At 37.0% G+C, this 144,179-nt stretch overlaps 1 protein-coding gene, 1 non-coding gene and 1 pseudogene across 3 annotated transcripts; 1 reads left to right on the forward strand and 2 right to left on the reverse strand.

Annotated features, from left to right (window-relative positions):
* Positions 1-2,711: 2,711 nt before the first annotated feature.
* On the reverse strand, positions 2,712-2,781 carry TRNAR-UCU (transfer RNA arginine (anticodon UCU)). Its single transcript has one exon. It is a non-coding gene; the product is annotated as a tRNA-Arg (tRNA).
* Positions 2,782-4,707: 1,926 nt separating this feature from the next.
* On the reverse strand, positions 4,708-77,816 carry FAM241A (family with sequence similarity 241 member A). 2 transcript variants are annotated; one of them, XR_013168254.1, is made up of 3 exons: positions 77,499-77,816; positions 7,081-10,282; positions 4,708-5,115 (listed from the first exon to the last, which is right to left on the reverse strand). XR_013168254.1 is itself a non-coding variant. In XM_077142542.1 (2 exons), exons 1-2 carry the CDS (start codon positions 77,655-77,657, stop codon positions 10,037-10,039), a joined length of 405 nt encoding a protein of 134 aa, XP_076998657.1. In that variant the 5' UTR covers positions 77,658-77,816; the 3' UTR covers positions 5,171-10,036. The 2 variants fall into 2 exon arrangements, 1 of the variants encoding a protein (XP_076998657.1); XM_077142542.1 differs by lacking the exon at positions 4,708-5,115 and having other exon boundaries at positions 5,171-10,282.
* Positions 77,817-114,575: 36,759 nt separating this feature from the next.
* Positions 114,576-115,436, forward strand: LOC143668572 (PRELI domain containing protein 3B pseudogene; annotated as a pseudogene).
* Positions 115,437-144,179: the final 28,743 nt, after the last annotated feature.

Raw genomic sequence — 144,179 nt, forward strand, 5'->3', positions numbered from 1 at the left:
TATATTTTCTCCCCAGCCCAAGGATCAGCTGTTTTCTCCAAAGAGCCTTGGGTCCTTTTATCGGAGAATGATATTAGTAAAAAAGATCTGGGTGCTGGTGTGCTGTTTGACACTGTCATTGCTTCTAGGCCCTCTCAGTGGACAGCACTTGGAAATCTATCTGTTTAGACTACCCCATGTATACAGATGTATCTATAATTATTTCCGCATTTATTTATCTGTGTTTATATTAAGCTAAATGAGAGAGATCATGCTGAGGTCACTTGCTCTATATCAAAAGAAAAAAGTTGGCAACAGATGGTGTCTCATAAGGAGGGTCACTTCAGTCTTGATATGATTTTATGCACCAATCCTACTCAAGAAATCATTGTCCTAAGTCTGTTTTTTAGGACCCCTCTGAAGATAAGATTGCATTAAAAGTGCAGTTCTACTAGGAACAAAGCTCTGCCTAAAAGCAGAAGAGCAGTAACTGTCAGGAAAAATAGAAGAATCAGGGAGGTGGTGCAATAATCTAATTCCTTTTGTGTGCACTCTAATTTTCTCTAATTTGATGATTTCTGATTGTCACTGATGAAAAGAAATGACTGATCTGTAAAAAGTAGTTTAGTAGCAGTTTGTCTTGATTTAGGACAGATGAGGCAGCCCCATCTAGCAAGGTAAACAGTACCAGTAAAATGCCTGTAATTTCAAACAAGTATTAAACTCCAGGTCTTTCTGTTCCTAAATCTTTCTTTCATTGCAAAAATAATGTCTTCCTTGTTAGCTTGGGGCTGTTGAAAGCCAGGTTAGTGGAAAAAAGCCTGAATTATCTACTTGGGTGTCAGTGAAAAGGTCAGGGAAGTAAAAGCACGGTGTATTTCCATTACACAAAGAGGTGATTTTGAGGATCAGGTAGCCAGGCATGGGCTGTGAAAAAAAATGTTTCTTACAAGCTTAAAAGGGGAGAAATGCCTGGGGGAAATCATATTTGGCCAACATTAGCTCTATCTGAGCATCTTATAAAAATATCTGAAAACATAAACGGACAGTTAAGGAAAATGCAGAAGAACTAGTTTTGAAATACACGAAGATGGCACTGAAGAAATGCCATTGTGTAAAAAAAAAATCACATCCTTAAACATCTGATAGAGAAACTTCCATTTTTCAGGAAGGGAGAATTGCATGAAAGAAAACGAAACTGAAAGAGGAGCCCATGGTCGCACAGAACACATTTCATTTTTGTTTATCACTCTTTGAGTTCTTCTTTCCTCATTTTTATGATCATTTCAATTCATGAAGTAGTAATAGCTGAAATGAAGAGAATTCACAAAGATTTCAATCATGAAGAATTGGGAACAGAGCATCACAATAGAATCCCATTATATTTACCTATTTTTTGGCAAAAATCAAATAACCAGACTTTTTTTTCTTGTATGCTGTATGGAGGGGTCAAGTTCATTATTTTCTCATATGAGTATCCCATTGTTGCAGCACCATTTGCCGAATTTTTGTTTTTTTAGGAAGTGCATGGACTGAGACTTGAACCCAGGTCTCCTGTATGGTAGGCAAGAATTATACCACTGAGCTACCCTTGCACCTCCTAGCCAGACTTTTAATAGCTCTCAATATGAGTTCTCCATGTATAGTAAAGCATGTCTCCTCCCTTCTTATAAATTAATGTGTTCAATAATAATAGTATTTATCGAAAGCTTGCTATGTGCAAGACACTGGTGAGTTATCAATAACTTATTGTCATAAAATTACCCATTTTAAAGATAAGAGAATTGAAGTTTAAAGAGATGAAGGTATGACTTGTAACAAATTATACATTTCGTAAATGGCAGAACCAAGACTTAAATTCAGGTCCAATATAAGAAGATCTCTTTATCTGGAAGTTTGTTTGGATATTGTTCTAATATTTTCCTATAACCAAATAGGGAAATCATGCCTAAACACTGCTGTAGTTACAGCACATAAATGACTTGGGGCCATTTGTCTTGCTTGGTCTTTCCTACTCTTAAGAGTCCAGGGATAAAAATAACAGCTAAAATTACTCTTAGGGACCCCCAAAATATTCTGGGCCTAAACTAGAGAACGTTCTTTTCAAGTACCTAATGAATTATTAAATCTGGCTGCCAAGACCTTTTGTGCTAAAAATACGAAAGTCATGATAAGGGCCAAATCTCCAAGCCATAAATCAGTTGCAATACTATGTTGGTAAGGGTGGGGGTAGGGAAATATAATTTTCAAATAAGTGAGTCCTGTTCAGCCATTGAAAGTCTTATATCAATCAAACATGCTCCAGCAGTCTGAAGATTAAAAGTATTTTAGGAACTTGGGAAAGGTGCCAGAAAACACAAACCAGAGTTCTGGGGAGGTTTACCTGCATCTAGGCTTAAACCAGCTCCCAAGTTTGGCCTGATGATGGTTAGTCATGATGTCTTGTAAATCCTCATCTGAGGGATTTATTAGCTTAAATGTTAATCTAAGCAGTTTATCTACAAAATCTCATGGATCTCTTACTCCTAGCTTTGAGTAACGGGTTTCGTGTCAATCATTTGTTGACATGTTCCTAATACTTTTAAACCTTTGTCAGACCCTTGGCACATTTAGGCAACTAAAGCTTTATCATAATTGAAGACAAGAATGTCACAATAGAAAGTGGGTGTGCTGGTTTGAATCTGTTATACAACCCCAGAAGTCTATGTTCCTTTTTCCTTTTTTTTTTTTTGTGCACGGCCGGGAATCGAACCTGGGTTTCCCGCATAGAAGGCGAGCATTCTACCACTGAATCACCCGTGCACTCAAGCCTATATTTTTAATTCCTGTGGGTGTAGACCTGTTGTGGGTGGGACCTTTTCCTTAGATTATTTCCATGGAGATGTGACCCAGCCTGTTCAAGGTGGGTCTTCATTTACTTGCTGAGTGCTTTATGAGAGAATAAAAGACAGACACATTTTGGAGAGACCCCAGAGAAGGTAAGAGAGAAAATGCCCTGGGAGAAAATGCAAGGAGCTGAGAGAGAAAGCCACTGAGAACAGAAACTGGAAGAGAAGGACCAGTAGATGTCGCCATGTGCCTTTCCAGGTGACAGAGAAACCCTTGAAGCCAGCAGTCTTTCCTCTGAGAAAATATCTTTCTCTTGGTGACTTAATTTGGATTTTCATGGCCTTAAAACTGTAAATTAGTAACCTAATAAAACCCTTGTTGAAAAAGCCAACCCATGGGCTGGCCATGGTGGCTCAGCAGGCAAGAATGCTTGCCTGCCATGCCAGAGGACCCAGGTTTGATTCTCAGTGCCTGTCCATGTAAAAAAAAAAAAAGCCAACCCATTTCTGGTATATTGTATTCCAGCAGCTTTAGCAAATCAAAACTGCATGCAACATAATTAAATGTGCAATTCCCAATTTTATCCCACCTCAACCAATGAGTTTATAGTCTTAAATCATTTTCATATCGTAAAAGAGTGGAATTTTTGCAAGTGACTCAAGGACCTTGGAGGGTGATGTGAAAAAAGAATAGTTTATAGTAGATGCTGTACTGTGCTGCCCAGATCCTCCATTTAGAACTGAAGGCTTTACTCTGACATCTTCTAGGAGTGTTGCTAGATGATAACCTCCAGTTGTCAGCCGTCTGGGAATTGCTCTTAGTTGAAGAGAGCTGTTTTGTTCTAACATGTGACATTCCAGTTCTGAGCATTTTATAGAGTCAGTCCCAACATGTGACATTCCGGCTCAGAGCACTGTACAGAGTCAGTGGAGGCCCTGTGTGACTGTATGGGTTAAATCATTCTGCCCGTTTCTACTTCTTTTACTTCCCACCCAGGTACTGATTCCAGAACACTCCCTAATAAACTTCTTCCATGCTAATTTCTTCTGACCAGGAACTTACCCTGTCAGCAAAATTAATCATAACAGCTCTGCTTTTATCATTTAATATATTGGATATTCATATAAGCTCACTCAAACCAAACTGAAAACTTTTAAAAGCCACTGGTCTACAAATTAAATGTTTCACCTTACATGAAAATTTCATCATCAGGGTTTTGTGCAAGACCAGTTTATTTAAGTCATTGGTGGTCTGGACTAATTTAGTGAAAATCGGGATGCAGAAAAGTGGAAGGATTAAAGAAATTTTGGGGAAGTAAAATAGATAGGACTTGGTGATTGATTATATGTAAGTACTTTGGGAGGGACAGGAGTTAAAGATGTCATCTACAATTCCAGCTCAAGCAGCTGTGGAGAGGATTGTGTAATTTGCTGAGATGCCAAATATAGGATGAAGAGGTTTGAGAGAAGGATGCAGAGTTCTTCTTCCCAAACCTGTTTCCAGGGAGTGTGTTTTCCTTTTCCAATAGTTTTTTCTTAGCCTTAATCTGTACTTATAAATGTGCCTTTTAAAACAGAAAATACATTAAATTCTAAAATCATGAATATCAAAAAAATTATAGACCTAAGACTAGGAAAATAAAGTAACAGAAGCAACTAGGACAGACCAGAGAAAGGCATTCAATGAATGACATATATTCTCAAAAGTGGATGGAGTTTTTACTTATCTTCCTCATTACAGAAAAACAATCCTCATTAAGATCTCATGTCTTAAACTATTGCATTGATAAATATATTGTATAGAGAAGTTTCAGTCTTCTGTTTATACAAATCTCACATTAAAAAATTTACTATCATCTGGCCTCTTGTAATACAGGGCACAACCCATAACAAAAAGGTCCATAGTCTTATAAAAGTCACCGTATTCTGTGGTGCTTTGGAAAACGGGCAAAGAAAATTCCAACTAAGATGTTGAAAGGTAAGATGATGAAACTTAAAGTGCTGAAAAGATGACAAATCCAATTTAATAAACATATGATTGCCTATGTGCTGAATCTTATCAGGCTCCTGCGGAGCTCATCATAATTCTAATTTCCACTAGAGTCAAAGCAATAGGAAGAATACAGCTTGGAGACAGGGGTTGATCTTGATCTTGGTTTTTCTATGCCTCTATTGTCTAGGAAACAACACACATATCAGGCCTGGGCTTCCTGCTCTAGCAATAGGAATGAGGAAAGCAGACAAATTCTATTCACTTTCAGGTGTGTTTTGCTTTGGCATTTTCCAAACTTGATGTGGCAGCAATTACCTGTTAAGCAGAACATGATACAGGTATTAGAAGAGAGACACTCAGGATGCAGGGCTATAAAAGTATTTTTTATTAGAAAGAATAACAAAATACTTTATATACATGTTATTTAACATATACGATTTGGGTTATTAGACCTTTTAGTAGTGAATTTGTTTGGGAGCCTAATTAGATACTTGTGAACTCTTGCTCAAAACTTCAGCATTTTTTTAAAAATTAAAATTTAATAGATGAAGCTTTATTAAGAAATAATGGAAAAATGTGAATTTTAGGTACCATCAGTGACTGTATGTATTACAAAACAGCCTTTCTAGAGAAACAGTGATTCAACCAAGCACAACACTGAAAAAACATTTTCTCTTAAGAAATCCAAGTGTAAATGGATGTCTATAACAGTAATATTCTTACATCAAAAGTGAACTTTCCAAATGATAGCGTATTTATTAATCTATTCTCTTTAGGCACAATAAGCATATTTTTGGAGTCAAAGAAATCTAAATACAATAAATCTTTGTAAATGCACTATGGGGAAAGCTTAAATAAATGAAGTTGATTTATTCATTTTACAAATATTTTGAGCACTTAGTATTGTGTTAGGCCCTGGAAATGCAATTACAAACAAAGTAGACATGTCTTCTGTCCTTGTGAAGCCTACTGTCTAACAGAAAAGTATACAAGCTATTACATTAAAGCATGAATTCTCAGAAAGCACATAATGAGGTACTAAACTGGATTTAAAAGGATCAGAGAAGTTTTCCTAGAGAACATGATATCTAAGTTGATATCATGTGTAGGCTGTGTAGGTGTTGGTGAGTCTGGTGGGGAGGGGTTAAAGAAGGTAAAGCATAAACAGGGGTCTAGAAGTGAAAGAGAATGTTCCTTCCAAGGAACTTAAAGAAAAAAAGTCCAGTACAGCTGAGTCTTGGAAAGGGAGGGTGGGAGTATAGAAAAAACAGGTATGCAAGAACCAATTTATGCAGGGACTTGTAAACCTATAAAGGAGTATAGACTTTATCATAATGGCAAGAGAAAGCTATTTAAAAAATTGAGGTCGAGATTAAACTCAGTGTCTTAGGTTATTCTACTATAAAGTGGAAAATGAAGGGAGGGAGACCAATTAGGACTCTGAGCTAACAATCCAGATGAGACATTGGTGGTCTGGACTAATTTAGTGAAAATCGGGATGGAGAGAAGTGGAAGGATTAAAGAAATTTTTAAGAAGTAAAATAGACAGGACTTGGTGATTGATTATATGTAAGTAGTTTGGGAGGGACAGGAGTTAAAGATGCCATCTACAATTCCAGCTCAAGCAGCTGTGGAGAGGATTGTGTAATTCGCTGAGATGCCAATATAGGAAGAAGAGGTTTGAGAGAAGGATGCCGAGTTCCTTTGTAAATGTTGAACTTGATGTTGAATTCTAAGTGCAAACATTGAACAATCAATTGAATGTATATGGATCTTATACAAAACTCTGAACTGGAGGTGCAGATGAGTTAACAAACAAATGATGACTGAAACCCTGGGAACGGTGGCATTGTTCAAAGAGACATGTAGAGCGATAAGAGAACAGGCAGTTGGACTGAACCTCTAGGTACATCAAAACTTAAGGGTTGGCCAGAGAAACAGGAGTTACAAAAGACCCCCAGTCTAACAAAATTTCTCAAGCCATAATTTATATATTTGCTTATTCTCCTTGTCCAAATCTTTAGTTACTAGAGATATCAACAGATATAAAATAGTATTATTTGAGTTTTTCTCTTTTCCCTTCACCATGCAATGTCATAAACTGGCAATGAAACCAAACCAAACCAAATGGGCAATATCAAGAATGAAATTATTTTAAATAATCTGAAATTAAGGAACATTTGTAAAATAAATCGGTTAAAATATCATCTACGAACCAAAAAGCTCAATTCTTCAATACCTAGTTTTGACTATTTTGGAACTTTCTGCATTACAACAAACCTTTGCCTATTTGCTCTCCATCAGCTGTGTAACAGTTTTTCATTTCCTCATCCTCTGAAGCGTCTTTAAGGAATTTGCAGCTAAGTGACAGGCCAAAGAGAGTTTCTCTAATCAGAACAGGTGAGTAGATAGATGTATAATGGTCAGAAGAGAACCATGGCCCATAATCCCCACATTGAAAAAATCCAAGTACAATTCTGGCTGGGTAGTTGGGAATTTGCCTTGTGTGCTTTCCTTTATTTCACAAAATACATTCTCTTCTTTCTGTAAGAGGAGAAATGCGAATACGGCCTCTAAGGTGGCCAATGAGTGGCATGCTGGTAAATGTTTTAACAACTAGCTCTCCAGAGGAAAAACTGATTTGTGGGTTTTTCCAATTACAGTAATATAAATACTCCACCATAGCCAATTTCAAGCTACCAACTTGATGCCTCTAAAGATGGAATAGGGAAAAAATATGCATAATAGGCTCTCACAAGCCATTGCAAGCTGGCTCCACCACACTTTTAGACCAAGAATGATCTGACTGGTGGTCAGGAATGAGAAAAAATGCTGTATATACTGCAGCTTAAGACATGAGAGAACAGAATTCTCTAAAATATGAAAATTTTACTTTAAAGGAAATAGATTTATTCATCTATAATAATAGTTTGTATATTAGTTACAATATACTGTTAATAGTCAGTTTGTAGATCTTATTTCCTTTCCTTTGACTTGAGGGCTGGTGGTATAATATTATTAATAATCAATCTTAGCAGTGTAACTTGTATATTAATTCATAAACCATAACAGTTTCAAAAATTGGCCTGTATCTTAGATTGAAATGTCTGAGAATCCTTTTCAACCTAATTCCTTATCCCATGAATCAAAGAAATTATGTGTCTTTTTTAAAAATTTCAGGATAGCAGTTTAATCTGCATTCTAATATATCCATAAATGAAAATATTTTTCTCCACCAAATTAGCAAAATTTGATTTTTGTTTCCCTAGAAAACAATGGATTTGATGGCATACAGTTAACCAATAAGATAGACAGAAATAGCAGTAAAGTATCTCCTTTTTTCTGTATATAATTTAATATATACACTATTAACAGGAGTGTGCAAGATGCATAGTATTGACAGTATATAACTACTATTAAAACTTACATCAGTAATATTTTTAATCTTAGATACTGGTGCACCAGAGCCAATTTTTACATTATATCTTTTTTCATTCTGAAGGGAAATTAAAATTCCTGATAGCATTGACAAAAATGTACTTATTAATATTTTATGCAGATATACAAATTCTCATGACCCTTCCATTAAAATCCCCAAAACTCTACTGTGCAGAAATGAAAACACCTTTTCAAACAATTCATACTTGTGCTGAGTACATAAAGATTACTATGAAAATACTGCATATGGTACAAAATCTTGTTTTTTAAGTCAAAATTTAAAAGGCCCATATTTATATAAATGCACAATACTTTTTAGTGCCTTTTGATCTGTGTTTTTGTTTTACATCATCTTATTGCTGAAATCTAAATTAAATGGTTTTTAAAATTAATTTTCTGCTTAAGAATAGGAAGACAATGAAAACTCAAAGATTTTTCAACAGGATTGGGTAGAAATTTTACAAAAGCAGAATAGTAAACATTCTGTGTGCTTTAGTTGTTGAATTATCAAAGGTAAAAACATCTCTACTGCCCCATTTTCCTTGAATTCCTAGATAATTATCTGAACTACCACAATGTCCATACAGAACAAAATAAAAAACATCATTAGAAGTCATATTCCATTTTCAAGGTATAAAGAAATTGCTTATTTCAATTTCAAACCCCAAAGTACCAAATTAATATGGCTAGCCAATTACTCACTTCACTTTAATCTAAGATAAATATTATTACAATTTGCTATTAAATCCCAAATTAAAGCATTTGGATTTATTTGTAATACTATATTTTCCATTATGATACTAAAAAAAAATTAACCATTTTTTCTTCTTAAAATAATGAAATATTTAAACCCAAATATAAATCAAGTTTTGGAAAAAAAACCCATGCCAAGATAGGAAATATATTGTTTTAATCTTGGAATAATTGTTATAAAAGAACTATAAAACCATAAATTTCTGAAAGAAAAATATACTGAAATGTCTCCAGGAAAAAAAGATGCAGCTACTTAGATACAAGAAAATATAGCATACCCATAGAGTATAGTCAACTATGGCTCTGGCTTATAAGACTTAAAAAAGTCACAAAAAAGTAAGTAGCACAAAATTTTAGCACCTTAAAAGATATACTGAAGTGATTCCAGGCCCAAGTGTTACATTATTAAAAGTTACATTTTAACTTGGGAAGTTTCCCCAGAAATAATAAATATGTTTTTCAATCTTCAGAAAATGTGCTAGCTTTACTGATTTTCATCACAATATTAAGTTAGTGTATGGTAATTATCATTTACATTGGTTTGGGATGAGCAGGGACAAAAAATTTCCAAATATTTCCCAAATAAAATGAGATTTTTAGTGAGAGTGGATGGGGAGGTGTTTACCAATTATAACTCAAGTTTTAAATCCTTGCTTCATCCTTTTTCTTCTAAAATATTTTGTTGCAGCTCTTTACAATAACTCTATTATCTGATTTGAATTCCATATCCTATTATTTTCCCTGCTTACTTTTTGGTGGTATTATTTAAGATTTTGGGTGGAATAAGGGTGTATAAAGTGGGCACAGATCACAACAGTGAAACAAGAGGTTTGAATGAAGTACAAATTATATATTCAACCCCATTAAAAACAAAAGTTGAGTTTAATTTTAGACAATATCCACTTACAAATTTAATTACAAAATAACCAGCACACAATCTGAAACAAGGCAAATTTTTTTCAGCTTTCATATAGTGAAATATATAAATTCCTCAATTATATAATATGGCTACCAAATTTCAAACTATAGCTCATTTGGCCATGTTTTACTGTTGCACATAAATAATTACAAGGCAAAGGACAGCAACTAGTCCAAGGGCTTGTAGGCCAAGGAACCATAGCATAATCCAGAAGAAAATGACTATTACTGGTTCCACAATTCGTTCTCCAAAATACATCCTTGTGAAGCCCATGCTGATAAGGCTTTTGTTTAGTTCACCAAAAAGTGTTCCCATCTTTTTGTAGTCATCTCTAATAGGCTCCTCAGTGTGGATTTGTGATTCTTGAACATCCTTTGAAAAGAAAACAAAACATAAACATAAAATGAGAAATATGTGAAGGTCTTTAAGAAAAAATAACTATCCCATAGTTCTTTACCTAACAAAGCACTGGACATAATTCTGATATTAATTCAATAAATACATGCAACTTAATATAATGAGAATGTTCCTTTTGATTGATATATAGAATAACCGTGTCTACGCCCACTTTTTAAAAACACTGGGAAAACTAACTTACTGATATTTATGGAATCAGTGCTAACTGGAACCTCAACTACCAGAACACCAATGTACAAGACAGAAGGAGCTGATTCATGTCCATACATTTTCTAGTGTCCTGGAATTGCATAAAGACGACTGCTTAAAAGAAGAATCATCATAGTATTTCTCTTGTCAGTGATCATGATTTCAGAACAATCTTTTCTTTTATGAGGCAGGTCCCAATTGTTCTGTCCTGGGAAGTCAGCTCTCTTTTCAGTCCATTCCTTTGAAATTCATACCTTCCAGAATTTAGCCTCAGCAGCCTCAGTCTTGCTGCTATTGGTGAGTAATCCTCAGACTTTGATCTGTGATCTTTTGGCCTTAGCCCCAGCCCATTCTCTTCTTATTGATTCAACAAATACTGAGTTCCTACCTTGTCTCAGATGCCCCTTTTAATTTGCTGTGACCAGTTCACTAGCAACAAAAGGAAGAAAAAACCCAACACACCCAAATCCTATAGTTTGTTGCTATAGAAATTCTGTGTGAATCTATACATGTATTTTATAATTCTGAATTTCTGATCCAGTCTGTAGTTTGTTAAGCAGTAAAGCTAGTTTTATATGTAGACATTAGTGTAGATCCTTGCATAGTTTCCCGGATAAATTCTACAAATGTCCTAAATGCTTCTTATTAATCTCACCAGAAGAAACGAATAGTTTTCAAATAGGGATAATTTTGTACAGTAAGTCTAAAAGTCCACCTAGAACTCAGTTTCCCAGAAAGTTCCATTTGTGTCCAAATATACACACCAAAGAATATTTACTATTTCTATTCACTGCCCCCCTCCCACCTAAAATTAAGGTCATTATGCCAACTATTAAGCTACCATTTCTTAGTTTCAAACCCACACTTTGGAATTCTGCAAACATTTCTGGCTTTTTATTATGCTCTGTCAAAACAATGTACCAGAGAGACCCTGCAAAACTGGAGAAGGAAGAAATTTGCGCCTTCTTGTTTGCTTCCTGTGAGTTTTTTGATCCTGTCAATCTTACCCTAACAATAGTTCTTCACAGCTCTAGTTCCTTCTAGTAGCAGCACCTGATTTCAATTTGGAGTTTTCCCAATACTTTCAGGACCAATCACATTGCGCTTCCTCGAGACGCCAGATCAAACCCACAGGCGCCTCCTCCTCAAATGTTTGATTCTCAAGTCTGTGGGGTCCCATCTCTGAGCTCAGAGACAACTGTACCAGGCAAGCAGTGCCCCATTCTCTGGAAGCTCAAAGTTTTTAGCTCTAGGGGGGCCTTTCCCAAGCTTTTCAGTTTTAGTAATTCCACTTCTATGCTGCCCTATGCCTAAAAGTGGTGACTGTTCGCCAGTCTTACTATTTCTGTGATACTTTATTTAATGCAGTGATTTTTTTCCTTGAAATTTTGTTAGTTGAAAATTTGTAAAATCTGAGGATCACCAGTCTAAAGTGATTACAGTTTCAAAAAACAATGGAACTTCTAAAAATGAAGTCTTAAGTAGAATGAAAATATCAAAACCAGATATACATGGAATTTAAGATATATTTATTTTCACCCAAATTTTTATTTTCAAAAGTTCAAAGCTACAGAAAAGTTGAAAGAACAGTACAATGAATACCTATGTACCTATATATGGTTTGACACATTTGCTTTATCTCTTCTGTCTGTGTTGCTGTGTTATTTGAAGTCTTAAGATATGACATTTTACCTCTAAATACATCACATTACGTTTCTACTAACAAAGACTTTCTACATAAGTACAAATTATTACTGCAGTAGTCTGAATGATGACACGCCGCCCCCCCCCCCCCCCACCATGAAGATGTCTGCATCCTAACACCTGGAACCTGTGAATGTTAGCTTATATGATAAAAGAGACTTTTCATATGTGGCTGAATTAAGAATCTTGAGATGGGGGATTATCCTAGATTATCTGGGTGGGCCCCCAAAAATCACAAGCATCCTCAGAAGGAGGCAGGAGGATCACAGTATTATTAGCTTGTAGTGATGAAAGAAAGGGGCCAGTGGCCCAGGAGTACAAGCAGCATCTAGAAGCTGAAAAGGGCAAAGAAATGGTGTCCCCTGAAGCCTCCATACCTTGATTTGAGGCTTCTGAGCTCCAGAACTCAGAATAAATAAGAGAATAAATCTGTGTTGTTTTAAGTCACTAAATTTGCCACAATTTGTTATGGCAGCAACAAGAAAACTAATATAATTGTGAATTTAATAATATCATCTGAATAGAGTACATATTAAAATTTCCCCAATTATCCCAGAAATATACATCCTGTTTTCTTTTTGTTTCTAAATTTAGAATCCAGTTAAGGTCTGTATATTGCATTTGGTTGGGTTATAGTATAAATCATTTGCTAAAGATCAAATTAAGAGTTGCTATCTTAATCCACAGAAAAAATTGAAATTGCCAGTATACCTGACATTTGCAGTCTTACATTAGTCTGAGCCCTGAGCTTAATTCTTATTTTACTTTGGTTGAACAGAGAAAATTCTGACTCACACAGTTTTTAACAGCTTGCCTGCTAACTCAGGGTATTTCATCTAACCTGATTTAGAGGCACAAATGAGGAAGAGGACATATGTTTCAAAGTTGCATTAATAATAATATCAAACAATTGATCCCACTCATTAACTGGGCAAGTTTTATCTCCATAGATTAAACCAAATGACACCTCTGATTAGACTGTCCTCCAGTGACTGTAACAGTTTCTAGCACTAAGTAATTCTGTCATATGCTCCTATGCATGTATTTGAGCCTAGGCAACAGATTGGTTAGAAAATTCACTTCATTTTTATTTTTATTAGGCTCATTATAACCCCCATCAAACATCTCCCCCAAATTCCTATTTTAAACAAATGATCCAGTTCTGGTTTTAAGGCTAAATTACCTCATCAGGATAAGGAAGTTACAAATACAAATGCCATCCAAAAAAGCAGCCAATTAAACTTAAAAGAAAAAAGTGTTTGCTTCTTTTTTTTTTGAAGCAGTCAAAACTTATACAAGTAAGTACAGCACTTGGAGCCAGAGCCCCAGAAAGGTGTCTGGGTCTTACGTGGTATTTACTTGACGAAGTGCCCCAGGTATGCTGAAAACATAGGCTGAAAAACATTTGTGAACAGACAGGCTCAAGACTGAATATTACCAAAAAAAAGGTTTTATCCAAGGCATGGACAAAAACAGGTTAACCCGATATGTAGCAAACATCTCTTGGGTAACTACCAGGTCTTACAAGGCATAGGGGCAATTCAAGTTCATGCTTGGTGGTCTTCAATGTATTTTGTCCCTAACAAATTTGAAGACTTCAGGATGAAGTGTATCCGGCCGTATCTGTGAATACACTTTAATTTTTTATAACTAGGAAGTAAGGTTTCAATTTGTGCTGGCCTACCAGGTGCCTCTCCTTGAGCTTGCCAGTTCCTCCCTAATCCTTCTCCTCCTCCCCAGTGAGGCCACTGGTCACCTCCCTTCCTCCATCCTGGTCAGCTGCAAATCCAACAAGAAACACCACTCTGTGGTAACAAAGTGCACAATACAAACTATTCCCTCAATGGAATCGTTTTCTAAAGAAAACTTCATAGGCAGCCATGCAATACTGCCCACCATGGACCACCTTTTCCACTATCACAGAGGAAGAGTTGACCCTATGGAGAAGTAAAGAGAGGGGGAGCAGGGAAACATCAATTGATACTCATTCTTTTACTTAACCAGCTCTCTTCCAAGCCCTAAGCTATCACCGCTTCCAGGAAACAAGCTATAAAGAGTAGGTTGTATATACGTTGTATGACACAGCTAACAAAACCTTGAGGAGAACAGAGTTTATCCAGTAAAAGAACCACTACATAAGTGGGGATGTAGGAAGAAACTAGGAAAACCACAAACCACAAACAGAAGACAAAAATGTACGACAATAAGAACAAAATAAAACTGTTCTTAATTCTCAAGCAATCTCACTAGCCATATAAAAGACCTCAGAAACGAGTATAAATTTGAGTCTCCTGTCTCTACTACAATCGCTAATAAAGGGCCCCTCCAAATAAAAAAAAAAAAACCCTATGGACTCTGAAAAGAAACCAAAACTAAAAAGTCAGTGTGACACAAGGACCTCAGGAAACTGAAACTCCAGGAACACCAATGGTTACTATGTATCCAAAAGAGTCTGTTGACTTCTGTTTTATCCTAGACAATTTTATAAAGGAAATCTCACCAGGGGTTACTAACAACCTGAAGAAAAAGGAGACTCTAGCAGTTTTAAAGTAGGAAATGTCCTGTGTGCAATGCATTGTGGGCATGCTAATGAAGCTGAATAACCAACCTCAGCTTACCAAGAAATACCTTAAATATATTCGTTTCATTAGTAGACCCGAGGCTATCACCAGTGGACAAAGCAGAGCCAGATTTATAGTGATATTTACTTGTCCAATTCAACCAAAAAAAGTATGACATTGGTTTTATTAGTAAATATTTCTTTTCAATTTAAAAAAAGGTTCATCTTTGTTGTTCTTGTCAGGTCCAGGCATTCAAGGAAAAAGATCTGTCATAACATTAGCTGGATACAAACCTAAGCAAAAGACACCTCAGAGTCTAAATTCAAGTGACAACATGTTAAAATATCAAAATGTCCAGGTTTCAATAAAAGATTACAAAACATACTAATGTGATGGCCCAGGCAAAGGAGAATATTAAAGCATTAGAAACCATTAATGAGGAGGACCAACCTGGGAATTCCAGGCAAGGCCATTTTAAAAAAATGGTCATAGAATGTAATCTGGCATATTATGTGGAATAGTGGAACATAAAAACAGCATCACAGAAAAAAAATATGAATAAGGTTTGAACTTTAGTTAATAACAACAACAAAAATGCTAAATATGCTCGAAGATCTAGAGGAAAATCCTACAAAGCAAAAGTAAATCAGGAAAACAGATGCATACAAAGAGAACATCAAGCAAGATAGAAATTATGAAAAAACAAACAGAGCTGAAGACCACAGTAACAGAAATGTAAAACTCACAGATTGGAGCTTGCAGAACAATCAATGAATTTGAGAATCAGACAATTTAAATCATTCAGTCTGAGGAACACACTAGTGTAGGGTTTTTAAAACTTTAGCATATATTAGAATCACCTGGAGGACTTGTTTTAAAACACAGATTGCTAGTCCCCACTACCTGTAAATTCAGTAAGTCAAGGGTTGAGTTTGCGGTCAGAATTTGCATGTCTAGCAAAGTTCCAAGGAATTCTAATGATGCCATCCTTTGAAAATCACTCCATTAGTGTTCTTTTCCTGCTTTTTCTGTTCTTCAATATCTAGTTTCAATTCTTTAAATTTTTGTTAAATAATTGTCATCATTTCTCTCTCCTCTCCATTTGATACAGCCACAAAAAGAACTATGCCACATAGGTGACATAATTGTAATTCATTAAATCTAATTTCTTTGGGGATGATGCAAATCAGTAACTATTTACTGCCCGTCTACTCACAATAGGTACAAAATGAAGAATTGCTTATACATTAAAAAAAAGTCTTTAGGTAAAAGTTTTCACATAATAACTAAATATTAAATACCGTAAAGTATGTTGTCTAGGCCAAAGGAAATTAAAGTTAATTAACTTAAGGGATCATCAGAAAAATCACTTGACAAAAAAGAGCCAATGAATTTAAGAAGTTTTGGGGCACTCTTCAAATACATGAATCAAATGTAGATTCCTTAAGTAGAAAGCAAAGCTTGATCATTTCAATCAACAAACAAAAAATTAAAAAACTAAAAACACTTTTTTATTTTTAAAAATGAGGGCTTATATAAAGCTTTATCTTCTAATCTATATATATGGCTTGAAATTAATGTTTCTGGATGAAAGAGGGAAACATTATAATTTTTATTTGAAATAATCAAAGAAAATAATTTTCAATATGCCTTTAAAAAGTGGTCTTTTTTCCACATAAGAAAAATTTATGTCAAGTATATAGAGCACTATGGGGGACTGATGAGATAGTGGGAAAATGAGACTCATATGTTGAAGAATTATTTACAGGTATAGTTTTTTATTCACATTTTCATTTGTCTAAAAAAACAGAGTGGGGAAAACCAAACAAAATCCTGTAGAGATATCCTGGGAATTCAAATTCAGGCTTCAACATTTACAACTAGCTAAATGACCTCAGCTAAATTATTTCACTTTCTCTTGAGCTTCAAGTTTCCTAATCTATTAAATGGATTTCTGTGATCCCTTTTCAATCCTGATGGTTTTCTCTTAGGTTATAATTTGTTAATCCCTCCCTTTTTTTGTGTTTGATTTCTCAATTACATTTTCTTCACTGATGTGCTGTAATAGGGTCAATGCTTTTTCAATTTCTAATACATTTATGTGTTACATGATAATATACTACATTAAAAAAAAGGTTAGCTTGTTCTTGCCTGATATTAACTAAGCGTTTCTTTTCTTTAGGGTGGAATTTGAAGAGTTCTTGATTTAGTTTATAATTTCTCCCGTCCCTTATCCTTTTCTGCTCCTCCAGTATTTAGCACTATTGATATCATTTCTGGTCTCCTCTTTTTAAAAAGTTTCCTTCTTTTTCTTTACTTTTTTTTTTTTTTACTGTTCCTAATTTATTTTAATCTATGAATTCACTGTACTTGTTTTTTTGTTGTTGTTACTGAGGATTTTTATGAACTTTTTTTCCAGTACATTTGTAGTTTTAGTACAAAGAAAGGCTAAGCTGATGTAGTCCTCTCTGGAGACTTTAAATTCTTAATAAAATTGAGTTTACAAACTCTTTATGAGTTTCTCAGGAGAAATACGGGTTGCAACTCTTAAACTGAAATAGGGAATTGGTTAACTCTTGAAAGTCAGGTAAGGAGACAGCAATCATCACATCTCTCAGATCCAGCAGATAGTTGATGGGACTTAGATTGGTAGGGGAAGAGACAAGTTTGAAAAGCAGTGTCTGTGGCAGGCTGCTGCTTCTTTTATTAGGAAACATTTCAAGCATATACGAAATTAGAGAAAATTTTATAACCACTTTCAATTATTATCAAGATTTTGCCACATTTACTGCAACACTTCTTAATCTGGGCAATCTTAAAGGAGGGGGGGTAAGGTAAAATAATCACTAAAATAACGCCTAAAAACAGTTTACAATATCTTCACAAATGAAATTCTCTGGAAACACACAGCTAAGAATGAATAGATAGTTTGAACAATCTAAGGAAAAAGACACTTAGGGACATGGAAAGATAAATGAGCAGGCATTCTTTCATCAGTGCGATTACAGTCAATCTTCTTACAGTAATTTCAATATCCTTCCTGCTTTAGTTTCTTGGCTGCTGAAACAAATACCATGCAATGAGTTGGTTTAACAACAGCAGTTTTTGGTGAGCAGTTTCAGAGGTTACAAGCTTGTTTCTTCTAGGGGTTGGTATTTTCTGACTGCCAGGCTATCTTTGGGGTTCCTTGGTTTTTCTGTTTCATGGCAATACACAGGGTAGTTTCCTTTCCTTTCTCCTCTGGGACTACTGCTTCTGGTTACTCTCTGTGACTGCTCTGTGGCCTTCTCTATAAGGCCTGCAACGACAGGACCAAGACTCATTCTGACTCCTTTGGCCCACACTGTAACTGACGTAACCTCATCAAAAGGACCTGTTTTCTATGGGTTTACACCCACAGGGATGGATTAAAATTAAGAACATGCTTTTCTGAGGTACATAACTCCAAGCCACCACACTCCCCAATACCACAACTCTAAAAGGTACAAACAGTGGTATGCTGGTAAATGTTTAAAAAGAAACTTTGCTGAGGTGGGGGTGGGGGGAGCCCTGAGTTGTTGCATTTTCTAATGGCTGTAATCTTTCCGATTTCTGTAGTGTAAGTACTCCCACATGACCAATTTCAAGCTATTAATGTTTAACAATTAGCTGGCAGAGTTCCTGAAAATTTAACAATGGCTCTGGCAGTCCAGTAGAGCAAGCACCAGGACACCACAGTGGGAAGTTCAGAAAAACCATAAGACTTGCCTGGTTATAGCTGATGAGTTTGACCACACCCTTCTTTTCATTTAATTGGTGTATTTATTTTTATGAATTTTTAAAGTTTTTCTAATTTTCTAATTAACAGTGTGGGATAGTTAAGTAGAATTATTCTATTACAATACATTGGATTAGAAAAGCTGTATGAAGAAGGAAATATATTATGACTTGAGTGGTGGATGTGGTTAGAATGAAATGTGTGTAATGCCACAAACCACCATAGCAAGTAACATGCTGCTTTCTCTAATTTGTTTCACACAGATATCAAAATAGTACACAACTCAATAATGTTTAGAAATTCTCATATACAATAAAATTTAAATTGCCAGGAAGATTTGTGAGGGAATGGTATTCTTTCAATATTTCCTAGCTCAATGAATGGTATTACCATCCATATATTAGACCCAAAGGCCAGAAACTTCTTGTATTCCTCCTTCTGCACCTCCCATACCCAACCCAGAACTGTATCTTCTTTATTTTTCTTCCTAAATATTTCCTTAATGTATACACTCTATTCCATCTACTGCTATAATCCTAAAACAAGGTACTAATATCTCTTGTCTTGACTACTCTAATAGCTTTTAAACAGTGCACTTGCAAGCATCCCTTAGTTTCCTTATAAGCTATTTACCACACTGCAGCTGCAGTGATCCTTTCAAATTGCAAATCCAGTCATGTCATTTCCACCTTGCTTTAAGGATCAAGGCCAAAATCTTTAATGTGATCTATGAGCCTCAGCTTAGACTGGCTTCGATCTGGGACTTTGGTCTAATCCTAGCAGCAGGCACTTTGCTTCAGTCACACAGGTCTTCTATGAGCTCCCCGATAGGCTACACTCTTTCCTGTCACAGGGATTTTTATATGCTGTTTCTCTGCCTAGAACACTGTTTCCAACGTCTTTTGCTTCGGTAATGCCTGCTTTTCATGTGGTCTTAGCTCAAGCTCAGTCTCACAGAACTATAAAGTGGTCTTTCAATGCATTCTAATTTGTGTGTGCATGTAATTATTTAATTAGTCTCTCTGACTGTAGGTTCCCCGAGGGTAAGGACAATAACTATTTTGCTGACTACTGAGATCCTCTGATGAGTATATAGCAGGGGGCTATAGCCTGGAAAGAGCAGAATATGGAAGGGAATCAATAAATATTTATTGAATAAGTGGAAAGATTTTATCACGTGTCTTTCTGGAAAGCATTAGATCAATATTTTGCTAGATTTTCCAACATTGCTTATTAGAATCTTAATTCGGCCCATATTCCTCAGGTGAGGTTGATCCTACCTACAGCTCCAGGTATGACATGTCAAAGAGTAAACCCATTTCATCTACTAGAATTTGGTTTTGGAAAAAGTGTGTGGATTTCCTTTAGAACAATGAATTTTTTTTTTTGCGTGGGCAGGCTCCAGAAATTGAACCCGGGTCTCTGGCATGGCAGGCGAGAATTCTGCCACTAAGCCACCACTGCAACACCCACGCAATGACATTTTATAGGGTCTTAAAGAAAGTTTCACTAGTCTAAAACCCAGGTGCCAGCAGAGCTGCATTTTTTTCTGGAAGTTTTAGGAGATAATCTGTTTCCTTGCCATTTGCAGCTTCTAGAGGCTGCCCACACTCCTTGGCTCCTAGCTCCCTTCCTCCATCTTCAAAGCTAGGAATGTTGCATCTCTCTGACCATTCTTCTGTAGTCATGTTTCACTTTTATCATAGTAGGGAAAGGTTCTCTGCCTTTAAGGAACCATGTGAGTAGGTTGGACACACCTGAATAATCCGGATAATCTTCCTAACTCAAGGTCTTAAGTCATACCTGCAAAGTCCCTTTTGCTATGCAAATAACATATTCACAGTTATTGGGGATTAGGATGAGGGAAACTTTGGGGGGGCCACTGTTTTTCCTACTACAGTATTTTATTATAAAACTATATGTATGTATATATATATATATATGTGTGTGTGTGTATATATATGTGTGTGTATATATATATGCATATATATATATTTCTATTAGCCTTGAATGCATTAAGGTCATTAAAGGCAAGAACCATGTCTTACAGATTTTAACATCAGTCCTTAGTACATTACTATGCCTAGCCCATAGTTTGTTCATAATAAATATTTGGTGAATGAACAGTAGAAATATTCTACAATAATTATCTATCAGGCAAAAACAAAATAAACTTAAATGTAACATTGATATTCATTTTATTCTTCCATAAGAACAGTTGTGAACTTGTTTAAATATTTAGAAATCAATTTCAATTCACAGAATGTGGTAGCTCAAATCAATTCCTAAACCATTGTGTTTTTTTGTTGTTAGAGAAGTTGTGGATTTACAGAAAAACATGCATAAAATACAGGTTCCCATATACCACCCTATTATTAACATCTTACATTGGTGTGATATATTTGTTACAATTGATGTGAGTACATTTGAATTACCTAATTCCATCTGTTAACAACCCCATTCCACAAATGGTTACATTCTTTTTTTATTTTAATATTTTTATTGTAAAAATTTAACATACATTCTTGACATATGAACGTTCCATACATGGTATACAATCAATAGCTCACAATATCAACACGTAGTGTGTATTCATCACCATGATCATTTTTGTGAACATTTGCATCACTCCAAATATGTTTACATTCTGAATTACCAGGGATTAGGACTTCAACATATCATTTGGGGAGACACAGTTCAACTGTGCATTATCTTGCTTGATCTCTCCAACAATCTATGAGGAAGCACTATTATTTCCCCCATCAACAGATAAGGAAACTAAGTCTCAGAGGAGTTAAATATCTGGCCAATGACATACCTTAGTAACTGAAAGAGCTGTGTTATGAACCCAGACATTCTTACATCAGAACCCACACCACTAGTCCCCATACTATACTCCTTCCAGTTATTATTATTAATGCATTATTAATATTAATTATAATAATGTCTCATGCTCCTCAGTTTTTAGAAAAGACTGCACTCCAAGTTTAGTCAATCAGAATATTTCATTTCCTTGGGCACAATAATCTCTATAAAAAGAAATGTTATGGAAGCACATTTTCATTTTATACAGAATAAATATATTTAATATAGTAAAATGAACAAGAGCTTTTTATTGTACATCTTTTCTCACAGTTTACAGAAAACTTAAAAGTGAGTTTATTAAGCAGAAAAACTGCTCAAATTTTCATCTCATATAAAATTTTAAATAAGGTAAAGCTATTGGAAGCAGTTTAGTACATTTTCATAGCCCTTTCAGTAGCGATTAGAATTCAGATTCAAATGTGAAAAAAAGACTCCAAGAAAGAATGAAGAGATATGCTTGGCAGAATTGCAATAAGGCAAAGACACATAACACTTCACAAATAAAACAGAGCATCAGCAAAGAAATGCAGATGGCACTTTTTTCCCTTTTCTAACTTTAATCACTGTGTCTCTGTCAAATTTTATTATTTAAATGTGAGACCTCAATGGATGAACGTTATTCAAATACATCTTTTCCTTCATGATTACAGATAGTACTGACAACAACATGCTCACTGAAAAGTGTTCTCACCAAAAATGCTATCATTCTTCTATTGTTCATGATTAAAAATATACATAAAAATAAGGGGGGGTTCTAATTAATTCAAAATCTTGCTTACAAGATAGCCCAAATTAAAAGATAAGAAAGTAAAGTTAACTCTTAAGCAATCATAGCATTTTTCTTTTTGGAGTGCATGGTCCGGGAACCGAACCTGGGTCTCCCGCATGCAAGGCAAGCATTCTACCACTGAATCACCCATGCACCCCAATCATAGTATTTTTAAGAGAAGGATCCTTAAAGATAATAAATCAAGTCTCTTTCTTTAAAAGCAAGGAATAAAGAGGTCAAGTCACACAGTCTAGCAACAAAAAATTCAGGCTTTGGAAATAAATAGATTAAATTCTGTTTTGTTATTATTAGCTGTGTAACCTATGGGAAATTACTTAACCACTGAAACTCAATTTCCCCATCTATAAAAGCCACATAATTATAACTGCACCTCATAGAGTTGTTATGATAATGAAATAAAAGATTTTAAAAGCTTTTAGAACACACATACTAAGCACTCAATATATGGTAACTATTATTATTACTATTATTGTTGGTAGAAATTATAATTTGATTTTTACTTCAATTCTTTTTCTATTGCACCATGCTGTTTGATAATTAATACCCTAGTGATCATCTTTCTCATGGTAATTAAATTCAGCTGCATTTTTCTTCAAGTGTAATGACAATTTAATTGTACAAAAATTGAGGTGGGATTTTCTTCTGGAACATCTTTACCTATGGGATAATCTGTGCACATTAGTATGACAGAAACTCTGTTTATTCACTTTTAGAAGAGCACAAGCTAAATTCTTTGTAGCTGAGTGAGTAATGATTTAACTGTTTTCTCTGGTGCAGTAGCACCTGTTGTTCTATGCACATATTGGCAATCAACTGTTTGTTGATTGGCAGTCTGCCTGTTGTTACCCCACATTTTTCTGCTAGTAGCACCTTGATTCAGCTTTGGGGAAAACATCCCTCACCCACTCTAATTCCATGTGTTTGGGTAAAGATGTCCTCACTCCTTAGTTCCAGGTCTGGCCAATCAGAACATTTCATTTTCTTGCACACAATTAGTTAGGGGAAGAGTATGCAACACAAGATGGTTCTATGGAAGCACCACCCAAGACTTTGGCTACAATTAAAAGAGAAAAACTTTTTTTTTTCCATTGGGATTAGTTTGATAGTAAGTTGTATGGCTTCCTATCACCATGAGGAAAAAACTGACCAAGAATAGAGCCAACATACAGTAAAGCCTAAATGTTATTAACATAAAAAATAATTAATGGGAATTACCAAAGTAAATTTTAGGTGTAACTTTCTAAAAGTTATTAAAAACTACACAAAAATAAAAATACAAGATAAACTGTTATTGTAAATATTCAAACACAAATGAGAACAGTAAAAAATGAGATGCTGATTTCTCCTGGTCACTTTCAGTTGGCCTTCCCTAGCTATCAAATCAGTGCAAGCCTCAAAAGTGAAAGTTCATGAAAATTACAACTAGGAAGGTAAATTTACTACAGTATAAATCTCAAAATGTATACCAAGACAAAAGGGTGATAATTTTGGATAGCACATAGTAGACCTTGAATTCATGTTCATAGAGTGAATGAATAAACAACTTCTAGATCTTCTTCCTGCAACCTTTTCTCCTTCCAGGTTGTTTGTTCAGTTACTCCCATTGATTCTTCTTTACTTCACAGAATGCATTGTAGTCCAACCTACTTCAATTTCTCTCAATCCATTCACCCTCTTTTTTCTTTACTTTCCTCATTCATCTGGAGTTCTATGGTCCAAAATCTTGAACTTCTTTGTCTAATCTGGTGTGCTGGTTTGAAAGGATGTATGCACCCTTGAAATGAATGTTTTAATCAAAATCCCATTTCATAAAGGCAGAATAATCCCTATTCAATACTGTATGTAATTGGATCATCTCCCTGGAGATGTAACCCAATCGAGAGTAGTTGTTAAACTGGATTAGGGGAGATGTGTCTCCACCCATTTGGGTGGGTCTTGATTGGTTTACTGGAGTCCTATAAAAGAGGAAACATTTTGGAGAAAGCTAGCAATTCAGAGAGAGCAGAACAGAATGACATAGCCAGAAGCAGCAGAGTCCACCAGCCAACAACCTTAGGAGATGAAGAAGGACAGTGCTTCCCAGGGAGCTTCATGAAACAGGAAGCCAGGAGAAGAATCTAGCAGATGATGCCATGTTTGCTATGTGCCCTTCCAGATGAGAGAGAAGCCCTGACTGTGATCGTCGTGTGCCTTCTCACTTGAGAGAGAAACCCTGAACTTTATCGGCCTTCTTGAACCATGGTATCTTTCCCTGGATGGATGTCTTTGATTGGACATTTCTATAGACTTGTTTTAATTCGGGTATTTTCTTAACCTTAGAACTGTAAACTAGCAACTTATTTAATTCCTCTTTTAAAAAGCTATTCCATTTCTGGTATATTGCATTCCAGCAGCTAGCAAACTAGAACAGATTTTGGTACCAGGAGTGGGGTGCTGCTGCTGTGGTTTGCAAAAACCAAACGTGTTGGAAAAGCTTTTAAAACAGATAAGGGGAAGATTCTGAAAGAGTTGTGAGAAGCTTGATAGAGAAGGCCTAGAATATTTTGAAGAGACTCTCAGTAGAAATGTGGACTCTAAAGATACCTCTGATCAGGCTCTAGACAGAAATGAGATGTGTGTCATTACAGACTGGAAGGAAAGCAACCCTTGCTTTAAAATGGCAGGTAATCTGGCAAAGTTGACTAGTGGCTTTGGCTGGAGGGCAGATTTTAAAATCCTGGACATTTAGCAGAAGAGATTTCCAAATTAAATGTGAAAAGTGTAGCCTGGTTTTTCCTCACAGCTTATAGTGAAATGTGACAGGAAAGAGATAAGCTGAGAACTGAACTTGGATACAGAGAAACCAGAAAGTGAAGTTCTAGAAAATTCTGGGCTTCCAGGAAGGAGACCCCAGAGAAAAGTGCCCCATGTGAGGATTTGGCCAAATGTGGAACCAGTCAGCCATTTCAGAGAAAGCAAGGATCGGACATGGAGTAACCCAGGAAGGATTTGTGGAAACTCCTTATGTCTGATGGGCATGATCCAAGGCTACTGCATAGAGAGCCAACAAGAGTGCTGTGGGACCTGTATAAAAAGAGCCACTGCCAGTCTGGACTGGGGGTTTCAGAGAAGGGACACAATGCAGGAAAAATAACTTCAGTGCAAAACCATGGAGGCTGAGGTCTGAAGTTAAGAAGCCTCGGGCCAGGAGAGCAGACCCACCCAAGCCTGTGGAGAGGGTGAGTTAAAGGGAGAGGATGGCCTTCCATTCATTGCAGTGGAAGAGTCATGCCGCCTCAGGCCTTGGAGAGGGTGAAGCACATTCCTTGGGGTTTGGGGAGAGCTTGGCTGCCACCACATGGAAAGGTTGAGCATGTGCCCCAGAGATGGCAGAGAGCCCTGGTATAGCCCCAATGCTTGGGGAGGGTGGAGCCAAGGAAAAGGTGGTCTCCCCAATATCCCCCAAGTTTGCATTCAGAGAGAGGCAGGCCTCTGCATAGGCCCTTGGAAAGGGTGGGACTACCACTTTCAGAAGCTCTGAACATAAATGACTCTCAGACTTGCAAATATAATGGATTTTGCCCTGCAGGTTTTTGAAACTGTATGACCAGTAACTCCTGTGTTCCTTACTCCCTATGAGAATAGGTATATGTATCCTATGAATGTTCTTCCTTTGTATGTTGGCAGCAAATGACTTGTCTTGGGTTTTTACAGGTCCAAAGCCAGAGGATAATTTTGCCTTAGAACAGACCATGCTTGTAACTAACTTTGAGATTTTGTACTGGTTTTAACCTTGTATTGTATTTGTAATGTTACTGAAATGGTTTAAGGTTCTCTGGTATTGTTACGGAATGGATGTATTTTGTATACGGGGAAAACGTCTGTTTTAGGGTCCAGAGGGTAGAACGTGCTGGTTTGAAATGACATATGTACCCTAGAAAAGCCATGTTTTAATCCTAATCCCATTTTGTAAAGGCAGCCATTTCTTCTAATCCCTATTCAGTATTGAATGTTTGAAACTGTAATTAGATCATCTCCCTGGAGACGCGAGTTAATCAAGAGTGGCTGTTACACTGGATTAGCTGGAGGCGTGTCTCCACCCATTTGGGTGGGTCTTGATTAGTTTCTGAAATTCTATAAAAGAGGAAATAAATTCTATAAAAGAGGAAACATTTCGGAGAAAGCTAGAGATTCAGAGAGAGCAGAGAAGAACGACATAGCCACAAGAAGCAGAGAGCCTACAAGCCAGTGACGTTTGGAGATGAAGAAGGAAAATGGCTCCTAGGGAGCTTCATGAAACAGGAAGCCAGGAGAGAAACCTAGCAGATGACGCCCTGCTCACCATGTGTCCTTCCAGCCAAGAGTGAAACTGTGACTGTTCACCATGTGCCTTCTCACTTGAGAGAGAAACCCTGAACTTCAGTGGCTTTTTTTTTTATTATGTCACATTATTCCAGCACTTTAGGCACTCTATTCAAGCTATTGTAAGGTTCTTTTTATTTATTTATTTATTTATTTATTATTAATTAAAAAATTAACTAACACAACATTTAGAAATCATTCCATTCTACATATACAATCAATAATTCTTAATATCACATAGATGCATATTCATCATTTCTTAGTACATTTGCATTGATTTAGAAAAAGAAATAGAAAGACAACAGAAAAAGAAATAAAACAATAATAGAGAGAAAAAAAGCAAAAAAAGAAAAAAAGAAAAAAGAAAAAAAAAACCATACTTCAGATGCAGCTTCATTCAGTGTTTTAACATAATTACATTACAATTAGGTAGTATTGTGCTGTCCATTTCGGAGTTTTTGTATCCAGTCTTGCTGCACAGTCTGTATCTCTTCAGCTCCAATTACCCATTATCTTACCCTATTTCTGTCTCCTGATGGTCTCTGTTACCAATGACATATTCCAAGTTTATTCTCTAATGTCGGTTCACATCAGTGGGACCATACGGTATTTGTCCTTTAGTTTTTGGCTAGTCTCACTCAGCATAATGTTCTCTAGGTCCATCCATGTTATTACATACTTCATAAGTTTATTCTGTCTTAAGGCTGCATAATATTCCATCGTATGTATGTACCACAGTTTGTTTAGCCACTCATCTGTTGATGGACATTTTGGCTGTTTCCATCTCTTTGCAATTGTAAATAATGCTGCTATAAACATTGGTGTGCAAATGTCCATTTGGGTCTTTCCCCTTAAGTCCTCTGAGTAGATACCTAGCAATGGTATTGCTGGGTCGTATGGCAATTCTATATTCAGCTTTTTGAGGAACTGCCAAACTGCCTTCCACAGTGGTTGCACCATTTGACATTCCCACCAACAGTGGATAAGTGTGCCTCTTTCTCCGCATCCTCTCCAGCACTTGTCATTTTCTGTTTTGTTGATAATGGCCATTCTGGTGGGTGTGAGATGATATCTCATTGTGGTTTTGATTTGCATTTCTCTAATGGCCAGGGACATTGAGCATCTCTTCATGTGCCTCTTGGCCATCCGTATTTCCTCTTCTGAGAGGTGTCTGTTCAAGTCTTTTTCCCATTTTGTAATTGGGTTGGCTGTCTTTTTGTTGTTGAGTTGGACAATCTCTTTATAAATTCTGGATACTAGACCTTTATCTGATATGTCGTTTCCAAATATTGTCTCCCATTGTGTAGGCTGTCTTTCTACTTTCTTGATGAAGTTCTTTGATGCACAAAAGTGTTTAATTTTGAGGAGTTCCCATTTATTTATTTCCTTCTTCAGTGCTCTTGCTTTAGGTGTAAGATCCATAAGACCGCCTCCAATTGTAAGATTCATAAGATATCTCCCTACATTTTCCTCTAACTGTTCTATGGTCTTAGACCTAATGTTTAGATCTTTGATCCATTTTGAGTTAACTTTTGTGTAGGGTGTGAGATATGGGTCTTCTTTCATTCTTTTGCATATGGATATCCAGTTCTCTAGGCACCATTTATTGAAGAGACTGTTCTGTCCCAGGTGAGTTGGCTTGACTGCCTTATCAAAGATCAAATGTCCATAGATGAGAGGGTCTATATCTGAGCACTCTATTCGATTCCATTGGTCGATATATCTATCTTTATGCCAGTACCATGCTGTTTTGACCACTGTGGCTTCATAATATGCCTTAAAGTCAGGCAGCGTGAGACCTCCAGCTTCGTTTTTTTCCTCAAGATACTTTTAGCAATTCGGGGCACCCTGCCCTTCCAGATAAATTTGCTTATTGGTTTTTCTATTTCTGAAAAATAAGCTGTTGGGATTTTGATTGGTATTGCATTGAATCTGTAAATCAATTTAGGTAGAATTGACATCTTAACTATATTTAGTCTTCCAATCCATGAACATGGTATGCTCTTCCATCTATTTAGGCCTTCTGTGATTTCTTTTAACAGTTCCTTGTAGTTTTCTTTGTATAGGTCTTTTGTCTCTTTAGTTAAATTTATTCCTAAGCATTTTATTCTTTTAGTTGCAACTGTAAATGGAATTCGTTTCTTGATTTCCCCCTCAGCTTGTTCATTGCTAGTGTATAGAAACACTACAGAGTTTTGAATGTTGATCTTGTAACCTGCTACTTTGCTGTACTCATTTATTACCTCTAGCAGTTTTGCTCTGGATTTTTCAGGGTTTTCGACATATAGTATCATATCATCTGCAAACAGTGATAGTTTTACTTCTTCCTTTCCAATTTTGATGCCTTGTATTTCTTTTTCTTGTCTAATTGCTCTGGCTAGAACCTCCAACACGATGTTGAATAATAGTGGTGATAATGGACATCCTTGTCTTGTTCCTGATCTTAGGGGGAAAGTTTTCAATTTTTCCCCATTGAGGATGATATTAGCTGTGGATTTTTCATATATTCCCTCTATCATTTTAAGGAGGTTCCCTTGTATTCCTATCCTTTGAAGTGTTTTCAACAGGAAAGGATGTTGAATCTTGTCAAATGCCTTCTCTGCATCAATTGAGATGATCATGTGATTTTTCTGTTTTGATTTGTTGATATGGTGTATTACGTTAATTGATTTTCTTATGTTGAACCATCCTTGCATACCTGGGATGAATCCTACTTGGTCATGATGTATAATTCTTTTAATGTGTTGCTGGATTCAATTTGCTAGAATTTTGTTGAGGATTTTTGCATCTCTATTCATTAGAGAGATTGGTCTGTAGTTTTCTTTTTTTGTAATATCTTTGCCTGGTTTTGGTATGAGGGTGATGTTGGCTTCATAGAATGAATTAGGTAGCTTTCCCTCCACTTCAATTTTTTTGAAGAGTTTGAGCAGAGTGGGTACTAATTCTTTCTGGAATGTTTGGTAGAATTCACATGTGAAGCCGTCTGGTCCTGGACTTTTCTTTTTGGGAAGCCTTTGAATGACTGATTCAATTTCTTTACTTGTGATTGGTTTGTTGAGGTCATCTATTTCTTCCTGAGTCAAAGTTGGTTGTTCATGCCTTTTTAGGAACTTGTCCATTTCGTCTACATTGTTGTATTTATTAGCATAGAGTTGTTCATAATATCCTGTTATTACCTCCTTTATTTCTGTGAGGTCAGTGGTTATGTCTCCTGGTCCATTTCTGATCTTATTTATTTGCATCCTCTCTCTTCTTCTTTTTGTCAATCTTGCTAAAGGCCCATCAATCTTGTTGATTTTCTCATAGAACCAACTTCTGGTCTTACTGATTTTCTCTATTGTTTTCATGTTCTCAATTTCATTTATTTCTGCTCTAATCTTTGTTATTTCTTTCCTTTTGCTTGCTTTGGGGTTAGTTTGCTGTTCTTTCTCCAGTTCTTCCAAGTGGACAGTTAATTCCCGAATTTTTTCCCTTTCTTCTTTTTTGATATAGGGCAATAAATTTCCCTCTTAGCACTGCCTTTGCTGCGTCCCATAGGTTTTGATATGTTGTGTTTTCATTTTCATTCGCCTCGAGATATTTACTAATTTCTCTTGTAATTTCTTCCTTGACCCACTGGTTGTTTAAGAATGTGTTGTTGAGCCTCCATGTATCTGTGAATTTTCTGGCTCTCTGCCTATTATTGATTTCCAACTTCATTTCTTTATGATCTGAGAAAGTGTTGTGTATGATTTCAATCTTTTTAAATTTGTTGAGACTTGCTTTGTGACCCAGCATATGGTCTATCTTTGAGAATGATCCATGAGCACTTGAGAAAAAGGTGTATCCTGCTGTTGTGGGGTGTAATGTCCTATAAATGTCTGTTAAGTCTAGCTCATTTATTGTAATATTCAAATTCTCTGTTTCTTTATTGATCCTCTGTCTAGATGCTCTTTCCATTGATGAGAGTGGGGAATTGAAGTCCCCAACTCTTATGGTAGATGTGTCTATTTCCCTTTTCAGTATTTGTAGTGTATTCCTCATGTATTTTGGGGCATTCTGATTCGGTGCATAAATATTTATGATTGCTATGTCTTCTTGTTTAATTGTTCCTTTTATTAGTAGATAGTATCCTTCTTTGTCTCTTTTAACTGTTTTACATTTGAAGTCTAATTTGTTGGATATTAGTATAGCTACTCCTGCTCTTTTCTGGTGTTATTTGCATGAAATATCTTTTCCCAACCTTTCGCTTTCAACCTATGTTTATCTTTGGGTCTAAGATATGTTTCCTGTAGACAGCATATAGAAGGATCCTGTTTTTTAATCCATTCTGCCAGTCTATCTCTTTTGATTGGGAAATTCAGTCCATTAACATTTAGTGTTATTATTGTTTGGGTAATACTTTCCTCTACCATCTTGTCTTTTGTATTATATATAGCATATCTAATTTTCCTTCTTTCTACACTCTTCTCCACACCTCTCTCTTCTTTCTTTTCAGATCTGACTCTAGTGCTCCCTTTAGTATTTCTTGCAGAGCTGGTCTCTTGGTCACAAATTCTCTCAGTGACTTTTTATCTGAACATGTTTTAATTTCTCCCTCATTTTTGAAGGACAATTTTGCTGGATATAGAAGTCTTGGTTGGCAGTTTTTCTCTTTTAGTAATTTAAATATATCATCCCACTGTCTTCTTGCCTCCATGGTTTCTGCTGAGAAATCTACACATAGTCTTATTGGGTTTCCCTTGTATGTGATGGATTGTTTTTCTCTTGCTGCTTTCAAGATCCTCTCTTTCTCTTTGACCTCTGACATTCCAACTAGTAAGTGTCTTGGAGAACGCCTATTTGGATCTATTCTCTTTGGGGTGCACTGCACTTCTTTGATCTGTAATTTTAGGTCTTTCATAAGAGTTGGGAAATTTTCAGTGATAATTTCTTCCATTAGTTTTTCTCCTCCTTTTCCCTTCTCTTCTCCTTCTGGGACACCCACAACACGTATATTTATGCACTTCATATTATCATTCAATTCCCTGAGCCCCTGCTCAAATTTTTCCATTCTTTTCCCTATAGTTTCTGTTTCTTTTTGGATTTCAGATGTTCCATCCTCCAGTTCACTAATCCTAACCTCTGTCTCTTGAAATCTACCATTGTAGGTTTCCATTGTTTTTTTTTTCATCTCTTCTACTGTATCTTTCATTCCCATAAGTTCTGTGTTTTGTCAGACTTTCCATTTCTTTTTTTTGTTCATCCCTTGCCTTCTTCATGTCCTCCCTCAATTTACTGATTTGGTTTTTGAAGAGGTTTTCCATTTCTGTTCGTATATTCAGAATTAGTTGTCTCAGCTCCTGTATCTCATTTGAACTATTGGTTTGTTCCTTTGACTGGGCCATATCTTCAATTTTCCTGGTGTGATTTGTTATTTTTTGCTGGCGTCTGGACATTTAATCAGATTTCCCTGAGTGTGAGACCCAGCAGGTTGAAAGATTTTCCTGTGAAGTTTCTGGGCTCTGTTTTTTTTATCCTGCCCAGTATGTGGCGCTTGTCTATCTGCGGGTCCCACCAGCAAAAGATGTTGTGGCTCCTTTATTAATGCCACTATTGGTGTTTGGTTGGACCCAGTCCTGCCACTGTCGGAAACTCCCTCCTCTCCCTCCAGGCATCCACCTGTGGGGGAGGGTTGCCGGCCACCAGCCACTGCGGCTTGGGGAACTCGCTGATCCTAGACTTGCCACCAGACTGGCAAGCCGTCTGTGGAGGAGGGGTGCCGGTCGCCTGCTGCTGCGGCTTGTGGAACTCGCTGATCTGAGACTCGCCGCCGGACCGGGAAGCCGCCTGTGGGGGAGGGGCACCGGTCGCCAGCCGCCGCGGCTTGGGGAACTCGCTGATCCGAGACTCGCCGCCGGAGTTTGAGCTATGGCCATTCTAACTTTTTCATGTTGGAAGGGTCTGTCGTTAATATGGGGTAGGGAGATGGAACTATCTGATATTCTAGAGAGGCTGGGTCCTCTAGGTTTCAGGACTTATCTGGTCCAGGGACCCATCTGGAAGTTGTACGTTTCTGGACAGTTACGTTAGTACATGGAGCCCTTGTAGAATCTTACATATTGCCCTAGGTGTTCTTGGCTGGAATGGTCTCAGTTGGGGAGAAATTGGAATTTTAAAGTGGATTTATTATGTAAGAACTGTTCACCCACCCCAAAAGTGTCGAGAGGACATACCTTTTACAACAACTGTGAGAAATACATTTGTGAGAACAGCTCCATCATCCTAGAAGGGCTCTTTGGTCACTCTTCACTGTAGGTCAGATATTACTGTGGGAACTAATGCCACTGAAATTGGATCCTTAAATACAATGTGTATGATTGAATCCCATATTGGCAAGATTAAAATGGTGGCACTAAATCATCAAAGAAAAGGTAGGCATGGCTTCCATAATGGACAGCAGAGTAACAGCAGTAATCAGAATAGTCTGAATCACAGAGATGTAGGTGTTGGCTAGTTGCTCATGGGGTACACAGAAGTGAAACAGATGGGCTATCTACTAAATTCTTACTTGATGCATATAAGCAGAAGAATTCTAATTCAAGTGAACAGAAGTCTACCTTGTATCACAAAAACAGAGTCATGGTGCTTCAATTAATTCAATATGGCACCATTTCCTGAGGTAATCATCTTGTTACCTGATGGTAGACTGATTGCACTGGACCACTTCCATCATGGAAGGGGGAGGTTTTATTCTTACTGGAACAGACACACTAGATATGAATTTGCCTTTCCTACACATAATCCTGTCAAAACTACCATCTCTGAACTTACAGAATTCCTTATCTACCATCATGATATTTCACACAGCTTCTGATCAAGAAATCCACTTCGTAGCAAGTAAAGGCATGAGATTATGAAATTCATAATGGTCTCATCATGTTCCTCTTCATTTTGAGGCAGCTGGATTGATAGGACCATGGAATGGGCTTGTTGAAGACTCAATTATTGGCACCAAATGGGTGGCAACTCCTAGAAGGTTGGGAACTGTTCTCCAGGAGACTGTATATGCTCTAAGTCAGCATCTACTCTATGGTGCTGTTTCTCCCATAGCCAACATTCAGAGGACCAGGTATCAAGGGGTGGAAATGGGAGTGGCCCATTCACTGTTATCCCTAGTTCTCCACTGGAAAAATCCTGCTTCCTCTACCTGCAACCTTATGCTCTGCTGATCCATAGGTATTTGCTCCAAAAGAAGAATTGCTTCCACCAGAAGATACGAGTGCACTGAACTTGAAGTTAAGATTGCTACTGTGCTGGTCTGAAACTGTTATGTCCCCAGAAAAGCCAGGCTCTTTTAATCATAATCCAATCTTGTGGAGGCAGGCCTATTGTTTGGGATGGAAACTTTTGCTTAAGTTGTTTACATGGAGATATGACACACCCAATTGTGGGTGAAAACTTTTGATTAGACTATTTCCATAGAGGTGTGAGCCCCATCCATGCAAGGTGGGTCTTTATTAGTTTTCTGGAGTAAACTAAAAAGGGAAACATTTTGGAGAAAGCTTAGCGGCAGACAATTGAAGATGCCTGGAATGCTGACAGAGATGCTTAGAGAAGCCATATGAAACCAGGACACAAACGCTTGAAGAGAAGAAATCTCTGGCCCAGGGAGATGCTGAGAGATGAAACTCAAGGGTTTTTCCCTGGAGAAGCTACGTGAGCACCCACAGATGATGCTTAGAGAGAAAGCCACTGGAAGCAACGGAACTGGGAACAAGGACCGGAAGATGCCAGCCACACGCCTTTCCACGTAACAGACATTGGCTTTTCTTTGGAATAAAGATATGTTTCTCTGGATGCCTTAATTTGGATGTTATGATACATTACCACATATAAACACAAACATTCTTAGCATATGATCATTCCGTTCTTGTTATATAATCAATAACTCACACTATCATCACATGTTGTTGTGATGTTGTATATTCATCATCACAATCATTTCTTAGAACATCCGCATCAATTCAGAAAAAGCAATAAAAAGAAAACAGAAAAAAATTCATACGTACCATACCCCTTACCTTTCCCCTTCACCGATCACCAGCATTTCATTCTACTAAATTTATTTTAACATTTGTTCCCCCTATTATTCATTTATTTTTAATCCATATGTTTTACTTGTCTGTTGATAAGGCTGACAAAAGGAGCATCAGACACAAGGCTCTCACAACCACACAGTCACACTGCGACAGCCATATCATCATACAATCACCTTCAAGAAACATGGCCACCAGAGCACAGCTCCATATTTTCAGGCAGTTCCCTCCTGCCTCTCCATTATACCTTAACTAAACAGGTGATATCTATTCAGTGCATTAAGAATAACCTCCAGGATAACCTCTTGACTCTTTGGAATCTCTCAGCCATCAACACCTTTTTGTGTCTCATTTTGCTCTTCTCTCTTTTGGTCGAGAAGATTTTCTCAATCCCTTGATGCTGAGTCCCAGCTCATTCTTAGATTTCTGTCCCACACTGCCAGGAAGGTCCACACCCCTGGGAGTCATGTCCTATGTAGAGAGGGGGAGGGCAGTGAGTTTGCTTGCTGTGTTGGCCAAGAGAGAGAGGCCACATCTGAGCAGCAGAAGAGGATCTCTTGGGGATGACTCTTAGGCCTAATTTTAAGTAGGCTTAGCCTATCCTTTGTGGGATTAAGTTTCATATGAACAAACCCCAAGATTGGAGACTCGGCCTATTGCTCTGGCTCTCCCCACTGAGAATATCAAGAAATCTCCACTTGGGGGAGTTGAACTTTCCCCCTTTCTCACCATTTCCCCTAGGGGACTCTGCAAATACTCCCCTATTCATTGTTCCAATTGCTCTGGGACTTATCTGGGCATCACTCTGGACAAACTTACAAAATCTCATGCCCTATGGAAGGTTCCAAGTACTATAGTGCTTGATTAAGCTGTTTCGTTTGGACATTTTTAAGGCCCGAAAACTGTAAACCTGTAACTTAATAGATCCCCTTTGTAATAGCTGATCATCTCTGGTATATTGTATTCCAGCAGCTTAAGCAAACTGGAATACCACCTGACAACTCAGGGCTCTTCATGCCCCTGAATCAACAGGTAATGAAGAGAATGACTTTACTGGCTGGGGTAGCTGATCCTGATTATCAAGGGGAAATAAGATTGCAGCCATAGAACGGAGGTAAAGAAGAGTTTACGTGGACAGTGATATAGTTTTCACAATGAGACTCTGTGAATGTGAAAACCTTATGTCTGATGCTCCTTTTATCAACAGAAGAGTAGAACAAATGGAATAAAAATAAATAATAGGGGGAACAAATGTTAAAATAAATTCAGTTTGAAATAGTGGTAAATGAAAGCGAGGGGTAAGGGGTATGGTACGTATAGTTTTTTTTCTCTGTTATCATTTTATTTCTTTTTCTGTTGTCTTTTTATTCCTTTTTCTAAATCGATGCAAATGTACTAAGAAATGATGAATATGCAACTATGTGATGATATTAAGAATTATTGATTGTATATGTAGAATGGAATGATATCTAAATGTTTTGTTTGTTAATTTTTTTAATCAATAAAAAAAGTTAAAAAAAAAAAAAAGAAGAGTTTACGTGGAATACAGAAGATCTCTTAGGGGTTCTGTGATTAAAGCCAATGGAAAACTGCAACAACCCAATCCAGGCAGAACTAATAAGGGCCCAGAACCTAAAGGAATGAATGTTTGGGTCACCTTACCAGGCAATGAAACAATTACCTGTTTGGGTCACCCTACCAGGCAATGAAACTTTACCAGCTGCTTGCTGAGGGTAAAGGGAATATGAGTGGGTAGTGGAAGACGGCAGTTAGAAATAGAAGCTACTACCACACGACTAGTTGCAGAAATGAGGACTATAATGGTTATGAATTTTTCTCCCTTTTTTTATTTTGAATGTTTGTTTATATATAAAGCAAATTTCTTTTTTTTTTCCCATCTTTACTCTTGTCATATAACATAAATTGTATTAATTTTATGTCTCAGTATTTAAGTTATGGGATATCAAGTTTAAGAGTGACTGTTAAACTGAGGCGGGACAAGATGGTGGCATAGTGAGGTGTGCAATTTAGTTTCTCCTCCAGAGAAACTAGTAAACAGCCAGGAACAGTGTAGAATAACTGCTGGGGGAACATTAGTGACCAAACACATAACATAAACTAGTGTGGACCAGGTGGGGATGGCTGAGATCCCACACAGAACTGTAAGTCCCTGAAGCCACGGAGGCCAGTGCCCCTTCCCCATGGCACAGCAGGTTGGTTTCCCAAGGGGAAAGGAAACAGATTTTACCAGAAGCAAGGAGGTTGGCTCAACGAAGCTCCAATTGTGGAATTAACAAATTCTGACTACTGAAAACAGGTCCCCAGCACAGATAAACCTGGAATAAACAGCAAAAAAACTAGGAGATTCTGCCCTGGCAAAGAGGGGTTGGGGTTGATGGGGAAAAAACCAAAAAAAAACAAAAGACAGAGGCTTTTTGAGTTGCACAGCAAAAAATACTGGAAAAGGGTTGGAACCCAAGAAAATGGGGCCTGGAGATATAGAGCCATGTACCAACTCAAGCTCTTGACTGACAAACCCAAGGAACAGGAGTCTGGCTCTAAAAAGGCTACTTTGTTTTTTTTTTTTAATCCTTAACAGCTCACTAGATAGAACTGGAAGCACCTCAGGCTCCAGCACTGTCCAGGCAAGTGCCGAATTAACCTCGTCTGAGCGACAAAGTAACTAGTCAAATGAAAGGAATTAATTCCCTAAAGGGTGTATCTTTCCCAAGAGAAAGGTGGGGCGCAGTTCAAGTGGAATCCTTTATTCAAGGAATTCAGGTCTCAGGGACTGGAAAACCCAAGCAACTAAAGCCATCATACACCTCACCTCTGTCTCAACCACACCCCTGACAAGTTGTCAAATGTCAGAGAATTTTGAAGGCAGTAAGACAAAAGCAATCTATCACATAAAAGGGAAGCCTAATAAGATGATATGTGGATTTCTCAGCAGAAACCATGGAGACGAAAAGGCAGTGGTATATTTAAGATTCTAAAAGAGAAAAACTGTCAACCAAGGATTTTATATCCAGCTTATGAAGCATGTAATAACATGGATGAACCTAGAGATCATTATGCTGAGTGAGTCTAGCCAAAAACTAAAGGACAAATACTGTATGGTTCCACTGATGTGAACTGACATTCGAGAATAAACTTGGAATATATCATTGGTAACAGAGACCAGCAGGAGTTAGAAACAGGGTAAGATAATGGGTAATTGGAGCTGAAGGGATACAGACTGTGCAACAGGACTAGATACAAAAACTCAAAAATGGACAGCACAATAATACCTAATTGTAATGTAATTATGTTAAAACACTGAATGAAGCTGCATCTGAGCTATAGTTTTTGTTTGTTTGTTTGTGTCTTTTGTTTTTTTTCCTTTTCCTTTTTTTATATATATTTTTTATTTATTATTATTATTATTTTTATTTTTTTCTCTATATTTACATTCTATATCTTTTTCTGTTGTTTTGCTAGTTCTTTTCCTAAATCAATGCAAATGTACTAAGAAATGATGATCATACATCTATGTGATGATATTAAGAATTACTGATTGCATATGTAGAATGGAATGATTTCTAAATGTTGTGTTAATTTCTTGCTTTTTTTAATTAATAAAAAAATGAGGGGGAGATGAAAATATTTTCAGACAAATGATTACTGAGAAAATTTATGACTAAGAAACTGGCTCTGTAAGAAATACTAAAGGGAGCACTACAGGCAGATAGGAAAAGGTAAGAGACAGATCTAGAGAAGAGTGTAGCTATGATACTTTTACCTATCAGTAAAGGTAAAAGAGAAAAAAAATTTAGATATGACATATAAAACCAAAAGATAAGATGGCAGAAGAAAGTACTGACTTTACAGTAATAACATTAAATGTTAATGGATTAAAAACCCTAATTTAAAGACACAGACTGGCAGAATGGCTTAAAAAAACAGGACCCATCTATATGCTGCATATGGGAGACTCATTTTAGAGCCACAAGACTGAAATTCAAAGGTTGGGAAAAATATTAAATGCAAACAACAATCAGAAAAGAGCAGGAGTAGCTATACTAATATCCAACATATTAGATTTCAAATGTAAAACAATTAAGTGGGGCAAAGAAGGACACTATAATAAAAGGAAAAATTCAGGAGGTGGGCAAAATGGCAGCTTAGTGAGGTCTGGAATTTAATTAGTTCTCCAGAGCAGCTAGTAAATAGCCAGGAACAGTACAGAACAACTGCTGTGGTCACATCAGTGACCAGGTGCACAGCATACACCAGTCTTGACAAGCTGGACCAGAACTGGACCAGAATCTCACTCAGAACTGTGAGTTTCCCAAGCCGCAGAGGCCAGGGTCCCTCCCCTATAGGCTGGTTCGCAGAGGGAAAGGAAAGAGACTCTACTAACAGCTAGGAACTGAGCTCAACCAAGCTCCAATTGTGGAATTAATTCACAAATTCTGACTACTAAAAATAGACTCCCAGCTCAGCTAAACCTCTAATAAAAGCTAAACTTACTAGTTTTTACCCTAGCACAGAGGGGGCAGGGCTGACAGGGAAAAGAAAAAAAAAAGGTTTTTTGGATCAGACAGCACAAAGTACTTGAAAAGATCTGGACCCTAAAAAAAGAGGGGGCACACAGGACCTGGAGATACATAGAGCAATGTACCAACTTAAGCTCTTGATTAACAAACCCCAGGAACAGGGGTGTGTGTGTGGGGGGGTGGGATCCTGCTCTGAAAAGGATTTTTTTCTTTGTTTCTAGTGTTTAACTGCTCTCAGGCACCAACTGCCCGAGGTAAGGGTGGAATTCAGCTTGTATGAGGGACAAAGAGGCTGGTCAGGAGAAAGGAGGTAATTCCCTGAGGCTGGGCCTTCCCCAGGAGAGGGGTGGGGCCCAGCTCAGGTGGAATCCCTCACTCAAGGAATTCAGACCCCAGGGACTGCAAAACTGAAGTAATTAAAACCAGCCTACAACCTCTCCTCTGTCTCAACAATGCCCCAAGCAAGGAGGGTCTCCTGAATTAAAGGTACGACATCACTTTATGCTGGAGGGACAAGCACCACATACTGGGCAGGATAGGAAAAAAAAAGAGTCTAGAGGTTTCATAAGAAAGTCTATCAACCTGCTGGGTCTCACCCTCAGGGAAAACAGACACAAGTGACTCTTTCCTCCTGAGAGGAGGCCAGTATGGTCTGGGAAAATCTGACTGGAGTCTATAATACCTAACTAAACCCTCCTAAGGACAAAAATATAAGGCATCATACCAGGCAGGGCAAGAAACAAGAGAACAAGAACTGAAAAATTCTGATCAGCTAAACAAAACCTATGCTAGAGGTCTAGAATAAGCTGAACTGAATGTCAAAGAACAGAAAGAGAACAAAGCCATCTAGCAAGAAAATCCTAGGTAAAAGAGTGAAAACAGTCTCCAGAATAAATTAATTAAGGAAATTAAATGCCTAGACACCAGAAAAACATAACAAATTATACTAGGAAAATTGAAGATAAGGCCCAGTTAAGAGAACAAACCAACAATTCAAATGAGATACAGGAGTTGAAACAATTAATTCAGGATGTTTGAACAGGCATGGAAAATCTCATCAAAAATCAAATCAATGAATTGAGGGAGGATTTAAAGAAGGCAAGGGGTGAATAAAAAAAGAAACTGAAAGTCTAAAAAAACAAATCACAGAATTTATGGGAATAAAAGGCACAGTAGAAGAGATGGAAAAAGTAACGGAAACCTACAATGTTAGATTTCAAGTGGCAGAAGATAGAATTAGTGAACTGGAGAATAGGACATCTTAAACCCAAGAAGGAAAAGAAAATATAGGGAAAAGAATGGAAAAATATGAGCAAGGATTCAAGGAATTGAATGACAATATGAAGTGCACAAATATATGTGTTGTGGATGTCCCAGAAGGAGAAGAGAAGGGAAAAGGAGTAGATAGACTAATGGAGGAAATTGATCATTGAAAATTTCCCAACTCTTAGGAAAGACTTAAAATTATCAATCTAAGAAGTGCAGCACATCCCAAACAGAATAGATCCAAATAGACATATTCCAAGACATTTACTAATCAGAATGTCAGATGTCAAAGAGAAAGAGAGAATTTTGAAAGCAGCAGGAAAAAAGCAATCCATCACATACAATGGAAGCCAAATAAGACTATCTGTAGATTTCTCAGCAGAAACCATGGAGGTGAGAAGACAGTGGTAGATATTTAAGATTCTAAAAGATAAAAACTGCCAACCAAGAATTCTATATCCAGCAAAACTGTCCTCCAAAAATGAGGCAGGGGGTTGGTGAATAGGCCACAGTAGCTCAGCAGGCAGAGTTCTTGTCTGCTATGCCAGAGACCCAGGCTCATTTCCCGGTGCCTGCTCATGCAAAGTAAAAAAAAAAAAAAAAAAGAGGGGTAAATTAAAACACTTTTAGGCAAAAAAATCACTGAGAGAATTTGTGACCAAGAGATGGGCTTTGCAAGAAATACTAAAGGGAGCATGAAAGACAGATAGGAAGACAGCAGAAAGAGAACTGTGGAGAAAAGTGTAGAAATGAAGACTATCAGTAAAGCAAAATGGTAGATGAAAGTACTGCCCTTATAGTACTAACACTAAATGTTACTAGATTAAACTTCCCAATAAAAAGACATGATTGGCAGAATGGATTAAAAAACGGGACCCATCTATATGCTGTCTACAGGAGACACATTTTAGACCCAAGAACATGGAAAACACTGAAAACACTGAAAAAAGAAATAGACACATCTACTATAATAGGTGTAAACTTCAATTCCCCACTCTCGTCAATGGACAGAACATTTAGACAGAGGATCAAGAAGGAAAACAGAATTTGAACAATACAATAGTGAACTAGACTTAGACATTTATACAACATTACACTCCACAAGAGCAGGATACACCTTTTTCTCAAGTATTCATGGATCATTCTCAAGGATAGACCATATGCTGCATCACAAAAGAAGTCTCAATAAATTGCAAAAGACTGAAATTATACAAAACACTCTCTTGGATCATAAAGGAATAAAATTGGAAATCAATAACAGGCAGAGGGCCAGAAAATTCACAAATATATGGAGCCTCAACAACACACTCTTAAACAACCAGTGGATCAAGGAAGAAATTACAAGAGAAATCAGTGCATATCTCGAGGTAAATGAAAATGAAAACACAACATATCATAATTTATGGGCTGCAGCAAAGGCAGTGCTAAGAAGGAAATCTATTGCCCTAAATGCCTATATCAAAAAAGAAGAGCAAAAATCCAGGAATTAACTGTTCACTTCAACGAACTAGAGAAAGAACAGCAAAGTAACCCCAAAGTAGCCAAAGGAAAGAAATAAAGATTAGAGCAGATATAAATGAAATTGAGAACATGAAAACAATTGAGAAAATCAACAAAACCAGAAGTTGGCTCTATGAGAAAATCAAAAAAATTAATGAACCCTTAGCAAGGTTAACAAAAAGAAGAAGAGAGAGAATGTAAATAAATAAAATCAGAAATGGAAGAGAAAACATAACTACCAACCCCGCAGAAATAAAGGAGGCAATGAGAGGATACAACAACTCTATGCTAATAAACAAGACAACATAGATGAAATGGACAACTTCCTAGAAAGGCATCAACAAACAACACTGACTCAAGAAGAAATATATGACCTCAACAAACCAATCACAAGTAAAGAAATTGAATCAGTCATTAAGAAGCTCCACAAAAAGCAAAGTGCAGGACCAGATGGCTTCACATGTAAATTCTACCAAGTATTCAGGAAAGAATTACTACCACTGCTGCTTAAACTCTTCAAAAAAAATTGAGGAGGAGGGAAGGCTACCTAACTCATTCTATGAAGCCAACATCACCCTCATAACAAAGCCAGACAAAGATATTACAAGAAAAGAAAATTACAGACCAAACTCTCTAATGAATACAGATGCAAAAATCCTCAAGAAAATTCTTGCAAATTGAATCCAGCAGCACATTAAAAGAATTATACACCATGACCAAGTAGGATTCATCCCAGGTACACAAGGATGGTTCAACATAAGAAAATCAATTAATGTAATACACCATATCAACAAATTAAAACAGAAAAACTATGTCATCATCTTGATTGATGCAGAAAAGGCATTTGACAAAATTCAACATCCTTTCTTGTTGAAAACATTTCAAAGGATAGGAAAAGAAGGGAACTTCCAACATGATAAAGGGAATACGTGAAAAATCCACAGTTAACATCATTCTCAATGGGAAAAAACTGAACTTTCCCCTTAAGATCAGGAACAAGAAAAAGATGTCCACTGTCACCACTGTTATTCAACATTGTGTTGGAAGTTCTAGAAAGAAAAAGAAATGAAAGGCATCAAGATTGGAAAGGAAGAAATAAAACTCTCATTGTTTGCAGATGATATGATACTATATGTTGAAAACAATGAAAAATCCACAGCAAAACTACTACAGCTAATAAATGAGTACAGCAAAGTGTCAGGTTACAAGGTCAACACTCAAAAATCTTTAGTGTTTCTATATACTAGTAATGAGCAATCTAACGGGGAAATCAAGAAAAAAATTCCATTTACAATAACTACCAAAAGAATAAAATATTTAGGAATAAATTTAACTAAGTATACAGAAGACCTATACAAAGAAAACCAAAAGAAATTGCTAAAAGAAATAACAGAAGACCTAAATAAATGGATTGGAAGACTGTGTTCATGGATTGGAAGACTAAATATAGTTAAGATGTCAATTCTACCTAAATTGATTTATAGATTCAATGCAATCCCAATAAAATCCCAAAAACTTACCTTGCAGAAATAGAAAAACCAATAACCAAATTCATTTGGAAGGGCAGGGTGCCATGAATAGCTAAAAATATCCTGAAAAAAAAAAATGAAGTCAGAGGTCTCACACTACCTGACTTCAAGGTGTATTATGAAGCTACAGTGTTCAAAACAGCATGGTACTGGCATAAAGATAGATGTCTCTGACCAATGGAATCGAATAGAGTGTTCATATATAAACCCTCTCATCTATAGACAATTGATCTTTGATAAGGCAGTCAAGCCAACGCACCTGGGAGAGAGCAATCTCTTCAATATAAGGTGCTTGGAGAACTGGATATCCTACATACAAAAGAATGAAAGAGGATCCATATCTCACACTGCATACAAAAATTAACTCAAAATGGATCAAAGACCTAAACATTAGACCTAAGGCCACAAAACTTTTAGATGAAAATGTAGGAAAATATCTTATTAAACTGGTAATAAGAGGTGGTTTCCTAGATCCTACACCCAAAGCATGAGCATTGAAGAAAAGAAATAGGAACTCTTCAGAACTAACACTGTTGTGCATCAAAGAACTTTGTCAAGAAAGTAAAAAGACAGCCTACACAATGGGAGAAAATATTTGGAAAGGACATATCAGATAAAGGTCTAGTAACCAGAATATATAAAGAGATTATTCAACACAACAACAAAAAGACAAACAACCCAATTATAAAATGGGCAAAAGACATGAACAGACAATTCTCAGAAGAGGAACTACAAATGGCTACAAGGCACATGAAAAGATGCTCAGCTTCCCTGACTATTAGGGAAATGAAAATCAAAACCAAAATGAGATATCACACCCTACCAGAATGGCCACTATTAATAAAACAAAAAATGACAAGTGCTGCAAAGGATGTGGAGAAAGAGGTACACTTACCCACTACTGGTGGGTATGTAAAATGATACAACTGCTGTGGAAGGCAGTTTGGTGGTTCTTCAGGAAGCTAAGTACAGAATTGCCATATGATCCAGCAACCCCATTAGTAGGTATATATTCAGAGGAACTGAAGGCAAGGACACAAATGGACATTTGCCTATTGATATTTACAGCAGCATTATTTACAATTGCCAAGAGATGGAAACAGCCCAGATGTCCATCAACAGATGAGTGGCTAAACAAGCTGTGGTATATATATATACAATCGAATATTAAGCAGCAGTAAGACAGAATAAAATCATGAAGCATGTAACATGGATGGACATGTTGCTGAGTGAGGACATTATGCTGAGTGAGATTAGCCAGAAACAAAAGGACAAATACTGTATGGTCTCATTGATATGAACTAAGATTGATGAATGAACTTAGAGAATTTCAGTTAAGAACAGAGGTCATCAGGAGATAGAAATAGGGTAGAGATTGGGTAATCAGAGCCGAAGGGATACAGATTGTGCAACAGAATTGATTGTAAAAATTCAGAAATGGATATCACAATACTACCTGGTTGTAGTACAATAATGTAAGTATACTAAATAAAGCTGAATGTGAGAATGATAGAGGAAGGAGGGCTGGGGGCACATATGAAACCAGAAGGAAAGATAGACAATAAAGATTGAGATGGTATACTCTAGGCATTCCTAGAGTATACAATGATGGTGATTAAATGTACAAATAAAACATTTTGCATGAAGGGGAACAAATGAATGTCAATAAAGAAAAAAATGTTTATTTGGTACAAAATTTATATTTTGACTACTGCACTTCCTAATATAAGTTACACGGACAGGTTAATTGAATACAATAATTACATGGAATCTTGACGAGGGCATGAGATTTTGTAGGTTTGTCCAGTGTGATGCCCCAATAAATCACAGAGTGATCTGAACAGTGACTGAGGAAGTATTTGCAAAGTCCCCTTGGGGGAAACTGAACTTTCCCATTTGGAGAATTTCTGATATTCTCACAAGCAGTGGGGACAATCAAATCAATAGGCCAAGCACTCAATCTTGGCATTTGTTCATATGGAACTTATCACAGCAAAAGATAGGTTAAGCCTACTTAAAATTAGGCCTAAGAGTCACCCCCAGAGAACCTCTTTTGTTGCTCAGATGTGGCCTATCTCTCTCTCAACCAAGATAGCAAGCAAAAATTCACTGCCCTCCCCCTCCCAGGTGGAATATTATTCCTAAGGGTATAAACCTCCCTGGCAACATGGGACAGAAATCCTAGAATGAGCTGGGACTCAACATCAAGATGGATAAAACCTTCTTGATTGAACGGGGGAAAGAAAGAAATGAAACAAAATAAAGTGTCAGTGGCTGAGAGATTCGAACAGAGTTAAGAGGTTATCCCCTTTAGAGAGGCTAGAAAGAGGTGCCTCAAACTGTAAATATGTGTTCAGTAGCCATGTTTCTTGAAGAAGAATGTATAACAACATAGCTTTTGCAATGTGACTATGTGATTGTGAAAACCTTGTGCTTGATTGTTCCTTTTTGTTTCACATGGGCAGGCACCAAGAATCAAACCTGGGTCTCTGGCATGGCAGGCAAGAATTCTGCTACAGAGCCACCATTGCACCACCCTGATGCTCCTTTTATCTAAGGTATAGATAGATAAGTAAAAAATATGTATTAAAAATAAATAAATAACAGAGGAAACAAATGATAAAACAAATTGAGTAGACTGAAATACTAGTTATCAGTGAAAGGGAGTGGTAAAGGGTATAGAAAAAAAGTAGGGGAACAAAGGTTAAAATATATTGGGTAGATGGAAATAATAGTGGTCAACGAGAGGGAAGGGTAAGGGGTATGGTTTGTATGAGTTTTTTCTTTTTTCTTTTTATTTATTTTTCTGGAGTGGTAAAAATATTCTAAAAAATAATCATGGTGATGAATATACTACTGTGTGATGATATTGTGAGCCACTGATTGTATACATGTATGGAATGTTTGTATTAAGAATGTTCGTGTTTGTATGTCATTTTAGTTTGTCAATTAAAACAAAATAAAATAAAAAAAATAAAAGAAACAATTCAACAAGAAGACATAAGAATTATAAATATTTATGCACTGAGCCAGAGTGCTCAAAAATACATGAAGGAAACACTGACAACAATGAAGGAAGAAACTGACACCTCTACCATAATAGTTGGAGACTTTAATTCCCTGCTTTCATCTATGAATAGATCCTCTAGACAGAGGATCATTAAAAAAGCAGAGAATTTGAGTAATATGATTAAGTGAACTAGACTTAATCAGACATTTACAGAACATTATACCCCACAACAGAAGGATACACATTTTTCTCATGTGCTCATGGATCATTATCAAGGAAAGACTATGCTGGGTCACAAAGCAATTCTCAATAAATTAAAAAAGAGAGAAATCACACAAAACACTTTCTTGGCTCATAATGGAATGAACTTAGAAATCAATAACAAGTAGAGAGCCAGAAAATTCACAAATATATGGAAGCTAAACAACATACTCTTAAACAAGGAAGGAATTACAAGGTCAAGGAAGAAATTACAAGAGAAATCAGTAAATATCTTGATGGAAAAGAAAAGGAAAACACAACATATCAAAGTTTATGGGATGCACCAAAGGTACTGCTAAAAGGAAAATTTATTGCCTCAAGTGCCTCTATTAAAAAAAAAAGGAGAAAGAACAAAATTAGAGGAATTAAATGTTCACTTGGAAGAACTAGAGACAGAACAGCAAACTAACCCCAAAACAAACAAAAATAGATGACCTCAACAAACCAATCACAAGTAAAGAGGTTGAAGTAAAGAGTCATCAAAAAGCTGCCAAAAAAGAAAAGTTCAGGACCAGATGGCTTCACATGTGAACTCTACCAAGTATTAAGAAAGAATTAATACCACTGCTGCTCAAACTCTTCAAAAATACTGAAGGGGAGGGAAGGCTACCTGACTTATTCAATGAAGCCAACATCACTCTCATACCAAAGCCAGACAAAGATATTACAAGAAAAGAAAATTACATATAATATCTTTAATGAATTAAGATGCAGAAACCCCCAACAAAATATTTGTAAATAGAATCCAACAGCACATTAAAAGTATTATACACCAACCAAATGGGATTTATTCCAGGTATGCAAGGATGGTTCAACTTTAGAAAATCAATTAATGTACTATATCAACACACAAAAGCGGGAAAACCACATAATCATCTCGATTGATGCAGAAAAGGCATTTGACAAAATTTAATATCCTTTCTTGATGAAAACACTTAAGTCAAAGGATAGGAATAGAAGGGAACTTCCCCAACATGATAAAGGATATATATGAAAAACCTACAGCTGACATCAACCTCAATAGGGAAAGACCAAAAGTTTTCCCTCTAAGATCAGGAACAAGACAAGGATGCCCACTGTCACCACTGCTATTCAAACACTGTGATGGAAGTTCTAGCCAGAGCAATTAGACAAGAAAAAGAAATAAAAGGCATCTAAATTGGAAAAGAAGGAATAAAACTCTCATTGTTTGCAGATGACATGATACTATATGTTGAAAATCTTGAAAAACCCATAGCAAAGCTGTCAGAGCTAATAAATGAGTACAGCAAAGTGGGAGGCTACAAGATCAACTCCCCCAAATCAGTAGTGTTTCCATACACTAGAGATAAGCAATATGAGGAGGGAACCAAGAAAAAATTGTATTTACAATAGCAACCAAAAGAATAAAATATTTAGGAATAAATTTAAACAAGGACACAAAAGACCTCTACACAGAAAATTGTAAGAAATTGATAAAAGAAATCATGGAAGACATAAATAAATGGAAAGGCATACCATGTTCATGGATTGGAAGACTAAATATAGTTAAGCTGTCAATTCTACCCAAATTGGCTTATAGATTCAATGCAATATCAATTAAAATTCCAAAAACTTTCTATGCAGAAATAGAAAAGCTAATAACAAAATTTATTTTGAAGGGCCCCAAATACCTAAAAATATCTTGAGAAAGTAAAGTGAAGTGGGAGGTCTCCCAATACCTGACTTTAAAGCACATTATGAAGCTATATGTAATATAGTGGTTAACCACTACAAAGCTATAGTAGTTAAGACAGCATGGTACTGGCATAAAGATAGATACACTGACTAATGGAATAAAATTGAATGTTCATAAATAGATGCTCTCATCCATGGACAATTTATCTTTGATAAGGTGGTCGAGCCAACCAACCTGGGACAGAGCAGCCTCTTCAATAAATAGCGCTTGGAGAACTGGATATCCATATGCAGAACAATGAAAGAGGATTCATATCTCACACCCTATACAAAAATTAACTCAAAATGGATCAAAGACCTAAACATTAGAGCTAAGATCATAAAAGCTTTAGAAGAAAATGTCAGGAAAACCTTATAAATTTGGTAATAGGAGACAGTTTCTTAGACCTTACACCCAAAGCACAAGTATTGAAAAAATAAATAGACAAATGAGATCTCCTCAAAACTAAACATTTTTGTATGTCAAAAAATTTTGTCAGGAAAGTAAAAAAAGGTAGCCTACACAATGGGAGTCAATAATTGGAAATCATATATCTGATAAGGGTCTAGAATCCAGAATATATAAAGAGATTACTCAACTCAACAACAAAAAGACAAACAATTCAATTAAACAATGGGCAAAAGACACAAACAGACACTTCTCGGAAGAGGAAATACAAATGGCTGAAAGGCACAATGAAAGATGCTCAACTTCCCTGGCTATTAGGGAAATGCAAATCAAAACTACAATGAGTTATCATCTGACACCATTAGAATGGCCATTATCAAAAAACAGAAAACAGGGTCATGGTGGTAAAGTACTTGGCCTCCATGCTGGAGATCTGGGTTTGGTTCTTGTGCCTGCCCATGCAAAAAAAAAAAAAAAAGATAAATAAAATAAATAATAAAAATTAAAAAAAAAACAAACAGAAAACAGCAAATGTTGGAGAGGATGTGGAGAAAGAGGCACATTTATCCACTGTTGGTGGGAATGTAAAATGGTACAACTGCTCTAGAAGGCAGTTTAGCAGTTTCTCAGGAAGCTAAGTATAGAACTGCCATATGATCCAGCAATCCTATTAGTAGGTATATATTCAGAGGAACTGAAGGCAAGAACACAATGGACATTTGCCTACCGGTATTTACAGCAGCATTATTTACAATTGCTAAGACATGGAAACAGCCCAAATGTCCATTAACGGATGAGTCTCTAAATAAGCTGTGGCATATATATACGATGGAATATTATACAGCTGTAAGAGAGAATAAAGTCATGAAGCATGTAACAACATGGATGAACCTTGAGTACATTATGCTGAATGAAATTAGCCAGAAATTAAAGGACAAATACCGTGTGGTCTCAAAAATATGAACAAACATTAATGAATGAAATCTGAGAGGTGAAGTTATAAACCCAGGTTATCATAAGATAGAAATAGGGTAGCAACTGGGTATTTGGTGCTAAAGAAATACAGATTGTGCAACAGGACTGACTGCAAAAATTCAGAAATGGGTAGCAAAATACTACCTGACTGTAGCAAAATATTGTAAGTAGACTGAATGAAGCTGAATGTGAGTATGATTGAGGGAGAAGGGCTGGGTGTACATATGAAACAAGATGCAAAGATAGAGGATAAAGACTGAGACAGTATAACTTAGGAATGTTTAGAGTGGAGAGTGATGGTAATTAAATGTACAAATAAAAAAAATGTTTTTGCTCGAGGGAGAACAAATGAATGTCAACATTGCAAAGTGCTGAAAATGGATGGTATACAGGAAAAAGTACAATCAATGAAAGTGAGGGTCTATAGTCAACAATAACATTGTAATATGCTTCCAGTGAGTATAACAAAGGCATTATGCCAAAACTAAATGTCAGCAAGTGGAGGGCATGGGGGAAGGGTATATATTCTTTGTGGAAGAAAAACAAATGTCTTCATATAGATTATGGTAGTGAAGACATGTCTATATACTTAGGTTGGATTATATGATGTGTGAATAAAACTGTTTAAAAATGAACAGAGAGAAACACGTACTAGAGAAAATGTAGAGAAACAGATTTACCTCCTCACTGTCAGCAGGGAAACTGAGAGATGCAGCCCCTTGGAGGGCAGAGTGCTGGTTCCACAGGAGGCTAGGAGTAGGGTTGCCCTATGATCCTGAAATCCCGTGTTCAGTATATACCTGGAGGAATTGAGTGCGGGGACACAAATGGACAACTGTACACTGGTGTTTATGGCAGCAATGTTCATGATTCACAATGGATAGAGAAGGTCTAAGGGTACAATGACTGAGGGAGGGAAGGGGGAACTATGGTGTATACATACAACAGACTACTGAGTGGCCGCAAGAAGGAATGAAGTTGTGAGCATGCAACTAGGTGAACGAACCTTAAGGAGTGTATGTTGAATGAAATGTCAGAACCAAAAAGACAAATATTATCATGGCTCACTCATAGGGACTAATTATAATATAAAACTTGGGTGAACTGAAGTCGAGAGCATGGGTTATAAGGCTGGGGCCTATTGTAAAGGGTCCTAGATTGTAAGCTCTTACAACAGTCACATATATACAAGATTTGGAATAGTTATTTCTAAATTCTGAGACCCTCAGCTGTTTGTAGACAACCTGGTTATTTCCAGAAACTTCAGGTATTTATGTGATACCTGAGACTCACAGCTTAAGTTATGAAAGTCAACAGTACCCCATACAGGAACTGTTTAAAAAGTTGAAAGAGGGATCAGACTTCAACTTGAGATATAATGGAAGGTGATCTGGATAGAACCAAGGTAAATCTGTATATAAGGCAAAGGATGATATTTACACTTTAAAACTTCAACTTCTGTGTGAGACCAAAGGAAGAAACGTTATTTGGCACAAAATATATATTTTGGGTAGCCCGTTAGCTAAAATAACCTGAATGGCCAGTTTAGTTGAACACTGTAAGTATGTGGAATTTTGAATAGGGCATGAGATTTTGTTGGTTTGTCCAGGTTACTGTGATGCTCTGATCTATCCCAGAGTAAACTGGGCAGTGAATAAAGAAGTATTTGCAAATTCCCCCTTGGGGGGGCTGGGCAGAAAGGAGAAAATATTCAATTTCCCTGTTTGTAGAATCTCTGCTATTCTCACAAGCAGTAGGGACAACCAGATCAATAGGCTGAGCCCTCAATCTTGAGGTTTGCCCCTATGAAACTTTTTCCTGCTAAGCCTACTTAAAATCAGACCTAAGAGTCACCCCCAGAGAACTTCTTTTGTTGCTCAGATGTGGCCTCTTTGTCTAAGCCAATCTGCTGGTGAACTCACTGCCCTCTATCCTGCATGGGACATGATTCCCAAGGGTGTAAATCTCCCTGGCAATGTGGGAGAGAAGTACAGGGATGAGCAGAGACCTCGGCTTCAAGGGATTGAGAAAGCCTTCTTGACCAAATGGGGAAGAGAGAAATGAGACAAAACAAACTTTCAGTGGCTGAGTGATTTCAGAGGTGAAAGGTTACCCTGGAGGTTCTTCTTATGCATTATATAGATATTCCTTTTTAGTTTATGGTGTAGTGAAGTTGCTGGAGGGAAGTACCTACAACTGTTGGGCTGTGTTCCAGTAGCTGTGATTCTTGAAGATGATTGTATAAAAGATATAACTTTTACAATGTGAATGTGTGGTTGTGAAAACCTTGTGTCTGATGCTCCTTTTATCCAGGGTATGGACAGATGAGTAAAAAAATATGGATTAAAAAATAAATAACAGAGGGATGTATGTCTAGGGTTCTCTAGAGAAACAGAATCAGCAGTAGTTATCCATAGATACAAAATTTATAAAAGTGTCTCATGTAATCAAGGGAATATAGAGTTCAAGGTCTGTAGAGCAGGCTGCAAGCTGGCAACTCTGAGGAAGCTCCTCAGTGAATTGCTCAGGAGAGGCTGGTTGGACAACCATGGGAATGTAAGGGTCCAAGGTTCTTAGGACAGTCTGTGAGTTCTGCTGGCGAATGTGATGAAAGGTCTGGAAGCACTCCACAGGAGAGGTTCGCCAGCTGAATTAGGAAGAAGACTGTCTCTTCTGAATCCTCCTTAAAAGGCTTCCAGTAATTAGATTAAGTGCCACTCACTACAGAAGACACTCTCCTTAGTTGATTACAAATGAAATCAGCTATGGATGCAGTTGATGTAATCATGATTTAAGTCCATGAAATGTTCTCATAGCAACAGATGGGCCAGCACTTGCCCAGCCAGACAAAACAGGTACCACCTCCTGGCCAAGTTGGCACATGAACCTGACCATGACAGGAGATAAGGGGAAAACAAGTTGGGGAGATGGAAATACTAGTGGTCAATGAGAGGGAGAGGTAAAGGGTATGGTATGTATAAGTTTTTTCTTATTATTTATTTTTCTGGAGTGATGCAAATGTTCTAAAAAATGTCCACAGTGATGAATACATAACTATGTGATGATATTGTGAGCCATTGATTGTATACCATTATGACCTGTATATGTGTGAAGATCCGTGAATAAAAATTTTTTTTTAAAAAAAGGAGTGAAATGTTACTCCTGGAGTTGCATCCGCTTATGGGGAAAGGGTTAGTGATTTTACAGTTGTACACAGGGCAGTTGAATTATATTAGGTGAAAGTATGACTATGTTATTAACTTCATTTAGAGATTAAGCATGGTTTAAGGAGATGTGTATGGGTGCTAAGTTGACAAGGGATACTTGACTGTGATAGTTAATTTCAAGTATCAACTTAGTTAGGTTATGGTGTTCATTTGTTTGGCCAAGTACTGGCCTGACTGTTACTGTGAGGTTATTTTGTAGATTTAAGTCATCAGTCAGTTGATTGCAGCTATGGAAGAGTACATGTACCATCAACAAAGAGGACTATCTTCAGAAAGGAGAGTAGTTTCATTCAATCTGTTTAAGGCCTTAAAGGGAGATGAGCTCAGCAGCCACCTTCTCCAGGAAAATTCATCATCACCTTCCTCAGAGTTTCCAACTTGCAGCCTGTCCTATGTAATTGGAACTAGCCAATCTCCATGGTTGCGTGACACATTCCTCTAATAAATCTCTTGATTAGTTCTCAATTCTGTTTCTTTGGAGAACCCTGACTAATACACTGCCCAACCTTTGTCCCAGATGGAGACACTATGTCTATCTTCCAAGGCTGCTCCTTAACAAGCATCCTTGAGAAAGAGTACTAAGCAAAAGCTCTCAGGGTATTTTCTAACAGTATGTACAGGAATGCAAGAAACCCATGGGGAATTGTTTCTCAACAATCTTCCATTCACAGCTCTACTTACACCAATCTGGCTTCATTAGACCACCACCAAAACAGTCCTTGATCAGGTTGCCAATAAAACTGCCATATCAATAAATTATATATTTTCCAGTCTTTATTTTACTTGACCACTAAACTGCACTCATAACTAATGACCACTTTTTCTTCTCTTTTAAATTTTATGTCAAATTCTCCTGGTTCTATTTTCATTCCTCTGGCTCCTTCTTCTCAGTTTCCTTTGTGTGCTCATCCATTCTTTTTTAAAATGCTAATTGAAAAATAAGCTACTCTAACCCAGGGTTGACCCTAGGTTAATAATATTTAAAATAATACCACAGTCAACCCTGGCAGTCTAAAAACTGCATACAGGCCCAAGGCTGCACTGTGTCAAGTGTGATCAGATTGGGAGCCTCTAAGCTACTAGTTTCTAGCTGAACATAGGGCAAAGAAGTAAACCCCTGAACTGAGATAGTAGTCTTCAAGCCACAGAGGCAGTCAATGGTAAAGGGTAAAAATCTAAGTGGCTAATGAGGTTTAAATACAACCTTTCTCTACTAAGTGGCTAATGCTAACCCAGGGGCAAGCCCTAGGTAGTCAAGCTAAAAAGATGGAAACAAGGGGAGAAAATTATGAGCAGGAATATCATAGGCTGTGCACTGCAGGAAAATATACTTTGCAGAATTCGTTCAGCCAAATCACTAAACATATAAACAATCTAGCAAAAAGAATCATCACTGCAGAGAACCGGGAGGGATGGTGGGATCAATATACAGTGTTTTTACAATATACTATTTAAAAATGTCCAGTTATCAATGAAAATTTTTGAGGCCATGGAAAGAAACAGGAATATATGATACATACTCAGGGAAAAAAACAGGCAATAGAAACTCCCTTTGAAGGGGCCCAGACAGTAGACATAGCAGACAAAGACTTCAAAGTAGCTATTATAAATATATTCAAAGAACTAAAGGCAACCATGCTTAAAATTTGAAAGGGAAATTAGATGATACTGACTCATCAAATAGAGAATATAAAAGAATAAATGTTTTCTAATGTAAACTGTGCTGGTTTGAAGCTGTTATGTACCCCATAAAAAGCCATGTTCTTTAAGTCCATCCCTGAGGTAGGAGACTTATTATTGGGTGGAACTTTTTTGATTAGGTTGTTTACATGGAGATGTAACCCAGCCCATTCAAGGTGGGTCTTAATCTCCTTGCTGAAGACCTCTATGAGAGGATAAAAGACAAATGAAACAGCTCAGAGAAGCTGAGAGAGAAATGGCCAGAGACATTTGGAGACAGCCACTGAAACCAGAAATCAGGAGAGAAGGACCAGCAGACATTGCCACGTGCCTTCCCATGTGACAGAGGAACCCTGGTGTCAGCAGTCTTTCCTCAGATAAGGCATCTTCCTCTTGATGCCTTAATTTGGACATTTTCATGACCTCTGAACTGTAACCTGTAAAAAATAAAACCCCATTGAGAAAGCCAACCCATTTCTAGTATATTGCATTCCAGCAGCTTTAGCAAGCTGAAACAGAAATTCTGGAGATGAAATGTACAACAACCAAACTGGAAATTCACTAGAGGGGCTCAACAACAGATTTGAGCTGGGAGAAGAAAAAAATCAGCAAACTTGAAGACAGATCAATAGAAATTATGAAATCTGAAGAACAGAGAGAAGAAAAAAGAACAGCACTTCAGAGACTTGTTGGACATGATAAAGTTCATCAACATAGAAATAATGGGAGTACCAGAAAGAGAGAAATGAGAGTGAAAAAGGGACAGAAAACATACTCTAAGATAAAATGGCTGAAAACTTTCCAAATTTTTTGAAAAACATAATCTACAAACCCAGGAAATTCAGTGAAATCCAAGTACAATAAACACAAATAGATTACATCCAAATACATCATCACCAAATGTTGAAAGACAAAGAGAAAATACTGAAAGCAGCAAGGGAAGAACATTCATCCTATACGAGGTAAGCCAATAAGATTAAAAGCTAACTTTTCATCAGAAACATGGAGGCCAGAAGGCAATGGGAAAGCATATTTGAAGTGCTGAAATAAAAACTTGACTGTAAGAATCTTATAGCCAGCAAAATTATTTTTCAAAACTGATGGTAAAAAAAAAGACATTTCTAGTTAAGCAAAAATAAGTAATATTATTTTCCATCACCTGTCTTCCAAGCACTACTAAAGGAAGTTCTTGAGGATGAAAGCAGGTAACATCGGACAGTAATACGAATATAAATCCACATACAAAAAACAAAGAGCACCAGTAAAGGTAATTATATAAATAATTACAAAAAAGAGTATAATCGCATATATCATCTTTTGACTGATTTTAAAACAATTACATAAAACATTATGTATGTAATCGTATTGTTGAAACTTTAGCATACTGAAATGTAATATATTTGACAATATCAGCACAAAGGAGGCAGGTAAGAATCAAGTTGTATTGGTGTAAAAAATTGAGAGCAGATGATAATTCAAATCCACAGGTTGGAATGAAAAGAACCAGATAGAGTAAATAGGAAGGTTAATATAAATAATTCAATACATATATACTTAAGCTCCTTTCTTCTCTCGGTCTCTTTTAAAAACATATTTTATAAATTAATAATTATAACAATATATTTTGGAGTTTGTAACACACATATACATAATTTGTTTAACAATAATAGCATCAAAATGGGGGTGAGAGTAGGAAGGGAATGGCACAATAAAGGAGTAAAGTCTCTACATTTCACTGTAATTTATTATGTTTATTTTTCATATGTCCTGTGATGGTTAAATTCTGTGTAAAAAAGTTCAATTTCTAAGGACCCATTTAATCAGATCGTTCTTCTACTAACATTTTAAACAAAAAAATCTGTAAATGAATAAAAAACAATGACTTCCTTTTTCTCCTTCCTTGCTATCCTCATTAAATAAGTAGTTTTCTTTTTTTTTGCTCAGGAGAGTCTATCAAGTACTTCAGCTGGTAATTAACTCATATTTTTTCATTAAGTCCAAGGCAAGTTGAATTTGGAAATCCATGCTTCAGAATAGTGCTGTTTTTCTCTTACTTTCAATACATCAAATGTCACACACATATTTGTCTTTAAACAGTTTTTTTGGCACAATTAAAATACTTTTTATCATTCTCATTGCTTTGGGGAAAAACACAAAATTTTATATCAATATTTACAATTCTCTACAAAAGTTCTTTAAAAATGCAGAAATGTTGTCAGAGTAAATCAAGAATGATCTGTGAATATTAAAGCCATCTCCTTTGTACTCCCCACTTTAAATTACTGGAAGCCTAGAAGGAAAAAAATAAAGGAACCAAAAAACCAAACATGCTAACACACATTAGGACAAATAAAACTACTTTAAGCTATCATTAATATTCAATATAACATCTATAATTATTTTATTGCAGAAACATCTTTACTTTATAGAACGAATTCAACTGAACAAAGTTTTTCTGATCCCTATAATGCATTAGATAATTAAGATAATATCCTTAACTTTAAGACACTAACAATCTAGTATGGAGGTTAAAACAACTTCAATACAAATAAGTAATTTTAAGGTAGAATGTGGTAAGTTTGTAAGAATGACAAAATGCCCACCATTTAGCTAAAAAAAGAAGTTGATTTAATAGAGTGTTCAGATACAGACCCTCTCATCTATGGACATTTGATCTTTGATAAGGCAGTCAAGCCAACTCACCTGGGACAGAACAGTCTCTTCAATAAATAGTGCCTGGAGAACTGGATATCCATATGCAAAAGAATGAAAGAGGACCCGTATCTCATACCCTATACAAAAGTTAACTCAAAATGGATCAAAGATCTAAACATCAGGTCTAAGACCATAAAACAGTTAGAGAAAAATGTAGGGAAATATCTTATAAATCTTATAATTGGAGGCAGTTTTATGGACCTTACACCTAAAGCAAGAGCACTGAAGAAAGAAATAAATAAATGGGAACTCCTCAAAATTAAACACTTTTGTGCATCAAAGAACTTCATCAAGAAAGTAGAAAGATAGCCTACACAATGGGAGACAATATTTGGAAACGACATATCAGATAAAGGTCTAGTATCCAGAATTTATAAAGAGATTGTTCAACTCAACAATAAAAAGACAGCCAATCCAATTACAAAATGGGAAAAAGACTTGAACAGACAACTCGCAGAAGAGGAAATACAAATGGCCAAAAGGCACATGAAGAGATGTTCAACATCCCTGGCCATTAGAGAAATGCAAATCAAAACCACAATGAGATATCATCTCACACCCATCAGAATGGCCATTATCAACAAAACAGAAAATGACAAGTGCTGGAGAGGATGTGGAAAAAGAGGCACACTTATTCACTGTTGGTGGGAATGTCAAATGGTGCAACCACTGTGGAAGGCAGTTTGGCGGTTCCTCAAAGAGCTGAATATAGAATTGCCATATGACCCAGCAATACCATTGCTAGGTATCTACTCAGAGGACATAAGGGCAAAGACACAAACGGACATTTGTACACCAATGTTTATAGCAGCATTATTTACAATTGCAAAGAGATGGAAACAGCCAAAATGTCCATCAACAGACGAGTGGCTAAACAAACTGTGGTATATACATACGATGGAATATTATGCAGCTTTAAGACAGAATAAACTTATGAAGTATGTAACAACATGGATGGACCTTGAGAACATTATGCTGAGTGAGACTAGCCAAAAACTAAAGGACAAATACTGTATGGTCTCACTGATATGAACTGACATTAGTGAATAAACTTGGAATATTTTGTTCATAACAGAGACCATCAGGAGATAGAAATAGGGTAAGATATTGGGTAATTGGAGCTGAAGGGATACAGACTGTGCAACAGGATTGGATACAAAAACTCAGAAATGGACAGAACAATACTACCTAACTGTAATATAATTATGTTAAAACACTGAATGAAGCTGCATGTGAGAATGATAGAGGGAGGAGGGCTGAGAACTAAATGAAATCAGAGAGAAAGAGAGATGTTAAAGATTGAGATGGTATAATCTAGGAATGCCTAGAGTGTATAATAATAGTGAAATGTGCAAGGTACAATTTTAAAAATGTTTTTGCATCAGGAAGAACAAAGGAATGTCAATATTGCAGGGTATTGAAAATAGATGGTAATTAATATTTTAAAATGTCACCTCCTGTGTGAGACTAAAGCAAAAAATGTGTATTTGTTACAAAATTTATATTTTGACTAGTGCATTTCCTAATACAACTTATGTAGATAGTTTGACTGAACGCTATAAGTACTTGGAATCTCAGGTAGGACATGAGATTTTGTTGTTTTGTCCAGAGTGATACCTCGATGAATCCCAGAGTGATTCGATCAGTGAGTGGAAAAGCATCTGCAAAGCCCCCTTCGAGGAATGGTGAGGATGGGGAGAAATTCAACTTCCCCAAGTTGAATTCTTGATATTCTCACAAGCAGTGTGGACAACCAAAGCTATAGGCTGAGCCCCCAGTCTTGGGGTTTGTTCATATGAAACTTAACCCCGCAAAGGATAGGTCAAGTCTACTTAAAATTTAGGCCTAAGAGTCACCCCCAAGAGAGCCTCTTTTGTTGCTCAGATGTGGCCCCTCTCTCCAGCCAACACAACGAGCAGTCTCACCACCCTACCCCTCTCTATGTGGGACATGATTCCCAGGGGTGTGGACCTTCCTGGCAACATGAGACAGAGATCTTGGAATGAATGGAGACTCAGCATCAAGGGACTGAGAAAAACCCTAGAATGAGCTGAGACTTAGCATCAAGGGATTGAGAAAACCTTCTCGACCAAAAGGGGGAAGAGGGAAATGAGACAAAGTGTCAATGGCTGAGAGATTCCAAACAGAGTCAAGAGGTTTTCCTGGAGGTTACTCTTATGCATCAAGTAGATATCATCTTGTTATTCAAGATGTTATGGAGAGGCTGGAGGGAACCGTCTGAAAATGTAGAGCTGTGTTCCAGTAGCCATGTTTCTTGAGGATGATTGAATAATGATACAGCTGTCACAATGTGACTGTGTGATTGTGAAAACCTTGTGTCTGATGCTCCTTTTATCTACCTGGCCAACAAAGGAGTAGAACATATGGAATAAAAATAAATAATAGGGGGAACAAATGCTAAAATGAATTTAGTTTAAATGCTAGTGATCAATGACAGCGAGGGGTAAGGGGTATGGTATGTATAACTTTTTTTTCTCTGTTATCATTTTATTTCTTTTTCTGTTATCTTTTTATTTCTTTTTCTAAATCGATGCAAATGTTCTAAGAAATGATGATATGCAACTAAGTGATGATATTGTGAATTACTGATTATGTATGTTGTTTTATTTTGTTCCTTTATTTTTTTAATTAATAAATAAATTTTTAAAAAGTTGATTTGGTAAAAAATTAAATCAGGAGAGTTGGCAAAAACAAAACAAAAGTCTTAGGGCAATGCTTTAAAATATTTATTAGTTAGATACTGTTCTAACAGTGTGTTAACTGCTTTTATCTTGTTATATAATACGATGGGTGTTTATAGCACTCACATACCACAAACTGGCTCTGAGGTTATAAAAAACATCTTTACTACAGCGTTTAGTCACCTGCAAAGACTCACTTCTTGATTTTCATTCCTCTTTATCCCAAAGGCTAGCTCCATGTAAGGATGCTCTAATGCACATACGCCCTGAAAACAGCCACTAAATAATGTTTTAAGTCTTTAAGCAATTTTCAACACATTTATTAACAAAAACAATAGCTAGTAATTATTGAATACCTATTATACATTGTCATTTTTTTAAAGTACTTTAACCTTAAAAATATCTTGGTGAGACAAGAATCATGATTAACTCTAGATAAGGAAACTGAGGAAGATTATGTAATTTAATCAAAATATAGTAACTGGTAAAGCGAAGACATGCATTCAAGCAATCAAGGGCCAAAGTCCATGTTCTAAAGCCCTATGCTATAAGCTTTCTTATAAAAGTAGAATCAGTCTGTGATCATTCATATTCTACTTGTTTTACTGTAATAGTTTTTAATCACAGTTCGGTTTCTCTTTCCTCAAATTATTTATATTCAGCAAATTAGCAAATCATTTAAAAATGGTTTTGTTGTTTTGACTTACTGTACAATATAGGACCTGGTCTCAATTGGTATATTTATTATTTGACCACGATTAAAATTTTTCTTATTTGTCCAAAAATGAAAACCAAAATGAATGTCTAATCCTTAATCCTACCACTGTATCCCAGAAGAAAAGACAAGGAACAGAATTTGGTGTATAGTCTAAGCCCAAAGAACACTGTAGAAGCAGATTGCTTTCTTTCATTTTCCTAACTATATTTACTTAATATAGTTATTTGGTCAGACAATAACTACCTTTTTACTCTGAAATTTTCTTGCCCTAGTAGTATGTGCTTAACAATGACTGAAAACAAAGAACAATGAACTTCTATCATGAAAAGAATGTGCTCCAACTATCATGGAAATGTTGCCTTTACAGATAACAATTTTTCAATGAATATAATTATGGAAAGATGAAAAGGAGGAAGAACATTGGTAGAAAGAAACAAGTTTGGAGCCACTTTGGGACTGCAAAGTCTTCTCCCAAAAACTAAGCGGAATTTGTTTCTATTTCCTCCATTCACAATTCCATTCAATCTCCCCAAAGGAAAGCTCTTTTGAAAAAGACCTTGTAACCTTTTTATGAAAGGGCAGTAGTCTCACATTTGGGAAAAACCAATAAAAATAGTATCACACAGAAGTGGAAGATAGACAAATACATCAAAATATACACTAAGGAAGAATCAGTTACAAGTTTTTTAAACCTCTGGATTAGTTATCTATTTAGCCCATTCTGACTGTTTTTTTCTCCTTGCAGTTAAGAATCCATTGGTCTACCATATCAATTATGAATTTCACTCTCCCTTTCTCTCTCTCCTTCCTCCTCCTCCATCTTCTTTTTCTTCCTCCCTGCCCCCCCTTCTTCTTCCTCTTTCAAGTCTACTAAGTGTTGGTGAAAATAATCTAATTGTGCTGATGCTTTGTTATAAAATCATGTTGTCTCAGTGTACCTGGTACTCTAATACTTTCAAATCCTTTCACTCACCTCTCCATAATTGTCCATCCAATTCCTCACATATATTATTTCAAATCTTTCCCACTTTTCTATCTTGTCTTCCGTTCTCTTACCTTGCTATTTCTTTTTAAGGTTAACCTATGTTCATAATTTCAAATCCTCCCATCCATTTACCTTAGTACCACAATGGACTTTATACTGTATCACAAACCTTTTTCTTCCTAAGGCAAAAGAAGTACAACAGAGATCAGGATCTCTGGAATTTGTTCTATCAGGTAAGTCACATCTCCTTTTAGGACCAAACCAAGAAATGTAAAAATATTGCAAAATCAGACATATCAGCTAGAATTTGAGACAGTAACTAGATGAGGACTGGTTTTGAAAAGCATTGAGTCTGTCGTTGATATTGCAGTTCTGGTTGCTTGGCCATCATCTATTGAAAGAATCATCAACACTTACTTATGACTTTGTGAATGCTCTTTTAAGCTAAATTTTAGGACATGAGCTTGAGGTTTGTACCTTGACTACAGATATATGGTTTTATGAAACTCTGAAAACTATATTCATTTATGTTATATCTTTTTCGTATTATATTTGGAAAGATAAAAATAAACATAGCCAGTATATATTAAACCTATGCAAATATATGGAACATCCTTGTTAGAATTAAGTTGCCTTTGAAATTAATTTATCATTACTTATTTACTAAGATCTATAATAGGATTTTTGTCTCATACAAAGTTAAAACTCACACAAAATTTGTCTCATTCAAAGTACTTGTGAATCTGACAGTTTTTCAAAAAGCTATGAAAATGCCACTCATATAACAATGTTTGGGATTATGCGGTACACATTAATAATGTGTACTGCACAATAACAGCTTCTTATTTTGTATGCTGCACTTTTTTATAAAACCCAGTGAGTGGTTTGCCTGACTTTTTGCTTTTAGCTCTGAAATAGCCACTGCTGTAAAATTCTTATTCAGTTAAACATCTACTACCAGCCTGTCATTTGACTAAGTAAAGAAAAAAGTTTAATTACATTTTATTATTTATGACACTAACCTATCTGCAGGAAACCAGTCTTGTAGATGAAGAAAGGTGTGTGAGTTGATGACATTTTTTTAATGGATGAAATTCTTTGAAAAAATAAAGCAACCTTATAAGGAAGTATCTTAGTTGTTTTAATCTTAGTGAAAATGACCAGCAGTCTTCAGCTTACTGTGATATAAAGTCTGCAGTTATGTTCCAAAGCTATGATCCTTCCCTCTTACCAGATTGTGCACCTGCATTTTATGCAAGATGTGTTGTGGCCTACTTGTGGCAAGCCTGCACAGACCTTACTGATTTGCCAGACTGACAACTGCTTACTTTCAGGAAACCACACTCTGGTTCTTAATGTGTATCATGTCCTCCCTGAGTAGAATTAATCTTTGATTACTGAACTCCAGCTTCAATAATTCACAATCCTTGACAGAACATTCAGACCTGCAAAAAGCCCCTTTAGTCAATTTAGTTCAACCCAACAAATAATTACTGAATGTCTACCATGAGCAAGGGAAGTACTGTGGGGTATCCAAAACAAATAACCCATATTCCCTGCCATTAAGCTGCTTATTATATAAGGAAAAATATGTGTACCCAAACCATCATATTAAAACACTGCTGTACAATCACTTACTAAAATGACCTGTACTTTTATTTAAAAGTTCAGTTTTCTTCTTATGTTTCTAATCATTACCTCTTACTGAGAGATTTCCAGACTCATGCTCAATTGCGTATTCAACATTTCCAAGTAGATGTTTTGTAGGAGCTTCAAACTCAACATGACCACTATCAAACTCATTGTATTCTGTTCTAAAATTGGTCTTCTTTAAGTCGCCTATCTTAGTGGATTGCAAAACCCAGAAGAACAAGCAAAAAGCGTATTAGTCATTCAAGATGTCTTCACGATCTTCATCTTCTTTGGACTACTTTTGCTGGCTCATTTCCTGTATATTCGAACTCTTTGGGGGCCTGTTTGTAGATCATCTTCTCTTCTTACTTTATACTTTTTCCGGATGAAGATTTCACTTACTCTAATGATTTAATTAATGCTTATATGGTTCATGTGCTAAAGACTCACTTTTTAAATCATACCCTGGCCAACAGAAAATTGTAGTGAAATATTTGTAATTTCTTCAGAAAAAGAGTCCCTGCAGTTTTAATTTAAACTTTTTTTCTATTTTTAAACATTTTTCTCCATTTCCATTTACTTTTCAGCCATCGGTTCAATGAACTTATTAAACACATATATTCCAAGAATTTGTCACTCATAAAAAATACCTTAAGGTGTGTATTATTAGACTACAGGTGAAATTACTTCCCCTAAATCACATAGTTCACCAGGGTTTGAACCCAGGAATCTTCTGGCTACAAATTCTTAGCCCTTTCCAATAAACTGTGCAAAAGTTTATTGAAAAATACCTTTTGTTTAAAAAGTGTTTTGTTCTTAATAACTTGCATTCTTTTTCTCATCCTCACCCCTTTGTGAGGCTGAGAAATCAAACCTCTAAATCTCTTATTACAAAGGAACCAAACCAGGTATTAAAAAGAAATAAAAATATTTAAACAAATTCATTATGAGGCATGTCATATAATCCTTTTAAAGAAACATATTTTTTAAAAGAATAATTTGCTAACTGAAATAAGTTCATAATGATTTACTTTTTTCTCTCATCTTTCCATAAAGGATGTGAATTTTCTTACAATGGGAGCAAAAAAAATAAGACAGTAATAAAATATAGACAATAGGCAAATGGGATGGGTGAGAAAGAATTGAGAATCTAGATTCAGAAGAGATATGTTACCACAATTACTAAGTTTGAACCTCAAATTTGACTTTGCCCTCCTGAGGAGTCAAAACAAAAGGAGAGGCACGATTAAATAAGAAATTCTCACTTCCTTTAGGTCTCTGCTCAAATTACCTCAATGAGCCCTTCCAAAAGGACCATATTTAAAATTTTAATCCCATCCCCTGTCCACACTTCTAATCTTCCTTTCCTGCTTTTTTCATGGATTCACTAGTTCATTTATTCATTGTCTGTCTCTACAAACTACACTGTAAGATTTATGAGCAGAAAGATGTGGGCTATTTTTGTTTGTTTCTTTGTATCTCAGTACCTAGAACAGTGCCTGAATATAGGAGAAGCTCAACACATTTTTTAAATGAATGGCTGAAAAGCTATCAAGAAAGTATATGTTGGGCAGGCCACGGTGACTCAGCAGGCAAGAATGCTTTCCTGCCATGCCAGAGGACCCGGGTTCGATTCCTGGTGCCTGCCCATGTAAAAAAAAAAAAAAAAAAAGAAAATATATGTTAGCTAGAAAGTTAAGTAAAAAACCAAACAATTAATATAGAAAACTGTCTATAATACAATTGCTACAATCAGTTGTTAAAGCAATTGGCATTTAATACAATGTAAATGGAGAAAGAAAACACTCTTAAGTATATGACCATATTGTCTGAGTAACTGAAGTCTTAAAATAGTAGTCAAACTTGGAATACCCAAAGAATTCAATTCTCAGATAGCTAATCAATTAAATTCCAAAGAGAAAATATCATCATCTTGCTTTAGCTTCCTTGGTTACTAAAACAAATACCACAAACTGGATTGGGTTAAACAATGAGAATTTATTAGCTCATGGTTTTGAAATCAAGAGAAAGTCCAAAGCAAAGCATTATATCTAGGCAATACTTTCTCCTGAAGACTGCGGTGTTCTGGGCTGGCTTCTGGCAATCCTCATCTAATGATGAGGCATATGGCAGTGTCTCGTGGTCTTTCCCTTCTCTTCCGGGTTCCAGTGATGTTTGATGTTCAGCTTTTGGTTGTTCCCTCTGTCTGAATCTCATTTCCCTTTATAAAGGACTCCAGTAATAAGACTGAGACCCATCCTAACTGAGGTGGGCCACACCTTAACGGTGGTAACCTCATCAAAGGGTCCTACTTACAATGGGCTCACAACCACAGGAATGGATTAAATTTAAGAACATATTCTCCTGCAGTACCATACAGCACCAAACTACCACACATCTAGAAACAGAATCATTACAAACTTTTCATTATGTTTCTGTTAAATAATTCATACTGAAAAGTTTGGTATTTTCTTTTATTTTTTCTTTTGTATATTTACTTTGTATATTATATTGGGTGTTTTTATTGCTACTAATGATGATCATGCTAAATGATTAATTCTCTCTGAAGAAATCACTTCACTCTTGCCCTTCTTTAAATTGAAAAGCTTAACTAGATGTGCTTCTACACTCCTGTGAAATGCTTCAGTAGACAGTTATCTTTTAAACCAATGGCCAATCAACATATGTAGAAAATATGTTAGGATAACATGAACAAGCAATTAGTATTTGTGTGCTAAATAATAAATAGACAAAGATATGGAACCCATGGAGCAGCAATCTTGTTACTGTCAAAACTTATTTTTCAGGAGTGAATTTAGTAACAAGTTAATTTTAGGTGCATAACTTAACAGAAAGAACTAAGAAATCAATCCATGCTTTCCACATGTAAATAAACCATGCATTTTTACATATGCATTGAATGTATGCATTCAATATGTCCTGGGGAGAAGACAGAAATATAATTAATATTTTCTGCACAGACACACACACACACCACAAAACCATAAAGGGAGAGATCAAGTACTTTCACTATCCACAAATTAAACTATTATGTACAGCAAATTTTAGAAATGATCTTTCTCTGTTTATTACCATAAGAAAATTTAGAATAAGCAAAAACTTGGGGTATCTCCAATGAACAACTATGCATTGTTTAGAACACTGCCTGGAGTTCTTGCTCTTGAGCTGTTTTACAAATCTGTAGATGATAACAGATAATGCAAAATAATTCTTATCTATAGGCATACAAACAAATTTTGTTCCAGTGCAGGTTTAGTTGACTACTCTCCCTTTGCCCGTTAAAAAAGCCAGTTTTTGTCCATTTGTATATCAAATTTCAATATTTCTTTACTCATATACATTTTTGGTTCTTTGATTTCTCCTTTGGACCAGTTGCAACCTTTACTTGGTTCCCTTATTAATAACCAGTTAAATAAAAAACTTTAATAAGTCATGAATTTACTTTTTAAAAAAAATTATCTTTTAACTTTGTCATTATTACAATGGTCAATCTGAATTTTAACTTATATTAGCTCTGGGCTTCATTTACTATCTTTCCTGTATTCAGTTCAAGAAAAATATAAAACAAAGTTGAAAATTTGGGCCAGTCTTATAAATTAATACGGGTTAAAATCCCAAGATCCTATGTCTGTTAGTCTTTCATCTTTCTCATATTGTGTGATTTTTAAGTATAACATATCAAGTAATGCAATCTTTGCCTAACTTCTTACAAATGTTTCACAGGTTCATTAGCTCAATGCACAACTATCACCACTAGTCCATTTTCTGTTGATTCTGACAAGAGAATATGTTCCTATTATACACAAAGACCAAGTTTCTTCCTCTTCAACACTGTGTTGGTAAGTTCCCCTGCAAAGCCACATTACTTCAGCAAAGACATCAATTGAGCTTTTTTTTTACCAGCAGTATCTTTTTGGATAGAAGTGTTGATAGACTCTAAGCCAGCTCAGAGATGCCATAATAATTTTCTTAAGCATTTGCCATACAATGTGATGTCTGCCCTCATGGAGGTCATGTTTTAGCATGGGTGTGGAGAGGGTTAATGAGAGAATGGAAAACAGAGAATATATATGTTAAAAATAAATAAATGAGGTAATTCCAAATGGTAAGAAGAGCTATGAGGAAAATAAACAGTATAACAGGATAGAGGAAGATGGGGTGGGGGTTTCTTTTCATAGACAAGTCAGAACTGGGATTTCTGAGTAGGTAACAGTTTAGGTGATGATGAACTGCCAAGGGAAGATTCAGGGGAAACAGAATTTCAGGTGGAGACTTTGACAGAAGTGAACTGGCTGTGCTAGTGCAGTGATTTTGACCATGATTCACAATAAGAAATAATTGTATATTTTGACCCAATACATACAAACTATAGCTCCATAAAATGACACACATACATGTGTGATGAACTCCAACAATTTCTATTCTGTTTTAATCACCATACATTAAATTGATTTCATAATCCAGTACTGGTTTGGTGAGTAAGATCTTGGGTTTTAAGCTTGGGTTAGAACCTCAATTCTGAAAACTTACTAGCTGTGATACTTTTAGTATGTTACTCCTTGTGCTTCAGTTTTTCTTCTTTAAAGTGGGGGTAATATCATCTACTTTATGGGGTTTGATAACAGATTGCCCTTCAGAAAGACTGAACCAAGCTGTACGTCTAACTTTAGTGTCTTCTTATATCATACACTGCTTCTCTAATCCCAAACCACTAATCTTTTTAATTTTTGTCAGCTGACAGATGAAAAGTTATTCCTACATGCTTTAATTTGCATTTCTTTTATTTCTGGTGAGGCTGGACATATTTTCCTTCTTATTGGACACAGTGTAATTAAGTTTTCATTTTCTACAAAATGTTCAAAAATGATGTAAATTATAAAGATTTATTAGCTACATAAAGTTTCACCTAACCACAACATTAAATAATTTATAACACTATAATTTCTCATATATAATTAAGTAAAAAGGTACAGCATTCTTTCACACTTATCTCCCATTAAACTATATGAACCAATAAAGGGGGAAAATATTTTTTTGAGAGAATGGATACAATCAATGAGTATCACCTAGTTCTCTGAAAACCATGGATAAGGAAACCTGAATTCAATTAGAATGATGGAATTTGCAATTCACAAGACATCACACTTAAATTCCCTGCCTCTGCAGACATCTGCACACATTCAAGTAAAATTTTCATCCAGAGTGTAATAAACAAAAAGTGATTGTTTTTGATCGATTGGAATAAATGCAAAGAAAATAAAACCTGTCAAATACAGATGTTAAAAAGAATTAAGTCAAAGGAAATATAGTAAAAACCACAAACAAAACAGATTTAATTTTCTTAATATTGTGTTTTGATATTAATTTTTAATAATGTTCTTTTATTTTATCCTTTATTTCCATTAAGTTCAAAATATACCATGCTTCCTCTTTCATCAGAACTCTGATAAGCTGCAGTTGTTGTCATAAGAAACAACAACAAAAAATCAATCATTTCCTCTTACCATGCCAAGATAAGGCATGGCTGCCTATAGGTTAAATGGAGAAGAAACATACAAACACTGGAAACGAGGAAAAATTAGACCATAAGATAGAAAGTATCTCCTGCATCAAGTTAACTGGAAATTCAGTTCTTCTCCTCAAATGAAACTAGTCTCTGAATATCTTATCAATTCCCTTAAGTGTCTGTGGGGCACATACATACACGTATTTGTTGAAACAACATATTACTAGTAAAGATTCTCAAGGTTTTTGAAGCTATGCAACCGCACTGCAAGATATGATTGTTAACTTCAGAGAAGAAGACAGAAAAGGAAGATATGAGGCAGAGGCTTAAAGAAAGTGAAGACAGATACACAGTTTCTATTTATGCCTCTTTGGTCAAGGCTGATGCCATGTAACTTTTAGTTTTTCTCTTTAACCCTACTGTACCACTTCCCGTGAGATGACTTCTAGGTGGGAAGGTGTACACTCTTCTACTAAGGATCACTGACCTACAGAAGGGCAAAAAAATCAACTGAAGATCTACCAAAAAGTAGATTAATTTAGATTGGTGGATTTATTTTTTTTCTTAGAGAAATATGAAACACTTAACTTACTTGATTTTTAGATTAGGAAATCTTAACACTTATTCAACAAATAAATAATATTTATTCAATAAATGTGAAAACTACATGAACTAAAAATACAGTTCTATAATGTGGTTAGTTGAGGGAAATAATAAGAAAACGAGAGAAAAAGTGAGAGACAATGTGAGGGAGCTAATAGTTTTTGAAGGTCTACTATATGCCAGCCATTCTGTATACAAATTTCACTGAATCCACATAAGAACTTTAAGAGGTAGATGGCATTATACTCATTTCAATGAGGAAACTGAGTCTCTGAGAGATTAAGTAGTTAGGATCCCAAGCCTAGAAGTAGTAAAACCAGGATTCAAATTTAGAATGATCAGACTTCCAAACCTCTTTCATCATTTCATAATGCTCAGCTTCTATGGAAGGAGAGAAAAGGTGTTGGTGGTAGGGCAAGGGAATTGAAGAAGAAGATGGAGAAAAAGAGAAAGTGGCTGAGATGAATGGGGAAGAATAAAAGGCAATGAGGGAGTGAGTGATGGAAAGGAGATAGTAGCAGGAAAAGAGGGACAGATAGGAACGTGAGAGGGAGATGTAATACAGTCATATATAAAGAGCTGTAGAAAAAGAGACAGAGAAAAGGTCAATGGGGAGATTACAATTTGGAACGTAGGCTTCAAGAAAATTACTTATCTATTGGAATATCATTAGGAGAGTAATTATTCTTGACAACTCAAACCACTGTAAATCTCATATATTTGGAGTAGTTTTTAAACTAGCACTATAGAAAGTTGGGTGCAGATAATTTTTATTGTGGGGGACTGTTCTTTGCTTATAGGATGCTTATTAGCAACCCAGGCCTGTACCCATTAGATGCCAACAGCAACTCCACCCCCCACACAGATTGCTACAATCAACTCTGTCTCCAGACATTGCAAATATCCCACTGGGGGCAAAATTTCACCCAGTTGAAAACCTGTGATTTAGAGCTCCCACTCTGTATAATGTTTAAAAAATGAATAAAAGATGCCTACCATAGGTAAAATTCTCCAGAGTAATTCGAGTGACTGAAATGTCCTAGGAACAAGATGAGATTAAGTTGATAGGTAAAGTCACCTGAATACATGTGTAGCCCTTCTTACAGTATTGCTTGTTAACTGCTTTTAGAAAGATTCAAACGGAACCGGGAGTACATAACCTAAGGTAGGGCAGCAGATTTGTCAGAGACTCTCTCTCCTATCATATGGAAAAAAACACTTGGCTGGAGAGTTAAGATAACCTGGGTTCTTATATGCTTTAATAGTAGTTAGATGTAGGACTTCGAACAAATTACTTGGCTTGGGGAAAACTGTTGACTTTTCACACGTTACCAAGAATTCAAATACACACTTTTTTGAGGGAACAGTTAAATAACTTCCTTATACATATATCTGTAATTGATAACACGTTGAAGGGCAAGTATGGTGAATATTATACATTGGCTTGTTTATAAACCCTCTACCTTTGCCACTTAAAGTGTGTTTCTTGGGCACAGCATCAGTACCAGTTGGGAACCTGTGAGTGATCTTAGGCACTACGCAGACCAAGTGAGTCAGAATATGCATCAACAAGATCCCAACATGATCAGTATGCACACTGAAGTTGAGGAGCTCTGTTCTATTCTACCTTTCACCTAGGGCGCTTTCTAACTGTAAAAACTGGAAATCCTTAAAACTACATTTTCCAATTATCTTTTCAGTTAGGGCTCTGGTTGAAAATAAGATTCTACTGATCACACTGATCACAACTAAGACTTGCATGCTTACCATGTGCTAGGGATTGCTTTACTCACTTAACATATGTTATTAACTCATGTAATCCTCCCAACAATTCTATGAAATTGATACAATTATTATTCCCATTATCCAGTCGAAGAAACCAAAGCCCAGAGAGGTTAATTAATTTGCCCAAAGTTACAATTAGTAAGTGGCAGAGTCAGGATTCAAATCAAGGTATCTGGATCTAGAAACTGTACTATTTATTATATTTGTAATGACAGACCAAAAAGAAAGCACAGGGAGGTGCAAGGCTAGTTCAGTGGTAGAATTCTCACCTGTCAAACAGGAGACCTGGCTTCATGCACTTCCCCAAAACAAACAAGAAAACAAAGAAACAAATTCAACAAATGGTGCTGCGATAACGGGATACTCACATGGAAAAAAACCGAAATGTGACCCCCACCATACAGCATAAAAAAAAAAAAAAGAAAAGCACAGGATCCCTGCTTCTCTCTTTTTTGTTTTTTTTCAGATAACTGGGTGGAACAGAGTTTGATAAATGCTTTATAGAGATTACTTGATTTATTTATTTAGCAAATATTTATGAATCAAGCATTGTCCTGAAAATTTCAGGTATTGCAAAAGGGAAGAAATAAAAATGAGGCATTACCACTTGAAAGGAAATAAAAGTATCTTATCTATAGACAAGATGATTATATACCAAAGAAATGAAAATGAATCAAGTCTAAATGTATTAGTGCTTATTAGTATTAGAAGGTAGCCAGATAAAATTTAAACATACTAAAATCAATAACTAGAAACCAGCAGCAACAATACATGATGTGAAAACAAATCCCTTTCTCAGTACCAACAATAATATAAAAACTTGTGGTAGTTAGATTCAGTTGTCAACTTGGCGAGGTGAAGGTACCTAATCCTGTTGCTGTGGACATGAGCCAACGGTACGTGAACCTCTATCTGTTGCTCATTACATCTGCAGTCAGCTAAGAGGTGTGCCTGCTGTAATGATGTTTGATTTAATTGGCTGGTGCTTAAATGAGAGAGTTCAAGGTAGCACAGTCCAAGTAGCTCAGCATACCTCATCTCAGCACTCGCAACTCAGCCCTGGTCTTTGGAGATGCAGAAAGAAATCACCCCGGGAAAGTTGTTGGAACCCAAAGGCCTGGAGAGAAGGCCAGCAGAGATCACCTTGTGCCTTTCCACATAAGAAAGAACCTCAGTTGAAAGTTAGCTGCCTTTCCTTTAAAGAACTAATGAAATAAATCCCCTTTTATTAAAAGCCAATCTGTCTCTGGTGTGTTGCATTCTGGCAGCTAGCAAACTAGAACAAAACTTAATACAGACTTTATTACATATAAATACTATAAATGATTGCAAACCAAGGGAGAAAGTAATTATTCAATGATCAGAAAAATAATTAAGATTAACTACATAACTAACACAATATACAAAATCATTCTAAAGAGATCAAATATATAAAAGTAGAAAAATAAAATCATAAACATATACATAAACAAAAAAAGTAAGTAAATATTTAACTGATTGTATGATTGGAAAGAATATCCTAAACAAATAAATATAGATATGTGTGTGTACATGTGTGTATGAAATTACCAAAAGAGAAATTCTTTTTGCTAATAAAAATGCAAAGCATTTCTAAATTTAAAACATCATAAACAAAATTATAAACATATAGTGAGCAGGAAAAGGGGTTAATATCCTTATAATTTAAAAATCTTTCAAATTATTAAGAAAAATACTAATATGCCAAAAGAAAAAAAATGTTCAAAAGCAAGATTAAAAAGAAATACAGATTTCCAATAAATATACAAATGGTTTAGTATAAACCTCTCTAGTAGTGTCTTACAACAAGATATAGCTGTGCCTACTAAATTGGCAAAGATTAATCTATAAACTATAACATTCAAACTATAACACTGGCATGGATGGTTTCCAATCGGCACTCTTACATACTGATGCTGGAAGTACACATTGTTACAATCTGTTTTGAATGCAATCCTAGGATATTTCAAGAGGCTTCAGAGAGTTTGACTCATTGATCTAGTTCTTCTACTTCTAGGAATCTAGTCCAAGGAAGAACCATGGAGTGAAGATTTTCATTTACAGCATTATATAGAAAAAAAGTTTCAAGAAACTTAAATATATAGTGCTAGGCAAATGGATTGTTAGGCAGCCCTATAAATAGTTTTTACAAAAAAATTTTGATAGCTAGGGAAAATGATACTATATGTTAGTAGATAAACAAGATGCAGAGTTATATTTACTTTAAAACATGTTAATGTATGAGTATACACATGAACAGAGCTATATATATAAATAATATCAAATATTTTATATTATAATATTACTTAGAGTGAGATTTCAATTGCTTTTGTTTTCTTCTTTAGATCTTTCTATATTTTTATACTTTTCAAAGTACATATTACTTCAATAATTAAGAAAAAAAAAACCTTAAAGTTAGAGTTAACAATTTTAACATCAACCAAAGGATAATAGGGACCTCATTATGCTCTAAATAAGGAGGGCCATGTTAGGTTATTTGGGTCCTGGCCTGCAAACTGTGCCACATCTACGCAGATGCCATTCACATTACAGACACATAAAAACAGGACTCGAGATGTTTACCTGCTTAGCTATGCAACAGGGCAAAGACACTCTTACGTAAAGACATCCTGACATTCATAATCATGAACATATTTGGATCATCTCTTATGTACATAATTACCAGTACACAGGTGGGACAGCGATGTCCTATACCTTCAATCCTTGGGCATCCCCTGTGGTTGCTTCTCTCCTCTGCCACGTCTCTTAGAGGCCCAACATCTACTCTAAACCTGACAAGGTTTCTTCATCTAAGGATCTTGAGCCATTCTTTCTTGACTCCTCCCATCCTAGGATACTTGAATTTAACCAAGCCTTTTTGACCTTTTATCATCCTACTCAGGACAGAAAATCAGAGGAATTTCGGTTTTCTTTCAGATGGAATAACATCAAAGGATAAATAGTAAAAATTGATGCCAACAATATCTTAGTTATTAATAAAATACCTACATGAACACCAGTATTTCAGTATTTCATAAAATTAATATCAAAATACAGATACCTTTTGACTTTGCATTACAATTACAATGAGCCAAAGAAAGGTTCTGGATGGTCAAAGTTGATACAAAAGCCTTCTAGTTGAGGCAAGGGCATGAGACTTTAAGACAGGAGTGGCAAGAATAACCAATAAAGGAAAGGATGTGCGTGAAGGAGCCTTTAACCTGTGGAAAAGCATAAGGAAGAAACCTGCAGCAATAAATTATCAGGTAAGAGCAGAAACAGAAAGGGATTTAACTTAGAATATTAGGTGTTCACAAAATCACTGAAAGAGTTATAGGAGCTCCTGGCCACTGGAACTGAGTTCAAAACCATACCACCATAGCCCTGACCCAAATATGAAGGAGCCTAGGCTGCTCCTGCCACTACTCCCGCCCAACATTCATGAGGCAACTAAAGACCCTGGAATACCAAGCGAGAGTGCTAAACTGAACAAACAGCAGGAAGATGGCCTCTGCCTCATTTCCAGCTGATTAGTTTTAGTTATGTCCTGTTTATATCATCATCTCTATGGAAAAGTTCACTTGACAAACTAAATAATGAGCTTATAAACCAATTCTTCAAAAATAATCCATTTGTAATTTGAAGTCCATGTGTCCCTAAAAAACCAAGAAAACAAACGAATAAACAATAACAAAAATTCCCTTTAGAAAAAAAAACTAAACAAAATGACTCTTTGGGATGTGTTTTATAGTTAGCTTCATTTACTTCTCCCATAAATACTTTCATATCTGCAAAGTTCATTTCTACCATCGCTGCAAGGAAGGGCATAAAAAGTTTAAATATCATTCGCAAAACCTGAAAAAGCTAGATAATAAGACTTTGTGATAATTTTACCTAGAACTAAGTTATCACAGAAATTTGTTGAGTTTCACTATTTTTTTTATTTTTAACTTCTTGATAAGAAGTTCCTTGATGCTTAAAAAGGTGGAAAAAGCATCATATTTTCAGACAGCTTTCAATTATTGTGTATGTAGGCTTAGATGATATAAAATAAATCATGAAATAAATATAAAATAACATATTTTCAAAGAAACATAGAAAAATGAATTTTCATAACATACAAGAAGGAAGCTGGTATGCAAAGTGATATCAAAGTGATATCAAAGTTTTCTAGCATATACCTTTCATTCTTTTTCTTTGTACCACAAACAATTAGGATAAGACCAGAGATAACGATGATGTGCAGTCCATAGAAACTTAATCGAAGTCCATTACATGCTCCCTTACAATCATTTGAAAATTTATTTTGAAAATCTTGGCTCAAATGCACTCCTTTCCCCTCAAGTGATTTCCTGTTGCTGTTCTCTTCCCTTTTCCAGTTGAGCAACTAGGTAAAAGGAAACCAAGCCGTTTAGCTATTGAGTCATGCTACAGTTAGTTAATGCAGGAAAACCAACAGGAGGGGAATCAGATCTCCCAGCTACCAATCATTTGCTTCAGTCGCCATCTCTTTTATTACCACAAGGATGAAAAACTTCACGCCACGTATGACAAAACCTAATGCTAAGGGATATTTTGTGTGTGCCACTCCATTATTTCTGTTTTCTAAGTAACATACTGAAATAGAAGCTATAATTTATCTATTAATACATTTAGTGATGAAATTGTAGTTTATGAAATAGTATAAGAAGGACAGATGGAAGATGATGAAAGGAGACAGGTATCAATTGATTGTCCCAACAACATGGACTGTAGTAAAGGCAAATGATGATTCGAATTCCTACCCCTTAATGTGATGAAGTCTCTTAATAAGAGATTGACATATCTCTTGCATTTTTGAAGGTATAATTACTGTATTTGAAAATTCATCTCATATGTAATTCAAGTTCTGCCCCCACACACTTCATTTTCTTTTATTAAACTTCTCAGCTGATCTCACACTTTATTTAATGAGATCCAATACAGAACGTTTCAAAAATTGCTCAACCTTTCTGTTCCCTTATCATGGATGAACTCATACTTTTTTCCATTTGGTACCAAATGAAGGCAGTTTTCTTGCTTTTTCATCTTTTTTTTTTTTTAATTAGAGAAGTTGTGGATTTAGAGAACAAACATGCATAAAGTACAGGATTCCCACACCCCGCCCTACTATTTAACACCTTGCATTGGTGGGGTACCAATGACGAAATCAGTCGTTATCAAATGTACCACAAATTATAAAGCACATTTTTAGCACTGTACTATTAACGGCAGACCACTGTTCAACTTAGGGTTCACTGTGTTGTGCAGTACCATGGGTTTTATTTTTATTCTAGTAACAAATATACAACCTAACATTCCCCCTTTCAACCACATTCAAAATTCTAATTCAGTGCTGTTAAGTTCACAATGTTGTGCGACCATCACCATACTTCCTTTACAAAAATTTTTCCATCGTCACAAACAGAAATTGACATTTTTTTTAGCCTTAACTCCCTATTCCCTACTCCCACCCATTCCCCGGGTCAACTATACTCCAGATTCTTACCCTATTAACTTGATGGATCTCATGTTTCCATCATGCGGCGAACTTGGTAGGAGAGTCCCTGTCAAGACATCTACTGTGAACCTCGCTCCTACACACGCCTGCCAAACGGACTGCAGATCTAGAGAAAACACCCACACCTTACAGAGACGCTATCGACTCCTCCAGGTCTGGGTGTGTGTTCAGAAATGCAAGATGGAGGGCGGGAGGGGAGCAGCGGGTTCCCTAAAATACAGCACCGGGATACGGGCTCGAAGTTGAAAGAGAAGTGTTTACACAGAAGGCTTTTGATTAGGGGACCGTTGGGAGGGTATTTCCACAGAATACGGGGCGCCCGCCCGAGAACCGTCCGTCCGACGGCAGGGGCAGGGCCGCGCAGGACCCCGGGCCGGCACTTCCCGCCGCGCACGCGCCACTCCGCCGGCCGGCCCGGACGCGCCGTCTAACCGCCCCAGCAGGCGTCTTCCCCGAACCCGGTGGCGACCAGAGCGCCACGCGGGGCACAGCGAGGCGCGGCCCGCCCGCCGGGTCAGTTCTCTTCGCCTCGGCGTTGAGCTCGCGGCCGGGCCGGGCCCGCCGCCGCCGCCGCCGCCCCTCCCGGCGCTCACCTGCTCGCTCTCCTCCTGCGACCTCCGCCTGCGCCGCCGCGGGCTCTCCCCGGGCTGCCGCTCGGTCCCCGCCGCCGCCTGCCCTGCCGGCGCGTCTCCGTCCTCGTCGCACTCCCCGCCGCCGCCGCCGCTCCTCAGCAGCTCCCTGGCCGAGCACATCCCGCCGCCAACTCTCGCCGCCCGGGACGGTCGCAGGAGGACCGAGCCGCGACGCGTGAGGCAGCGGCCGGTGCCGGAGGGCTGCCCTGGGATCGCCGCGCCTGCCGCTGACAGGAGCCTCCCGAGCCTGCCCTGCCCGCCTGGGCGCCAGAAGCCCCAGCCCCGCCGGGCTCCTCCTGTCACCGGCTCGCCCCGCCCCCGGCCGCCGGGGCGGGGGCGGGGCCAAGGCGGGGGCGGGGCCAACACGGAGGCGGGGGTGGGGCGTGTGTGAGAGACTAAGAGACGTTGTGTGCGTGTGCGTAAGAGACTGCGAGAGAGGTAGTGTGGGGGAGAGACAGTAGGAGAGGGTGTCTGTACGCGTGTGTGAAATTTCGTATACACAACAGAGATTGTGAGAGAGTAGGAGAGGATTGTGTGTGAGAGTGAAAGAGGGTGTGTGTGAGAAACTACATAATAGAGACTGTGCAAGAGATTGTGTGTGTGTAAAAAAAGAGACTGTGAGAGACGATATGTGTGAGAACTATATATGAGCTATTGTGGGTGTGAGAGACAGAAAGAGGGAGCAGGTGAGAGAGACTGAGTATATGTGAGGGACGGTGAGAGCGTGTGTAGGAGACACTAGTGAGACTAGGTATAGGAGGACAGTGTAAAAGAGCAGGCATTTGTGAGAGAGGAAAGAATACGTGTGTATGTGCGTGAACATAAGTTTAGTCGCATGCTCTAGCAGATTCCCTCTGTTCCTTGCTTGGCCCCGAGAGTGTGCTTGAGTGTGCTTCTGGGGTGGCTGCCGGTCCTCCCGGGGAGCTGTCATGCTTTGCAGGAGTACACATTTCTATGCCTGTTGCTCCCTCTGACTCCTAGCTGGTGCCTCTCTGAAGGTCTGTACCTTTGTCTCCGTTGAGTGCTTCTCTGGAATGAGTTGATGCTGGTGCCATAGGGGCATTTGGTGGTGTAAGTGCCTTTGCATATAGAAATAGGGTGAAGAAGAAATACAGGGTGAAGGGAGTACATCCAAGTTACAATTCTCTCTTCTTTTTTTGGCTATGCCCTTCCATTTTCTTAAAGAGAAATTGAGGGGCATTTAAACAAAGTATGAATTCTTTCTATGTCTCTTCTGTGTACATTGAGAAAATAATGGCCTATTATATAGTTAAATATCAGGTTATCTGTCAATGGAAGTGATTGTGCTTGAGTATAGAGAATAATAAATTGTTTGAGATCTTATATTAAAATTTCTTCAAACCTAGAGAAGGAATTAAAGTAGGCAAGAACTCAGAGGTTTATTTTCAAGACCTGTTTCCTATTTTTTTGTAGTGAGGGCTGTAGAGCCTAAAAAATGTCTTTAGATGTCTGAAATTAGAAAGAATAAATCCAGTGAGTTCATTTCTTCAAAGTCTTTAAAATCTCAGAGGAAAATATTAAATATTAATATGTAATCAGAAACAAGTGGTGCCCTGGGAACCCAGAAACGTTCCCTGATGGGCCTTGATAGCTTCTTCTACTGACAGTGTTTTCACTTGTGAAATTTTGCTTTGGCTATAAATAGTGTTTCTTATAAAAAGTGACCTTAATTTTTTTTTTAAGTGAAACTTTCGGATTATATACAGTGACACAGAGAGCATTAGGCATTCATTGCCAACTTGGGGAAGAGTAAGGCACTTTTTGAAGTTCTCTGTCTTTTCCTTGTTTCTGCTGACCTGATAAATCAAGCAGCTATGCACTCTCCAGTCAGGCTAAAAAGTGGACAGAAACTCTTTGTATACATGAAGACTCAGAAGGCAGAATATATAGAGCTAGGCACATAAAATAAGTAATACAAAGCTTAGCTTAGGAGACAAGTCTTATAAGTGTCCTCTGTTGTAGAATCTGCTGTGGGGCCTATCGCAGGTTTAAGCCTCTTGATTCTTTGAGAAGTGTATTCAACCAGTAAGTTAGCAAATATTTATTGCACACCACTAGATGTTAGGCCCAATTCTAGGTCCTTACTCTCAGGATACTTGCTTTTTAATCTCCTTCCAATTCTAGTTGGCAGAGGCCAGGAACTTTCACCAAAACATGGCCAAAATCCTTTGGTACCCGCCTAGGGTCGAAATCAACCTTTTCTTTTTCTTAGTATTGTGTAGCTTTCACTTAGTGGATGAATTTCTCTTGTTACTGTTACTCTTTTGTTCATAGAGACATTGGTCTTTTCTGAAGATCTAGAGAACCATCTTTTAAAAATATATATAATAATAACATTTTACACAAAAGACCTTATTCAGATTACATCATAGTTATCACAATTTCCAGCACATCTTGTGGGAGGGAAGAGCTGTTTTCACTCTGGTGCACAGTATGAATAATATGCAAATAAAGATATTACTGCCAGTTTCCCATGGGAAATAACAGATTGTTACTACCTAGAAAACTATAGCATGATGCTCTGAAATTGTATGTAGTTTAGTTGTGATTATATTAGTATATTTTATCTTGTGCTTTCCGAGGAAATAAAAAGTGCTTTAACTTGCCTCTCATATGATTTTTCATTTGCTTCCTTTCTGCTTAGCAGAGCCTTCAGTATTGGGAATAATTTTTGAGATATTAAGAATTTAACCAAAGTTCTAGGAAACCCTATGTTCCTGGAAGACATGTGGACTTAAAGGAAAAGGAACTTATTGGAAAACTCTCAATTCTTTCAGAGTTCCTGAAATTAAAGGAAGCTACCTCAGGGTATTGCTGTTAATGTTCATTCAATTTTTTCCATCCTTCCCAAACAAGAATAGAGACTGGGAGCAGGAGAAATTTACCCTTCCTCTTGGAGTTAATTTGTATCTTCTCTGTTTTATTCCCTTTCTCTGTGTGACTTCTTTGCATTCAGGGGCACTGATGAGTTCCTTCCCTACAGTAGGAAAGTAGATTTAAAATTGTGTTTTCATTTAAAAAAGAGAAAAACAAACAACTCTGAGGAAGGTATTCAAACTCACTAGTACAGAAAAAAATGGAAATGTAAACAATTATAAAGTACCACTTAGTATCTGTTAGCAATCTTTTAAATGCTAAATAAAACCTAATGCAAACATGCTTTAAGGAAATGGTTAAATTCAATGATTGCTAGTAGTTTTGCAAATAGATAACAGCCTTTTGGCAGAACTATAAAAAAATAAACTTTGGCCCATTAACCTCACTCCTAGGAAATAATTCAGAAGAGGAAGAAAGCTGTTTGTATAAAGATGTTCAAAGTAGTGCTATAGTGAAACTGAAAATAGCCTAAAACTCTCCCAGTAGGTAAATGGCTGCTGAATATATTGTGATTTGCCAACAATAAAATGTATATAGGCCTTAAACTGATATTAGTGAGGTAAACATTTCTGAAATAATGACAAGTGAAAAAGTACAGCCTGAGGAGTGATAGAGCTACTCAGTCTTCCTGTATCTCAAGATCTAGGCAGGTAAAAAGAGTAATACAGGGCTCAGCTTTGTTCAGTTTAAGGGACAACTCTCATAGAAGTGAAATTATGTGAACATATAGATCAAATCTGGAAGATAAATTTTAAAATAGTGTGCTGATTGAGGGGGTTACGGATGACATCTTTCCTTGTAAAATTAATTTTGATTAATTTTAAAATCATTTTTAAAGGTCTGTATTTGTGTTCCTGGTAAGATGGAATTGCTAGCACCCATAGTCTGGTTGTTTCAACTTAGTAGCTGAAAGTTCTGTTACCTTTGTTCAATAATTTAGTTCTTGAATGAGTTTAGATCATTTATTCATGCTGTTCTTAATAATTTAGGATCTTAGAGTTGGAAGGAATCTAAGAGGCAGTTTACAGCAACCTCCCACCCAATGTAGGGATCCCTCTATAACATTCTTGACAGATGGTGTCCCTCCTTCAGCTTGAAGGCTTCCAATTATGGGAAACGCATGATGCCACCTGTTCAATTACTGGATATCTCTAATTGTTAGAAAGTTCTTTCCATCGACTGAATTGAAATCTGTCTCCTTATCTCTTATTCGTATTGGTTCTAATCGTTTCCTGAAGTACAGAGAATAAATTCACCTTTTTTTCCCTCCAGGCAGCCCTTTGGTTAGTTTTTTAAAAAGTGATTTTTATCTTCCTTTAGCCTTTCTTATATAAACATCTGTAGTCTTTCAGCTGTTCTTTATTTTGAAAATTTGTGAATTTTGCCATACCTACTTCTTGTGAAAACTATATCCTCCTTTTTAGTGATCTATCTAAAAATGATTTCAGTGAAGATGATCCATCTCTGGTCCAGGGGGGTGCACATGACCTTTACTAAGTAAATCACATCCCTTTTACTTTCCCATGCTCTCAGTGATTTGTTGAAAAAAATGGGCACATGACCAAGCAAGACCAATCAGGACCAATGAAACTCAATTTGGGAACTTTTGTTTGTATTACAGGGACAGCATAGTATTGCCTACAGAGTTGGTGTGTGATGTTAGGAATTTGGAACTGAGGGAAGACTACCTGGTAGTTCTAAGAATGAAGTTGACACAGCAGAATGCATGGCTGAGATGGACTTTGTTTAGCCAGCTACTCCCAAAGTTAGATCTATCCTTGGATTTTTTCAGTTATGTTAGCTAATCTGTCACCACTACAGTTGCCATTTTTTTCCTCTAGCTATCCTCGGTTGGCTTTTCATCACTTTCTAAAGGAGACAGAATGATACAAATTCTAAACTGGGAAATAGAACTGAATAGCTCTGCTACTATCAGGCTACAGAAACTTGGGTAGTTCACTTAAAATCTCTGGTACTGGATTTCCTTATCAGTGCAATGAGCAAATTAAAATAGACAATCTGAAAAACCTCTTCCTACTTATAAATTCTTTGACTTCTTATGCTGGTTTGGAATTGTTAGGTATCCCAGAAAAACCATGTTCTTTTAATCCTGACCAAGTCTCATGCGGGCAGACCAATTGTAGGGGCAGGACCTCCTAATTAGATTGTTTCCATGGAGATGTGACACACCCAACTGTGGGTGTGGCCTTTGGATTAAATTATTTCCATGGAGATGTAACCCCACCCATTTAAGATGGTTCTTAATTAAGAAAGCTGACATGGAAATATACAGAAAGCTTAGACACACATGCTTGGGAATGCTTGAAGAACCAATACAGACACAGATGTTTGGAGATGGAGATAGAAATAGCTCAGGTGCTAAGCAGGGACTCATAGAAATAGCCAGAACCTGAAGAGAAGAAATCTCTGGCCCTGGGGGGATGCTAAACTAACAGATGAAACCCAGAGTTTAGCCTCAGAAGTAAGTGAGGGCCCACAGATGCTTGGAAAGAAATCCACTGGAATCAGATGTTGGAGGCTACAGAACTGGAAAGAAGGGTCAGCAGATGTTAGCACATGCCTTTCCTTGTGCCACAGACTTCAGCCTTTTTTTGGAGTCAAGGTATTTTTTTCTAGATGCCTTAGTTTGAATGTTTTTAAGGCCTTAGAATTGTACACTTGTAACTTAATAAATCCCCTTAATATAACCAATCCATTTCTGGTATATTGCATTCCAGTAGCTTTAGCAAAACAGAACACTTCTATATGGCTTTGCTTCCAGATCCAACCTGAGTGTCTTTGATGCTGTCCTTTGAATTTATCCCTGTTGGTCAATTTGCTTTTATTGAGAAGTTAATTATCAAAAGCAAATGGATGGAAGCAATTTTTCCTTGCTGAGTCTTCCTTTGCCACTCAATTAAATTATCTAGGGTTATAGTTCCTATTTCCCCTAAGAAGATTTTTTAAAATGCTTTGATGCAGATATAAATTATTCTATTATAATTTTAAATCATCTTTATTTTGAGGCTCAGTGGTGGAATAATCCCCATTTGTCAGTGAAAATTAATTCTATTACTTTTTTTAACTTTTTTTTTGTGAAATATAACATATATACAAAAAAACAATAAATTTCCAAGTACATTTTAACAGGTAGTTACAGAACAGATTTTAAAGTTTTGTATGGGTTACAGTTCCACAATTTTTTGTTTTTTCTTCTAGCTGCTCCAAAACACTGGAGACCAATAGAAATATCAATATAATGACTCAGCAGTCATACTCATTTGTTACATTCTATCTTCTCTGCTACACTCCTCCTTTTCTTTAAACAACATATATACATAAATGCAGTACATTTCAAAGTACATCACAACAATCAGTTTAAAACAGATTTCAGAGTTTGATGTGGGTTACAATTCCACAATTTTAAGTTTTTATTTCTAACTTTTATTTTATTCAGCACTCGTAACTCATTTGTTAAACCCCACCCTTCTCTATATAACTCCACCATCATCTTTGATCTTTCTCCTACTCTAGGACTATTTGGGCTATGGCCATTCTAACTTTTTCATGTTGAAAAGGGCTGTTGATAATATGGGATGGGGGATGGAACAAGTTGATGTTCTGGAAGGGCAGTTCTACTTTTTGCTCCAACTCTTTGTTTAAAAAAATTCTCAAACCTTCAGGAATCTTGAACGCAGGGTAAGTACAATGAACACCCATGTGGCTTTCATCTAGATGGCCCAGTTAACATTTTGCTCTGTTTGCTTTACTGTGTCTGTTTTCATAAAAATTCTGTTACGTATTAAATATTTCATATTTAAAGGTGTCTTTAAAATAGTGTATATCAAGAAAATTATGGACCTTTGAGAAGAGTGCTGCCTTTACCCAGAAACATTTAGAAATGGAGCTAAGGAACATTTAGCTAAGGAAATGGAGGTGGTACGGTATAGAGGTTAACAATTCAGAATTATAACACTACCTAAATTCCGATCCTGGCACTATCATTTAACAGTTCTCTCCAATACCCTCAGTTTTCTTATTTACAAAATATAGGTATTAATAGCACCTAAGTCCATACTAAAAATTGTTAATTAGTATTGTTAATATGTGAGTAGAGTTGATAGCAAGAGGTGTCCTTGGTTTTTCATTGCGTATGAGAATACGTAGTTATTTCTGCTCTACAAATGGGCTGAGACTTTGAGTTTCCTCATTTAGGAACTAAATTAGTGGTTAGCTCAAAAGAGAATGCCCAATGCTGAAACAGAAATTCAAGAATATGTGTTTTTGGCTGGGCAGGAAATCAGATTCCATGCTGAGAGTCTCAAATAACATCTGCCAATATGGCACTAGTGGAAATAAACCTAGATCCAAGGAGGCAGATGGGTTTCACCTCATGTGCCAATTACTGGCAGTGGTTGGCTGGCCCACCATGTATAAAAGTTTGTGAGAACTTATTGGGAAAGAATGACAGCCATGATATAGGGAAAATGAACAATGGCACAAGTGCCATGTGTTTGCCAACTCTGAACTAGATGTGAGAGATAAAGAAGGCAAGTTTCAGGAATGGGGGGCAAATGACAATTGGCTAGGAAAATACTGTTAAGACAAAGAGAGAGAAGAATCAGTAGGGTTGAAATGAAGCATTCTGTCAAGTCTGTTAGTAAACCAGCAATATGTGTACATATCTATTCTAGCTTTTACCACAATATAGTAATTCCTTTGTTTTTTGTGTTTCTCTTCCAATTAAACTATAAGCTTCTGAATGGAAGATCCATTATTGTCCTTCATGTTTTGTAAAATGCCAGATGTTCTAGTTTGCAAGCTGCCAGAATGCGATATACCAGAACTGGAAAGGCTTTTAAAAAGGGAATTTAATAAGTAACAAGTTTACAGTTCTAAGCCTATGGAAATGTCCAAACTAAGACATCCAGGGGAAGATACCTTAATTCAAGAAAGGCCAATGGTTCTGGAACAGCTCTGTCAGCTGGGAAGTCATGAACGTGACTGGCATCTGCTGGTCCCTTACCCTGGGCTCCGTTGCTTTCAGCCTCTATTCCTGTGGAGTTTCCACACTTTGCTTCTCCGGGTCTGGCTTTCATCTTTTGGCTTCCCTTGGCTCTCTCCAGGTTTGGCTTGCTTAACATCTCATGGCAACATCTTGTGGGCTACAAGTATCCCCAGACTTCTGTGTTTTCCAAGTATCGGCATCTGTGTCAGCTCTCTCTCTCTTGGCTCTGATGTTTCTGACTCTCTCCAAATGTTTACTCCTTTAAAGGATTCCAGTAATCAAGACCCACCTGAAGTGGGTGGAGTCACATCTCCATCTATGCAAAAGGTCACACCCACAATTGGGTGCATCACATCTGTGTGGAGAGAGAATCTAATCAAAATTTTCCAACCTACAGTATTGAATTAGAATTAAAAGAAATGGCTGCCCTCATAAGATTGAATCAGGTTAAAATATGGCTTTTCTGGGGTTTGTAATACTTTCAAACTAGCATGCCAAGTATTAGTAGTCACATAATAAATGGTTGAATGGATCCAACTCTAAATTCTCATTAGGTTTGGACTGGAAGTCCTTATTCTGAAAAATTTACCAATTTCTATGCTTATTTTTAGGCCTCCTGCTCTGCTTATTTTCTTATTAAAACTGTCTTTGAAAAATTCTACTCTTATCTCAAGTAACCTAAAAGCAAAATTATGTTTGAAAGACTTTAATCAATATAAATGGACATTATGCTTCTAATTGCTAAACACTTTTTTCAGAACTCATGTAGTAGCACAAAACTCACTTAAAGAATGTTTAGAAATGAAAGACCAGAGAGACCCAAATTTTAGGCAATCCATGAATACTGACCTGCCCTTTTCTGCTTCAGCAACCTATTAGACTATTAACTCTTTTTTAATTTTTAAATTATTTTGTTCTTTATTTATTGTGAAAAATAACATATATATAAAAAAGCAATAACTTTCGAAGCACATCACAACAATTACTTATAGAACAGATTTCAGAGTTTGAAATGATTACATACAACTCCACAATTTAAAATTTTTCCTTCTAGCTGCTTCAAGACACTGGAGACTAAAAGAAATATATAAGGATTCAGAAGTCATACGCATTTGTTAAATCCTATCTTCTCTGTTATAACTCCACCCTCCCCTTTGATCTTTCTCCCAATCTTTAGGGATATTTGAGCTATGCCCATTCTAACTTTTTCTTGTTGGAAAGGGCTGTCAATAATATGGGATAAGGGATGGAACTAGCTGATGTTCTGGAGAGGCTGGCCCGTCTGGATTTTAGGACTTACTGGCCTAGGAACCCATCTGGAGGTTGTAGGTTTCTGAAAAATAATCATAGTGCATGGCACCTCTGTAGAATCTCAGATAAAGATTCTAGAACAACCCTAGGTATTCTTTAGGGTTGGCAGGAATGATTGTAATTGGGGTTTGGCAAACCAAGATAAGTAGCAATGTGTAGCTGAAGCTTGTGTAAGAGTGACCTCCAGAGTAGCCTCTTGACTCTGAACTGCCTCAGACACTGATAACCTTATTCGTTACCATTCTTTTCTCCCTTTTGGTCAAGGAGGTATTGTTGATCCCATGGTGCCAGGACTAGGCTCATCCCTGGAAGTCATGTCCCATATTGCCAGGGTGACATTCAGCCCTCAATTAGACTATTATCTCTTAAATAATTAAAATTAAAAATAAAAATTTTATTATTTCTGGCCTTTTTAAATATTCAAATTGCAGGCAGTCCTTAACTCAATTTTGAAAATTTTGTCCAATTTGCTCTTTCCACATTGTGTTAGTTAGATTCAGTTGTCAACTTGGCCAGGTGAGCATACCTAGTCTTGTTGCTGCGGACATAAGCCAACCGTACGTGAACCTCATCTGTTGCCAATTACATCTACAGTCAGCTAGGAGGCGTGTCTGCTGCAATGAGTGACGTTTAACTTAATTGGCTTGTGCTTAAATGAGAGAACACAATGTAGCACAATCTAGCAGCTCAGCATTCCTCATCACAGCACTTGCAGCTCAGCCCAGGCCTTTGGAGAAGTCACCCCGGGGAAAGTTGTTGGAACCCAGGGGCCTGGAGAGAAGACCAGCAGAGACCATCCTGTGCCTTCCACGTAAGAAAAGAGCCTCAGTGGAAAGTTAGCTGCCTTTCCTCTGAAGAACCAACAAAATAAATCCCCTTTTATTAAAAGCCAATCCGTCTCTGGTGTGTTGCATTCCAGCAGCTAGCAAACTAGAACACACATCATATATTGACAATCCTAAATAAAATGTGTGCTTTTGCATTCATCAGTTAAAAAATGATTATTCTAAGCCATTATAGGAAGAAGGTCAATAACTAAGTTTTGGCTTTTTCTGAACAGTAGACACTATTTGACTATTTAGTTGAAGCTTGCCATGAAGTTTTTATAGATGTCAAAGGCGTGCGCTAGAGAAATGAAAGTTCTACTGAAACACGTGTAAGAGGAATTGACCTCATAACCTTAATCACAATCGAACAAAGACCAGTATCATATCCCAAATGGCACAATCTGGTATCAATAATATACCATTTAGCTTTAACTTGGTCATCTGTATGGTTCAATTGTTAGGGAAAATAATAAAATTAAAGATTTGATGCAAATTGCTAAACATAAATCTCCAAATTGCATGTGTAAGATGTATCTAAATTGTTTTATAGTTTTTAGCCTTTTGAGAACGTACATTTCTGACTCTGACAGAAGTTTTCAGAAGTCCTTATAAGCAAAAATATAGGACTGCCTATGTTTATTATTTTTTTTGACAGTGGCTGCTGTCAAATTTTTGAATTTTTTTCAATTTTTCCTGCTTTAATAATGTTTTTTCTGCTCCCTACTCTTTGCCTCAAAATACCTCTATTTAGCACACAGTCACCAACAATAAACAAAGCAAAAAACCTTCTGAACCTCCTAAGCATTATAGTTCAAGCCCTCAAAGTCTGTTTATTCATTAGCTATTCACAATTCTAACAACTTTGGTGTAAAAAAACCACCAACGTATAGCTTAAGTTCAGTATGCAAAGCATTGTATGGGGTGATTTGTGTGAAGGGGCACAAAAAATATTGAAACTTTCCTTTTTCTCAGGTGCCTAAAATCAAATAGGGAATATAAAGCATTTATACAACAGAGAACAATGCAATGTAGAAAGAGGAAAGTGTCACAAGAAGTTACAGATGACATGTTATGTAGTTCAGCGAAGGAAATTACTTGGTTACCAACTTCCGTACCTCTAAAATAGCAAATTTGAAAGAAGAGAGAACTGACAGGCATGTAGTCAGCAACTATTACAACTGACAAGTTAGCATTAAGAGAGGACTTAGCGATATTCTGGCAAACATATGCTTGAATTTAAAATGTCCAGTGCTCTGGAGCCATTCAGTATAAGGGCATTGTTGAATAATAGACAAACTTTTAGAATTAGAAGTTTCCCTAGAGGCCATCTAGGCTGCACAATTTATTGATAACACTTAAAAAGGGTAAGCAACTTCCCTATGATAGTCTGGGGATTATCTTTGATTCTTTTTTTTCTTTTTCCTCATCTTTTCCACCATTCCTATCTCCCATCCCATTTAAATCAATCATCTTGTCTTTCTTCCTCAAATCTCTTTTCCTTTCCATTTCAATTTTAACTGCCTTATATCAGACTATGAATATCTTTTGCCTGGAATTCTTCCATGATTTCCTACCTCATCTTTCTCCTATTTAAAAAATCTTATATCTATTTTCCACTTATCCAGTCATCTGACTGAAATATGAATCTGTCCACTGCTCTGCAAGATAAACTTCAACTGCTTATCAATCCCTTCCCTGTTTTCTGCCATCAACTCCTGTTAGTATATGTATAATTTGGGGACACTTGGAACATTGCCCCGTTCTTCCTCCTCACTTGCTCTCCAAATTTTCTTGGCTAATACGTCAACCCAGATGTCATCTCACAGGAAGCCCAGACTAAGTTAGGAGCGTGTTTACAGTCCAGTGATACATTTTCATTGCATCCTATTATTGGATTGGCCATATTGTACTATAGTTATGCATTTGTGTATTTGGCTCCTGTCTTCGTTTGCCAGGGCTGCTGTATGAAAGTACCACTGACTAGTTGGCTTTAAACAACAGAAATTTATTGTCCCAGTTCTGGAGGCTAGAAGTCCAAAATCAAGGTGTCGGCAGGGCCATTCTTCCTCTGAAGTCTGTAGGATTCATGTGGTGCTTGCTGGAAATCCATGATGCTCCTTGGTTTGTGTATAACTCAATCTCTTCCTTCTTCCCATGGTCTTCTCTCTATGCCAGTTTCCTACTTCCTGGGCCCAAATTTGTTCTCCCTTAAGGACACTAGTATAATTGGATTGGGACATACCCTAGTCCCAGTTTGACCTCATTTCAAGTAATAACATCATCAAAGATCCTGTTTACAAATAAGTTCACATTCGCAGGACTAGGGGGTCAGGATGTGAACATGTCTTTTGGCAGACATGATTTAATACATAACAACATCCCTTCTTGAAATGTGAACCCTTTGAGGACACCGACCGTGTTTTATTCTTTGTACACCAAAGCCCAGCACTGAGCCAAAACATATGAGATGCTTGATAAACGTAGGTTGAATGCATGCCCAGATATTAGAAATAGCACTACCCAAATACTGAATATTAGGCAAGTGTTCTTTCTCTTACATTCTTGGTTCCTGAAACTGGCTATTAATTAGAATTACCTGGGAATATTTTACGATTTCTGGGTTTCATTTCTGCATTTGTACATCAGAATCTTTTCTCTATATTTTTATGAGGTTTCCCAGGTGATTATTTTGAGTCAAGTTAGCACCTGCTCTCAAGCTGAGGTTTGTAAATTTCATAATATTACCTCTCATGGGACTTTAAGAAAAATTAAGTTATACCTTGTTTAAGAAGTCAAAGCAATGTGTAATAGATTTTTAGCAAGATTTGCATTCAAGATGTTTATGTTTGTTTTAAATGTGTTTTGATTAAAAGTATAACTTCCCAGTTTTCCAGAAAACTCTGTGCAACAAAATAATGCATTCACTAATGATCCTGAAAAGATGAGTGTTTAATTTTTGTTTACATCTATTTTCCATTCTTTCCTAAACCCTCTGAAATGCATTTCATTTCTCATATAGTTTTCTCTGTGTGACTACTCTTACTATATTTTGCTCCTTTCTTCATTTATAATTAGGAAAAATTCATTCTATCATGCCTTGAGTTTTTCCTTCCTAATGAAATGAGCCTTTCCTGCTTTTGTTTTTAAAACTCTGATACTTCAATCAACTGCACTATAAGTTGGTTGAATCTCTGCAATATATCCAAAGATTTCCATTTAAAAGAGAAGTGGGGCCTGGCTTATCTCGCCATCACATTGAGCTGATTGGATTCTGTGGAATGTTGGGACACTGCTAAGGAGAAGAGCTGGTGTGGGTGAGAACTTGGCTGACTCCTCAGTTTTCCATCTGCACTGCGTGCTCCTGTGCTTGAGCAGGAAGCTGGTCTCAGTGAGCAGACCTGGGAACAGGAAGACAGCCACTGTGTGGGTGGTTTTGAAAAAAACCTCCTTCTGTTTCTCCTGTACCCAGCTGGTTTTAAGTTTCTGGATGGTACTGCTAAAAGCAACCCTCAAGTTTTGCCTCTGATTTCATTGGATTTGGGGCCTATGCTAAAGATTGTTCTTGGTTTGGGACCTATAATTTGATGTATTTCACAGAACAATTTAGCTCCAGCTTTGGTTTTCCATTAGATACATTTGCAAAATGTGTGTTAATTTTAATTTTGATTATGCAACGTGGTACAAATCTAATGGCTTACCGATGGAAGTTTATACTACTCTCGCTCTAATTTGGGGGGTAAAATGAATTGATTATAACTTTCATTTAGTATTATAATTTATGTGAACTTAAGTTACATTCTAGATGAAAGGCGCAAAGCACCTAAGTTTTTCCTAAAGTATTTCCTGAAGTTTATAATTTTCAGGTCTTCAAGAATGGAGTGTAGCTTAGCATTTACCTTTTCCTGATATCATTTTTTATTTACTTATGTTAGCTGAAAATGCATATTCTCAGTGTCATAAATGTTTTCAAGTGGAAAAACTGTCTAAATAAGTTAGGAAACATCTCCAGGGCCTTCAAAGATTTCTGTTCTGAGAGAATATCTTGGTTTTGTCTTGTCTGAGCGCTAAACTGACTGATTCATATAAGGACAAGAGGGCAATTTCAGGTAGATGCACTATGGTTGTTTATGTTTGTTATCTTGTTCAAATATAGTCCTGATTATATAAAATGACAGTCCTCAGCAATTTTTATTCATATGTTGGTGAAGTGATTTGCTTTGCTTATTTAATGAAATATCCTTTATCACATTTTGTTTGACTTTTCCGTATATTGCTAGGAAAAGCTGCATTAAATCCTGTATGCTAATTTAAAGCATTAGGTTTTAAGGTTAAAATATTCAAGCCTATATTATTAGTTAGGTTTAAAAATCCATAAAGGCCTATGAACTTCCCAAGGTAGTATTCAGGTAATATAAGGTAGTGTTTTTTAAATTAGTAATATCCATAGGTTTTACTAATGTATCTTCTTAATACAGAAAAAAACTGACCATTTTACATATATATATATGTATAATATATATAGTTTAAATATATGTTTTAAAATTTTTTGAAACTTGATAGCTGCTGATTTTTTTTTAATTTTCAAAACTATTTATTGTACAATAATTTCAAATTTATAGGAGATGTTCTAGTTTGCTAGCTGCTGGAATGCAATATACCAGGAACAGAATGGCTTTTAAAAAGGGGAATTTAATAAGTTGCTAGTTTACAGTTCTAAGGCCAAGAAAATGTTCCAATTAAAACAAGTCTATAGAAGTGTCCAATCTAAGGCATCCAGGGAAAGATACCTTGGTTCAAGAAGACCAATGATGTTCAGAGTTTCTCTCTCAAGTGAAAGGGCACATGGTGAGCACAGTCAAGAGTTTCTCTCTCATCTGGAAAGGCACATGGTGAACACGGTCAGGGTTCCTCTCTCATCTGGAAGGACACATGGCGAACACAGCGTCATCTGCTAGCTTCTTCTCTCCTGGCTTCTGGTTTCATGAAGCTCCTCAGGAGGCGTTTTCCTTCTTCATCTCCGAAGGTTGCTGGCTCATGGACTCTCTGCTTCATGGTGCTGCAGCATTCACTGCTCTTTCCAAATCTCTTTCATTCTCCAAAACGTTTCCTCTTTTATAGGACTCCAGAAACTTATCAAGATGGGCTGAAATGGGTGGAGACATGTCATCCTGTCATCACCTAATCCAGCTTAACAACTACTCTTGATTAAATCACATCTCCAGGGAGATGATCTGAGTACAGTTGCAAACATACAGTATTAAATAGGGATTATTCTGCCTTTATGAAATGGGATTTAGATAAAAAATGGCTTTTGTAGGGGATATACATCCTTTCAAACCTGCACAGGCGAGTTGCAAAAATAATACAAAATACATACAGGAAACTCCAAAATACCCCCCACCCTTCCAGATACCCAGATCCACCAACTCGATGTTTTGCCAAATTTGCCCTATAATTCTATCCATCCATTTGTCTGTCTGTCTATTTATCTATTTTAGAATGGGTTGTATACTTCATGCTCCTTGAACATTTAATGCTTCTACATACATTTCCTAAGAATAAGGATATTCACTTATGACCACCTGTGCTAGTTTGAATCTATTATGTACCCCAGAAAGGCCAAGCTTTAATACTGAGCTAAGCTTAAGCTTTAATACTGAGCTAAGCTTATGGAAGCAGCTGTTTCTTTTAGTCCTGATTCAATATTGTAGGGTGGAAACTTCTCATAGGGTTATCTCCATGGAGAGGTGACAAACACAATTATGGGTATAACCTTTTGATTAGATGGAGATGTGACTCCACCCATTAAAGTGGGTCTTGATTCTTTACAGGAATCCTTTAAGAGAGGAAACATTTTGGAGAGAGAGCCAGAGCTGGCAGAGAGAGCAGATGTAGGTGCTTGGAGAACAGTTGCTACAGAGAACAGAGATGTGGATATTTGGAGATGCTTGAAGCCCAGCAGATGTTGCTGTGTGCCTTCGCATGAGATGTTAAACAAGCCAGAACCTGGAGAGAGCCAAAGGAAGCCGAGACATGAAAGCTAGCAATGGAGAAGCAAAGGAAGAAGCCCCCAAAGGAACAAAGGCTGAAAGCAACAAAGCCCAGGAGTAAGGGACCAGCAGATGCCAGCTGCATGACTTCCCAGATGATAGCGGTGTTCTGGACAGCATCAGCCTTTCTTGAGGGAAGGTGACCTCTTGTTGGTGCCTTAATTTGGAAATTCTCTTGGTCTTAGAACTGTAAACTTGTAACTTATTAAATTCCATTTTTAAAAGCCGTTCCATTTCTGGTGTGTGGCATTCTGGCAGCTTAGCAAACTAATACACCAGCTTAAGCACAGTTATCAAGTTCAAGATAGATAACACTGATAGAAGGCTTACAGTCCATAATCCAATTTTTTCATATGTCCCTACAGTATCCTTTTGGGCCTTTTCTCCTCCACTGTTAGATCTAGTCCAGAATCATGTGTTGCATTCAATTGTCATTGTCTCTTTAGCCTCTCTTTTTTCAATCCTGGAAATATAAATACAATATAACTATCCCATCAGAATCACTCTCAAGAAAACAATTCATCAGTGTTGATCACATTCACAGTGTTGTACTATCCTCACCATTATCCATTACCAGAACTTCCCAAATACTCCAAACTGAAACCATATACTCATTATTCATTAATTCCTCTTTCCTCCTCCCTCAACCCTGGTAACTTGTCCTCAATTTTCTGTCTCTGTGTTGGTCAGTTTTTTAAAATGCAATTTCATTGTGATATATTCATATACCACATAATTATACAGTGTATACCATCAGTGGTTCACAGTATCATCATACAGCTGTGCATTCATTATCACTATCATTTTTGAACATTTTGATTGCTCATACACAATAAAAATAAGAACTAAAATAAAAACAAAGTAAAAAAGAACACTCAAAAAATCCCATACCCCCATTCCTCCCTATTATTTATTTATTTTTTTCTCTTTATTTTCTTACTTATCTGTCCATACACCAGATAAAGGGAGTGTCAGTCAGAAGGTTTTCACAATCACACAGTCATACCTTAAAAGCTATATAGTTATACAGCCATCTTCAGGAATCAAGGCTACTGGATTACAGTTCAATGGTTTTAGGTATTTCCTTCTAGCTACTCCAATACACCAAAAATGGAAAAGAGATATCTATGTAATGCATAAGAATAACCTCCAGAATTACCTCTCAACTCCATTTGAAATCTCTCAGCCACTGAAACTTTATTTTGTTTCATTTCTCTTCCCCCTTTTGGTCATGAAGTCTTTCTCAATCCCGTGATGCCAGGGCCAGGCTCATCACTGGGAGTCATGTCCCACATTGCCAGGGAGACTTACACTCCTGGGAGTCATGTCCCACATAGGGGGGATGGTGGTGAGTTCACTCATGGAGTTGGCTTAGAGAGAGATCTAAACAACATCTAAACAACAAAAGAGGTTCTCAGGGGGTGACTCTTAGGCATACTTATGAGTAGGCTTAGCTCTCTGCATGAATAAGTTTCACAAGGGCAAACCCCAAGATGGAGGGCTTGGCCTATCAAACTGGTAGTCCTCAATGCTTGTGGGAATAGCAGGTCTTCCCCAGTCCCTCAAGGTGACTTGATAGCAGCTGATTAAAAAAAATATTTTCATTGAGAAATCTTCACACACATTCATTCTATACGTGGTATACAATCAGTAGTTCACAATATCATAACATAGTTGTGCATTCATCACCATGATCATTTTTTAGAACATTTGCATTACTCCAGAAAAAGAAGTAAAGAAAAAAAAATTCATACATACTATACTCCTTACCCCCCCCATTAACCTCTAGTATTTCCATTTACCCAATTTATTTCAGCCTTTATCCCCCCTATTATTTATTTATTTTTATCCATATTTCTTTGTAAACTTTCTTATTGTAAAGTATAATATATATACAAAACAAAGAAATAAAAAAACAATAGTTTTCAAAGCACTCTTCAACAAGTAGCTACAAGACAGATCCCAGAGTTTGTCATGGGCAAATATGATCCTCTCAGATTTTTCCTTCCAGCTGCTCCAGAATATAGGAGGCTAGATGGCTTAAATATTTTTTTATCACCACAATCAACTTTTTTCTTTCTTTTTTTTCTGTGAAAAAATAACATATAAACAAAAAAGCAATAGATTTCAAAGCACAGCACCACAGTTAGTTGTAGAACATATTTCAGTGTTTGACATGGGTTATGATTCCACAGGTTTTTACTTCTTGCTGCTTAGAGATACTGGAGACTAAAAGAGATATCAATTTAATGATTCATCAATCATATTCATTTGTTAAATTCTATCTTCTCCGTTTAACTCCATCATCACCTTTGATCTCTCTATCCCTCTCTTTAGGGGTATTTGAGCTATGCCCATTCTAACTTCTTCATGTTGAATGGGTCTGTCACTAATATAGGGTAGGGAGATGGAACTATCTGATGGTCTGGAGAGGCTGGGCCCTTTAGGTTTCAGGACGTATCTGGTCCAGGGACCCATCTAGGGGTTGTAGGTTTCTGGAAAGTTACACTAGTGTATAGAACCCTTGTGGAATCTTATATTTTGCCTTAGGTGTTCTTTAGGATTGGCTGGAATGGTCCCGGCAGGGGTTTGGCAGGTTATGAAGGTAGCAATGTCTAATTGAAGTTTGCATAAGAGCAACTTCCAGAGTAGCCTCTCAACTCCATTTGAACTCTCTCTACCACTGATACTTTATTAGTTACACTTCTTTACCCCCTTTTGGTCAGGATGGAATTGTTGACCCTACAGTGCCAGGGCTGAATTCATCCCTGGGAGTCATCTCCCACATTGCCAGGGAGACTTTCACCCCTGGATGTCATGCCCCACATAGCGGGGAGGGAAATGATTTCACTTGCAGTTATTCTTTTATCCATTTTTTTTTACTCATCTCTCCATACCCTGGATAAAAGGAGCATTAGACACAAGGTTTTCACAACCACACAGTCACACTATAAAAGTTACATCTTTATACAATCATCTTCAAGAATCAGGGCTACTGGAACACAACTCAACAGTTTCAGATGCTTCCCTCCAGCTACTTCACTACACCAAAAACTAAAAAGGGGTATCTATATAATGCAGAAGAATAATCTCCAGGATAACCTTTTGACTGTTTAAAATCTCTCAGACACTGAAACTTTATTTTGTCTATTTTTCTCTCTTTCCTCGTTTGGTCAAGGAGGCTTTCTCAGTCCCTTGAAGCTTGGGTCCTGGCTCAACCCAGGATTTCTATCACACATTGCCAGGGAGATTTACACCCCTGGGGGTCATGTCCCATGGTGGGGGGGAGGGCAGTGAGTTGACCTGCCTAGTTGGCTTAGAGAGAAAGGCCACGTCTGAGCAAAAAAAGAGGTTCTCTGGGGGTGACTCTTAGGTATAATTTTAAGTAGACTTAGCCTATCCTTTGCAGGAATAAGTTTCATAGGGGTGAAACCCAAGATCAAGGGTTTGGCCTGTTGATTTGGTTGTCCCCACTGCTAGAGAAAATAGTATAAATTCTCCAAATGAGGAAGTTGAATATTTCCTCCTTTCTCCAAATCTCTCAAGGGGACTTTGCAAATACTTCTTTATTCATTGCCCAAATTACTCTGATATATATTGGGGCATCAACCCAACAAGAGCTCACAACTTATTCAAGATTCCATGTACTTATGGTGTTCAACTAAACTGACCATACAAGTTAAATTAGGGAATGCACTAACCAAAATATAAATTTTGTACCAAATAAACATTTCTCCCTTTGGTCTCACACAGAAGTTGAAGTTTTAAAATATGGACAATATCATCCTTTACCCTGTAATCTGATTTACCTTAGTCCTATCCAGATCAACTTTATTTATATCTCTACTGGAAGTCTGATCACTTTTCAACTTGACAGCAGCTGATTTTAAATTTCACATATAAATGCAGACTATAGATTTTAGATTGTGGCTTTAAAAGTTCTTTCAGGTTGTTCTAGTTTGCTGTCTGAAAAATGAAATATACCAGAAACTGAATGGCTTTTAAAAAGGGGAATTTAATAGGTTACAATTTACAGTTCTAAGGCTGTGAAATTGTTCAAATAAAACAAGTCTATAGAAACGTCCAATGTAAGGCATCCAGGGAAATATACCTTCGTTCAAGAAGGCCAATGATGTTCAGTGTTTCTCTCTCAGCTGGAAAGGCACATGGTGACCATGGCGGCATCTGCTAGCTTTCTCTTCATGCCTCTTACTTCATGAAGCTCCCTGGGAGGCGTTTTCCTTCTTCACCTCCAAAGGTCACTAGCTGGTGGACTCTGTGGTTCTCTCATCATTCTGTCATGATTCTGTGGCTCTCCCCTCATTCTCAAAAGTGACTCTCTCTAAAAGGTCTCCTCTTTTATAGGATTCCAGTAAACTAATCAAGACCCATGTGGAAGGGTGGAGACATGCCTCCATCTAATCAAGCATAATACCCACAATTGGTTGAGTCACATCTCTATGGGAATAACATAATCAAGTTTCCAATCTATAGCATTGAATAGGATTAGAAGAAACTGTTGCTCCCACAAGACTGATTAGAATGGCTTTTCTAGCATACATAAATCCTTTCAAACTGGCACACAGGTAGAGTCACAGCTCTTAAATTTGTACTATTACAGATTCAAGGACATAGTCCATTATGAATTATTCTTAGATAATCTGTTTCACAGAGTTAGTATTTTTGATACGTATTAACAAATATTGAATACAACTTTTCCCTCATCTAAACCGAGAGAATGACTATTATTACTTATTATAAGAATAAGCAATTAAGTGATTGTGCAAGAGATACCTGTTATGAAATCTAGGAAATATGATATTTTTGTATATATAAGGGCTACAGGTAGAATGACAGCTAAGTTCAAGGCAGAGACAATACTGTACAAATTCATTGCCTTTAGTTCTATTATCCTATAATTCCAATTTGAAAATAAAGTTTTTTATCAGAAATGTTTCATTAAAAGCTGATTAAATAACTTTCTGCATAGAAAGCAAGACTTTTGAAATCACAGTATATTAGTAAAAGGCAAATAAGTGTAATTGATTAAAATTTCCTAATAGCTTACATTCAAGACATTAATCTACAATATAGTCAGTCTGTAGTTTTGAAGTATACGTTTTTTATAAAGTATTATTATTGATAACAATATAACTACATTTATTGAGTATTTACTTTGTGTCAAGCCTTATTCACTGCTAGTGAGTGTCTGACTCCTGACCCTGGACTTTTTCCTGCTGAACTAAAGTAATGAATTTGTACATTTATATATATATACTTCTGAATTAACATTTATCTAATTATATGGCCAACTAACATTTGTTGACAACTGCTCTGCTCTGTATTAAGAACTTTCCATGCATTATCTCCTGAAATCTTCACACCAGCTCTCCTCTCTGTTCATCTGCTTTATACAACTAGATGAGAAATCAAAGTGAAATATAATGATCATGAAGGCCATTTGTATTTTTAGCATTTTGACACTTTGCCTAGATAGACTTTATTTTTAAGTCAACGGATCATGAAAAACATCTTAATAGACATACAACAGTCACTTGCTTCTTATACTAATCTTGCCTTTAGCTTTCTTTATGATGTGAGATACTGAGAACATTTTTTTTTCCTCAAAAAAATGAAATTCTGCTAGTGTGATCCCAACAAAATGAAGCCAACCATTTGAGCAGTTAGATTCTGGTCATAAACCAGTGGCATTATTATCCTAAATATCTGAAACATGATCCAGGGGTTTGAAAATCTGTGAAAATATTTAAGTGAATAAGGAAGAACAAAAAGCAGGAGGAAAAGAGGCTAACAAATGGGATGATTTTATCTTTTATTACAAAAAGGCAGTCATATAGCAGCATTCCCTTTATTCATACCGTGACTTATCTTGTGGGATTTGAGATATTTTACTGCTTTTTAGAGGAGTCAAACTGTTTAGGTATTATGCATATGTGTAATCAAGTAACTACTTTTTTTTTTGCATGGCAGGCACTGGGAATCGAACCCTGGTCTCTGGCATGGCAGACGAGATGTCTGCCTGCTGAGCCACTGTGGCCCACCCCAAGTAACTACTTTTTTGACATTTCATATAAATCTGACTTTGTGCACTCATTGACTTTTATAGTTAGCTGAAAATTTTCACTCCCCTTCCTGCTTTTCCCTATTTCCTTCCCCTTCTAATTTATCTAGATATTCAGAGCTTGTCTGAGGTTAAAAAACAAACAAATAGAAGACAATCTTCTATTATCTTCACTCAAAGAAATTTCAGTAACCCAATGTTTAGTGTTATTCTCTTCCCTCACTGTAAATTGGCCCTCCTATCAGGGACCTCAGCTTTTATCAACATTTTCTCTCACCCCATTTTTAGTCCTAAAGGTTTTGTGCCCTGTTAATGGCAGTTCATATAGGAACAAAAATTGAGAGAACTCTCTGTTTCGGAAAGAAGGTGGGGGTTGGAAGCACAAAACCATTTCCTGACAACTGAAATTCCAACATCCAATGTCTAAATTTTTCACTGGGTAGGGGAAGTAGCCAGCTTTCCTGGCTAGCCTATTCTACTTTGTACAGATTGCATCATCCCATCTTGAGTTGTAAATTATTTCTGATGGTCACTGCATTATATTGCATAACTATGGCATTAAGCTTTGAATAAAAGTGGCCCTGTTGCCAAATGGGTCCTTATTAATAAATAAGTAGTGGTGAATTGGCCTAGCTTGTAATTCTTAAAATAATTTAATTGTAGGAGTGCTCATATGTCCTGTTTGCCCTGTACAGACCTATTTTATACCTATTCTCTTTATAACAATTTTCCTGCAATTATTATTAGAGCTTCTTTTTACCCTCAAAAATGTTTCAGTTTGGACAATATATTATATCTCTTCCTGGTTAGTTGTGTTTATAGGCAAAGAGCAGCTACTATCTGGAAGATTGTAGATCCCAAAACAGATTTTTTTTTTCTTATCCTGAAAATGGAGAGTGGCTGGAATTACTAGGAAATTATTTGACACTTTCTTTACCTTCTGGGTGATGGCTTATGGTGGAGAGTAGAGGATCCATTAACATGCTGGAATTATATGCAAAATATTATGTGTGTGTGTGTTTTTCTGCCCCCCCATGCCCTGTTATGCATTCTTTATTATCAAATCTGTGAGAGGCAAGAGGAACTTTATTTCAAACAGCACTTTTTTTTTGTATGCTGTATGGTGAGGGTCACATTTCATTCTTTTTCCATATGATATCCCGTTATTGCTGCACCATTTGTTTAATTTTTCTTTTGCATATGTGTGTGTTTGGGGGGGTGCCTGGGCCAGGAATAGAATCCAGGTCTCCCACATGGCAGGCAAGAATTCCACCACTGAACTGCCTTTGCACCCCCTCAAACAATGTTTTTATAATTAAAATACTTGTACAATTTCAAAGATCTTAGTGAAAATAATTCATTTGAACTATGGGAAATGTTGACAAAATCACTTTGAGGTAAGGTGCCTGACGGAGGAGCCAGTTTCCATGGTGGAAGGAAGATAATACTCAACGGTGGGTTTCTGAAATTGCTTTGGACAAGGGTAATAGAATTCATGCTATTTTTTGACCTGTGGATATGACCATTATACATGGTTCAAGTGAATGATCTCACAAGTGAATTCAATTTGACAAATTGTATTGAGAACCCATTTTATGAAATTTATGGTACAAGGGTCCATTCAAGGAATATAAGTATCATTTAGGTATATCTCCCCACAGTTCTGGTGGAGTGACAGCTATTTAACTAATCAGAAAAATGCATAGTAGAATAAAATAAACATTAAATAGAGTCTCAAGTAACATACTTTGGACACACAAAAGAAAGGTACGGTTAATTGCAGCTTAACTGGTCAAGGCGGGTTTCATGAGAAACATGGATCTCCTCTTGTGGAGTACAAACAGGTGGACATAATAGACTCGAGGAATTTGATTTGCCTTCATTTTTCTTACTGATTCACACTCCTGCCCCCCACCCCCACCCCACGCATGCTTTCTGCTCACAATTAAATTATTTCTTTTTTCTTGGCTCCATACTTCTTTTCTGAAGTGGAGAAGCGGGGGAAAGCCTTCTTGGAATGACTAACACAACAGCACATATTTTCAGAGTGCACTGAGCTCCCTAGGATAAAGAGGCTAAATATATACTTAAGTCCAAATATAGATAGGTAGTAGAGTAGCTGCTGTGTTTCAAGAGAGCACACTGACCAGTTGAAGGAGGTTAGCTTTATTCTCTGTTGTGTTAAAAAAAAATACTCATGAGTTTTTACAATGATAACTATTAAAGAGAAAAAAGTACAGTTGCTCAAGTTTAAATAGCTATGTAGCTATGGAACAGAGCCCCCGGAGAGGGATAGCAGAAATAGCTTATACTTCTTTCAGATGCCTGCCTTTTAACTTTACATTGAGAAAAATGAAATCTCTGTAATCAAATTATACAAGTGTATAGAGAATTATAAGTCTAAAGTTCTTAAAGGGGTATAGAAGTCCTACAGATTATATATAAAAATTCAAATGAAGCAGAAAGCTGGAGCCTGGCATGGAGGTGCGTAGCTGCAGAGCAGGCAGGAGTGCACGGGTGGGAATGTGGGATTAGGAAGTAAGCCAGGCATCACTTCTTGGGCATGCTACTCTCACCAGTGCAGCCCCGTGACCCGCGACTCACCCCACACCCCGCACACCTGAAACCTATCACCAGATCCCATTCCCCACGCTCTAGGTGCCCCCACCCCACCAGCCCCCAGTGCACATAACTGCCCCACATCCCTACCCCAAGTGCAGCCTAACCCACCTCTCCTACATACCTCCTGAGCACTACCTCACTTCCCTGTTCCGTGCAGGTTTTCACCAGCACATAAAGGTTGTAGGCACTAACCTCCATACATACCTAGGCTAACCCTGCCTCCCCATCCATAGTGTCACACAGCCTCACCCCCACCCCCCTGAGCACAGTGCATCCATTTACGGCACTCCCAGGCCCACGCATGCATGCAGGACCCCAATTATGTCATTCAGCTCTGGGAACCACACTTTACAGCAGTTCTAGAACCTCACATGCACACAGCCCTTCGCCTCACTTCCAAGCTCTGAGAAAGTGCTGACCTGCTCAGCTGGGTCACAGCTGCCACCAATCCATGAAGGCATAACACCAACCTGCTACCACAGCTCTACACATGTGCGCAAAGAGCCCTGTGCCTTAGACCAGTGCATATCAGGTTTACGACCCCCAGACTGGTGCACCTGTACATCTATATCCTCCCTGGCCGCTGGGCACCCACGTTCACAAGCATCAGCTTATCATCCCCAACTTGTGCCATGCCTGCCCTGAAACAAATCACTATACTGAGTGCTCCACCCTGTACTCTGCTCCCTGCTGTACAACCATCCTGCAAACATAAGGCCTTAGAGCACTGAAAGAAATCAACTCCCAAAGTAAATCAATCAAAATATTTACATGCCACAAAGACAGCAGAAGAACATTAAGCATATCACAATGCAGACAAATAAGCCCTACCTAATGACCAAATTAAAACACCAGGGGAGACACAGGCATTGGAACAACTAATCAAAAATGTTCATACAACTCTACTTAATAAAATAAGTGGGATAGACAATGACATAAAGGAGATCAAGAAGACAGTAGAAGAGCACAAAGAGGAATTTGAAAAAATAAATAGAAAAATAGCAGAAATCACAGAGATTTAAGAATCTGTTGACCAAATGAAAAACATACTAGAGGCACACAACACCAGATTTGAAGAGACAGAAGAAAGAATAAGTGACATAGAGGACAGGATAATTGACTTTGAAGACTCAAAACAGCAAATGGCAAAAAAAAATGGAAAAAATTGAATGGGAACTCAGGGAAATGATAGACAAAACAGAACATGCAAATATAAGAATCATTCCGGTCCCAGAAGAAGAAGAAAGGAGTAAAGGGCTGGGAACAGTAGTTTAGGATATAATGGGGGGAAACTTCCCAACCCTCATAAAGGACATGAATATATAAGTCAAAGAAGCCCAAAAAACTCCAAAACAGAATAAATCTGTTCTAGTTTGCTAGCTGCTGGAATGCAATATACCAGAAACAGAATGGCTTTGAAAAAGGGGAATTTAATCAGTTGCTAGTTTACAGTTTCAAGGCCGAGAAAATGTCCAAATTAAAACAAGCCTATAGAGATGTTCACTCTAAGGCATCCAGGAAAAGATATCTTGGTTCAAGAAGGCTGATGAAGTTCAGGGTTTCTTTCTCAAGTGGAAGGGCACATGGTGAACACAGTCAGAGTTTCTCTCTCATCTGGAAAGGCACATGGTGAACATGGCATCATCTGCTAGCTTTTTCTCCTGGCTTCCTGTTTCATGAAGGTCCCCCAGAGACATTTTCCTTCTTCATCTCTGAAGGTTGCTGGCTGGTGAACTCTGCTTCTCATGGCTATGTCGTTTTTCTCTGCTGTCTCTGAATCTTTCATTCGCCAAAATGTTTCCTCTTTTATAGGACTCCAGAAACTAATCAAGACACACCCAAATGGGTGGAGACATGTCATCACCTAATCCATCTTAGCAATCATCTTGATTAAATCACATCATCCAGGGAGATGATCTGATTACAGTTTCAAACATACAATACTGAATAGGGAGTAGAAGAAATGGCTGCCTTTACAAAATGGGATTAGGATTAAACATGGCTTTTCTAGGGTACATATATCATTTCAAACTAGCACAAAATCCAAATAGGACTTCCCCAAGGCACATACTAATAAATTGGCCAAATGTTGAAAAGAATTAGAAAATGCTGAAAGCAGCAAGAGAAAGACAATCTACTACATACAAGGGAAATCAAATAAGCCTGAGTTCAGACTACTCAACTAACACCCTGGGGGCAAGAAGGCAGTGGTATGATATATTCAAGATCCTGAAAGAGAAAGACTTCCAGCCAAGAATTCTGTACCCAGACAAATTGTCCTTCAAAATTGAGGGACAATTTTGAAAGTTTTCACAGACAAATTCCTGAAAGAATTTATCAACAAGAGACCAGCCCTACAAGAACTACTACAAGGAATTCTACTGCCTGAAAAAAAGACAGGAGAAGGAGGTCTGGAGGAGGGCACAGAATTGAAGAGTACCACTAAGGGTAAATTTAAGGAATACAAGGAGGAAGAGGGAAAAGAATATATAGATCTGACAAATAAAATTTAAAAAAATAAGATGGTGGAATGAAGAAACGCCTTTTCAGTGATAACGGTGAACGTTAATGGACTAAACTGATCAATTAAGACACAGATTGGCAGAATCGATTAAGAAACATAATCCAGCTATATGCTGCTTATAAGAGATTCTTCTTAGACACAAGGATACAAATAGATTGAAAGAATGGAAAAAGATTTTCCATGCAAATTGTAACAAAAAGAAAGCAGGAGTAGCTATACTAATATCAGGCAAAATAAACTTTAAATGTAAAGATGTCATAAGAGACAAAGAAGGACACTATATACTAACTAAAGGGTCAATTGGTCAAGAAGATATAACAATCATAAATGTTTATGCGCCCAATCAAGGAGCTCCAAAGTACATGAGACAGACATTGGCAAAACTGAAGGGAGTGATAGATGTTTCAACAATAATAGTAGAAGATTTCAATACACCACTCTCCTCTATAGCTAGAGCAATCAGCAGAAGATCAACAAGGAAATAGAGAAGTTAATTAACTTGATAAATGAATTAAACCTAAGAGACATATATAGGTCATTTCACCCCAAAGTACAATTTATACATTCTTCTCTAGTGCTCCATGGAACATTCTCCAGGATAGATCATATGCTTGGGTACAAAATGGGTCTTTATAAATTTAAAAATATTGAAATTATTCAAAGCACTTTCTCTGATCACAATGAGATGAAACTGGATGTCAATAAGCACCAAAGACGGAGAACTTTTGCAAATATATGGAGATTAAATAACACACTCTTAAACAACAGTGGGTCAAAGAAGGTATTGGTAGAGGAATTAGTAGCTATCTGGAGATGAATGAAAATGAGAATACAAATGATCAGAACTTATGGGATGCAGTAAACCCTGTTCTGAGAGAGAAATATATTGCCCTAAATGCCTATATTAAAAAAGAAGAAAGAGCAAAAATCAAGGACTTAAAAGCACACCTGGAGGACCTTGAGAAAGAACAGCAAACTAACCCCAAAGCAAGTAGAAGAAGAGAAATAACAAAGATTAAAGAAGAGATAAATGAATGGGAGGACAAAAGAACAATAGAAGTAATCAATAAAACCAAAAGTTGGTTCTCTGAGAAAATCAAGAAAATTGATGGGCCACTAGCAAGACCGGCAAAGAAAAAAAAGAGAGGTTGCAAATAAACAAAATCAGAAATGAGAAGGGGTGCATAAACACAGACCCTGAAGAAATAAAATAAATCATGAGAGGATACTATGAACAGCTATATGCCAACAAACTAGAAAACTTAGATGAAATGGACAAATTCCTGGAGAGGCACAAACAATCTACACTGACTCAGGAAGAAATAGAAGATCTCAACAAACCAATCACAAGTAAAGCAATTCAATCAGTCATTAAAAATCTTCCTACAAAGAAAAGCCCAGGGCCAGATGGCTTCACAGGGAAATTTTATCAAACATTCCATAAAGACTAACACCAATCCTGCTCAAACTTTTCCAAAAAAATTGAGGAAAAAGGGAATTCTAACTAACTCATTTTATGAAGCTAATATCATTTTAATACCAAAACCAGGTAAAGATGCTATAAGAAAGGAAAGCTACAGGCCAATCTCCCTAATGAAACATAGATGCAAAAATTCTCAATAAATATTAGCAAATCGAATCCAACAGCACATTAAAATATACCATGACCAAATGGGGTTTACAGTAGGAATCCAAGGATGGTTCAATGCAAGAAAATCAATTAATGTAATACAGCACATCAACAAATCAAAAGGGAAAAATCATGTGATCATCTTGATTGATGCTGAAAAAGCATTCAACAAAATTCAGCATCATTTTCTGATAAAAACACTCCAAAAGATAGGAATCAAAGATAACTACCTCAATATGATTAAGGGAATATATGAAAAACCAATAGCCAAGATCACACTCAGTAGAAAGGTACTGAAAGCTTTCTCCCTAAGATTAGGTACAAGACAAGGATACCCACTGTCACCACTATTATTCAACATTGTGCTAGAAGTTCTAGATAGAGCAATCAGGAAGGACAAAGAAATAAATGGCATCCAAATTGGAAGGGAAGAAGTAAAACTCTTGTTATTTGTAGATGATATGATACTGTACTTGGAAGAGTCCGAGAAATCTACAGCAAAGTTACATGAGCTAATAAACAAATTAAGCAAGGTGGCGGGATATAAAATTAATGTGCAAAAATCAGTAACACACAAGCAATGACCTAGCTGAGGAGTCAGTTAAGGAAAAAGTTCCATTTAAAATAGCAACTAAAAGAATCAAATACTTAGGAATGAACTTAACTAGGGACATAAAGGACTTGTACACAGAAAACTATGTAACATTGCTAAAAGAAATCAAAGGAGATCTAAATAGGTGGAAAGACATTTCCTGCACTTGGATGGGAAGGCTAAATATGGTTAAGATGTCAATTCTCCCCAAATTGATATACGGATTCAACACAATACCAACCAAAATTCCAACAACCTACTTTGAAGATTTGGAAAAACTAGCTACCAAATTCATCTGGAAGGGAAAGAGAAGCCAAATAACTAAAAGCATTCTGAAAAAAAAAGTGAAGTGGAGGACTAACACTCCCTGACTTTAAAACTTATTATAAAGCCACAGTGGTCAAAACAGCATGGTAAAACTGGCACAAAGACAGAAGCATTGACCAATGGAATCAAATCAAGAGTGCAGAAATAAACCACCAAATCTACGGTCAACTGATTTTTGACAAGGCCCCCAAATTCTTTGAACTGGGCCAAAATAGTCTTTTCAATAATTGGGCATAGAAGAACTGGATATCAATAGCCAAGAGAAAGAAAGAGGACCCCTACCTTACACCCTATATAAAAATTAACTCAAAGTGGACCAAACACTTAAATATAAGAACTAGCACCATAAAGCTTCTAGAAGAAAATATAGGGAAACATCTTCAAGACCTAGTAACAGGAGGTAGCTTCTTAAACTTTATATCCAAAGCACAAGCAACAAAAGAAATAATAGATAACTGGGAACTCCTGAAAATCAAATGCTTCTGCATCTCAAAAGACTTTGTCAGAAAGGTGAAAAGGCAGCCAACTCAATGGGAGAAAATATTTGGAAATCACATATCAGACAAAGATTTGATTTCCTGTATATACAAAGAAATCATACAACTCAATAACAAAAGAACAAACAATCCAATTATAAAATGGGCTAAAGATATGCACAGGCATTTTTCTGAAGAGCAAATGTAGATGGCTCAAAAGCACATGAAGAGATGTTCATTTTCATTAGCTATAAGGGAAATGCAGATCAAGACTACAATGAGATACCACCTCATACCTATAAGAATGGCTGCTACTAAACAAACAGGAAACTATAAATGTTGGATAGGATGTGAAGAAACTGGGACACTTATGCATTGCTAGTGGGAATATATAATGGTGCAGCCACTATGGAAAACTCTTTGGTGGTTCCTTAGGAAACTAAATATCGAGTTGCCCTATGACCCAGTAATAGCACTACTTGGTATGTACCCAGAAGAGCTGAAAGCAACGACACAAACAGACATTTGCATACCGATGTTCATAGCAGCATTATTCACAATCACGAAAAGATGGAAACAAACCAAATGCCCATCAACAGATGAGTGGATCAACAAAATGTGGTATGTACATACGATGAAATATTATGCAGCAGTAAGACAAAATGATGTCCTGAAGTGCATGACAAAATGTATAAGCCTTGAGGACATAATGCTGAGCTAAATTAGCCAAACACAAAAGGATGGATACTGTATGATTCCACTTTTATGACCAGTGTAAAGGTATAATCAGAGGCTTATAATACAGGGGACTTAGAGATACATAGAAGCTAGAGATGGGTGAGCCATTAGCTAATGAGGTTGAATTCCAGTGTAAGGGAAAAGATAAGAGTGAAGGTGATTTTCTAATTGGTCTAGAAGGAATATTACCATACTGAAGATGAACAAGACTGAAAGGGGTTGTCTAGACTTATGTGTCCCATGGATTCACACTAGAAATATGAATGAGTTCTCATAAGAATTACTTCAAAGATATGATTCTTGTATAAAGAGTGTTTAAGTCCAGGGTATAGGGGGAAAACTGCTGTTGCATGCTATGAACAATGGAAACCATCAGCACTACCACAGCAACAGCAGAGGTAAATAATGGGGTGAGGGACAAAACTTAAGAGGAGGTTTATATTTCCTATTTGGCAATGGTGTGTTTATTGACTTTCTGTCTCTTTGGAACAATGAAATTATGTAAAATTGAGAATGTTGATGGATTGTGGCCTTTGGGCCTTCTACACGATGCCTGATGAATGCAGGTTGCTGAAGGATGCACTGATGGGAAGTAGATTGGCGAACAGTGGTGTATACTTATGAACGAAGGTTGTGCTGCTACAAACAGGAACAATGTCATGAGGCATGCAATGATGTGAATGAACATGTGGGACATTTGGTGAGACAAAATAAGCCAGAAACAGGGCGGGCCACGGTGGCTCAGCAGGCAAGAATGAATGCTTGCCTGCCATGCCAGAAGACCCAGGTTTGGTTCCTGGTGCCTACCCATGTAAAAAAAATAAAAAATAAAAAAAGCCAGAAACAAAAAAGCAACAATGGTATGGTCACCTTTAGAAAATGTTTCTAAGTAAAAAGGGGTCTAAACTGTAAGCTTTTAGAGCAGACACAGTAAGTCCAGAGTGGTGATTTTTCTTTGGGGGGGGGGGTGGGCAGGCACCAGGAATTGAACCCAGGTCTCCAGCATGGCAGGCAAGGACTTTTATCTGTTGAGCCACCATGACCCTCCCCAGAATGGTGATTTTTATTTGTGGGTTTTGAGAGGCTGTTTTATATATGTAACCTGATATTTAGAGATAAGAATCAAGCTGAACAGGTTGGAGTTAAAGTAATTCAGAACATATGGGTAAGGAAGACAGTGTCTATATTTTAGAACCACACATAGTCTTTGAGACCAATGGAAGAAAGGTTTACCTGACCTGGAACTAAAATTTTTTGTAGTGCATAATCTAATTCAACCTATCTGTATAGCTCATTTGAACAATTGAAACACAAGAAGCAAGAATAATAAAGTGGTCCTTTAATCCTGTATAGATTATTGTAATTCCTGGAAGCATCCTAGAGTATATTAAGCAGATAATCAAAAATGTATTGGCAAATACTTTTTTTAAAAATGTTTTTTACTTTTTAGTAAAAAATACTTTAAAAAATATTTTTATATTCTTAAATATAAAAATATAAAATTTTAAAATGTTTTTGTATGAAATATAAAAATATAAATTTTAAAGATATTTTTATATAAAATATAAAAAAAGGGGAGGGAGGGGAGAAAGAATATGGAATTCTTAAGCCTTACCACTGGGAATCCCCTGATACTGTGTCAAGCTTTAGGGATATCTAAATCAATAGGCCATGCTCTCAAACATGAGGCTTACACTTGAGAAGCTTATTGTAGGTAGCGGAGAAGCTTAGGCTACCTATAGGCATGCTTAAGAATTACTTCTGGAGGACCTCTGTTGTTGCTTCAATGTGGTCTCAGTCTCTCTAAGCCCAACTCGGCAAGTGAAATCATTGCCCTCCCCTCTACGTTGGACATGACATCGAGGGGTAAAAGTCTCCCTGGCGATGTGGGAGATGACTCCCAGGGATGAATCCAGACCTGACACCATGGGATCAACAATTACATCCTGACCAAATAGGGGAAAAGAAGTGTAACTAATAAAGTATCAGTGGCAGAGAGAGTTCAAATAGAGCCAAGAGGCTCCTCTGGAGGTTGCTCTTACTCAAGCTTCAGGTGGGCCTATCATAACCTGCCAACCCCCAACCAGGACCATTACAGCCAATCCTATAGAACACCTAGGGAAATAAATAAGATTTCACAAGGGTTCCAGGCACTAGAGTAACTTTCCAGAAATCTACAACCTCCAGAAGGGGTCCCTGGTCCAGATAAGTCCTGAAACCTACCCCAGCCTCTCCAGGTCTGATAATTCCATCTTCCTACCTCATATTAGTGACAGACCCTTCCAATATAAAAAATTTAGAATTGCCATGGCCCAAACACCCCTAAAGAAAGGTATGGAAAGATCAAAGGTGATGGTGGAGTTATACATAGAAGATAGGACTTAACAAATTAATATAAATGCTGAGTCAATAAATTGATATCTTTTAATTTCCAGTATTGTAGAGCAGCTAGAAATAAAAACAAAAAATTGTGAAATTGCAGCCCATGTCAATGTCTGAAATATGTTCTACAACTAATTGTGGTGCTGTGCTTTGAAATTTATAGTTTTTTTTTTGTATGTTTGTTAATTTTCACACAAAGAAGGAAAACAAGTCGATTGTGAAGACAAAAAAGTATTTAACACTCTAGCTTCCTATACTCTGGAGCAACTTGAAGGAAAAATATGAGACAAACAAATGGTAGCCCAATGCAAACTCTGGGATCTGTCCTGTAACCACTTGTTGAAGAGTGTTTTGAAAACTATTGCTTTTTTATTTCTTTGCTTTGTATATATGTTATACTATACAATAAAAAAAAAAGTTTAAAAAATTCAAATTCATTAGCATTTGATGCAGACACACACAGGGTTAGAATTATACATTTTAACCTAGAGATAAAAGACAAAGGGTCCATCAGGAGGGAGAAAAAGAGCATAATACAGAGTTCTAATCACACTGAGTAAGATGTAGTTTTTGTTGGAAAAGAATTCTAATTACTATTTATTGAATTCATAAATATGAGCAGTGCTTGAAAATTTGGTTCTAAAACTAATAGTCAAGGGTGAATGACAGTAGCACCCAGATGCTAGAGGCCATCTACCCCAACTTTCTCATTTCACAACTGATGAAATGGAAGCCCAGGATAAGATAAGGTGACTTGCTCAAGTCAACTATTCTAATGGCTACTTAGCCCTGCAGCCTCTCCACTATTTCATTTGTTCCTTGCGAGTTTTCAAAATTTATGATGATAAATAACTAATTATACATTTATAAGAATGTATGAAATTTGAGGCCACTGATTATACATTTCAATTTTTCTTTATTTCCTAATGGTTCCAAGAAAAAAAGAGAAGTTTAGGTTTCCTGGATTTTTAAAATAATGGTTTTATTGTGATATAATTCACATACCATAAAGTTTACCCTTTTAAAGTGTACAATTCAGTGATTTTTGGTATGTTCACAGAGTTGTACATCCATCACCACCATCAAATTCTTCATACTTCCCCACCACCTCCCCCCAAAAACATAAATAGTTATTTTGCATTTCCCTCTCTCCCTTCTGTCCCTATGGATTTACCTATTCTGAACATTTCATATCATTGGAATGATACAATATGTAGTCTATTTTATCTAGCTTCTTTCACACAGCATGTTGTTTTCAAAATGTATCCATGTTGTAGCATGTATCAGTACTACGTTCTTCTAAATTATGGACCAATAGGTATTCTATCATATACCATATTTTGTTTATTTGTGAATGTGCATTTGGGTCATTTCCAATTTTCAGCTGTTACGAACTATGCTGTTATGAACATTCATGCACAAGTTTTTGTGTGGACACATGATTTCAATTCTCTTTAGTATATACCTTTTAGTGAAATTGCTGGTTGCATAGTTATTTTTTTGCAGAACTACCAGAGAGTTTTCCAAAGCAACTGCGTCTTTTTATATTCCCACCAGCGATGTATAAGTGTCCCAGTTTCCCACATCTTTCTCAACACTTGTTATTGTCTTTCTGACCACAGCCATCCTGGTGAGTATGAAGTAGTACTTCAGTGTAGTTTTGATTTGCATTTCCCAAATGATTTCCTAATGATCAACCTGATTGATTTCTTTACGGTGTTGAACTCCTTTTCATGTGCTTATTGCCATTTGTATCTCTTTTTTGGGGAAATATTTACTTAAATCCTTTGTCCATTTTTTAATTGGGTTACTTGTTTTTTAATTGTTATATTGTAAGTTAGTTTTACATTCTGGATACTGGACCCTTATTAGATATATGATTTGCAAAAATTTTTTCCATTCTGTAGTTTCTCTTTTCTCTTCCTTGGTGTTGTCCACTGATGCACCAAAGTTTTTAATTTTGATGAAGCCCAAGTTATTTATGCTTTTGTCACTTGTGTTTTTGGTGTCATATCTAAGAAATTATTGCCTAATCCACGGTCACAAATATTTATTCCTGTGGATCTTTTCTAAGAGTTTTATAGTTTTAGTTCTTATATTTAGGTCTATGATCCATTTGGAGTTAATTTTTGTATATGGTATGAGGTAAGAGCCCAACTTTGTTCTTTCACACATCGCTATTGAATTATCGCTGACACATTTGTTGAAATACTGTATTTTCTCCATTGAATGGTCTTGGCACCCTTGTTAAAAATCAGTTGACCATTGCATTGATATATGGGTTCATTTCTCAATTTTCAGTTCTATTCCCATGATTTATATGTCTATTCCTATGCCAATAGCACGTTGTTGTGATTGCTGTAAGTTTGTAGTAGGTTTTGAAATTGGGATGCGTGAGTCCGCCAACTTTGTTCCTCTTTTTCAAGATTGTTTTGGCTGTGTCCCTTGCAATTCCATATGAATTTTAGGATCCACTTGCCAATTTCTGAAGAAAAGACAGCTAGGAGTTCTCAATATTTACCAAGGGATTTTTCATTATAAGAGCTAGGCACCTGAGAGACTAAAAATATGAAACCCAGTCTTTAATCTTAAAAGAAACAATGACAAAAAAAAAAAGAAGCAATAATCTAAGAATTACACAAACATGGCAATTATAATTCTAATTTCCTCTCAGCTCCAAATTCACCCTTTTAATATATCCTTTTTTGCTAATAGATAGAATTGTTTTAAGCATTGTACATTTTTCAGTGAGCACAATCTTAAGCTTTCTCAGTAGAGGGTGTAGAAAGGGTGTCTCCTGATGTTTCTGACTGCTACAGGGTAGGTCAGCAGTGTGGGTACAACATCTGTTGGAGCTCGGATTCAGCTCTGTGTCTAGAATGCATGGTCACTAGATGATCTCACATATTCAGTCTATTAACATAGAAACCAAAACTTTCCTGCCCACATCAGTGCCCTCATTATCTCTGCAGGCCCACATGTGGCTTGCTGGCTGCCTGGGCCCCCATGCCCTCTGCACTCACATGCTGACCAGATTGCTGATCACCTATGTAACACTGGCATTCCAGAGGGTTGCTTCCTGCTTGCCCAGTGACCCTAGAACAGTTCCTTCCTCAGCGAACCAGCAAACTTCTCTACTATTTGGTGGGCTGAACTATACTTTCTCCAGGGAACTTCAGCCTTGGGGAAGAGGCCCTCTTCCAACCTTGTCCTTTCTTGGATATACTCCCTTAGTCCTCGCACAGCACATAGTTTATATTTGTTCCTGTTCACCCATTTTTCTGAGTTTAATAGTTTTTTATATTGTACATCCTCTATTTACCCCCCTTTGTGACTGGTCGGACACCAATATAAGAAATAACATTTACTTACAAGTCAGAATACAGTAAGCAGTGTCTTAAGATAGTTGAAAGAGGGGCTGACGCAACCAGACTTCCCTCGCGTCGGGCCGGACAGCACCTGCGCAGTGTTAGAGGGTTGGGGTGGTTGGGGTGCTTTGGGTGGGTGGGAGCTTGGGTCATGGGCAGGTGCTGCCTCTTACTTCACTGTCCGCTAGCACCGCCAGAAGATAATGGAGTTCAGAGTCTTTGACCACCCAGGGAAACTGTTACAACATCTGCAGTGCAGAAATACCCAAGTCCTACGAACCCAAATGTGGTTGTGTAGGAGCCAAAGGTTAAAACAAGACCTGCAGGTTTTGTTGGGAGCAGCTGGCCTCGGGATGGCGGCAGTCAACTGTGGACATTGTTATGCAGAGCAGTCTGGGAGGAAGAGAATGTTTACCCCAAATGGTTATGTTAAGTATGAAGGAAGAGAGCACTGAAAAATAAGCTCTCTGTTCTTTCAAGAAATCATGCATGCCTTTTGTCACCTGCAGTATCTAAGCAGGATCTGGTTAAGAATAAAGTTGTCTGATGTCTGATGTAAAGTTAAGCTTCAGACCCCCTGAACCCATCTGTGTCTGTCTTTCTTTTCTTCCTTTCTTTCTCTCTTTCTCATCATTCCTTAATATCCTTCGAGCTCTGTTTCAACAGGAAGCAACATGGTTGGATTTGATGTATTGGAACATATAGGTCCCTCTGGAAAGCTGCACAGCCCTAGACTTCTCAGCACAGAGTGGAACTGCCTTCCATTGTGAAATCTATTTCATTTACATATATGGTTTCGGTAGATGAGAGACATATACAAACCACATTTTCAAGACTCAGAAAAAACTGTTTTGACTCAAGAAGCCATTATCACTGTGAAAAGAGTCAGTCTCAGCAGTAACCTGGAAGGACTGATGGCAAGTACAATTTCTTCAAATCCCAATGACGGACAAGAAGTGATGGAATGGGTAATACATAAGTTGAATGCCGAGATTGGAAAATTGATGGCTTCAGCAAGAGGAAGCATGAAGACACCGATGGAAGCAGCATTTGTGGAGAAATGATACTGAAAATTGATGTACAATATTGGATCCCCTAGGTTTTTCCCATGCTGGCAATATATTTATTTATTAAAAACACATACACACAACACATTTTAGGTAGACTTTTTTGGTAATAACCTGGAGAAAAGGTATGTGACTTGATGAAAACAAAGAGATGCAGGGCCTCTCAATAAAAGAGACAAACTGAAATTCATATGACTATCCAATTTTAAAGGCTCCAGCATTTATGTTAAAAGTTTACAATTTTTGAAAAAGTAGTTTAAAGTTGGTATTGGCATATTGAATCACCTTAAGGTAGAATTTTAAGGGTTTTCATGCATTGAAACTCTACCTGCCTTTGGACTAACTCTAGAAAAAGCAGAGCCACCTTTTTGTATACAAACACAATTACCCTATTCATAAAGAAACTTTAAAAGGAGAAATTGTAGCTGTTAAAAGTATGTTAGTTCGTATTAAAAAAAAAAACTGCTCTGCTCTAAACCACAATTAAAACCACAGTGTTTAGATTTGGTACTAGAATGATATTTTTGGAGTGGAAATTATCACTAAAGTAATATGACTTTATTTTTTCAGTTAACATAACTAGCCCACGGTACAGCATACTAATTCATAAAGGTTTTTAGAAGTACAAACCCAAAGAAGGTAATACCTTTACTAGGTTACAAAACTTTGGTAAGTCAATATAGTACTCTTTTAATACAATAAAATCTTATTTTTGCTGGTGGGCAATTAATGGTTCACAATATCATCATATAGTTGTGTATTCATCACCATGATAATTTTTTAAAACATTAACATTTGCATCACTCCAGAAAAAGAAATAAAAAAGAAAAAAGAAAAAACTCATGCATACCATATCCCTTACCCCTCCCTCTCATTGACCACTAGTATTTCCATCTACTCAATGTATTTTAACCTTTGTCCCCCCATTATTTATTTTTATCCATATTTTTTATTCATCTATCAATACCATGGATAAAGGAGCATCGGACACAAGGTTTTCATAATCGTGCAGTTACATTGTAAAAGCTATGTCATTATACAATTATCTTCAAGAAAAAAAGCCTACTGGAACACAGCTCTACAGTTTCAAGCACTTCCTTCTAACCACTCTTAATACACCATAACCTAAAAAAGGTTACCTACATAATGCATAAGAATAACCTCCAGGATATTGGAGGTTTAATAACTCTGTTTGGAATCTCTCAGTCACTGAAACTGCATTTTTTCTCATTTCTCTCTTTCCCTTTTTGGTCAAGAAGTTCTTCTCAATCCCTTGATGCCAGGGGATCACCTGTATCACCAAAGGCCTGGGATGAATTGCAAGTGGTGAGATGAGGTATGCTGAGCTGCTTGGGCTGTGCTATATTGAGCTCTCTCATTTGAGCACCATCCAATTAAAACAAACATCATTCATCACAGCAGGTATGCCTCCTAGCTGACTGCAGATGTAATGAGCAACAGTTGAGGCTCACATACCATTGGCTCATGTCCACAGCAACAGAACTAGGTACCTTCACCTGGCCAAGTTGACATCTGAACCTAACTACCACAGTTGCACTGCATAATTCCTGTAAATTATACTTATTTTATGAAAAATGTAATGCCCTAATGATAAAAGATATCTAAGTAAAAAAAAAAAAAGATAGCCAAAAGTGAGAGAAGGATTTGGAGCATATTCTCTCGATAGAATCAGGTATGACTTCATGAGGAAGTGCAATTGAGGTGAACCTGGACGAATGAACAAGGTTTCCTTTGGACTTGCCATTGGGAAGAGGATATTTTGAAGATGGTATCATCAGATCCCTTCTTCAAGAGTAAAGACATTTTCAAACTGAACTGTATTATCTGGCCTAACAGTTGTCTTTTATTTGTAATTCACAAACTCTACCCTGGGTTTTGTGGCTAGTCTGGGTGAAGTTGCTTTAAGAAGTCATTAGAGTTAAATAAAAGAAATACCTGAGCCCAAGTTCATCCCTCATCCCCAAGCAGGATGTTTTAGAATGGTACCATCTCCTCTGAATTGCATAACCAAATGTTTATAAGAAAGTCTTTGATGGAATGTGTAGTATTGTTAAAACTGACACCCACAGCCATATGCACCAATTAATTTCCTTTCCAAATGTTTTTATACTGTTGGGTAGATGTGGCCTATGTTTTGGAAGGATTCTTTTCCTTTGAAGTAGTCATTACACTGTTTTATTTCTGATATATATGCCAAGTACACATTAATTTTCATTTCCCTTTTTGCTTGCCAAAACCTTTGAATTTTCTTTCATCTCTTCACAAATATCTAATGAATAAATTATGATTTTCAGGGCTATTTAAAGCTTGGTCCCTGGGCCAGCAGAGCATCATTGAGGAGCTTGTTAGAGAATAAAATTCTCTGGGCTCCTCTTCAGATTCTCTGTGGGTTGAGGGGGCCCTGGAATGTGCATTTTAACAAGCTCTCTAGGCAATTCCTGATGCGCACTAAAGCTTGAGAAGCACTAATTAAGAATTTTACTGATCGTAACTGACTTGAGACACATTCTATAATTAAAAGGATCTGGATCTTAAAAGCTACCTAATCAATCATAGATGGAGCATGTATCTCCAACATTCTGATAGACTGGCATCTAACTCCTGTTTGAAAAATTTTACTGAATGGGAGTTCATCAATTCACAAGGCAACCTGATACATCTGGAACAATTCTAATTAGAAATTTCTTTTATTATTATGCCTTTAACCCAGATTGATTTAATTGCTACTTTTATTCTTTGTACTAAACCTCCTCATGAGGTACACACAATAAACCTAGTTTCCTTTATAAAGTACAGAAGTGTAGATATTTGAGACAGCTACCTGCTCTTTCCTAAAAACTTTCTTCTCAAGAAAGACAATTCTTAGTTCCTATACTGTTTCACACCTGATAATGCCGTTTGGATTCTTTCCTCTTAGAATATATTTATATATCAATATGTTGTTTAAAATGTTGTTTCCAGTGTAAAATAAAAATAAAGTTTGACCATGGACTTTGATCAATGATGGCTATTATGGTACTGTTCCCTCTGCTGTAGGAAGCAGACCAAACACTTTCCTTGGCATTAGAAGATTAAATTCTTAGCTAATATTGCCACTATGTATTTGGACACATCACTCAATGTCTAGGGATTTAATTTTATTTAATTATACAAATTGGGTATTACTATGTAAAGTTTAAACCTGGGGAGGTGCTAATGTTTAGGGAATACACATGGCAAGTAGAGCTATTGAAAATAATTGAAATGGAGTTGTTCAAAGGCCAGAGAAGAACTGATAGAAAGTGCTGTCTTGGATATTGAATTTTCTCTTTTGATGGTGTGTGTCTTATGGGGTCAGTCTGCACAAGACACAAGAACCTGAGCTCATGTGTTTCAGTAGATATATTTCTTGAAGATGACTGTATAATGATATAGCTTTCATAATGTGACTGATTGTGAAAACCTTGTGTCTGATGCTCCTTTTATCTACAGTATGGACAGATGAGTAAAACATGTGGATTAAAAACAAATAAATAATGGGTAGCTGGAAATACTAACAGTCAATGAGAGGGAGAGGTAAGGGGTGTGGTATATATGAGTTTTTTCTTTTTTCTTTTTATTTCTTTTTCTGAACTGATGCAAAATGTTCTGAGAGATGATCATGGTGATGATATTGTGAGTTATTGATTATATACCAAGAATGGAATGATCATATGGTAAGAATGTTTGTGTTTGTATGTTGTTATGTTTAAAAATAAATAAATAAATAAATAAAAAGAAAGAACCTGAGCTCAGATTTAAGGCAGGCTGCTTCTCACTACAGGTGCTTGTTATATGTTGAATCATGCCCCCCAAAAAGAAAAGTTGAAGTCCTATTACCCAATACCTAAGAATGTGACCTTATTTGAAAGTAGGGTTGTCACAGATAGAAGTAGGCAAGTTAAACTGAGGTCATACTGATGTAGGGTGAGCCCTTACTCCAATATGACTGGAGTCCTTATAAGAAGGGGAGAGAAGACACAGACAGCTGAAGGAGAGAACACCATATGGTGATTGAGGCAGAGAATGTCATGGACTGCCAGCAAGCAGAAATCAGGAGAGTAGCACGGAACATATTCTTCCCTGTAGACATCAAAGGAAGCATAGCCCAGTTAATACCTTTGATTTCAGACTTCTAGTCTCTAGAACTGTGAGACAATAAATTTCTGCTTTGTTAAGCTGCCCAGTTTGTGGTATTTTGTTACGGCAGCCCTCATAAACTAAGATAATTCCAGAGTTCTCCATGGGGAATTGGGGGTAATTAGCAGAGGCAGTGTCCTGATGATGTGCAGGGTTAGAGCGAGGAGAAACAGTCTAAACCTGTCACAGAGGCCTTCATCAGGAGAGGGAACTAGAGAAAAAAGGAAAAGGACCCTGACCTGGATCAACAGCGAGGTGCTGTGCTGCTCATGGTCTTTCCATGCTCGCTTCAGACGTGCTGATGCCTTTAAGAGCAAAAGGAGAGTGAGTGGTAGAATCCCAGGAGAACGATGTTTCAAGAAGTAATTGGAATGGTCAAATTGTTACCAGACACGGAATTCTTTTGCCCATGCACTCAAATGACCAATTCCTGAGACACGGGGATTTCAAAGAGAGAAAAAGTTTATTGCTAAGCGTGAAGCAGTAGAGCAGATGGCCTGTTGGCCCCCAAATCTGTCTCTCCGAACTTCAGTAATTCTATAAAACTAAAAGTAGTTTTATAGCATTAAAAGATGAGCAAATTTTAGGATAATGAACACAATGGTAGCGGATGATGTAATTCGAGGTGATTTAATTATCAAGTAGATTGATTACATGCTTAGTCACAGAATGTATGTAAGAAAATGGTGGCCTTAAGATAATGATGGGTGTGATTCTTTGTATGATAATGAGGTATAGGTGACATGTAGGTTAAAGTCTGAGCTGCTGAGCATGTCAGGTGGGCCCATTTTGGTTAGATCCAGTTTTGCTTATCAAGATAACTTTGAACTTGGGTGGGTTAGTTCTGGGCTGACCCAGGACCCTTCATTAACAAAATTGTGTCTTTAGTGATCACAAGATTCTAAAGTCAAAAACCAGATGGGTGGGCACAGTGAAAGTTGGCCAGAAGGCTTTTACAATCACAAGGGCATAGGATAAAAGCTATACAATCACCAGAGATCAAGGCAGCTGGATTATAATACAAAGATTTTAGGTATTTCCCTCTGTCTACTCTAATATACCAGAAAGTAAAAAGGAGTATCTATATAATAATTCACTAATCATAATTATCCCTTAAATCTTAACTTCTCAGTTACAAAATAACATGGACATCTTTTTTTTAAAGCCAGGAAAGAAAGATATTGAACCAGATAGGATGATTTATTTGTAAGCAATAGAAAACTGAACACAAACTAGCTAAAGAAAAGGGATTTATTTGTTCACATAATTAAAAAATGAAGAGCTGTGACCATCTTCATTAGTAGTTTTATCAGAGCTCTCGTTCTTTCTCTGGGATTCTCTAGCCTTTGCCATACTCCGTGTGTCAGGTTTATCCTCAAGCTGTCTTTCTCGTCACCGCTAGTGGCTACTGGTCCACTTATGTGGGAAGAGAGCTTACAGTTTTCCTAACCACTAAAGTCCTGAGTTTCGCTTTGATTGGATCACTTATGGAGCAATCACTGCAGCTAGGGAACTGCCTTGCATTGTAGAAAGGGAGATAGGGTAATAGACTTTTTTTATCTGACCAAGCCCCCATGGCTGCTAAATAATGAGAGAAGAGTAGTTCACCAAAGGGAAAGTATTAAATTCTGCACTTGTGAGATCTATAAGTCCAGGCTTACATTTTCCCCATGTCCACTGAACATGGCAAAATGAGCATGCCTCTTTCTTACTCCCTCCAGCAAATGTTCCAAGGATGGCGCTGGGTTGGCGCATCTGCTCTTTCCTGAACCAATCTCAGAGCTAAGGTGGACACTTTTTTTTTTTAAACTTTTTTTTACTGTATAGTATAACATATATACAAAGCAAGAAAGAAAAAAGCAATAGTTTTCAAAGCACTCTTCAACAAGTGGTTACAAGACAGATCCCGGAGTATGTCATGGGCTACCATATGATTCTCTCATGTTTTTCCTTCTAGCTGCTCCAGCACATAGGAGGCTAGCAGGCTTAAATGTTTTTTTTTATCATCACAATTGACTTTTTTCCTTCTTTTTTTTTGTGAAAAATAACATATATACAAAAAGCTATAAATTTCAAAACAGCATCACAATTACTTGTAGAACATATTTCAGAGTTTGACATGGGTTACAATTTCACAATTTTAGGTTTTATTTCTAACTGTTCTAAAATATTGGAGAAGAAAAGAGATATCAATTTAATGATTCAGCATTAATATTCATTTGTTAAATTCTATCTTCTCTGTATAACTCCACCATCACCTTTGATCTTTCCATGGATTCTCAGTAAAATGTTTCCCTCTCTTTAGGGGTGTTTGGGCTATGACATTTCTAAATGTTTCATATTGGAAGGGTCTGTCACTAATATGGGGTAGGGAGATGAACTATCTGATGTTCTGGAGAGGCTGGGCTGGGTTTCAGGACTTATCTGGACCAGGAACCCATCTGGAAGTTGCAGGTTTCTGGAAAGTTACTCTAGTGCCTAGAACCCTTGTGGTACCACTCCAGACTTAATGTGTCTTCTCCAAAAGCTTACAGTCTAGGCCCCTGTTTTCTTATAAGCATTTTTTAAAGGTGACCATGCCATTATCGTTCTTTTGTTTCTAGCATATTTTGTCTCACCAAATGTCCCACATGTTCATTCACATTGTTGCATGTCTCATGACTTTGCTCCTTTTTGTGGCAGCACAACCTTCATTCATAACCATACACCATCGTTCACCAATCTACTTCTCCATCAGTGCATCCTTCAGTCATAAGGTGCACACTTGGACTGGATTGGTGAGGGTTGTGTGTTTGCTGACATAGGAAGATGGAAGGGTCAGCTCCATCTCAAACGCATGGAATGAATTCCCCTTAGCTACCATAGCTCACTTCAGTTTACTTGATTATGCTAGTAATACCACTGTTATAAAATATTCTCTCTCTTTTTTTGCTGCATAGAATAATTCTATACACACTTTTATCCTTGGCAAAACTTCTTATTCATATATATTTATAATCTGGAGACCTGTATTTAAAAAAATTCTTTGTTTCATTATGTGAAGAATCACATAATAATCACTTTCTTAGTGGTTGGCAAATTCCCTCCAAAGTGGCTTACATGTATATATTTATATACACTCATGTATATATCTAGGAGCTTTTCTTCAAGACTTACTTGTTATTACCAATCGAATCATGGATTCTCAGTAAAATGTTCAGGAATTCTGCAAGCTGGCTGTTAAATCATTAGTACCCTGAAATTATCCATGGTGGGAGTGTTTACACCATGGAAATTAGAAATGCTACAAATCAAGATACCCGCCTTCTCCCCCTAGCTAGTTTTATATCAAAATATATTGTGATGAAAGGTTTCTGTCATGTTATAGGTCATCCCCTAGGGAGTAAACTTTAATTCTAGATTCTGTCTGAATTGTTATCCAGAAGCTCTATAGTTTGAGGATTGAAAAGAGTTAAATTCTAAAGAGATTAAGTATCTATCTCACATAATCTTCAATCCATTAAATATCGTTTTCCATATCAAAACCTGACTGCCTTTAGAAAATAAAAGACAAGTCATATACTCAGAGAAAATAGTACATCTAATAAAGTATTTATATCCAGACTGTACAAAGGATTCTTGTAAATCAATAACGGGAAGACAAATGATCCAATTTTAAAAATGAGCAATCAATATGACTAGAGATTTCACAAAGAAGACAAATAAATGATTAATAAACTTGTAAAAGATATCTATTAGTCATTAGGGAAATGTAAATTCAAACTACAATGATTTATCACCATATGCCCTCTAAAATGGTATAATAAAAAAATTAACAATACCAAGTTTGGGCAAGGATGTGAAGAAATTAGAACCCATATACATTGTTGTTGGGAATGCAAAAATGTTACAGCAGCTTTTGAAAACAGTTTGGTGGTTCCTCAAAAAGTTAAACATATGATTATTCTATAACCCAGCTGTGGCATAATTTTATTCTTGGCCTGGTGGCTTAGTCTCTTTCTCTCCCTCCCTCACCATTTTGGCACCTCCGGTTCTTCTAAGCCTCTGAATTACAGGCCTCACCGGCGACTAGAGATGATGCAGTCTTGTCTCTTTAACCCTATTGGCCTTCTCCTTATTCCTCCACCTACCCAACATCCTCTGCTATGGGTACACTCAGGAACAGCATCTCTATGGTCACAGTCACTCATCCGTCCTCCGTGTGTGATTGGCTACCCTCCCCTGGAGGCCACGCCCTAACTCCGCCTCTCCTCAAACTGTATATAATCCAGGGCTCACTGAGCCTCGTGGTCTTTAGCTACTGGTGGCCGTGGCGTAAGCGTCTACCAACAATAAAGCTACCTTGCTTTATGCCTTAATTGGCTTGGCCTCCAGTCCTTTAGACCCACAGCGAGGTCTCCTGCGCGCCCCTTGGACCCAGACCCCCGGCTCGAGCCCCTTTTCTGCGTGCGGCAGTGTCGTCTAGCAAGCAGTGAGAAGCTGAGGAGTAGAGGGTCCCCGATAGTTTAGCGGTTGGGCCAAACCGCACCCAGCAATTCTACTCCTATTTTATATCCCAAAGAATTGAAAACATATGTTCATGCAAGAAAATTGCATATGAATGTTCATAACAGCATTATTTATCATAGCCAAAATATGGTAACAAACCAGATGGCCATCAGTTGATGAATGGATAAACAAAATGTGCTATATCTAACTATACAATGGACTACCATTTAGCAATTAAAAAGAATGAACTCTTGATATGTGCTTCAACAGGATGAACATTGAAAAATTATGTTAACTAAAGAAGCCAGACACAGAAAAATACAAATAAGAAATTTTAAGAAAAGGCAAATCTCTAATGATAGAAAGCAGATCATTTGTTGCCTGTGGCTGCACTGGAATGGGGAATGACTGCAAATAGGCACAGAACTCTTTAGAGGTGATGGAAATGCTCTAATAGTTGATTGTGGTGGTGGTTGCTCAATTCCACAAATTTGCTAAAAATCATTTAACATTTATGATGAGTGAATTTTATATGTAAGTTGCACCTCAATAAAGCTGTTTTAAAAAAGTCTGAAAGTTGCAACTCATTTTTACGTTTCTTATTAATAAGCAAAAAAGTACTAAACAGGTATTCAGGGGATTTAACCTTTCAGTATTCAGCTTCCTTTGCTGGCTTCAATCTTCAGTGAGGAGAGTAGGTTCAGAAACATTGAGTGAACATACATTTCTAAAGAAAAAGACATCTACTCTTTCCTTCAGTTTCATAATTCAGCCTACTGAATGAGAAATGTTTTAGAGTTAAGTTATTATCCAGTGACTGCTTACCATGAAATCAAAATGTCATAGGGAATTGAGAATCATTAACAAAGACATGTTTGACAAAGCAGAAAAACCTTTGATGACATAAAGACATGATTAAATAAAAATACATTGAAGTACACACACACACAGACAAGGAAAGAATTCATTTTGAAGGATAACTTTGAATTTTTTTTTTACCTAATCTTACCTAAGTTTATTCTATTAACTCCTGAGGGAGCCAATGAATGAAGATCTGCCACACAACAGCAAGAAGATAATCAAACCTAAAATGCAGCATCCAGGAGAGAATGTTATTTATCTATTCATAATTTTTTCAAACATGTCACATTATGGCTTCCTTTTGGCATTTCTTTCACTAGTTTATTCTTCTGATCATTAGAAAGTCATTCTTCATGCAATTTGAACCAAAAATGGGGAAAGATTTGGTTCTGCTCTTAAAGTATGTTTTAGTTGGTCTGACAAAATTGTAATACAAAGTTTCTACTGATTTGTCAAATGTGTAATGGGAGACCTTGAGATGACTTTGAAGGAGAAAGTTGGAAAAATTTGAATTTTTCTGAATAAGAAGATACAACTCTTTTTTTCTTAAAATAGAAGTATAGAAGTATATTCCTTCTAGCTTCCAAAGCCTTTGACAAAGTTATCTACTCTCAAAAGCTTGGGTGAAAGATATGTGTGTAAGTGTTTTATTTAATGGGGGGATGCAGGAGTATGATGGAGAAAAGAAAAAAAAAAGCTGAACTCCTTGTCTGAATCCATTTGGGTTGACAAGAGTTAGCAAATATGAATTGTTAATTTAGTAAAAGAAGAAGCACAGAATCGAAAGTGATCATGCAAATCTAAACTTCCTGAAAATTCTTAGACATTTGGGAAAGAGTAAGACTACATGTGTATGGGTTAAAAAGAAAGCTTGCAAATATTCTTTTTGTAATAATGCATATTGATTATTTTGTTTTCAGAGGACAATGAAAAATTGTATGTCAAGACATATAATTGTGAAATGCTTGGATATACTTCTTCCTTTGGATGTATTAGTGTAATCCTGACACAAGAAAAATTTTTAAAGAAGAGAATTGTATGTAGTATGTGCTTATCAGTTTTGTTTTATGATTTCCATGTTTTGGGCCATGCTTAAAAGGCCTTTCCCCTTTCAAGATAAAAAATAATGCATATAATGTCTCAGTTTTTCTGGGTCTTTTATGTTTTTGTATTAATTAAATCTTCCATCTTAAATCAAAATTTGTTTTGGGCTAAGGAGTAGTTGTTCATTTTTTTGAAGAATTATATAACGATGCAATTCTCTGCCTTTGGGCAACTGCTTCCTCCGCTCCTACTCTTGCTCTCTTCTTCAGAGCATTTTTATTTTTTATTTATTTTAGTTTTTTAAACTTTTTGTATTGTATAGTATAACATATATACAAAACAAAGAAAGAAAAAAGCAATAGTTTTCAAAGCACTCTTCAGCGAGTGGTTACGGGATAGATCTCAGAATTTGTCATGGGCTACCATAACGACCCTTCAGAGTATTTTTAAGGAGTAAAGAATGTGTAAGTTGTGAAGTGTCTCAAACTCCAGAGTAAAGACAGGATTGTGGCTGAAATGTTGATCACTTGAGGGTAGTGTATTTTGTAATTGTGTAATTATGACACATCAAGGGTCATAATTGAAGTTTCCTCAAGAACTCTAAGTAGAATAAAAGTTTGAATGTAGACACACAGAATCCTAGGAATTCGCAGTCTGTATACAAGTTTTCTGGCTCAGCAGCATTGTTAAGGAAGCTGGACAGCTTAGAAATACCTACAACCAAGCTGTGCTCTGGATCACAGGTCTTCTTTTTAACCTTTTCGTTATTTGTTCACATGTAAAAGCTTTGTTCAAATGTTTTACTAAAAGGAAGCACACTATTTCAGAGATTGACCTGTAGATAGGTTTGTATGAAAATATCATGGGTCTAAACCATCTTCTTCTGACCTTTATTTCAATATTGATATGAAGAATCAATCGATTTGCTCTAAATCTACAAAACTTGTTTTTGTTAAAATGTTCTTATGATCAACTGTGGTAAAAGGATTAAACAAAGACCCAGCTCATCCAAGGTAAGTGAGATGCTATGACAAATAACTAGTTTGCTGTTATTGTTCAAAATGCTCTCATTTTTTTCTTTCAAAAAAGAATTTCATTTTTTCCTCTTCTTTGAAGCCTAATAAACATAACATAACCAAATTCTTACTGTGCAGCCTTTCTGTACTTAACTTATTACTCAGTTCATGAGAGAATATAAACAGAGTCTCGGGTGTCTAAAATGTTATAAAATCTTAACAACAAAAGGCATCCTTGAGTACAAACATTTTAAAGTTCTTTCTGATTTAATAATATCTCTATATTTAAGTTCTCCACTTCTAAGCTCTTCTTTCAGTGACAGAGAAACCACTGTCTTGTAAGGTAGTCTATGGTATTGCTGGACAATTTTTATTATGGGAATTTCTTCCTTATTTTGGTATAGATGGGCTTAAATTCAGAGGAAAATAATCATGATGGTAAAGGGACATGGAATCATATCATATAAGGAGTGTCCATAAGAGCCTGGGAATGTTTCTTTTGTTGAAGAGTACTCAGGGGGAAATAGTAAAGCTATTTGATAATGCATGAGAGTCAACTGCATGTCAGATGGATTAAATTCTGTGTAATTCCAAAGAAGGTAAACAGATGAAGTTATGGAAAGACAGATTTTGGCTTTCTAAATGCCATGTTAATAGGGTTGGTTAAGGACTGAATGGGCTGCAAGGATAAACAGGTTGGCAGACTATTTGGTGAGACAGTACTGTAGTTGATACTCAAACATTGGTCCAGTTCCAACAATAAATCTATCTCCCTTTAACTTTCATCCCTCTCTGGCCCCTGGGAATCCTCTTTAGCTTGGGTGCATCCTTCTGCCTGGATATGCCTTGAGATCTAACTTGCTGCTATGAGTGGTTCTGCAGTCTACATTTGCGGCAGGAGGGACACAGGCTGTGCTGCCTCTGCACAGCAGCCAAGCTGTGCAGGACAGAAAGAGTGGGAGGAGTCAGACTGGGGTGTTGGGGAAGAAAATCCCTTACCTGATTTTGGTGATTCTTTTTTCTCCAATTCAGTATTTGTGGAGTTCTTCTCCAGTCTATATAGTCCTCCAGAGTTCCAAGCAAGTTGGAGTTATGCTTTTATTAGTTGATTCTGAGGGGAGACTTTTCCAGGGGCTATCTTAGGTCACCATGTTGATGAGGTCACTCCTCCACATGGCTGCTTCTTATGGCCTGAGCTTTCTCCAAGTATGACAACCTCAGGGTCATCCTGTTTGCGTGGCAGGCAGCGCTCCAAAACCAAGTGGAAGCTGCATCCCCTTTTTGGACCTAGAAGTCACACGATGTCATTTCTACCACATTCTATTGGTTAAAAGTTAGCTACATGCCCATCCCATCCCCCAATCTCTCTTGATGGGAAGCTTGCAAAGAATTTGGGACTAATTAAATAAAAAACACGTGTCTATTTTTAAAGAATTTAAACTAAAGGCCATATTGTAAAAGACTTTCTAAGAGAGAAACATACTTCTGTTTGTTCTGTTTGAGGGGAGAAATAGAAAACTCACTGCGTGCAGAAAAGAAAAACCCAGTAGGGGCTTACTCTGACTGATTTAATGCCTCTTCTTCTACTGGTGACATGCATCTTCCTACACATAGACTGCTTTTTGATTTTTAAATTAATCCCATGCAGCTCAGCATCTACTGGGCTTCCAGGAATTAAAAAAAAAAAAATTCTAACAAATGTGTAATGCAACACTATAAAATAAAAAGGAGAAAGTATAACCTAGTTTTTCTCTCTTCCATGTCTCATGACTATTCTAAATGACTGCACTAGCTAATTTGTTTATTTCACATAATGTCCTAACCCTGACTGACTAGGAACTTTATCTGGCCTTGTTATAGTCACCAGATGGTCTTCTATTTCTTTGTGATCCCAGCTTTCTGTTCACTCCATAACTCTTGTTTTTATATCTGCTTTAAAATACATTATAATTTGTGTAGCCATTTTATCAAACAAGCTGGCTTTGTAGTAAGCAAACTATTTTTTTTTTTTTCACATAGGGAGGCATCAAAATCGAACCCAGGTCTCTGGCATGGCAGGTGAGAAGTTTGCCTGCTGAGCCACCGCGGCCCACCCAAACTATTTTTTATTCTTTCTTTTCAAACCTGCTTTTGAATTTACTCTTTCTTACCCCTAGATGAAACACTTTACAGGTCTAATTGCTTTCTAGTTTCTTCAAGCACAATAAAGTCTCACTTCAGCATATAAAAATTCCTATCAAGTAAAATGTGAAAACACCAGGAATCTGATCTAATTTAGGCTCTTTTCTCCTCACACTAAGACCTCACCAGGAATGGTAGAAGAAAGCACGTTGTACCTCTTCATGATTTTCTAATTCTGCTTCCTTTTCCACTCCTAGGTATGATTTCTTCTCACTACAGAGAAGAAAGAAAAGAGGTAAAAAAAAAAAAAAAAAAAGAGTTTACTTGACTGGTCTAATTGTATATGACAGTAAAGTGGAACGTTGCTTTTTCTGACTTAGTCTTGGAAGCTGCACGATGTCACTTCTGTGACATTCTATTGATTAAAATGAATTACATGCACACCCAGATTCAAAGGATGGGGGCATAGTCCTATACCCATCTTGATGGGAGGCTTGTCATAGATGACAGTTATTCCTTTCGGATGCTTTTCCTCTTGGGGATCTTTTTCCTGGGGGATCCTCCTGCTAAAGGACCTAAGATTGTAGTTGCCTTTAAACAAGTCATGTTTCCATATTTGGCCACTCTTGAATGCTGCTTTCTCCCCAAGACTTCTGGAAATCCACCTCTACAATTAGGTCTTTGTCTTTCCCAGGTTGACCTTCAGATCCTAGGCTTCCCTGCCCAGAAGTCACATCTTGTTCCTAAAAAAACACAGCTTTGCCCACTGCCAGCAGAAATGTGTGTCTTGTCCAACACAGCCCTTTATCTGCTGTTCATACTCGGGCCAGTCTAGTTACAGCCTTGCATCTTTAGACTTCTTGAGGCAGATTCAGAGTCCATTGTCTGGGCTGCTCAATATTCAGGGGTTATGGGCCAAGTCCTCTGAGAAGTGCTTTTTTCGGGGGGAGGGAGAGTGCATGATCCAGGAATCGAACTCAGGTCTCCCACATGGAAGGCGAGCATTCTACCACTGAACCACCCGCGCACCCTTCTGAGAGGTTTTTTTTTTAAGTTCCTATCATGTGGATTGAGGTGAGGGAAAGCACTGTCTTCACTCCTCTTCCATCCCCTCTATAGTCTCCAGAACTCTTTCCAAAGAAATTCTTTCTATAGGCTTCTTCAATCTCACTTTTACCTAGATGAAGATAGGAGTGTGAGCAGTGTTGGTAGAAACAGCTTCACAGACCTTGAATAAGATGTTTTTCTTAGGCTTTGGAGCCTCAAGTGAAATTGCAAGACAGAAGGGTCCTATTTTAATATCTTTGCTATCTTTGAGCCAAAATTAGTCAAGCAAAACTGCTACTTTTACCATAATCATTTTTAATAAATCTGGAAAATGACTGGTCAACCTTGCTTAAGTTTAGAGGAAGGATTTTTCAGGGGCTATTATTTAATAACCATTGAGGTCACATGGCATCTGGAAGTGAAGTTTGTGAGAAGAACTTTGTGAGGGGAGCAGGTCAATGAGATTTCAGGAGGCCAGTACTCTCTTTGTAATTGGCCAAGAGACCATTCTAAAATGAAAACCTGTTTGTGTAACTCAACTTTAATGTTTTCTCCTTTGAAAGATAAAGGCCAAGTTCTTTATTTGGGAGAAAAGGTTTTCTTGGATCTAATCCTTGCCAACCTCTATGGTCCTATCTCTCACCAATACATTGGAGGAAAAACGAACCCAGGTCTGAGGAGAGGTCAAATGAATGAGCAGAACTTGCCCTTATTCTTCCCAAATCACTCAGGCCAAATTTGGATGGCCCCACAAAGGAGAGGAACCAGCCAGGCTAGATATTAATAAATGGAAGTGACCACCAAGCTATGGAATCTGCTCAAGATGTTGAAATATAGAACAGTACGGTTTATAGAGTATAGTTAAAAGGAGAAAGACAAAAACTGTTTTGGTTTGTATCTCACAAGTTCAGACCATTAGTTTAATCACCTACTAAACTGGTTAAAAGATGTAGCCATCATTTTGCTGGGGGCAGGACTTGCAAGAGTGGTATGTGGGAGAGTGGAAAGTTCCAAGTTGATATACAAGTTTATTTGTAAAATTTTGCTGGGAGCTTGAAATTTAAATTCATACTGGAGATGTGCAATGTGTAGTGTGTAATGTACAATTGTACACTAGCAATATGATTTTTTGATTAGACATTCCAAATTTTTAAAAATTGAATTCAGAGAAGTTATATGATGCCAGGTCCATCTCAAACAATTCTCCCGATTTCTCACTAAGATCCACGTTAGACTTTTCTTAATTTCTTATTGTGACAAGCTTTTGTCATTTTACAGACTTTGCATACGTTCTGCTTAAAGTAATTTCTCCCTGAATCTTCACTTGGATCATCCCTATAAATCCCTTAAGTCTCAAACTACATGTTCTATCTTCTCTGCTCCCTAGGTATACGTTGGGTACTCTCCTCTCTTCTTATAACCATACACATTTCTCTCTATTTTCCTTTTTATCTTCCACTCATTATAATTGGTAATTATATTTATTTTTATGTTTATTTGTGTGTCTGATCCTCCCACTAAATGGTAAACCTTATGAGGGTGAGACTATAGCTGTTTTATTCATCTTAAATAAGGCACATTAGCACAATAGAAAATAGAAGATATTCAATGAATTTATTTTTCTTAATCAATGAAGAAATCAAAGTGTTTCCTTGATTATGTTAAAACTTTCACAGTATTTCTGAAGGCCTTTCTTTCTTTCTTTTTTTTTTTTTGTAGAAATTGGCAAGTACTGATAATGAATAATTTATAGAATGGAAAGCTAGGCAACTTCAATTTAGATGGTATGCAGTATAAATTAAGGCTTGAGGTAAGGGATTTTAAAAAATTCTGCAAGCTGCACCAATGGCTATGAGCTGGATACTAACTAGTACAGATTTCATTTCTTATGCTACTTGATACTCCATCACTAAAAGCTGCCTTAAAGGACAAACATAAAATAACCCACTCACACTTAAAAAGAAAGAGCAATGTGATGTCTATATGGAGATTTACCATTTTGTTTGAGACAAATTATTTACATTGGAATACATTTAGAGCTGAATTATGGCAGCTTTTAATTTGCAATGATTTTGAGTCAAATGAATATTGATGAAGAAGGCTTTGTAAATAGTAGTAAAATAATTGGTAATGCACTGTGGAATTAGAACTAGTCTTTGAAAGGAAAAAAGGACAGGTTTTAAAATCAAGAGGTTACTTATTATTCCAACACATAGCATGTTGTCATCACCATCCCCTCTATTAAATCTTATAATGGAAATAGAAATGCTTAATGTTCACAGAATGGTATTTGTCCCTGCTATTAAGAATCACATCTTCTGAAAGATGCCACATGAACTTGCATTATGGTATACATTTTGGGAACTTGGAATGAGATAGAAAGGAGATTTGGAATAAAGGTAGGTATGTAAAATTGTAAAGAGGAAGATTTATTTTTTCCCACCCACAAGTTGACCCAGTTCCTGATGTCAAATCACAACCACATTCTAGAGGAAATAACTGTTGACTTTCATTTCTTGTTCAGTGACATTGAACCTCTCCAATTAAAAAAGAAAATGTGAACTTTCAAATTTGGCGGAGGCATTGGGAGAATCTCCTATGCCCCAGCTCTTTCTGTGGAATATATATGGCTGTGGTAGCTTGGAGCTATGTGCCCCAGAAAAACATGTCCTTAATCTCAATCCATTCCTGTGGTTGTGAAGCCGTTGTAAATAGGACTGTATGAAGAGTTTACTTTGGTTTAGATGTGGCCCAACTGCATCAAGATGGGGCTTAATCCTATCTTTGATGGAGAAGGCCACAGAAAGTGAAGCTATGGGGAGCAATCAGAGCTAGAAATCAACAGAACGTAGAAGGGAAAGGAGAAGATGCTACCATGTGCATTGCCATGTGACAGAAAAGCTGGGGACCAAGGACCCCTGGCAGCTAGCCCCAGAATACCGCTGTCTTTGGGGAGGAGAAAACACTGCCTTGCTGACATGTCAATTTTGGACTTTTCTTAGCCTCAAACATTAGCCATTAAATTCCCATTGTTTAAGCCAGTCCATTGTCTGGTATTTGTTTTAGCATCTGGGAAGCTGATACAATGGCCTTAGCCATCTTTAATAGAAATGTCCTGAAGTACATTTCCTGGAATAGCAAATACTTTAGCCATACCTAATTTTGAGCTCTTATTCTGTGCCAGGTATTATGTGCTAAGAGCACTTGTATGGATTATCTCATTTAATCCTCATTAGATATCAATGATATTATCATTTTCTCCATTTTATAGATAATAAAACCAAATTTTAGAGAAGCTTAGTCATTTGCCTGAAGTTATACAACTAATAAGTAGCAGAGTCCAGATTTGAACCCAGACAATTTGTTTGTAAGCACTGTACTGGTCCTGCCTCTCTTAATGGCTTGCCATTAAGGAATTTACTCTCCAGGGTAGATGTAGGACAAGCTTAATGGATAGACTGGAAGACCAGTATTATGCACTCTATGCCTTGAATTAGACTTTTGCAAGTCAGGATTATTTGGAGGTGCCAAAACAATCTCTCCATGTGCAAAGTATTCACCGAGAAGTCTGCCTTCCACCCCATTTCCCGCATCTGATGATCTGACTTGTGAGTTGGTGCTGGAGGATGAGCACTAATATAATTTTGTGGCATTGTTCCTCAGGGTGCTGGAAGTGCAGGAGCTGGTAGACAGCCTGTTATTTTCCTCCTCCACCTCTCAAGAAGTAAAGAGGATGTACAGTTCTTTGTGAAGAAGAGGGAGCACAATGAGCTACTTTCTTACCACAGTCTCTCTGGAATCTTGCATTGAACTCAAATACCCTGAGAGTTTGTCAGGAATTTTTTATATGAATGAGGAGTCAGTAGAGAATCTCTGGGACTACTATAGCTATGCTATGTACCTCTGCACCAAAAAGTGTTTGAGTATAAGAAATGGAGCATTTGTTTGGGAACTTGAACAAATTCCAGTGTTTACTTTAACTTTTTATTACAGCAGGAAATACAGACATCCATGACTTCTACTCTAAAGATTTCTTTTTGGTGGCTCTAAATATGTGAAAAAGATTCTGTTAAGAATGAGCTATTTAAATGAACATCTTTTCCCACAATTTTTAAAAAAATATTTTTACTGATAAATCTTAACATATAAACGTACAAACATTCCATACATGGTGTACAATCACATAGTTGTGTATTCATCACCATCATCATTTTTCAGAACATTTGCATCATTCCAGACAAAGAGATAAAGAAGAAAAAAGAAAAAACTCATACATACCATACCCCTTATTCCTCCCTCTCATTGACCACTAGTATTTCCATCTACCAAACTTATTTTAACCTTTGTCCCTCTATTATTTGTTTATTTTTTATCCAAATTTTTTACTCATCTGTCCATACCCTAGATAGAAGGAGCATCAGACACAAAGTTTTCACAATTGCACAGTCACATTATAAAAAATGATTCTGTCATTATACAATTAGTTCAAGAAACAAGGCTGCTTACTTAAAATTAGGCCTAAGAGTCACCCCCAGAGAACCTCTTTTGTTGTTCAGATGTGGCCTCTCTTTCTCTAAGCCATCACAAGCGAACTCACTGCCCTCCTCGGCTATGCGGAACATGACTCCTAGAGGTATAAACCTCTCTGACAACTTGGGACAGAAATCCTAGGACGAGCTGGGACTCGGCATCAAGGGATTGAGAAAAACTTCTCAACCAAAATGGGAAAGAGAGAAATGAGACAAAATAAAGTGTCAGTGGCTGAGAGATTTCAAACAGAGTCAAGAGATTATCCTGGAGGTTATTCTTATGCATCATATAGATATCCCCTTTTTAGTTTATGGTGTATTGGAGTGGCTAGAGGGAAGTACCTGAAACTTTAGAGTTATGTTCCAGTAGCCTTGTTTCTTGAAAATGATAACTTTTACAATGTGACTGTGTGACTGTGAGAACCTTGTGTCTGATGCTCCTTTTTATCTACAGTACAGACAGATGAGTAAAAAATGTGGATAAAAAACAAACAAATAATAGAGGGACAAAGGTTAAAATAAATTGAGTAGATTGAAATGAGAGGAAGGGGTAATGGGTATGACATGTATGAGTTTTTTTCTTTTTTCTTTCTTTTGCTGGAGAGATGCTAGTGTTGAAAATGATCATGGTGATGAATACACCATTATGTGATGATATTCTGAGCCATTGATTGTACACCATGTGTAGAATGTTTGTATATCAAGAATATTTGTATATTTGTTCATTAAGGTTTACAATAAAAATATTAAAGAAAAAACAAGGCTGATGAAACACAGCTCTACAGTTTCCCTCCAGCCACTCCAATACACTATAAACTAAAAAGAGATATCTATACATGCATAAGAATAACCTCTAGAATAACCTCTTGACTCTGAAATCTCTCAGCCACCGACACTTTATTTTTTCTCATTTCTCTCTTCCCCTTTTGGTCAGGAAAGTTTTTGCAATTCCTTGATTCCAGGCCCTGGCTCATCCTGGGATTTCTGTCCCATGTTACCAGGGAATTTTATACCCCTGGGAGTCATGTCCCACATAGTGGGGGAGGGCAGTGAGTTCACTTGCCACATTGGCTTAGAGAGAGAGACCACATTTGAGCAACAAAAGAGGTTCTCTTTCCCCCACAATCTTTATGACATGTGAACACTGAAAGAAAATTAAAGAACAGAAAATCACGTCATTTCAATTTGAATGAAGAGCATTTTAATTTGACAACATAGAAAGCTTTTGATGAATCATTATTTTAATATATAGAATATCAAGAAAAGGACAAATTAAGAACTAAAACATTCTTCATCAAATACTTGTATCTGAAGTCTGGCAAAAAAGTATGGGAGATAGGCTCAATTAAAGCAATTTCCACAAAGATATTACTTTACTGGGAGAGTGGCCCCACACTTCTGATCTTTGATTCCTGACCATGTTCCTTGGCTCTCAGATGCCCTAAAGCTGCTTTACTCTTGCTTCACTGTTCCTAGAATGCCCCTGAATGACTCTCCTTGTTTTTCTATAGGTCCCTGTTATCAGCCTCTCCTACTCTTCAGTGCTCTGCCTAATGAATTTTGGATTATGTTTTTAGTTGCTATTATTATACAATGTAAGCCTTAAACCACTGGACTCTCAACTATCGCAATCATATACTTCTTTTATCAGAATTAGAGCCTGAGAAAAATAATAGCAGCTCCCTTCTGACTCTATCCTTCCTCTCTTGACAAAAATAGAAACCTGCAACTCTCAAAATGAAAATATTCTTCACCATAAATTACTTCTACTTTCCGTTGCAATTATACTTAGTGTTTTAGTACAAACATGTCTAATTTTACTACCCTCAGCAGTGAGTTCCTGAGTAACAGTTTTCAGAAACAGTTGACTTATTGCAATTGCATGTTACCTGTTAGCCAATGAAGCAGGTTAGAAATTGTGTTCTTACTTTTTTTCTCTGAAGGAAGATATTTAAGACATTTTTTGTGGCAATATTTGAGTATAATTTGATAATCCATGAAGCATCAAGGCAATTTCACTTTTGGTTTAGACAGCACCCTACATACTCCCTTATAGTTAACACAAACTCATTCTTTCTCTCTAGTTTTACTCACTATGTAAGTTTCATTTCTCACTGTAACTTGCAGTAGCCAGGGTGGACCTGTCCATTAGTCACAATAGGCCCAGTGTCTATGGCCCATGATGCCATTCAGGGATTCCCAAAAGTATTTGAACCCTAATTTATTTTAAATTCAGAAGGAAAAAGATGAATATGATTGCATTAATTATATAATACAAAAATATATAACAGTGGATACAACCTGGATTATGTACACCTTTATATCAAAGCAGTTGTAAAATGTAATTTTTATGTTTATTTATGGAGGAAGTGGCCCACAAAGGCCAAAGTGCCTGGGGTCCACAAAAGTCAGAACGCAGCCCTGATAGTAGTTATCTGCTTCACAGCAAATAAACACATCTTCACTGACAACCGTATTCAATGTTCTTCAGGCCACGACCGCATGAACTGTCCTCTATTATGTATCTGGTGAGGAAGTGCAATTTATTGGTCATGAGTTAAAACTAGAGGACCACGAAGAATTCTGAGTAATAACGCTTGGACAATAAAGAGGCCCTCAGATATTGATATCGTATCTTTATTTGGTTTTAGTCTTTCTTATACCAAAAGTTTTTTTTTTTTTTTTACAAAATTTTAAGGTTAAAATCCTTGGCTTCACTTGCCTTTATTATTTACCAAAACCATGGCACCATCTACTGGTAGGTTAAAGAGGATTCTTTGATTAAAGGAAATTTATGAGTTGAATCCCATATTCTATGTATTTACAAAATGAAGAGACAGCTCATATTACCCTCTTCTCCCCTTAATAATGCAGTTCCTTTTCTCCCTACTTGTCCCTTAAAATCTGGTTTTCACATTCTCAGGCAAGGTTATCTTCTCTTGTAGTTTCTATTGACGCATAATGCCTTAACTCCAACATTGAATTTTTTTTTGCTGTGCTCTAAATTTTTCTTTTCAACAACGAACTGAACTGAATGTCTTTTCAACTCCAGTTTAACTGTACTGTCTAGATTAAGGAGGGCTGCTGTTAAGCATCTCCTCTGACAATATCTTCTAGAGTTTAGATTTTTTGTGTGTCCACACCCTTTACTCTTTCACTCTAATTTATTTACCTGACTCTGACCTTTTAATCTAGTCCTTTCTATGGAAATTTTCTAACACTGACCAATTTCGGGCAATGAAACTTGCTATGCCTTTTATTTGTTTAGATTTTTAATTTTGAAACAATTTTAAACCTGCAGGGTGGTTGCAAAAACAAAACAAAACAAACAAAAACAAGATCAATAGAGAGGACTCCAATCTACCCTTCACCCATATACCTAGATTTACCAACTCTTAACATTTTGCCACATTTGTTTTATCATTCTCTCTCTCTAATCATCTATCTATTTTCTTAACATTTTGGAGTAGTTGCATACATCATATTCCTTAAACACAATACTTGTATATTTCCTAAGAACAAGGACATTCACTTAGGTAATCTTATTAATTTAGAGCTATCAAGTTCAAAAATTTTAACATTGATATAAACCATACAGTCTATATTCAATTTTCTCCAGTTGCCCCAATAATGCCCTTTTGGACATTTTTTCCCTCCATTATTAGATCCAACCCAGGATGATATATTGTATTTAATTGTAGCCTCATTAGACTCTCTTTTTAATTGTGAAAACAATATGTACAACTTAAAATTTCCCGTCTTAATTCCTCCTAAGCATACAATTCAGTGGGATTAATCATGCTCACACAGTTGTTCTACCCTCACCATTATCGATTACCAAAACTTTTTGATCACTCTACACAGAAGTACCCACCCCTCCCCTCTTGGTAACCTGTACTTTACTTTCTCTATGAATTTGCTTGTCCTTATTATTTCATATGAATGGAATCATGCAAACTTGTCCTTCTGTGTCAACTTATTTCACTCAATATGATGTCTTCAAGGTTGGTCCATGTTGTAGCATGTTTTAGTTTGCTAAAGCTGTCAGAATGCAATATACCAGAAATGGGTTGGCTTTTATAAATGGAGTTTATTAAGTCACAAGTTTACAGTTCTAAGGCCATAAGAATGTCCACATTGAGACATCCAGAGAAAAATACCTTGACTCAAGAGAGACCGATGGTGTCCGGAATATCTCTGTCAGCTGTAAAGGCACATGGCTGGTGCATGCTGGTGCTTTGGCTTCTGGTTTCAAACAGCTTTCCTGGGGGGGTGTTCTTTCTGCATCTTCAAATGTCTCTGTGTCTGCTCTGAGCTTTTTCCAAAATGGTTCCTTCTTAAAGGACTCCAGTAAATAGACGAAGACCCACCTTGAAGGAGTGGAAAAACATCTCCATGGCAACCACTTAATCTAAAGGTCCCACCCACAATTGGTTGGGTCAACATCTCTATGGAAAGAACTTTATCAAAAAGATCCTGCCCAAACAATAAGTCTGCCCCCACAAGATTGGATTAGGATAAAGACCATGGCTTTTCTTGAGTGCATAATAGTTTCAAATCAGCACACATTATCAGAATGCCATTCCTTCTTATGGCTGAATAATAGTCAAGGGTATGTGCATATCACATTTTGTTTATGCATTCATCTCTTCATAGACATTTGGGTGGCTTCCACCTTTTGGCTATTGTGAATAATGCTGCTGTGAACATTGGTATATAAATATCTGAGTCCCTCCTTTCAATTCTTTGGAGTGTACGCTTAGAAGTGGAGTTGCCAGGTCATGTGGCAATTCTATGTTTAACTTTCTGAAGACCTGCAAAATTGTTTTCCACAGCAGCTGCATCATTTTACCTTCCCACCAGCAGTGCATGCAGGTTTCCATCGTGCCACACTTTCACTAGCTCTGTTATTTTCTTTTTAAATTAGCAACCATTCCAGAGGATATGAGGTGGTATCCCTCTGCGAGTTTTTTGTTTTTTGGGGGGTGTGTGTGTGCATGATCCGGGAATCAAACGTGGGTCTCCTGCATGGAAGGCAAGCATTCTACAACTGAACCACCATTCCCCCCTGAGTTCTTTTTAATGAAAAAAAAAATTAGAGCATTTGTAGCTTTACAGAAAACAAAATACAGATAACATATAGAGTTCCTATATACTCTTCCACATTGCTCATAGATTTTTGGGTTTATTTCTAAATTCTCAATTCTATTTTTTTGGTCTTATGCCTGGTTGCACCCATACCATGCTGTTTTGATTATTGTAGCTTTGCAGTAAGTTTTAAAATGGGAAATTTGAGTCCTAGGACTTTGTTCTTCTTTTTCATGATGCTTTTGGCTATTCAGGGCCTATGGTATTTGAAGCTGAAAAACAGGTTCTTAAATCTAATCCATTCATGTGAGTTTAAACCCTTTTATGTAGGCCCTTTTTATGAGGCTACTTCAGGTAAGGTTTAATCTACCTCATTTGTACATTGAAGTCTGAAAAACACTGCACTATCAACTCTTATAAAAATTCCAACAATATGACTTTGTCAAGTAATCATAGGCCCATATTTGAAGAAGATAAAAACCAGTAAAACCAGCAAAAACAAATTTGACAATTCAATTAAGTCTATAATGTTATCAGAATTATACCTACTATGCGATAAAACTCAAGTGGAATACAAAGAACCAGTCATAGTCCCTGCCTTTGAGGTATTTACAATCTCTATATAGAAAAACATATTTAAACATAACCATCATACAAGCAGGTGTGATAAAGCTTTCTTGTGATACCTCCTCTCAAGTCAGCAATTATAAAATTGGAGCAATACTAATAATTAGCTTTCCTTCTCCTATTCATTCTCATTTCTTTTCCAATACTCCAGTTCTGGTTCTCACCCTCTTAATTGTACTCATTACCTCGCAACTATACTAATGCAGAAGTCTTCTAACTAATACTTTACCACAGAGACCATGCTGCAGACTGTTGCCAGATTATTTTTTCTAAAATATTGCTTTTATCATGTAATACTCTGCTAAAAGCACAGCTTTAGTCTACCCTATCACTTGTTCTAGGATCAAATGTTGGTGCCTTGCTTGGCATTTAGGGTCTTCTAAAGTCTGGGGACATCCTAGCTTCTAATGTGTCTCCAGCTACTCCTTTGTGGGAATCATATGCTGAAGATATGTAATCATATGTTCATATCTTCCCCCTGATCCTTCAAAGTCCAACGAGGCTAAATTTGTACCCCACAACATATTTCTCTGTCTGAGCAACTTAATTTCCCTTTATCTGGAAAACACTTCCCTGCCATCTTCTCACAGCTAACTCCTATTTATCTTTCAGGAAGAAATTCAGGAGTCGTCTTTTGTCAGATCCCCACTTAAGCCACCACCCATGAATAAATTTCTTTTACTCTGCACCTTATAACGCATTGTATGATAGCTATGCTGTTAAAGTTACCACCTCACTTGAAAATACACTTCTTATATGATCATCTACCCCATTGGATGGTAAATAACTTAAGGATAGGGAATAAAACTAAGCATATACTTATAATCGATGATGATTTTTTTATCAAAATAAGATCTCCCCCATAGATTTTATCCCAAGGCTGAACTTCCTTCTTAGACTCTGGCAGCATTTATCTCATGCATGCTTACTTAATATCCATTAGGTAATTCCTGTGTATGGACCCTTTCTATTGGAAGTGATTGAAAGTCCAACTCATACCAGCTTAAGTAAAAAAAAGAAAATTTAGTGGATCATGAATTGAAATGTCCAAATGGTAGAGTTGTTTTCAGGAATAACTGATTTTAAGAGCTCATCCTATGTTAGCAAGACCTGGCTTCCATTCTTTACTTAGCACTGCCTTCTTCTGGTCAGCTCTAATATCAGATTCCACATAGTAGCCATAAAGCTATAGGCTCATATCCTACCCCATTCAAGTCCAGTGGAAAGAGCATACCTTCCTCCCTGTCTCCTATCTACTCCTGTAGGGATTAGCTTTGACTGGGCCATATACATCTCTGAGGGAGCCCATTACAAGCATAAAGAACATAGAGAAATAAAGCATCAACTTTATTGCTGGCAAAAGATAATTTGGATTATTATTTTAGAGTGAGAGCAAAATGGGCTTAATAATTAAGTCTGAGACTATTGTAGAGGAGCTACTAGGTCATAATGGTAGGTTGGCCCAATCTACCTGTGGCCTGTCCTTTTCCCCTGAGAACTTATCCTGTCCCTGGGGGAGCAGAGCAGAACATGAGATTCCACAGACAGTGTTTCTTAAGAGCATCTATGGAGTTGCTCAAGTGAACATGCCCAATATTTTTTCCTCAACTTTAACAATCACATAGATCTCCCCACCAACCTGATTGAAGAAATAGGGCAAAAGAGGATAAGCTTACACTTTTTGAGTGTTCTTAAAATGTGAGGAAAATATCAAGAGTCAGAGAAAAGTTATTCCATTCTGATGGTGTCCATTCCTGAATTAGTCTCTACGACCAGAAGACAGAAGAATGGCCCCATCTGAGTCAGATGCCACTCCCTGCCCCCACCCAAGGCAATGTGCAGTCCGTGCCACCTGCATTCCAAAGGCTGAGTGAGTAGAACTTGATTCAAAATAAAATCCAGATACTATTCCTACAAATACGGGAAACTGAGCCTATGGGTAAAAACAGCAAACTACACATTTTATGTTAGTTTTCTCATGTAAGTAATCACAGTCTTCTGAGAAAAATAATAAATCTACTCAAGGGTTGCTATGAGAAGTCAATAAGACAATGTGTGTAAAATGTTCTGTAATGGTCTCATAGAGGCTTGGTGAATGTGAGCCCTCTGATCCTAATACTTACACAATTACGATTTATAGAGAAAAGTGCAAAGGACATTGTGATAGTTAGGTTCAGGTGTCAACCTGGCCAGCTGATGATGCCCCATTGTCTGTTGCTGTGGACCTAAATCATCAGCATGTGAAATTCACCTATGTCTGATTACATCTGCAGTTGGCTAAGGAGGTGCCTTCCATAATGAGTGAAGTTCAGTTTAATTAGCTGGAGGCTTAAACAAGAGGTCAGAAAAGAGCTCAACACAGAGCAGCCCAAGCAGCTCAGCAAACCTCATCTCAAGCTCAGTCCACACTTTTGGAGATGCAGAAAGGAATCGCCCCAGGGAAAGCCTTTGGAACCCAGAAGCCAGGAGAGATGGCCAGCAGACATCGCATTGTGCCTTCCTATTGACAGAGAACCTGTGATGAAAGCTAGCTGCCTTTCCTCTGAAGAAGAATAGATTTGCAACTAAATAAATCCCCTTATTAAAAGCTGATCCATCTCTGGTATGCTGCATTATGGCAGCTTTAGCAAACTAAAACAGACATATTCTCGGAAAAGAATGAAAAGATGTGAGTCTGGAAGTGTTTAGTGATGTGCGTGTGGATTGTTGGTGATGCCTAACCAGGAGGAGGCTCTGCCAGGTTATGGGAAATATCTTATGCCTCCAAACACAATCCCCTGAAATTCTGGCATAATTGCCTCACGTGGTTGTAAACAAAGCTATGTCATCTGAATTTGACATTGGATAATCTAATAACTTTTTTTTTACTAAGTCCCTAATGTTTAGTCTGGAAGTTATAAGTCATAATTATTGGTATTCCATATGCTGCCCATGTGCCTTCAGAAAGTTATGAGAACTGGGTCTAGTATCGGATTTTCTGGCAAATTTTATATGAAACCATGTACACTTAGAAATAATGACTAGGCATCCCATATGCTTTGTATTTTAGCAAGATTATGAAAGTAGTCCAAGGATGCGGTGTGACAGGAAGAGAAATCAGCATCCAGAAGGGGCCAAGCAATGACCTCAGCCTTGTTTTCCCTGAAGTCTGATCATAATAGAAGTCATGGCAATTCAGGAGTCTGACCTCATCAGAGGCCATGTTGAATAAATACGAACTATTAGTCACAGTTTCTGAGAATACCTTAATGTTGGCTACCCCCTCACACTGCTAATAGACAACTTGGTTTAATCATTGTGAGGACAATTTTATCACATATATCAAACGTCATGCAACATTCATACCTTTGAAACATAAAGTCCACTTCTAAGAATTTATTCTATGGAGCTGTAGAGGCATCTATTGTGGTATCTGCTCAGCCCAAGCCCCCCTTCTCTGGAACCTAGGGGAGATCCCCATGACAGTGTACTTGAGAAGAGAAAGCCAATAAATACAAGGAAAAGAAGAGTTCAGCAGAAGGGATTTCTAAGTAGGAGAGCACAACGAATTCAGGTGATGACACCTCTTCTCTGCCTCAAACAAGGCGCAAATAGACAGGCTTTATAAAGAGATATCCAAAAAGGACATAGTCAGCTCAAAAACGAGGTAGACATCTCCATGGACCCAAAAATCAAACAGAAACATCATAGCAGTGAATGGGATTGAACTCAAGGGCCTGCCAGACTGAAGATCTCCATGG

This window comes from Tamandua tetradactyla, chromosome 24, assembly GCF_023851605.1.
Source record: "Tamandua tetradactyla isolate mTamTet1 chromosome 24, mTamTet1.pri, whole genome shotgun sequence".
Classification (NCBI taxonomy): domain Eukaryota; kingdom Metazoa; phylum Chordata; class Mammalia; order Pilosa; family Myrmecophagidae; genus Tamandua; species Tamandua tetradactyla.

What these genes read in the sequence shown, in the direction of transcription:
- FAM241A (XM_077142542.1), bottom strand. Translation starts at nt 77,657, where the DNA reads ATGTGCTCGGCCAGGGAGCTGCTGAGGAGCGGCGGCGGCGGCGGGGAG. An exon ending in CGCAGGAGGAGAGCGAGCAG is followed by an intron (nt 10,283 to 77,498) that starts GTGAGCGCCGGG and finishes TTCTTTTCAAAG; the next exon opens with GATGTTCAAGAATCACAAAT.